The following is a 144,179-nucleotide window of genomic DNA, read 5'->3' as shown; positions in this document are numbered from 1 at the left end:
CTTAATGAAAACATTAGTCAGACCAGTTGTTTTCTGTCATCAGATACTGATGGAATGAATATTTCATTTTCAGGCATTGGTTTTGTTCGACACAAACCTGTATCTAGACTTTAATAAGCCTCTTGCTTCGTGTGGGCTGGAAGCTGAGCAAGTCACTGTTCTTTGTGGGAAAAGCAATGGAAATGTTGGACAGGGAGCCAAGGAAAAGCAGAGGGAGAGAGCATGACTTGGCTCTATCAGTCAAAACCTGATCTGTGCCACAGATACTCATTCAAATGAATTTATGGGCTTTTTAAAAAAGATCATCATTAGTGCCAAAAATCAGAGCCAAAGAGTCATGCCATGCTGACGGATGTGAGGGACACTACAGAACTAAATGGTCAGGCAGGTCCTACAGTTTTATCTCAAACTGCATCATACTTGCATTAATATTTATTTAGGCAAGATGTTTATCTTTTTGTTTCAGTTGAAAAAAGAAATAGACCTCACAAGTCATCTAACTTGTCCTCTTTAATTTAGGTCTAGATTGGGTGGTGTCCAAATGAATGTCTACTGTGTGCTTAAAGATTTCTAGAACAGAATTATGCTCTTTTGCCTTATTCCATCAGAATGGCAGGGATCATTACACTGATTGTATGCTGATCTCTGTATATAGATATGATATCAGCCCAACCAAAGTCAAGATTAGAAAACATTTACTGAGCACTTCTTATATGCAAAGTAGGTATTATTATTCCCAGTTTACAGATGAGAAAATTAAGTCTCGCACGGGTTAAATAACTGGCTAAAGTCATACCACTAGTTAGTTGCAAACATTCTCTCTGGGCTCTACACCTGCAGCCTAGGGCTCTTCTCCTCTGTGATTATTAAAATGGTAATCTAGGACAACGACAACAGTAAAAGTAAACACCTTGCATTTTGATAATGACGTTTTATTTATATAGAAATCTAATCATTCTGCCTTGGTGAGCAGAGGACCTCATACACAATGGACATTATATCATAATGCCACTTCTGTGGACTCACAGCTGTGACTTTGTCCCTAGAGAATATATCATTCAGACAAAATAATAATGGAATATGCTTAATTTATGTATTTTCTGTGTATCCCCACTCAGAACATTCTTTTTAATCCATAAAAAGGAGTTTATTATTACTGAAAGTGGTTTCATATCCATCATTCTTAAATCCAGTTTAAGAATTGAAACCACCAGCCACTTTTAATAATAAAGACATAGCAGAATATTATAGGACCAGCCAGTCTCTACAGAATACATTGATACCATAAGATATCTTCTTAAAACTGGTAGATGCAAACAAAACTGCTTATCTAATTTGTTTATAATCCCTGCGTAATACATCCAATTTGCCTCTAGGATATACTTGGATTTAAGATTTACTATGCCAAGATTGCAGTGAGATTTCCTAGATATTTATCACCAATGAAAGAAACGCCTGTAATGTTTATCCCAGAAATTCACACACAGAATTACAGTAACCTGCTGCTCATCACAGGTTAAGAGGCACGTATGTGTGGAATTCAATGCCTCAGTGATAGTCAAGGCCACAATTTGACAGACATGGCTGTGTTCCTGCCAGAGACACAGGTCTCTATTTCAAAGAAGGCAAAATGAGAAGATAGCAGTAGAGAAAGGAAAGATCTAGATAACAAGTCAAATGAAAAAATGATTTATAATGTTTGGTGTGTAGCAAAACCAATCACATACCAGTTCTATTAAAAGTATTCCAAGTTATATTATAAATATACTAGTGGGTATCTGATTAATTTGACTATGATTGTCTACATTATTCATTTCGGGTCTTAATTCCTTAAGTCTAGAATTTTATTCAATTCCTATACACACATTCAGACACACACACATGTAACAATTAAATAAAATTCTAGATTTTAAGTATAGAATTCTCACCTCCTGGTCACTCTCTAAACCTTACAAATGAAAAAAAATTTAAAAAAAAATAAACCTTACAAATGAGCTGATTTTTTCCATCCGAAGAACTGAAACTCAAGTTCACCAATGTTCTCCATGTCACCAATCCCAATCGACACCCCATCCTCATCTTAATTTGATTTATTAACAGTGTTTAACCCAATTGACTATTCCTTCTTTCCTGAAATACTTTCTTCTCTTAGCTTCTATAAAACATATACTTCTGATTCTGGAGATGGAGGGAATTGACACTGTGGTATCAGACTGCTTGGGTTTGAATCTTTGCTTTGAATCACTGACTCTGTGATCCTGGGCAAATTAGTTTTAATTGACTATAACTAACAATCCTCATATGCTAAATGGAATAATACTAGCATTTACCTGGTAAGATTGTTATAAGGATTCAATGAGCTGATATTTATAAAGCATTTAGAAAATTGCCTGCCATAGAGTAAGCGCTCTAAGAATGTTAGCTGTTGTGATTATTACTAGCTGTCTCTGACTACTTTGTTTTGGTCTCCTTTGCTGACTCATTTTAACCTTTAAACATTGGCATTTCCTGATGCTAGATCTCCACTTATGCCCTCTTCCAGTTCCAGGGCTTCAAATTTCATTGATTTGTTGATAATTCTCAAATATAGATCATCTCTCCTCTGGACTCCAGACTCCCATAAAAAACTGCCTAACTCAAAATAGCCTCAACTATAGACAAATATAACAAGAAGTTCTAAGGCAAAGTTGTTATAAATAACAAGTTGATGGATTTAGCAGCTCAAGGATACCAGTACAGTCTCAGAGTCTTTACTTTTTTTTTTCTTTCACTTTTTTATCTTTAGCACATTAGCTAATTTCCTGGTCACAGGATAGCCATCACATTCACATCCAACAATGTCTAAGGCAGGGTTTCTCATCCTTGGTGATACTGACATTTGGGTCTGGATAAATCTTTGCTGTGTGTACTGTCCTGTGCCCTGTAGGGTGTTTAGCAGTATTCCTGACCTGTAATCGCTAGATATCAGTAGTATCCAGATGTTGCTCATTGTTTCCTGGGGTACAACATTGCTCCCAGCTGGAAATTACAAGTTTAATGAAAGAAGAAACTAACTCTTTTTGTGAGTCTCCTTTTATGAATAAAGGAACCCTTCCTAAAAAACTATCCTGAGGTCTCATTGTCACTTGCCTTTTCTTGAACCAGTCACTAGCCAGATGGATTGGAAGGCTATCGTTGGTTTCTTAGTGATTAGCATTTATTCTGGGGATAAGAGTAGACACTTGAACAGAATTGGCTAGGCCTTCCAGAGAGAAGCTGGTGTTGGTAGGAATGGGCAGTGGCCAGGTTTCACCTACTTTGTGTTTGCACTGAGATCAGAAGTTAGTCCATGCCTTTCGTCATCTTGGGTGGACGAGCTTTCCTGATAGCTCTCTCTTTCCTCATAGCTTTCCTCATAGCTCTCTCGTCCAGCCACTCCGGTCTTCTTTCTGTTCCTCAAATACACATTTCCCATTCCCATTTCAAGCCTTCTGTATTTGCCATCGCTCTTCTTGGAATTCTCTTTCTTCAGTGCTCTTTATTGATGGTTCTTGTCATTTAAGTCTCAGATCAAGTAACTTCTAACCTAAATTAGCCTCCTTCTGTCCAGTTACTCTATATTTATTTTCTACATGGTACTTGTTACTTTTTAAAACATACTTGTCCATTGTTGGCTTCCCTCCAACAAAATGTAAACTGCTATGAGCAGGAAAATTGCGGTCTTTCTCCTTCATCATATTCCAGCACCAAAGACAGGACTTAGAATATCATAAGAACTCAATAAATATCTACTGGGTGAATAAGTGAATCAGTGAATGGGTAACCTGAGAAATGTGTTCTGGAGCATATGAGAAGAATCAACTGAGAGATTCTCAGAAATAGCCAAAGGACAATTTAGTGGGATAATTTTCAGTACTCGGTCTGGAATGGGCCTATTCTACAGATTTTGGAATGTAAAATAACACATAACCTGACTTCCACTTTGTGCCAAGATGAAGTAGCAGGGAAAGGATTTACCTTCCTACCTTACACAGCTATAAACAAGGCAAAACATAGGAAACAAGTGCTTTCAGACATTGGACACCAGGCAGGATGGAGCAGTAACTCTTAACAGATGGGAAACAAACCAGAGGAACCCTACCATGCCCAGCCTAATGCCTGAGGTGCCTCCAGGCCACCTTGCAGGGAAAGGAGCCCAGGAAGACCCAAGTAGTTTCCCATGGTTGAAGAGATGGAGTTGGGAGTTCAGAGATACCAAAGTCAGTAGAGTTTGCAAGACAAAGTCCCGGAGAGGAGAATGCTACACAGAGTTTGGGACATCTGCAGGGCCCCTCCACCCCCCATCTAAATCTGAGGACTGATCAGCTCATGCGTGTAAGGAGACTGAAGCTTGGGGGGAAGCACCCTCAAAGAAGCAGGAAGAGCAACCTGAAGAGCTGCCAAAGGAATAGTTCATGTTCCAAGAACCACACTGTAAAGTCCTTGGAATATATACACCATCAGGTAGACCACGCTGAAGGGCGTTGCCTCCATGGTGTAGAAACTTGCTTGAGTCTAAAGGCTGCTCCAACTCTGGCTGACAAAGCCTAGTGGCAAGGCTTGAAAGGACAAAATGATTTCCAAGTAACTTAACTGTCTATCAGAATGGAAACTGAGAATGCTTAATGGAATACAAGAGTATCTAACACTCAATAAGGTGAAATTCACATCCAGCATCTAATAAAAAAATACTAGGTGTACAAAGAAATAGAAAATGTGACTCATAAGAAAAGCCATCAAAAAGAATGAAATCTTGCCATGTGCAACGACGTGGATGGAACCAGAGGGTATTATGCTAAGTGAAATAAGTCAGAGAAAGACAGATGCCATAGAGTTTCACTCATAGGTGGAATTTAAGAAACAAAACAGATGAACACAGGGGAAGAGAAGGGACAATAAAATAAGATTGAACAGAAAGGGAGGCAAATCATAAGAGACCCTTACCTATAAGGAACAAACTGGAGGGTTGCTGGAGGGGAGACAGTGGGGGGGGATGGGGTAACTGGGTGATGGGCATTAAGGCAGGTACTTGTTGGGATGAGCATAGGGTGTTATATGTAAGTGATGAATCGCTAAATGATATTCCTGAAACCAACACTATACCATATGTTAGCTAACTTGAATTTAAATAAAACTTGGAGAGAAAAAAAGAAAGAAAGGAAAGTCGATGAATACAAATAGATTTATAAATGTCACAGTTGGTAGAATTAATAAATAAGGACATTACAATTGTTATTGCTATAGTCCACAAGTCCAAAAAGGAAGAGGAAAGCATAAGGACATTAAAAGAGACATGGAAGACATTTTTTAAAAGCAAAAACTGATTTTTAAATGAATACTATAATGTCTAAGATGAAAAATACAGTACATTGCATGGGACTAATAACAGGTTAGATATGCATAAGATCAGCAAATTTGAAGAGATAATAAAAAATAGTTATTAAAGAGGGAAAAAATCCTGGAAAACCTCTACAGATTCAGTAATCTTTGGAGCAACTTTCAACAGCGTCATGTACGTATAATTAGAGAGCCCAAAATGGAGGGAGCAGGGTAACAGGAGAAAAAGTTGTGAACAAATAATGCAGGAAAACTTAAAAATTTGATGATAAGAGCAATAAATTCACAGATCCTAGGATTGCAATGAAACCTAAATGCAAGAAACATGAAAAACTATACCAAAATACATTACAGTCAAATTGCTTAATACCAACCAAAAAAAAATACCTCTTTTTTTTTAAGGGTACATTTGAATTCAGAAGAGAAATATAAGACAGTGTACTTATTGTGATAAACACCAGGTGATACACAGAACTGTTGAATCACTATATTGTATACCTGAAATAATATAAACTGTATCTTAACTGTACTGGAATTATCTTAACTGTACCGGAAAATAAAAAATTAAAAACCCAGTGGGGCAACATTTTTAAAAGAAACCTTAAAAAATTACGATATAATTCACATACCATAAAATTCATCCTTTTAAATTGTACATTTCAATGATTTTTTAGTATGGTCACAATTCCTTGCAACCATCACCACTATCTAATTCCAGAACACTTTTATCACCACCAAAACAAACCTTGTTTCCATTAGCATGTTCCCTTGTTCCTATTCTCCCTCCCGGTGCCCGAGCAACTACTGATCAACTTTCTGTCTGGATTTGTCTGTTCTGGACATTTCCTATGAATGGGAACATACAATATGTTACCCCTGGTGTCCAGCTTCTTTCACTCAGCACAATGTTTTCACAGCACACCCAGGTTGTAACATTGATTAGTACATTAGTACATTCATTAGTACTTTCTTTTTATGAGTGAATAGTATTATTGTATTGATATACCATATTCTGTTTATCCATTCATTAGTTGAGAGACATTTGGATTGTTTCCACTTTTTGGCTACTATAAATAATTATTCACATTTGATACCACTTTTTGTGTGGGTATATATTTTAATTGCTCTTAGGTAAATACCTAACAGTGGAATTGCTGGGTCACTATGGTAGTTCGGTTTAATTTTTTAAGGAAGTTCCAAATTGTTTTCCACAATGGCTACATCATTTTATGTTCCCACAAATAATGTATGAGGGCTCCTATTTCTTCACATTCTTACCAACATTTGTTACTGTTTATCTTACTGATTATAGCAGTCCTAATGCTGTGCAATGGTACTTATGGTTTTGAGTTGTGTTTCCCTAATGACTAATGATGTCAATTATCCTTTCATATGCATATGTGCCATTGGTATATATTCTTGGAAGAATTACCTTTTCAAACTCTTTGCACAATTTTTAAATTTTCTCATCTTTTTATTGTTAAATTGTAAGAGTTCTCTATATATTCTGGATACAAGTCCCTTATAAGATATATGATTTTCTCTGAATATTTTCTCCCATTCTGTAGTTTTTATACAAATTTTTTTGATGTTGTCCTCTGAAGCACAAAAGTTTATAAGTTCAATTTATCTATTTTTCTTCTTTTGCCACTTCTACTTTTGTTCATATTAAAAAGCCATTACCAGGGTGCCTGAGTGGCTCAGTCAGTTAAGCGTCTGACTCTTGATTTCAGCTCAGGTCATGATCTTAGGGTCATGGAATGAGGCCTGCATGGGGCTCGGTGCTGGATGAGGAGCCTTCTTAAGATTCTTTTTTTTTTTTTTTAAGGTATTTTTTCTGCCCCTCTCCACCACTAAAAAAAAAAAGAGAGAGAGAAAAAAGAAGAAAAAACCCATTACCTAATCCACGTAATGATCATTTACATCTATGTTTTCTTCTAAGAGTTTTAAAGTTTTAGCTTATGTTTAAGTCTGATGCACTTTTAAATTGTGGCAAAAAACATATAACATAAAATTTACTACTTTAACCATTTAAATCTATAGTGTAGTGTCATTAAGTACAGCAACATTGTTGTGTAGCTATCACCATCATCCACCCCCAGAATTCTTGTCATCTTACACAATCAAAACTCAATACCCATTAAACCATAACTCCTTAAATAAGTTTACCCCTCTCCCAGATCTTGGCAATCACTATTCTACTTTCTGTATGAATTTGCTTACTCTGGGCACTTCATATAAATGAAATCATATAACGTTTGTCCTTCTTATGACTGGTTTATCTCACTTAGCATAATGTTCTCAAGGCTCCTCCATGCTGTAACATGTGTCAGAATTTCCTTTTTAAGGCAGAATAATATTGTGTGTGTGTGTGTGTGTGTACCACATTTATCCATTCATCTGTTGATGGACACTTGAATTGCTTTCATCTTTTGGTTATCGTAAATATTGATGCTATTAACATGGATGAACAAATATATACTTTAGTGTCTGGTTTCAATTCTTTTGTTTGCTTATATGGTAATTTAATTAAATTTTTTGAGGAACACCATATTTTTTACATAGCAGCTGTTCCATTTTACATTTCCAACAGCAGGGCACAAGATTTCCAATTTCTCCACATCCCTGTCAACCCTTATTATTTTGTTTTTGTTTTATAGTAGCCATCCTACTGGGTACAAGGAGATATCTCACTGTGATTTTGACTTGCAAGCATCTTTTCATGTGCTAGTTGGCCATTTATGTATCTTCTTTGGAAAAATGTCCTTTACTCATTTTTTTTATTCAGGTTATTTGGTTTTCTTTGTTGAGTTACAGAAGTTCTTTATATATTCTAATATTAACCCCCTACTGGATGTAGGATTGCAATTATCTTCTCCCATTTTGTGGGTTACACTTTCATTTGATTGTGTTTCTGAGGCACGGAAGTTTTTCATTTTGATGTAGTCCAATTTATCTATTTTTTCTTTTTATTGACTAGCCTTGGTGTAAATCTGGTCCATTTTGAGTTACTATATTATTATGGTGTGAGATGAGGTTTCAAATTCATTTTTTTTTTCATGTGGCTATGTAATTGTCCGTTTCATTTGTTGAAAAAGATTGCTCTTTCCCCCATTGAATTTTCTTGGTGTCTTTGTAGAAAACCAGTTAACCATAAATGTAAAGATTTATTTCTGAACTTTAAATTCTATTCCATTTATTTATATACCAATCTTTATGTCAATACCATACTGTCTTGATTATAATGGTCTTTTTAAAAAAGATTTTATTTATTTATTCATGAGAGACACAGAGAGGTAGAGACACAGGCAGAGGGAGAAGTAGGCTCCCTGCAGGGAGCCTGATGCGGGACTCCATCCCAGGATCCCAGGATCCCAGATCATGACCTGAGCTAAAGGCAGGCGCTCAACCACTGAACCATCCAGGTGCCCCTATTATCATGGTCTTGTAATAAGTTTTGAAATGTGTGAGTCTGAGTTCTCCAACTTGATTCTCTTTCAAGACTGTTTGGCTATCCTGGGTTCTTTACATTTCCATAGGAATCTCACAAAATCTTGTCAACTGCTGAAAGAAAAGGTAGCTGAGATTTTGACAAGGATTGCATTGAATCTGTATTTCATCTTGCAGATTATTTTTATCTTAATAACTTTAAGTCTTCCAATATATGAATATGATATGTTCCCATTTATTTAGATTTTCTCTCATTTCTTTCAATGATATTTTATGGTTTTTAGTGAGTGAGTCTTAAATTTACTTTGGTAAATTTATTCCTAAATATTTTAATTTTTTTTGAAATTGTAAATGTAATCATTTTCTTAACTTTATTTTGCTCACTGCTACAGCAGAGAAATACAATTTATTTTTGTATATTGGTCCTATACCTTGCAACTCTGATGAAAAATTTGATAATAAATTCTAAAAGATTTTTGTGGATTCTTAGTATTTTCTACATAAAAGATGGCATCATCTGCAAATAGAGATGATATTAATTCTTCTTTTCAAGCTGGATATCTTCTATTTCTTTTCCTTGCCAAATTGCCATCTAGAATATCCAATACAGTGGTGAATATAAATGGCAAGTATGAAAATCCTTGTCTTGTTTGTGATATTAGGGGGAAAACATGAAGTTTTCACATTAAATGTGATGTTACCAGTGGGTTTTCATATATGGCCTTTATTAGGTTGAGGAAGCTCCATTCTATTCCTAGTTTGTTGGATGTTTTTACTGTGAAATGCTGTTGGATTTTGCCAGATTCTTTTTTCTGCATTTATTTAGATAATCATGTGTTTCTAGTCTTTTAATCTATTAATATTGTGTATTACATTGATTGCTTTTGTATGTTGAACCAACCTAACATTCCTAGAGTAAACCTCATTTGGTCTTGGTATATTATTCTTTTGATATATTTCTAAATTCAACTTCCTAGAATTTTATTGAGGTTTTGGTATATTTTATTGTTATATTGGTATATTATATTGTTATAATATAATATATTGTTATATTTGGTATATTAAATTGTTATAAGTAACAATCTCTTTACTTGTTACAGATCTATTCAGATTTTTTTCTTTTGTCAGTCAGTAGTTTTTGTCTTTTTAGTAATTCATCAGCTTCATCTAGGTTATATAATTTGTTGGCAAACAGTTGTTCATAGGATTACTTTGTAATCATTTTTATTTCTGTAAGGTTAGTAGTAATGTCTTCTCTTTCATTCCTGATTTTTAGAAACTTAAGTTTCCCCTCTCTCTTTCTATTTCTCCCATCACTTTAGCTAAACTTACATAAACTTGTTAATCTCTTCAAAGTAACAAACTTTTAGGGCACCTGGTTGGTTCAGTCATAGAACATTCAACTTGATGTTGGGGTCATGGGTTCAAGCCCCATGTTGGATGTAGAAATTGCTTAGAAATGAAAATAAAAAAGGACAAACATTATATGGTGTCGTTCATTTAGGGAATATAAAAATTAGTGAAAGGGAATAAAGGGAAAGAAGAGAAAATGAGTGAAAATATCAGTGGGGGTGACAAAACGTAAGAGACACCTAACTCTGGGAAATGAACAAGGGGTAGTGGAAGGGGAAGTGGGTGGGGGGTTGGGGTGACTGGGTGATGGGCACTGAGGGGGGGCACTTGGCGGGATGAGCACTGGGTGTTATGCTATATGTTGGCATATTGAACTCCAATAATAAATAAATAAATAAATAAATAAATAAATAAATAAACAAACAAACAAACAAATAAATAAATAAATGGAAAAACAAATCTTTAAAGAAAGAGAAAAAAAAAGTAAACAGCTTTTGGTTTCAAATATAGCCATTTATGGCTAAACATCCCTCTAAGCACTGCTTTAGCTACATCTCATGGGAGTTGGTGTGTTGTGTTTTCACTTGGTTTATCTAGAAATTCTTCCTAAATTTCCTTTTGATTTCATCTTTGACTCATTGATTACTTATAAGTATGTTGTTTAAGCTCCCAATGTTTGTGACTTTTCCATATTCTTTTCTGTTTCTGGCTTCTAATTTTATTCCATTGTGGTCAAAGAACTTACTTTGAATGATTTTAGTGCTTTTAAATTTATTGAGACTGTTTTATGGAATAACACATGTTATTCCATGTTCCATGTGCACTTGAGAAGAATGGGTATTCTGATATTTGAGGTGGGATGTTTTATAGATGTGTGTTAAGTCTAGTGGTTTATGTCGTAATCAAGTCCACTAATTCTTTGTTGACCTTCTGTCTAATTGTCCTATCATTGAAAAAGGAGTACTGAGGTATCCAACAATTGTTGAATTGAATGTATCTTTTTTCAGTTCTGTCCTTTTGGCATTATGTATTTTGGGACTCACTTGTTAGGTGCTGTGCTAATAATTATTATATCTTCTTGATGAGTTAAAGATACTTTTTTATTATTGATAATGGGATACATAAAATATGTAAATTCACACACAGATACATCACTATCTGTAGTTTTGACTAAAGCTTACACCTTACCAATACAAAAATTCTAATAATTTCTATTTCATGAGATTCCCATCACAAAGGGAAAAAATGTGGTGAATTTGCAATAGTCTGCACTACATTACCTTGCACAGTCTCCAGTGGAATAACTTTTTTCGATTAGGTAGTAATGAAAATTGAAAACTTGGCTTATAATTTTACATATCAGATAAGAGAAAGAGTTTTCTAAAAACTAGCTTCTACCTCAAAATAGTTAAGACCTCATTTCTCCTCTACTGAACATTCTTTGGGTATTGGGGTTATAGGACACTGTTGGAGAATTTTCTCTGCCAGCAGGCTATTTTGTTTGATATTTCCTCTGTTCCTGGTCCTTTGTGTCACAATACTGAGTGAGTTATCCCAGTAGGTAGAAGTAGTATTCCTAGACTTAGCTACACTCAAAAATGACTGCAAATCACATAACTGTAACTCACTAGACCATAGCTAACTACATCTTCAATTCTACTTCCTGTTTGGTTAATTTGTTAACCAAATTCCAAAAAAGATCACATCTATACCATAATGCCACCTACCCCCAACATGAAAGTAAGAGAGACCAAGGGAAGGTCAGAGTGGAAAAAGCTAGTAGTCTTACCTATTGTTGTTAAATTATCTTTCTTTTGATGATTTTACAGATAGAGATGACACATGTACACATTGCTAGGGTCTTCCAGGATCTTGGAAGGAGACCTGCACAAAAGCGAAGGGACCTGAAATTTAAGCTTATGTAGTTTGTTGTAAATCCACCTCTCGTCCCAACTCAAGAAGCTTTGTAATAACTGTCATTCACATATAAAAGCCATTCCATTGCTGAATGTTAGTGCTCTTCTTTTTTTGAAAAATTTAAAAAGATTTTATTTATTCATGAGAGACACACAGAGAGAGAGAGAGGCAGAGAAGCAGGCTCTCTGCCTGCAGAGCACGCAGAAAGCACGACATGGGACTCGATCCCAGGTCTCCAGGATCACAACCTGGACTGAAGCCGGAGCTAAACTTCTGAGCCACCCGGGCTGCCCTAGTGCTCTTCATCAAACCTGATCACCAAAAATTCTTTTCTCTTACACTCACATTTGGTTAACCATATTTACTGAGCACCTACTATATACTATTTTTCTGTACTCAGCCCTGGACATTCAATATTGTACAAGATATACATGTTGCTTCCACTCAATGAGCTTAGAGTCAAAGGCAATACCTATCCCTCTCTAGCTCGAACACTTCAGGTTTGCAAAGGCCTTCTTAGGCCTTGTCCCACTGTGACTAATTCTTTAGGCTACATTCAAGCTAAGCCTCATCTGGATCACCATACCACAGCCCAGCTCAGAGAACCAACGTGGCTTCCCATCACACTGGACTTTAAGGTCAGATTCCTTATCTTCAGTCACAAGGCTCCTATTGCATGCCTCTGAAAGATTCAATGGGTTCATTTCACTGTGTTCCCTATCCCATTACCCCCGTTCAACTCATGAGAACTTCCTTCTGCCATTTGCCCTTTCCATTCAGATATTCCTCTTTTGGATCTTCATTACCTCACTTGCAGAATTATCTCACTCTGTGCAGAATGCTCCTCACACTGGGCAACTATTTCCCTCAAAACTGCCCATAATATGTCCCAAATCCTCCCTGGATCAAATGAGATAGTTTATCTTCATCACTTACAATACACTTTGGGGATAAATTATGTTTTCACTTTCTACATAAAATCAAATTACTAACTATCATTTAGTCCTGAACAGAAGCATGATACTATACATTTAGTAATTTTTTTTAACATGTGGCTTTAGGTAATACTTTCAATGTTAGCATTCAGCTAAGAAATCATTCTCTTCTAACTGGAATTTTGGAGGAAAAAGACTTAGAAATGATTAAACCTGGTCATATTCATACACAACAGCAATCTTTATTATATGATTCAGAGCTAGAGTTCATTGAAGTGGTGTTTGGCTGGCTTTGTTAGGCTGTCTCCCTAAATTAGCTTTGCTTTCCAATACAGAAGTAGATATGTGAAATGGTCACCAGCCAAATGCAGAAGGACACACAATCTGGCTGCAAAATATGATGACCTATCTAGCAGAAAGATGAAACTTGACATAGACCTGGAGATGGATGGGCTCAAACTCTTCCCCCCTCCACCCAAGTGCCTAAGAATCTGGTAAGAAATGCATTTAGACCTTGAGGGGAAATGGTGAACTTGAAAATGTACTAGCTGAAAGGTGCAAAAGGCTCAACCCAACCTTTTTTGGAAAGGCAGTCTCTGTCTTTGAGGATTTGTAGACTAAATCTATTATCATTACTGCGGCCCTGCTAATGATAATCGAGGCTCACATAGACTGAGCCAAAATCAATTATACGCAAATCAAATATTCCAAGTGCATAAACAGTCTCTGTGAATCGATGAGACATGTGTGGCCCTGAGGATGAGGGGATAACAGGTGTATGGTCGTTGTTTTCTCAGGGCTGGTCACATGAAAGGAGAAAGCAATGATGCGTGCAGCTGTATTTATATCCTGTATTCAATCATGGAAAATGCAGCATTCAATTTCATTGTCCACCCATTGAAAGTAAGTCTGGAATAATTCTTTTAGGAATCTTACAAGTTATCTGGACACAGAATTTAGCCCTCCACTCTTCAGCTCTGTTGGCTTTTAAAATGTAATCCTGGTCAGTAAATAGAGTATTCTGAAATCTGTGAAGTGGAGATAGTTAAGACACATATATTTTGTGAGAGTCTCTTAGAAATAGTGGCACCATCCCATCTGAACAGGCACAATGCCTCTCTTAACAGATGGCTGGGAGAGAAGGCAGCCAAAAGACCATGTATGAACAACAAATGTGCTTGCTAAGGGCGGGAGTCCAAGTGGTGAATGTCGAAATTGTTTTCCATCCTAAGCTTGCAGGCCTGTGGCAAAGGGAGTGGGGAGTCAGTTGACTCTTGTACGTTAAAGTAAAATGACCAAACAGCTCCCATGACTATGGGGAAGGAGACCAGCAGACTTGGGAGTGGCAGAGGGCTTTGAACATGGAGTTACAAATGCTCATCGTTTCTATATGTGGAAGTCCCTCCTGCTATCTGTTAGCATTGTCTTTTATCTTATTTTCATATATATAAGCTAAAACATGACTGTGCCATGTACACAGGCGATTTGGCATCTCTAGAGATGAAAAATATTTCCACTAGAGGGATCGGGTACAAAGTTACAGTGTCCAAAAAGAGATTATTTATAGGCGAGGAGCTGTCTTGGATGGTTTGTACCCTTCTTGTTGCGCTCATAACTTTCTACCAAGTAAATGTGGGTATAACTAGTTTATTATCTTCTCTCTTGTTCAGGTGCTAGAAGAAACATCCTAAGTGTTGCCTGCACACGTCAAGACCTCTGGAGTAAAAAAGTGCAATTCATGTGAATTTTGAGGCTATGTTGTTGAATGATAATTTTCACATGAATGAGAGTTTTTCAATATAGTCTATGGCTGGAATGAACATTGTAATAGAAACACCACTTTATTGAAGTCCAGCGTCAACGGGCAAAGGATATGTAGGGTGTGTGTGTGTGTGTGTGTATGTGTGTGTGTGTATGAGGATGGGTGCTCTATGCAAATGACTATGTACATATATAAATAGGAGAAAGTGTTAATTGTGCTGAATTTAGCTAAGTTAATTCTTCAAACAACTATATTGATTGACTTATTTTCAGTATTCACCTGAAATGTTACCAAAATGTGACAAAAGACAGAGCAATGAGATAGATAACAGGTTCCATTGTAAAATGACATCCTTTAATTTTAGACTTCTGTTGTGAGCCTTCTGAGTTCTTAGAAGTGATCCTGCTTTTTTCCACTATTATATATTCACAATGAGTGAAGGTAAGAGGGAAGGTAGATCCATTTGGAGCCATCTGTGCAAGTCTGTAAATAAGCCTAGTACTGCTTCTCTAAGAGTAACCCTCCCAGCTGATACCCACACTCCTTCCAAGAACATTTAGGGAATAATCAGTTTCAATCTATTCTTTATCAGATTAAGTATACTCTCTATCATATTATTATTGGGCCCCTTTCATGTTACATGCAGTATGGAGATAAAGGCATTTTAAAAATATCATGTATTTTTAAGTGTTTTAAATAAATGAGAATCTTTACATAAAATAGGACTGGGTTATTAGCCCAAGAATTATCCCATCTGCTAAATCTAAATAATGAAGCAGATATTATTTATTGATAATCCTAAGACACTGATGCAGTTTTGTGAAATACTTTCACAGGAATTCTTTCCTGACCTTATTGCCGCATTTTGTACTTTGAGCTTCTAGGATTGAAAATCAATCACACTGACGACTCATGCTATTAAAAATATTGTAGGAGGGCACCTGGGCGGCTCAGTGGTTGTCTGCCTTTGGCTCAGGTCATGATCCCGGGATCCTGCGATCAAGTCCATGTCAGGTTCCCTGCAGCGAACCTACTTCTCCTTCTGCCAGTATCTCTGTCTCTCTCTGTGTGTCTCTCCTGAATAAAGAAATAAAAGCTTTAAAAAGAATTTAAAAATATATTGTATATAATTTACCCAGTCCAGAGATATTTTCCCTGATATTATCAAAACCTAAATGTTATTTATTATGGTAGCAATTTTGAGTTGCTTGTCTCTGGTTTAAAATAATGTTGCTTTAAAACAATGTAGTTTAAAATGGCCATTATCGAAATTCCTAACTGCTGTTCAGAATCTAGATGAGAAGTTTAAATTTTTAATTACTTTAAATTTTGTAGAACTACAAAATAGAGTTAAAGCTTACATAGTTCTGGAATAAGAATTGTGATTTTATAAAAGTAGAAGATTTCATTTAAAATGCTGGAAAAAAATCAATCGGTTTAATATAAGGAGACATCAATGACTATAGGCTGAGTTATTTAATTTTTGAGGCAGTGCTGCCCTCTACTGATAATATTAGAAAAAAACTTGCTTTATTTATTTGATTATAATTGTCATTACTCAACACCCAGTTAATTTAGGCTCAAGCACTCAATCCTGCTTGCACATTAGAATCACCTGGGAAGCTTTTAAAACAAATCCCATCCTCAACTCCTAAAAAATGCTCTTATTTATTCACGTGTGGCCTGGCATCAGGCTTTTTTGTAAGCTCCCCTGAGATTCAGATATGCCTCATACTAAGAAATGCTAGTTATGGCACAGAAATGAAGTATTCATAGAAAAAGTTATACTTCTGCCCAGCTTTTAACACATCCGTGAACACGAGTCTCTGTTACCTGCTCTGCTCTGTCATTTTCAGAGACGTAGTTTCTGGTCCCCAAATTTCCCTGATTCACCATCGGCCAGGTCAGCACTCATGCACAGCAGTATATACAAACACACAAGCAGAAACACATATGCATTCACAGTGGCGGAAGCCAGCTTATCCTTCTGTTTCCTCTGCACCTCCTCTTACTGCCAACTTCCAACTGAAACACAGCTTTAGTGCTATAACTTGGAAGGCTCTAAAATTGAGGCCAGTCCTGTTGGGAAGAAGAAGGAGCAAAAATAGGACGATGGTATTGAAATTGAAAACAGAAGGAGATGTGTGTATGTGTGTGTGTGTGTGTTGTCTGTGTGTGCACATCTGTGTGTGTGTGTCCATGTTGGTGTGTGCATTTCTGTGTCTGTGTGTGTGTTTGCGTTTCCTGACTTCTTCGCTGGAATGTAAGTCCAAGAAGAAAGGGATTTTTATCTGTTTTAGGACAATGCTTGGCATGCAGTTGTCACTTAACAGGCATTGTTTTATAGACAAACAAAGAAACGACTGAATGTGTGGCTGAGTATGTTTATGTGTGTGACAAGGTGAGAGAGTCTGATTATAAATAAATGTTCAGGGTTGTGCAAGAAAGAAGAGGTAAACACAAGCTGAAGGAAAGAAAACATCTATCCAACTGAAAGATTGAAAATATACCTCACTGTCTGAAAAAAAATGATAAAATTAAAAAAACCTAATTAATCTATAATTCATTTGTGGAAATCTGTGAATTATGTCAAAACCCAGTTATTCCAAGAGTAAACTTAGGGGTTATTTAAGAACACATGGCTAGGAATGAAACTAATTGGTCACCTCTGGAGGATTCTAGGGAGCTAACTCATTGTTTTTATAACTGGCATTAATAGAGAAATAATCACATTTATCTTGCTTTTTCTATCCAAACTCTATCACTGGGTAACCAAGCGCTAGTAGACTTCTACGGAACTATTCCAGTTAATAAATGAATAAGAAGTCATAGAATTAGAGTATATTATTTTTCTGCCCACAATGAATGAATGGTTTAGGCACTGAGCATCAACAGCTGGCGAAGGACAAAAGGAGTAATAAACAGAAATGAGACGCCTCTAGATGGAAGAACATGCCACTACCTATGAAGCAGTCTTACTAAAAAGAGCCTAAATCTGCCAACCTCTAGATCAAAATAGCTATATTTTTCCCAAAATGCAGTATTTTATTTTTACATAGTTACACAAGATACAGAAATACAGAGGAACAAAAGCACCTCCAAACCCATTAAACTATACCACAGAGATGCAATCAACAAAATCTTATCCTAATTGAAGGAAATTCTATAAGACAAAAACCTGGTTTCATAAATAATAAATTGCAAAAAAAAAGGAGAGTCAGTGGAGGAATCTATCCATTATAATATCTTTTAAAAATATATCAACTAAGCACAGTGTGTGCACCTTATTTGGAACTTGAGTCAAACAAACTGTACAAAAATTAATGACATTTATAGGCAATTGGGGTTTGAATACTTACTGGATACTTGTCATTAAAAAGTTATTAAGTCTTAGGTGTAATAATGATATAGTTATGCTTTAAAAATCCTCGCCTTTAAAAATAAATATTGACATATTTGTGGGTGAAATAATATGAATGAAATTTACTTGAAAATAGTACAACTGAAGGAAGCTAATGGGGGTGTAGACACTGGATTAGCCCTCTGTTGAAAACTATTGAAGTTGGATGGATATGGAAAGGATTACTATCTTTTAATTTTTGTGCAGTTCTGAAATTATCCATAATAATATTTTAAGAAGTTATCTTATGGAAAAATGTGCTTCCTCACGAGGATAGGAGAGACTGGGGAGGGATGTTCATCTCAAAACTATTTTAGAAATGGAGAACAAGGAAAGAAAGAAGGTAGAAAGATGGAAGAATTTTTAATAGATTATATCATGCCCATGGCAGGCTACTTATTCTTGCTGTTTTTCTCTGAAAGTCCATTTAAATAGTATAATATGCCCTTGAAGCCAGCGTGCCAAGAGCATTTTCATTTGCACTGAGGAAGAAAGCAGCACGCTTGGTGCTGGGGGGGGGGGGGGAGGTTGTGGGAAAGACAAAGAGGAGAGGAAGTTGTGCAAGTGTTGTTTCACTAGCAGGTGGAGAATATTCATTTGTGCTTTCCAGGAATATTTTCATATTGTTGCTATTTAGAAGGTGTTTCTACTTGGGGCCCTTATATTTTTCTTTCTGTGGAAAATTTTTGTCCTATCCTGTCACATGAACTGGCCTCAAGATGTAAGGAGGCCTCGCCCTCCCTGTCGCATCAAAATTCACCATTTTGTACTTCAGAGCGGGTGCTTGGTTCACAGAGGGCAGATTAAATGAGCTGGACTTTAGGAATCTGGTCATCTATTCTTGTGGATCCAGCAGAGGGAGCAGTAAGCATGGATTTGCAGACCCCTGGGGGACAATGAGGCTGCTTCAATGGGACAGACTGTAGTTAGACACTGTTCGTTTAAGCGCTGGTTTCCTACTTCACCTCTAGTTTGCAGACCCTGGAGCTGCGGGTTGGTGAGGGAGTAGCCACAAGCAGATTCTATTCAGTCCTTACCCCACAGACAGTCATATAAGATTCTCGTGCTGATGGGGAGTCAGGGGATGGACATCCAAGATCCCCTCTTTGTGCGTGATTTTAATTCTTCTGCAGAGCTAGAAACTTCTTTTAATTCTCTCCCTTTATTTAGTTCTCCAATACCCTTGTCTTCTTTCCTGTTTCCATGTCCTCAAAGCCTGGCCAACAGTGACGAGCTTATTTTGGTACTACCCACTTTAGGTGAAGGGCAGAGGGTCAGATAGGAAACATGCCCTGTCGCGTCCCACCACTTGCCCCTTGACATGCCCCCATGGTGAAGATTGGAGGCATAAGCCTTTCCCGGAGAGGCCTCGGACAAGTGGGGCAGCTGTATCTTCGTGTACTTTCAGTCAGCAAAGGTGAAGCCATGATGGGTGCTCCCTGTGCAGGGCTGTGGGGCCATCGGCTCCGGTGCACAGGCTGAGACACTTGGCACCTTCTCCACTCCCCGCCTTTGAAAATGAACCAAGCCACAGAAAGAAAGGCTTAAGGGGACCACGATAGCAGCTGATCCACTTTGGCCTCACTGTAACACTCTAAGAACACACCAGTCCAGCTCTGTCAAATCCTCATTCTATAAAAAGCAAGAGTGCCCGGCACCAGCTTAGCTGCTTTGGTGACAATGAATGTGGTTTAACTCCTGGGCATCAGCTGCCTCCTCCATTGACCACTCTGCCCACAGAATCCAGGCAGAGAAAACTCGAGACAACGTGTCCCATTAAGATCATGTTGTTGTTGCTGTTGTTTAGGGCACTGTAAGTTAGTCCTCATTGTGTCTCTTGTAGAAAGAACTTTCCCTCTTGTATCAGAAAATCTATATTCTAGATTAGTGCTGCCAGAACTTTCAGTATACGTAGGAATCACTGGGAGATCTTGTTGGACTGTGGTTTTGGAAGAGGACTCGAGATTCTGGAAGGGTCCAAACCTGGCTTCTCAGTGTGTGGTCCACAGACCAGCCCCACTGGCATCATCCAGAAGCGTGTTAGAAATGCAAAAGTGAAGCAGCACAATCATTTTTTTCCTCCCTTTGTTCAAAGATCTCTGATGCTGAGGTGCTACTGCTTCTGATAATGATAATAATAATAATATTAATAATAATTTTAAAGTTCCTCTCATTGGGTGCATATTGCATGGTAGCAACAATATACATATTCACTCTAATGAAAATAACATTGTCTTTATTTTACATATGAAAAAACTACAGAAACTAGAGCTAGCATGTCTGAGTGGCTGTCAGTTGAAACTCTGACTCTTGGTTTTGGCTCAGGTCATGTTCTCAGGTTAGAGGGATCCACCCCAAGTCGGGTGCTGTGGGCAGTGCAGAGTCTGCTTGAGCTTCTCTTTTTCCCTCTACCCCACCCCCCAATCATGTGCTCTCTCTCTCTCTCTCTCAAGCAAATAAATAAATATTTCAAACAAACAAACAACTAGAGCTCTAGGAGCATATGTAATTTCTCCAAAGTCATATGGCTGGTAAATGCCCCGATCCAAGACTGCCAGTGCCGAAGCTAGAGCTGTCTTTGTCACTCCATGTTGCAATAACTAAGATCTTTCATCCCACCACTGACCCCCTATAAGGTTCCCTGACTGCTTGCTTCCCCACCCCCACCCATTGCTTGATCTTCCCACTAGTTTTTTCCCATTATACTCGCTTTGTCTGAAGTATCTGCACGTGACCCTGTACAACACAGTTGTTTAAAAGCAGTCATTCATTCTTAGGGCATCCTCTGTACTTGGCTCAATTGGGAGAGATCACTGTGTGCCCTTGAGCAGTTGACCAACTGTCTAATCTTAATTTTAGAGTAAACAAATTTCTTTTCTCTAATGTTTTACTAAGGGCTTTAATGTTTTTTTTCTTCACATTCTGAGCAATTCCCTTTATTTGTAGTCTCCTTTTATGTGCAAATTCTCATGTTGCAATATTTGATTCAAGACAACTTTCCTGTAATCCATTTGCTGAGGAGGTATTTTCATTTTCTTGTAAAAATTGAAAATCGTCCGACTGAAGATTTACAGATTCTTATGGGCTAGCTGCAAAACTTTTCCCTAGTCTTTCCCCAAATGCCTACATATATTCACCTGATAAATACTTTTTGAGCACCCGCTCTATGCCAGACATAGTGCTAAGGCTAGAGAATATAGTTTTAGTAAAATATACATGGTCTGTGTTTCCATGGAACTTCATTCAATTATGATCTCCTGGTAGGTTGGCTTCTATTCTTGTGAGTCTTTCTGTACAACAGCAAAATTAAAATCTCAAGTGTAAAGCCTGAAAAAAAGACCCAGGACGTTTTAAGTTTTGTGTGGAGTGTGGAGTAGTAACAAGAATCGATTGGGAATTTGCACACCTGACGTCTCTATTTTCTTCTCTTCCTCTCCTCCTTTTCTCTTCCTTCCTTCCTTTCTTTCTCTATATTCCTCTCCTTCTTCTGCCCTTCCCTCACCCCTCCTCTTTTTCTCATTAACTATGTGCCCAACATTGTGGATACAGCAGGAATCAGGCCTAAAAGATCCTTGTCCTCACAAAGCTCCGAGCCCAGTGGAGAAGGCAGACAGGGTTCATTTCAATTGCCCTGAGCTGGATGAAAGAGAAGCATAGGATGCTAGAGGCACAGGTCTTAAGCAGACCTGACTTAGTTTGGGTTTTACCTATAGAAAAGATAGGTTCTGATTAAGCTGCCAGAAAATTGTATGACAGGTCATTCAATTTCTCTAAGGCCTTGTTTATCTATTTGTTTTTAATTGTAAACATTGTGTGGGTGTGTGAGATGAAGTTGAATTTAACAGTCCTTTTAACCCTTAAGTTCCAATAGTCTATACAAAAGCTTTACCACAAAATAGATATATTGTTTATTATACAGAAAAATCACAGTGTCTTTCTTTCATATATAAAAATTCAATGTACAACATTATAAAGAGAAATATGCCTGTTTGTAGTTTAAAACTCTTCAGAATTGAGTGAAGATACAAGACACATGACACAAGATAATCTCCTCCTTCAAATTCAGAAATTTTACTTTTTTTATTTTTAGAGAGAGAGAGCAGGGGGAAAGGCAGAGGAGAAGGGAGAGAGAACCTCAAACAGACTCCCCACTGAGCACGGAGCCCAACTTGAGGCTCAATCTCATGACCCTGAGATCATGGCCTGAGATGAAACCAAGAGTCAGAGGCTCAACTGACTGAGCCACCCAGGCACCCCCAGAAATGTTTTGATACCACATTTCACTAAGAAGTGCCACTTTCCCTCCTTCAATTATGTGACTGGAATATAATCACCTGTCTGGTGAATGATAGCAGCCAAATAAAGCAGTAGAGTTGCATTTCTGAAACTTGAATTACAAATAAAAATTGTTTTTAAAGACTCCCTTCCCAGTGTTAACTTAAATGGATTTTGTATATAATAACGTTATGCATGTAAAGCCAGAAAACTAGATATAAATCTTAATAAACAAAATTAAATTTCAAATCATATATAAACAAAACTATAAAACCAACACTATTTATAGTAATATTTAATTTAATATGACAGGTGGTTTTGTTTTGCTGAAACCTAGGGTCTACCTGAAACCTGAAATGATGCTGACGGCTGGGTATGTGTTCTTGCTGTGGGTGTGCTGGCACAGCTGAGCGACATCCAAACACTCCATTTCCCACATTTTGTGGATTTTGATCTACTATGATACTGTCATTCATACTGCATGCACATCCTTTGGCCTTCACTTGGCATGAATCACTTAGGTCTGCTTTTATGCTTTTCTCATTAAGACACAAACCATGAAATCATATGCATAAACTTAGCTGTAAGCACTAAAATCCAATGACAATTAGATTAGACAATCTTGATTAGAAAGTGAACATCCAGGGGTGCCCAGGTGGCTCAGTGGTTGAGCATCTGCCTTTGGCTCAGGGTGTGATCCAAGTCCCAGGATCAAGTCCCACATCGGGCTCCCTGCATGGAGCCTGCTTCTCCCTCTGCCTATGTCTCTGCCTCTCTCTGTGTGTCTCTCATGAATAAATAAATAAAATCTTAAAAAAAAAAGAAAGTGAACATCCAGACGACTGAGGTACATATACATATATGTATAATAATATTATGATTTATAACATATATAATTATGTTTATAGATATATGATTTATGGATGGTATATAGATGTATATATAAACATATGATTTTATATATATAAATGTAACTATTATGTATTCTATATGTATAGGTCACATATGTATAATTTATAATATGTATATGTAATTATGTCTATATGTGTATACTGTATGTGTTTATAATTCTATTGCATGTGTAAGTATGAATGTAGAAATATATGTAAATTTTATATTTATACATTTGTATAAAATAGCCTACTGATATTTGAAACCATATCTGAGATTGCCAGTGTGAGTAGAAAGCACTGGAAGATATTGGTGAGTGATTCATAAAAACGAATCTGAAGAGCGAGATCAAATTTACAAATTTTGTTTTTGAAGAAATTAGCAAAATAAGGACCATGAAGGCAGATTTCTGTTGAAATGATTTGCTCTACTTTCTGGGCAGGGAAGGCCTTTTATTCTGAAATCATTGGCTTCCTAACTTTTTTGGCAATGACCTGTCCTTTCAGTTGTAAGATGGGAGCACAGTGCAGTTTTATACAGAAACATCACTGCTTTAAAGAGTTTTAAGCCCACTCTGAGTAGCTCCAGATCAGCCTGACAATTCGATCTCATCTTGGTGAAGTTAAGTAACCTGGAAAACTCTTAGGCTTTGCACCAAATCTAGCATTGATCCCTAGCATGCTGCTGCCAAGTCTAAATTCCTTCCTCTCTCTGGGTCTCTATTCCTTAGGGGTAAAGTGGAAGCTCTCCTAACAACCTCATTGGATCGTAGTGGGATTCAGGGAGAGGACATATGGTATTAACCTCTCTACATGAAGCAGCAACTCACAGAGTTCGGGTGGCCCTCCCCTCCACCATTGGTCAGCCTTTGCAGGAGAAATGTCACTGAGACAAAGTTTTAATTCAGAATTCTTGTACTTCAATCTTGAGATGGGATCAACCAACGGGTACCTGTATAAACAAAAGGATATTTTCACATTCTTTCAGGTATTCCCCATAGAATCTCAAAGTGTTTGCAGGTCTGTTTTCTCAGGAAGGAAGCAGGTTTCACAACCACTCTGTGGGCTGTAATTCCTTCAAGACCAATTATGTAGTGAAAAAGCCGTGAGAGCACTGAGGTCCCCACCTCGGAGAGTACTGCCCCCGCGGAGAAGTACTCCGGTCAGGACTTCCATTACACATCATCTCTGGTCTTGGATTCAGCGAAGTCCAAGCCAGCAGTAAGAACCTGAGCTCCAGATTTTGGAGGTGAATGCCTCCCAGTGACTCTGATCCTCTGTCCCACCTCAGTTTCCTTCCTTGGGACACAGGCCTGTGACACACCCCCCCCCCCATATGATGACTTTCTCCCTCTAGAGACCATGACAATTTTTTCTTCCTTAGCAGTTGAAACTACTGTTCCTATCAATGCTGTCAGAATTTCCTAACCATATGGAGACATTATTCTTAGCCAGACGGCCTCAGCCCAACTTATTTGAGGTTTCTGAGAGAAGGTATGTCCCCTGACTTCTTCTGAGACAGCCTTCGACTCCAAGTCTGACTTTTTAGTTACTTTTATCAGTGTCATCTCTGGTTTATGTTTCAAGAACAATCCAGAGTTCCTAAACGACAGATGGTGGTGACAATGTTGAGAAAGGGGAACCCTCTTACACTGTTGGTGAGAATGCACGCTGGCACAGCCACTCTGGAAAACAGTGTGGAGCTTCCTCAAGAAGTTAAATGTAGCTATCTTAAGACCCAGGAATTGCGCTACCAGGTATTTGCCCCAATGATACAAATGTAGTGCTCTGAAGGGGCACCTGCACCACCATGTTTCTAGCAGCAATGTCCACAATAGTCAAACTATGGAAAGAGTGCAGGTGTCCATCGGCAGATAATGGATAAAGAAGATGTGGTATACATATACATGGGAATATTACTCAGTCATCAAAAAATGAAATCTTACCATTATAAATCTTAGCTTATGTTAAGCAAAATAAGTTCATCAAAGAAAGATAATATCATATGATCTCACTCATATGTAGAATTTAAGAAACAAAACAGAGGATCATAGGAGGAGGGAGGAAAATAAATAAAACAAGATGAAATCAGAGAGGGAGACAACTCTAAGAGATTCTTAATCATAGGAAACAAAGAAGGTTGCTGGAGGGGATGGGGGTGGGAGCACGGGGTTCCTGGGTGATGGACATTAAGGAGGGCACGTGATGTAATGAGCACTGAGTATTACATAAAACTGATGAGTCACTGACTTCTACCTCTGAAACCAATAATACATTATGTTAACTAATTGAAATTAAATTTTAAAATGAAAACAAAACAAAACAAAAGCAAAAAAGAAAAAAGAACAATCCTGAGTTCCTGCTCTCAGCTCAATTCAGCTTGTGGGTTCTAACTATGTTCTCTAGGCTGGGACGAGGTTTTCCTGTTGACACCATGGCCCCAATTCTGTTGCACAGGTAGTTTGGGGCATTGGACAGAACACCCAGTGGGAAGCCCTGAGTCCAAGGCTGTAGCCCAGTTCTTCCACTTGCCGGCCTGATGATCCTGACAAAGGGACCTTCTTAGGCCCTTTTCTCATCTGTCAAATGATGTACCTCAGCACATGTAAAAATCATCCCAAGGATTGGTAAAAATTGCAGATTTGCTGGATCCAGATCTCTGTGTTTTTAAATAAGCACAAAAAAATCTAGTAAAAATTGGTCATTGAACATCACTTTGACAAATCCTGGATCTATAATATTACATTATATTGAATATATTGTATATTATATTGAATATACATATATTATGTTGAATCTCACCTTCTGGCCCAACTTCAAATACTGTCATGTTCCCCATCCAAATACCCATTGCCTCCCCTCCCCATGCCTGCACCCTGCCCTTCCTTCCTCCTATGGACAATCTTACCAGCTGCTTTCTGAAATGTTGATTACCCTTTTCAGTTCTGATGATTTTCTTAGTTGATCTAGGTCAAGAATTATATTAAGAAGATCAGCTGGTAGTACTAATTTACAGGTGTGATGACTACTCCACAGTACACAGCACTTGACAGAGTAGATTTTCAACTTATTTTTATAAAACAAATTATCAGTTTAATGCATTAAACCATGATGAGAGGGCGAGTTGATTTTAAAAAAGAAGGATGCATTTTAGTTAATGTTGATTTCTATCTAGAGACATTTTGGACATTAAAATTAAATAAACATCCTCCGACATAGGTGAGTGAGATAATTTGAAGTCGGGGATTCTCTCTGGGTCCCTACCAAGAAGTAGGGAGTCAGAGCGCCTGAGTCTCCCCAGGGTACCTGGAACATTTTTCACAGGTTTTTCTGCACAGCCACTTCCACTTCCCCACTTGTTGGATCGCAGAAGTGTTCACACAATTTTTTTTTGGTACAAGTTCCTCTGTTCTTGCAACACACCTAGCCCTTGTCTTGATTGCTATTCTCCCCAAACCCCATCATAAATTTCAGGCTCAGAATCCCTTAGTAGCTCTTGATTTTGATTGTTCTTGTGATGAAGTCTGAGCTCCTCCATGTGGTACATAAGACACTTCAACATCTAGCTTCTGCCCACCTCTCTGGCCTCTGTCTTATCCCACACACACCCTTCCCACATATAATGACATCCCCATATTCCAGCTATTTGGAGTGACTGGCCAGAATTTTGTGCTTCCCAAACTGGTTTTTTCCCCTCCCCTTCCCTGCCCTTGCCAGCCATGCCCTCCTCACTTGGTCTAATGAACTCCCAATTAATCTAAAAGACTTAGGTTAGGCACCTCCTCCACAGTAGGCAGAATCCTGTTTCCTCAAAGATGTTCATGCCCTAAGCCCTGGTACCTGTGAATGTGTTACTTGCCAAGAGTGACTTTGCAGATATAATTTACATTACAGACTGTAAAATAGGGTCATTAACCAGCATTATTAAGGGGGCCCACTGTAATCACAAAGACTCTTAAAAGCAGGTAACTTTCCTGACTAGAAGCAGAAGAGAGATGCAGCACGGGGGGAGTTGCTGAGATTCCAAGCATGAGAAAGACTTGAGTCGCTGATACTGCAGTCAGAGTACAGGAAAGCCCAAGAAGAAATGGAAGAACTGTATGGAAACAAAGAGCAGATCCAGATTGACAGCCAAGAAAAAAGGGCAGGCTTCAGTCTGATAACCACAAGAAACTGAATTTGGCCAACAATCTGATTGAATTTAAAAACGATTTATCCCCAAGACTTCCACAAAGGAACACTGCCCTGCTGACTTGTTGATTTTGGCCTGTGAGAATCTAAGCTGAAAACCAGCTGAGTCCAGGGGACTTATGAGCTACAGAACTGAGAGATCATAAATGAATGTGGCTTTAAGATGTTAAATTTGAGGTAATCTGCGATGGCAGCAATAAAAACATAGTAAGTCCTCTTCCAGAAAGACTTTCCCTAAATCTCCTATAGCTACCCCAAGTTTTTGTTACATGTCTCACCTAGATTTCTGTGGTTTCCTTGTGTTTCTCATCAAGAACTTAGCCCACTCTGCTATATTTTTCTGTTTACTTGATTGTCTCTTCCACTACATTTTTGAATGGTCAGAAAGCAGGAGCCATGTTTTTCAGATTTATATCATTAGCATATATACAATGCCTGCCCAATGATTGTTTGCTAAATGAATTTAAAAAGTAGATGTTCAATTCATTCAACAGATATTTCTTGAACACCTACCATGGGTCAGGAATTTTTCTAAATGCCAGAGTTATAAGAACAAACAAGAAAAAAATCATAGAGGAATTAGAAGAAGCAAACAATAAATGTGAAAATGAAGAAATAATTCCTGACAGTGATCATTTCTAATCAGAACATAAAATAAAATAATGGGATAGAGTTATAGGGTGGGAGACAGGCTACCTTAACTAGAACGATCAGGGAAGGTGTCTCTGAGGAGACATTGTGCTGAGGCATGAGTGACAAGGAAGCAACATGTGATGATCTGAAGGAAGGAGTTTCCTAGGCAGCTAATAATGAGTACAGCCTGTGAGGGCAAAGTCTTTCTGAAAGAAAGCACAGAAGATGAGCCAAGAGACTTAGATGGAGTCCAGAGCCTTGTAAACCATGAGGAAAAGGTTTTAGACTATATTATCATCCAATGGGAAGCCTTTGGAGGAGTTTAATTTACATGATCAGACTTCTGATTTTAATAGTCTGTTTGTCTGAATATTTAATAGTCTGAATATTTGACTGGTGTCAAATAGTGTTTGACACCAGTATGAAAAGCATGGGGGTGAGGAGAAGGGTTGGAGCTAGAGATCACTCTGTCCAAGCGAGAGCTGGAGGAAGCTTGGGCTAGCATTGTAGCCATGAGGATGGAGAGAATGGGTGAGACAGGAAGTATGTTTTGTAGGTAGAGGACTAGCCTTGCTGATGGATTAAATGAGGATATGAAGATTGAGAGGTATAAAAGATGACCTCCAAATTTTTTGGCCTAATCAACCAGGGATTGGAGTAGGGACTGAGGGACTAACCAGATTTGGGAAGGAATGTAAGAAAATCAAGAATTTCTCACTGGACATGTTTGAGAATGGCAATTGGTCATCCTAGTAGAAATCTCAAAGACAAATGGATATATTCGTCCAGAATTCATTGGTCAGAATTCACTTTAAGCTGGAGATATAAACATGGGATTAATGTCATATCAATGGTGTTTAAAGCCACGAGAAAAAAAAAGCCATGAGACAGGATGATATCATCTAGGCAGTGTTAGCAGAGAGGATAGGAGTTAAGGACTGAGGTCTGGGATGTTCTAGCATTTAGAGTAGAGGAAGGGGAGAAATGTAGAAGTAAGACGGAGAAATAGCAAAATGGAAGGGAAAGAAGAGTGTGGTGTCCCAAAAACCTACAGGAAAAAGTGTTTCACAAAGGAAAGTGTTCAGGTGTATCATATACTGTATTGTCAGGAAGTCCTAAATTTGAAAAAATTAAAAAACTATCACAGAATTTGGCAAGAGATCGAAAATTATCTTTTAATTTTATTGTAATAATATTCTGATTCAGGTCTCTTCACTAGTCCCATTCAATTAATTCAAGAAATTTGAGTTTTTTTTAAATACTGTGCTAGGTGGTATGGGGGATGAAAAAGTGACCAAAACAGAACTCTTTTCCACAAAGAACTTACAGATTAATTGAAGATACAGACTTAACAGTGTGATATAAAACATGATGATATAAAACATGAAGATACAGAAGCTAACAGTGTGATATAAAACATGATAATTAAGCAATATAATTCTGAAAGAGAGGAGCAGAGGGAATTGGGAAGTCTCTAGGGAGAAAAAAACATTTCAATTGAGTCTGACTTACTAGTAGTAGTTCAGCCAGCTGAAAGAAAGGAAAGGGTTTTTGTCATTGTTTTACTGTTTGTTTTGTGGTTTCTAATCAACAACATAGAGATAATGGCAGAAAAGTTTCTAAGCTAGAGTCATAGCATTGGGAACTGGAAGAAGGAAGAACGTGAGAGATGGTGCCATCAGTGTTGTTTATATACATGTGTTAATGGAGGATTATCATAATTTCCCCATTTTACAAAAAAAAAAAAAAAGGAAATTAAAGCACAAATTATCCAAGAAAAACGGACTGAAAATGAACACAGTAACTAGTATGCATTGTCAAAGAATCTCAAAGACTTAAACATCACCCCAACACACACTACAATACACACTGAGGATGGAAGGTAGATGGCCTCTGATAAGATTGCCAGTTGCCAACTCAACTCATCCAACTACATCAATGGAGGTCCCAGACAAACCTGTGTGATGTGACATTGAGACCAATGTTCAATCATCAAGTTCTAGAATGTCTGATGGATAATACTGAGGACCTACACAAGGGGTAGGTAAAAGACATTTTTTTTTTAGAGTTGAGAAGAATGATTTCAAGGAGCATGACATATCTCTGGTATGTGGAATTACAGAAGTAGTTGCACAAGATTATTTAGCATGGGTTAGGATGGCCCAAGATGATCTCTTTTAAACCTCATGTGCATCATTGACCATTTATCCCATAAACTTGGAAAGACTGAGACCTTGAATCTCAAACAGCCAGGCTGGGAGCAGAGGCACTTACTTAATAAAGGAGGTAGAAAATGAACATCTGATCTCTTATGTCCCTGAAGGCACCTCTGCAAATGGTAAATATCTTCTTAGGTTCAGCCTCACAGGGAGGAAGAACACTTTTGTAGCTGGTAGACCTTATTTTATAGACTAGGGATGAGTAGTCTTAAGTCAGGCAAGTCAATGGTTCCTTTCAGTAGAGAACTTTTAATGCCATTATTTGGACTCTGTAAAGCTAATGAGTCTTCAAAACAAACACTTGTTCACATGCCTTTTCCAAATAAGAACTATCAGTTTAGGCTTAACATTCAGGAATGATGGAGGCTTTTTCTTTTTCCTTGAGATTCTATTTTATTTAGCTCCATGATAAATCTGACATTGCACTTGAAAATAACCCATAGAAGTGATAGAGGAAGGAGCTGAAATTCTCCTACCTGAATAACATGATTATACAATGCTATCTCCTTCACCTCCAGGTGCTGTTTTAAAGACTTCCTCTTGTACAGACGGTAACACAGCCAGCTTGAGATGCTAAGTGATATTTAACCCTTGGCATTTTCTTATTGGCATTTGATTTTTGTGATAAGTAGGTCTTTTTTCTCTCAATGAGAACTGATTGACACTTATGTTCCCCCTAATGCAGTAGTAAAAGATTTAATAGAAGTGCAACATGGTTGCTACAGTATATTTTCAGGCACTAAAGTTCGAGCAGAATGGAATAAGGGCCAGGTGGCGGTATCTACAAACTGTGCTAATAGCTCCATCAACAGATGTTTAATGTACTTAGAGTTATTCTCCACATCCTACTGTTGCTAATACATTTCCTCCCATACCTCCTCTCAACACAAAAATTTTGAGAGGAAAGGAAACATTAATAACCCCAAAGTGTTTAATTTTAAAGGATATTTAGATCTTAATACTGATCATAAGGTGACCTATTTGACCACTGGATGGCTTATTGCAGGCTCCAATAATTTTGTTGCCATCATTAGTAAAAGTTGTTAACCAAAGGAAGGCTTAAAAATGTATAATATTCTCCTATATTTACCCTTGGATTGCATACTGCTTTAAAGTTATTTTTCAATGGATCAAAAATACAGAAGGGCTATAGAGTGATATTTTAGCCTTGGGTGCAGATGAAGCCAACTAGCTACCTCATCAAGTATGAGAAGGGTGCTGGCCTGCCAGGGAGAGCCCCTGCTTTCTCCAGAGTTTTCAGTTCTATGGTCAGTCCATCAAGTCAGGCAACCAAGATGGAGTAGACAATTTTAGAGAGTGGCAAGTCAATTATCAGGGCATGCATCTATTTTTTTTACTACAGTGGGAAAAAAAGAATGGAGAGGTGACTCCCACCTGGCGCAGCACCATCTGTAAATACCTTAGGAGGTTTATTTATAGGATTATCCAGGCTCCACGTTGCCAGATAGAGAACAGGGCCCTGGGGAGGTGCTGAGCTAAAGGACAGAGGAAGCGCTGTGAGAGAGTTTGGGAGCATGTGGCGATGGACTTCTCAAAGCTTCTTTGAGCAATTCAAAGGGAACATGGCAAGGGAGGGAGTGGACAAATGTGGGCCAGCCCATAGAAGAGTCCTCTACCCAGGCAGCTACATGGATAGGTCCTTGTCATGTACCCCATCCTTGTTCTTCTGCATTTCTTTTCCTCACCTGATCAGATTGTCAGCTTTTTCCATTTTTAGTATTTCTATATGGTGGAAGAGGCCTCCAAATATGCTTCAGGCTCAGGAAATCATGATGCAGCAGTGCTTGAGCATTCATTCCCATTTGACAAATTTTAATCTGTTCTATAATTTAAAGTATGTGCAAGGTGAGTTAGCTATAATTTGGTTCATTGGCAAATGAGCACAAGAGAAAGGCATCCTAAAACAAAATCATAGCATGTGGGTTTTCTGTAACACTCATTTTAAGTTAGATGTCAACAACAATAGAAAGAATAACTACCCCTCTAAAATTAGATTGAATTGGAAGCACCATATGGTGGTTGTAAGAGCTTTGGAAAGAACGCCAATGATGCCATCTCTAGATTTTTCCTAACGAGGCCTTAAACAGTTATGAAATGTTGGGAAGGTCACCAGCCTATGTGGTCATCAGGGCAATTCAATGGCCACTACTGTCCTTTCTAAACTGTAAAATGTTTCCTGATCCTTATCATTAGGTTCTGTTTCTGCTTGAGAGAATGCCCGCTGACATTTCTGCTTGTGGTCTAAAACAAAGGGCAAGTTAAAGTAGAAGCAAAATTGAGTAATTTGAATTCTTGTTCTAACACAGATTAAAATTATAGAAGGGCACTGTTTTATGTGAGATCCTATTTCTATTTAGTTAGATTAGCAATTATCATTTAAAATATTTTCAAGGTAGTTTAGACATAACGATTTGCCTAATTAAGGCATGAACTTGAGAAAAGACATCTTTAAATGAAGCGACAGGATGTGGGTATTTCCCATAATCATTTAATTCTACAGTATGAAAAAAATATCAACAGTTAGCTTAGCAGGAGAGGCGACTCCCTTGAGAAGGAGCAAGGGATGTGCTGAGTCTGAGTAGGTCTTTCTAATGAAGAAAGGCGCAGAGTAGAAGTAGAAGGCCAAACAGAGAGGAAGATAAAAATTAAAACAAAGTAATATTTGAAGAGACTACAATACTATTTAGCTCAAACCACAAATAATAATTATAAAAACAATGATGTGAAGTATAATAGGAAAACACGATTGTGATATAAAAATGTTTTCTAACACTTTTTAAGTCATGTTAGTGAGACAGAATTCATAGGTTACATATTCTCTTTTTTTATTTAGCCTTTTCTGGTTGTCATATACTTGAAAATTACAGAAAATATCTTTTAAAAAGCACCCTGAATCCTATATCACAGTAAACACTATTTACATCTGGTATATTTCTTTTCAGATATATACATTTAAAAAGAAAATTTGGATCATAATTTATAAACAGGATTATATACTTATTTTCCCAGTACTGATTTTCATGAATATTTCCCCCACAAAATCAAATAGTATTTAAAAAGCCTAGCTTTAAGTGGGCCTATAGTATTTGTTGTCCAGATGAAATCATTCCCCTGTTGTTATAAAAAGTCATTAGTTGGTGCACCTGGGTGGCTTAGGAGGTTAAGCATCTGATTCATGATTTTGGCTCAGCTCATGATCTCATCTCCATCATGAGATGGAGTCCCAGTTCAGGCTCCACGCTCAGCAAAGAGCCTGCTTGAGATTCTCTCCCCCTCTCTCTCTGCCCTCCCCCCACCCCGCAAAAAATAAATAAATAAGAGAAACTTTAAAAAATAAAAGTCACTATTCCTCATCACATGGGTATGGGCAGTTAGAAGCAATAGACTCAATGCTCACATAGCAGCATGCACAAGTTTTAATCCTAAATGGGAAAAAAGTAAGTAACACAGTAAGATATATAACATGGAACTATTCATATATGTAAAAACATGTGCATGCCAGAAAACAGTTTACAGGGTACAAAATCAGGGCTGAACACAAACACTCCCTGCGTAATACATCTTTAGCCGTATCAACTACAGAGGAACATATTGTACACACGGTGACTTAAAGTTCCACTCCTAGGCAAAGGCCTGATAGATCTGTGGACATATGTTCACCAAAAGATGAACCAGAAGCTTCTTAGCAACACTATTAGTAAGAGCAAAACCAGAACCTACACAAATCCCAACAATAGAATGGCCATGAATAGCGAATAGTCACAAACTGAGCTGTTATACAGCAATAAAAACAATCTTCAATAGCACACAAGAACTTGAATGAATCTTAAAAACACAATGTTGAACTAAAGAAGATAGATATGTAAGAGTCCAAATGGTATTGTCCTGCTTATATAACGTACAAAACAAGCAAAATCAATCTCTCCTGCCAAGTCAGGATGGTGGCTCCCCTCTAGTCGGGCAAGTGAGTAGAAGATGCCCAAGAAACGCTGGTGGGGTGCTAGCCACAACTGCCCCTTGATCCTGGGGCTGATGGCACAGGTGTGCTCAGATTGTGAAATTTGCCAAACTGCACACTTAGAGTTAAGTGGAATTGTCTATATTTTTTATGATATTGCAGTACAAAAGCTTTTTTAAAAAGTTATGCATTAGATACATTAGAGCGGTTGCCTATCAAGGAGGAAATGAAAGAATGAATGAATCAGCTTTAAATGTATGGTTTTCAAGAACTTATTGCTATGGAATATCAAAGAATTTTCTCATTTTGTTATAGGTTTTAGAAGAGTAGGTTGCTCATTTTTGCTTCAGGGCTTTTTAGAAAACATGTGGCAGAGGTTGAAATTATGTAAGCATCTGGATATGTCTTGTTACTAAGATTTTGAGTAATTGAATCTTAATAGTTCTCCCAAAGTGAAACCAAGAGTGGCAATTATGATTTAGAAAGCAACTTCTTAAAAAAAAAAAAAAAAGAAAGCAACTTCTTTTGCCTTAATGTAATGATTTAAAAATTGGATCTTTTAGTTATTTCCATTTTTAGAACACAATATTTATTTCACTTTACTTTTTCTTTTCTTCATTTTCGCCTCAACAGCAACCTTTCTAAATATTGTTGAACATAATCACAGGCACTTCCTGCTGAAAGCAGACATTTTTCCTTCCAGAACAACCTAAACAGATTAGAAATCACAAAATGCTTCTAATTTTAATTCCCAGTAGAGAATTGCTAGAAGGGTTGTTTTAGGTTATCCTGGTGACATTTATTAAGATCAGAAGGTGCAGAGATAAGACCATCAGAAATGTTTATCTTATTTAACTATTTAGATCCTCCCACACCTGCTTAGCCCAGTGACCCTAACTCTCCTATAATTGCCTATATTAAATGTTTAGTGGGCATGAGGCAAGAACATGCCAGCTGAAACAAAACGCGTGTGGCTTTCTTTTACATCAGTTTCTATGGATGGTTCTAATTCCACTTAATGGATAAGATAAAAAGACTTTCACTAATTGAGTCACTTATTATATGAGTGTATTGCTAGGCATGTAGGAAAGCTTTCGCCAGGTGCTCTAATTTTATTTTTCAGTAGTATAAATGTAATTGGAATCAAAATTTAGTCTACAAATAATTTTTGTCTCCTCCAATCCTTTCTGTTTTTTTCTGACAATTTTTATAAAGAAGTCAATTGAAATTTTGCCTTCTTGCGTGACTTTTTTAAAAAGCAACTTTATAAAACATTCAGCAATTGAATCATTTCTTAGTATGTCATTGCTCTTTCTTTGCATTCTAAGCCACAACTGGCAATTTAATGTTGAGCATGTGACTTACGAACGTATAATTTCAGAATGACATCCTTTAAAAAAAAAAAATGACATCCTTTTTGATGAACTGAAAACCCACCCCTGCAACAAACTCCTTGTCTGTATTTTTATCTTTTTCTAATTGCTCATTTTTTCTAAAATTGCATGCTCTGTCATAATACAGGTTCCAGTAGACTTTACCAGGTCTTGTTTGTGTACGTGTATCTATCGCATGGGAAATAGATGCACATGTATATAACTCTTCGTTCTTGAGGACATTCAATGAATAAGAACACAGAATCATGTGCTCTATAGTTTACTGAAGCCCCATGGAAAACCCTACTGCAGTAGCTATGCAAAGTTCTGGTTAAACATTGTCCTAGCGTTTGCACTGCTCCGTCTGTTGTTTTTACGCTAGACTCAGCCCAGGTTGGAGGCAGTATTGACTTTGTAATTAAACCATTTTACCTTCAGAATTTTGTAATCACTGCATTTAAAGCCATCTGTTGTGGTAAGAGGGTAAACTCTTTTTCCTTTCTACCTTGAAAGGAAAAAATCTAAGTCACCCCTTTTTTTTTTCTTTTTTAACTTTCAGAGTCCTGATTTTAGGGCCTCGATCTGGTAACATGTTAGTAGAGAAAAAAGGAAGAAATTCTCTCTGAGTGATAGAAAAGGAAGTCTGTCATCGAATTCACAATAAATACAAACAGAATACCTGCTTTTTGCCAGAGGTCTATTTTTCCCTCTTAAACATGTAGAGCTATTGTTAATTTATTAGAGGAGAAATGGAGTGATATTAAAGACAGATTTTGACATATTTCGTGGTGTCAGATATTTTCCTTGCTAACTTACCATGATATTGGCAGGACTCTAAGAGTGTGCCTTTGCTGTGGGTAGCATGGTTCTTATTACAGCGAGTGAGGAGGGCTCATGACACAAATAGGATGTTCAGGGAAGGGGAAAATACTTTTTAAATAAGTGGCTTATCAAATGTATTGCCTTCATAGTGATGTGTCTTTCTCTTCCCAGAAAGAAGAAACACAAGAATGGCCTAATTTCCATCTCTGGTAAATCTATGTAAAGGGCCTGAAATTAATCCCATCCCTCACCCCCACACAGTGGATGAGCGTAGTGTCCGAACTATGATAAATCGTACTTTTTGTGTTTAGGAAATACAGCAAAAAGAGTTTGGAAGTACGAACTTTAGAGTCAGGACAGGGCCCAAGTCATGGCCTTATCACTTTTTAGCTTGTGGTCATGGAGGAGTCACTTAACCCCCCTAACCTGAGGTCCTGTCGTCTATAAAATAGGGAAAAAAGAAGTACTTCTGTCGCAGGTTTGCTGTGGGGTCTTTATAAGATAATGTAAAATGCTTCACATGGTGCTGGACATGTGGGAGGCACAGAGAAAAATCTATCTGTCTCAATCAATTTCACGTGTAACATGCAGTGTAGCTCATCAATCAAAATACCTGGATATGTGGTTTAAAAGTGGACTGTTAAAGCAATTTCATAGTTCTCGTTGGCTCACATCTATTACGTATGTCCATCTGGGCAGAGAAACAAGACAGGGAAATAACTGCCAACTATTGTAAAATTCATTATTAATTGAATAGTTCTTCCCCACTCCACCCCCCCAAATAATTTGGAGACTGAACGAAAAGTGCAATTCAGAGATTCCTCTTAAATGGCCCATGGCAAGCCAACAATAGCTGACTATGGTTTGGGACAGGGGTGAGATGGGGTGAGGAGCAGCGCATGGTGTCATCCCCGGCAGAACCGTATAGTCTCAGAATGCAAGCTTTCACCTCCTGATGCCTGGCTTTAACTTAGCCTTGCTGCTTACTAGATGTGTGACTTTTGGGAACCCACCTGATGTCTCCAGTATCTAGTTTCCTCATCTGTAAAATGGAGATAACAGAAGTACCTACCTTATAGAGCTGATGTGCAGATGTACAAAGGTAATGCCTATAACCTGTTTAGCACCTTGCCTGGCACAGAGTTGACACCCAGTAGATTTATTTTTTATTAAAAGAGCCCCATAATATGTGATGACTGCCTACTGAACATTGGAATTCAAGATAAGAGAGTTTCTAGTGATGTCATGAAGGTTCAGAAATAGTTGAGTATCCAATTTCTCTTAAAAGTTTTTCATCCTCTGCCAAACTCAAGGATAATTTTTTCCTTTTATAGTTATTGTGACCATATTAGTAGGAGCTATTATTAAAATCTTGCTTATGTCAGACAACCAATAGGTCAATGATCCTTTTTACCCTGGAATGGAAGATGAGTAATTTACCTTTAGCAGCACACTGTGCTAGGCACATAAAAATTACTTAAGAAGTGTGCATTCAGTTGAGTGTATCAATAATAAAGTTGATCCTTGAAACCATGGATGTGTGAAAATGTTTATAGGATAGTTCTGATTAAAAAATGATATAAAAAGTCAAGCAAAAACTTCATAAAATATATCGTATTTATATTTAGGAAAAGATATGAAAAATTTTATCCATCATCTGTTATGATGAGCTTGGAAGTCTTCATAGTAATCCAAAACAATTCTGATACCTATAAAAAGTATTGTATAGGACACCTGGGTGTCTCAGCAGTTGAGCATCTGCCTTTGGTTCAGGTCATGGTCCCCGGGGTCCAGGGATCAAGTCCTACATCGGGTTCCCTGAGAGGAGCCTGCTTCTCCCTCTGCCTATGTCTCTGCCTCTCTCTGTGTGTCTCTCATGAATAAATAAATAAAATCTTTTTTAAAAACGTATAAACTCATAATCCAGCAACACATTAGGATATGTAACTATTCTCATTGTTAGAAAACTTTAGAAAATCTATGAAAAAAAAGTAAAAGTATGTAAGCTTCAAATAAACTAAAGCTAACATGAGGAAAAGAATTTCTGAGTAATGGAAATTATTTTGGCAACTGGGGGGATTTCTGACTGAACATTCTGTGGGTTTAAAAAATCCTATTTCATGTTCCATAATCAGCTCATAAAACAATATTTTCTAGAATGTTGAATATCAAAGAATTTCTATCTTCCCTAAAACTCAATCTGGTTTACAATCCCCATGGAGTAGGGAATTTCTCCCCATTGAGAAATAGGAGCTTTCCTGAACTAGCCATAGCTTAGCAACAGATCAATGATGCCCCCTTGAGCTACGGACAAATTCCTTCTCTCTGAGCACGGGAGGTACAGAGAGGTGGGATGGAAAACCTTGTAGTCTTTCTGGAGAGAAAACTGTGTGTCCAATAGGAATCACAGCTAAAGGACCAATGTGACACTGCTTGGGGGGTTACAAGTATTCCTTCAAGCGATTATGTGAATATATTAATAACATGCTATCATTAGCCTTTGTCCAGTTCAAATACTTTTCTTATTCTTATCAGCACAGATAAAACGAGGTAAACCAGATGTGACGGAAAGCACGGGAACCCATCAGCTGTGCATCAGCCACCCGATTGTTCTTCTGTGGCTGTGGTCATCTTGCCAGTCAACCAGTCACAAAGTCCACAGCTTTGATCTCAATCTGACTCTATTTGACAAAGCCAGTTGCAGATGCTCTTCATGGAGACAGCAGATTACAGACAATACCATGCTAAAGAAAAGCTATCTTCTAGCCATGGATACGCTGAAAGCTATCTCTTTTAATCTGGGATATGCTTGTTTCGAGGAGTCGGAGTAATGAGGTGGCAGGGGAATGGAAGGCATCTCTTTAACCCAATTACAAAATCTCTCTAAGGAAGACCGCATTTAACAGCAACAACTAAGTAAAAGTTGTATATGCCATAAAAATCATGTAGATTCATTCTCAAAAAGTGGCTGGAAAGATTGACAATACACCCAGGCAGCTGAATAGGCTCCACCTTTCCGCAGAACACATCCACTTTGAGCCTTTGCAAGCGAGCAACAGTAACAGAAGCAGATGATGGGGAGTTAACTTGCAGGCATGTGATACAAATCTTTAAAAAACTAATTTTGACCTTTGCTATCCCCGTGACTTAGGCAGGAGATTTGGATCTCACTTAGGCCAACAACTATAGAAGGAAAAATGTCGCGGTAACAATTTAGTTGGAAGTACTCTTTAACTACAAGATATATGGCTTCAAGTTGTTACAAAGCACAGAGCCCTTTTCTTTGTCACTTGAAATTGTACTATCAGAATTGAGCAAATGGCTCTGTTGATGTCAAAAGCATGACCTTTGAGTTTGAACCTCCTGTTTAGGTGGGCACACTGCAAAGTGTTCAAGTCCCACCCCACCTCAGCAGCCCTAAAATGTCAGATAAAATGGCATTGCATTCATGCTAGATTTTGAACTCTTAGTCTCTAATCTTTTAAAGTTAACGAATAAAACTGAAGCCCTTTCTCAGTTGCACTTCCTTTCAAAAATTGAAAGAAGATACACTTATCTTTAAGACATGCAATCTCATGCTCAGGACATCACTCTAGAGCTGACTTGGCACTTCTCCCCCCACTCTTATCGTTTGGCCACTCCTCTTGTCATTCAAATTTGAGAGCTTCTCACATTCTAAGCTTACTATTTATTTACCTACACATTCTACAGAAACTTTTACCTGTCCACATTAAGCATTACTGTTTTAATGCCGATTTTTAGCTGGAAAGGTACAAATAGTCTGCTCTATTTTGGTTTTCATCTTGCCTTTGGCAAATGCAACAATATCTTTAAAATTTATTGTGTGCGTATTTGTCATGGACCAATCTATCATTCCCCTTGACTTGGGACCGATAAAATGGGATAATGCAAAGAGTTTTCTTAAAAACAAGGCAAGTATTAAGGGTTTTTCTGTCTATTCATCTGGTCCATCCGGTTCAAACAGGGCTTGCTCAGTGGCAGAAATCTCAAGAAAACACACTTTAGCCCCAGGCCACTAGCAAACATCTCCTTTTGTAGAGTATTTGCTTTCAGAAATATCTAACATTACTCCAAATGCCTACCGAATGTGTTAAGCTCAAATGAAAAAGAGGAAGATGTTGCCCAGTGAATATATTACTCTCCTTAAATGAAAGCATTTCCAAAGGCTCAAAGAATATGGAATATTCTAAGCATGACTTCTCATCCGTACTGCAGATGGGCAGACCACAGAGGTGGCTGCACTGACCCCGGCGTATGGGTGTCCTCTTACCAGGGATCACCGAGAAGTCATGAGGAGTAACTGCTCTCTGGCTCTTTCCCTATTCTTTCATTTCACATCTCACCCCCTTCTGCTTTTTTCTATGCACATATTATGTGACATTTCTAATTTGAACTTGTTGGAGATTATCATTTCCATTACAAGAAGAGTAAATGATGTATTGGGAACCACTTTCATCCCATCTCGATGTTCTTTTTCAAAAGTGAAGAATTTGAATGCATGTACTCAGATGATATGCAAATTCATATAAGAATATCTATCTTGTCTTAAGTCTTCTTTCTGTTTCTCTTTTTTTCTTTCCTTTCTTTCTCTCACTGTGGTAACCAGGGCATAAGGGCAGCTTGAACATGTGGCCTTTTATTTGATCAAGGGTAATGATCAACCAAGCCCAGAGGAAGGTAGGCCAGCTTTCCTAGTTCACCTGTGAAATAGAATCTTTTTACGTGCTCTCCAATTGTGAGTCCATCTGTGCCACCATTAAGAAGGAAAAATGTACAGAAATAAAGGGGCCCCGAACACAACAGGAATGAATATTTAAAGTTCATTTGAATATGCATATGTAGGGGCTGCCACTCTATGAATGGAAATATGTCCTTTGCTCCTTTCTGTGAATCAAAAAGAGCCACAGATGGGTTGCTTTTGTTGTTTGCTTGCTCTTATTAATTTTCTTCTCCGGCATCATCATTTTTGTCTTTGCATTTATCTTTTCTTCTTTTTTAGATTTTAAGCAGAGGGCACAATTCTCAGGATTATACCAAGAAAATCAAGCCATGCAGTTATATATTTGCTAATCATAGTTTCCAGTACAAATGGGCTTCATTTGTGAAGAAAGACAAAGTAGGGGAATTCATTCCTGGGCTTTCTCGATATTTGCTATGCTAATATGTTTTTTCCAGCACTTGAGGAAAATTTGTTTATACAGAGTCTTGGAGTTCTAATAAATCTTGACTATTTTTCAAATACAAGTCATTCAAAATGATGTTAATACATCAGATTTCCCAAGTTTCTGATGTAACAGCTCATTAAACACCACTGGGCATCTGGGCCATTCTGATGCTACAAGCACCTTTCTTGCTCATGTCTGATTCTATATGCTTTTTCTGGGGCGAAAGACTCAGATTTTACTTAGTAGTACTGCTCTCTGTGCAGACAAGCACCAGATAATAAAATGAAGTATACCTGTCAATGGCTGTTGGCTCCGGAAACCTCATGTTAGCACAACTCAGGGTAATAGCGGTTGGTGCTTAACAAGACTTGTGGATTGACATACTGATTACTTCGGAAAAGGCTTCTAGAGCTGCCAGTGGAAAGAAATGATAGTTGGCTGTGCGATGGAGGCAGTGAATAAAGAATTGTCATGTCAGCTATGAGCTTCAGAAGTGAAAGATGGGGAAACAGAAACTGGAGAGGTTCATCGATAGAAAGTGAGATGATTAGAAATGAGAAGAAAATAGAACAAAGACATCTAGAAAAGTCACGTCATCCTAACAAGACTATTTTGATGTTACAATTTTCACATTATGACTATTCTAACTTTTATATGCATTCATGAAACTAAAAAGACAAAGCATTAAATTTCCAGGTTAAAAGAACAACCACATTGTAAGCATAGCAGGACACCTTCACCACATTTCTAACTCTCACTCTGTCCTCCAGGTAACACTGGAGATGAAGGAGTGAGTCTGAGGGCTGGACTGGAGGTCAGGAGTGCAGTAAGGATATCTACTGTGTGTTTTATAAACATATATCAGAACTTCTTACTTCACCTAAGGACCAGGAGAACAATATATCTTTGCATGTTCTCTGTACACATGTGTGTAATGCATTGGCTTAAAACCTACCCTAACTCAACTCAGGAAGCCCGAGAATCCTGTGAGATATGCCCATTAACTTGGATTTTGCTGAAATCTCCCCCTCATCATAAAGCTTTGTAGCTGTGTTGCTTTGATAACTGAGCTTGTCTTTTGGATGAGGAAAACCAAATCATGAGGTCATTTTACTACTGATGTAGCAATTTCATGACTGGTGTAGCAAAAGAAGACAATCCAGTAGAGAAGTTTTTCTGGCTAAATGCTGCTTTTACTCACCGATTACCAAGTCCATCCCATTTTTTTTTTCTGCCAGGATTTTGCAGGAGAGCCTGGAAGAACAAGACTCACAAACTCCTGTTGCACGTTTTGCCAACATGTGGGAGTAGATGGTGAACAGCGTGTGAATAGGGGATGCTGTGGCAAGGTAGTGAGAAGACCATAACAATCAGTGAAGCCTAGTGATGTAGCCAAGCCCAGATGAGAACATCTCTTCCACTATGTCACTCCTTCATTACCTCCACCTCTTCTATACCCTCAACGTCTTCCACTCTGACAGTTGTTTCCCTGTAATCCAGATGCTCGCTTAAACTTCTCTCACTCAAAACGAAGAAAACCCAACCACGCTCTTTTAACTCTATAGGATAGTTTTTAAAAAAATGTTCCGTACTCACTGTCTTCCTTTCCTCACATCCCATTTACAACTCAGTCCAAACTCATACAAGCTGGCTATTGCTCAGAACCCTCCACCCGATCGTCCTCAAACAGCCCATCGATTTCCACCTTCCCAAACCCAAGAGATATTTTCTAAACCTTTTCTTATGGAGCATCCCTACTATGTTTGTCCTCTCTGACCATCATATATTCTTGAAACTCCCCCACTTTCTTGACATCAGGTCACAACTTTCCCCTTTCTCTGCTCCCAGCTCTGATCATCAGTCTCCTTCATGAACATTCTCTGTATCTTCTCTTTAATTGCAGGACTTTTCTCAGGAATCTTTTGTCCCACTGTTCTGCCTACCTATGATTCTCCCTGGGGAATAGCTTTGTCACTTACAGTTTTAACTAATACCTCATCATAATGACCAACAAGTGCAAATTTCAAGCCATTGTAATTCCCCTGAGTTTCAGGCAGAAACGGGCCCTCCAGGCATACCTCAAAAGCACCTCAGAATTCATTTGTGTTAAAATGATTATGTTTCTTGTGACTCTTCACCCATATATCCCTCATGGAAATACCACACTTGTTCATATTTCCTAATCACTTGTTGACGTCACCACAAACCAAGTCTCAGATCAGCTCTTCTCTTTCTCGTCACCCTGCCCACAAGGTCCATTCAATTAATCGAGTCTGTCTTCTCCCCTTTTTAACCTGTTGAATTTATCACAAGAGTTGAGACCTAAACCACCTTTTACCTGGAATATTGTAGTCTCTTCCTCACTGATTCAACAAATTGTAGAAACCCAAAGAATTCCAGGCCCTGCTTTCATAGGACACATGGGGCTTCATCCCATGAGTTATTTGTACTCCAATAGAAGCATGAGCACACAGACCTGCCTCAGGAAAACCAGTCCAAGCAGAAGTTGGTTTCCTTAGCATAACTTAGAAAGTCCTTGATTGTTGGATGTGGTAGTTTGCATTGACCTTGGGTGGAAAATTGGATTTTATTCCTTCGTGGGGATGTGCGGAAGATTTGTCCGAATCATTCCTTTTATCTAAGGGAATGTGTGATACATCTAGCCTTGAAAGCAGAAGGCAGATGAGTTGCTAGGCTATTGAGAGGTGTGTTTGCATGGATAAATACTTTCAAGGGAGGAAGCCAGGTGTTTATAACCTCATCAATATTAACTGAACTTGAAAGAATGAATTGTGACATTGATATTGATAGGGGATCAAATCATGACCTCCACAGTGCCTGACTCTCACTCAACAAGGTTGCTCAACTTGTCCTGCTTCACTTCTACTTGCTTGTGTTCTCCATTGGGTATTGTCTTCATCATCTTTTGCCTAGACTACTAGCATATTCTCAGGGATATGTGAACATGGATATTCCTCTGTCTAATTTTTGACAATTAGACCAACAAGACTATTTTGTGATTGTCTATTCTAAAGAAGTCATAAAGCAGTTTCTCTTGACCTTCAGCATGAATGTTAATGGAATTTGTTTAAAAATGATTAGAAAAGACAATTTCAGTAATACAAACAAGCTTTATTTAATACTTCATGAAACGATAGTTTCCATTCAGAGAACTACAACATGGGACGGAAGGCAGGAAGCTTTTATGGGATAAAGAAAAAAGAACAAGGAAGGAAGCAATAAAGCCCAGAGCTGGCCTGACGTTTAGGGATTGGCTTACTGGTTATACTACATTTCTGGTCAAGCGCAGCATTTACAGAAACACTTAGTTGTCTAAGTTTCTGTTTGCTGACATGGTACCCTGGGCAGGAGCAGCTCCATCTTAAGCCCAGAAACTTATTTCAATATATAATAATATCATATATATAAATTGAATAATATTATATTATTATTGGTTGTGAGGTTAAAAGTTCATATCCTGTATCAGTACTATTAATATTTTGGAAATAATTCCCATTTAAAATATTTAAATAATGTAGTCATCCCTTAAGAATTTTATTTTAAACACTTTCAGTGTGACATCCCTTTCCCCACTTCCAAAATAGGCAGATCAAATCATTATGGAGATATATGCATAGCCCAGGCATTAAAACTTCCCGACATGCTCGTAGATGACCAAGATGTCTCAGGAGTTTTGTCTCCTGGACCTCAGACATGCCAAAGGCACCTGGGAAATTTAGTTTATTATCTGGATGATTCCATATGTTAAAAAGAAATCAAGTGTATAGGTTTTCATGTTGGGGTTCAGTGAAAACAATGCCATATTGGAAAATATTCTAGGCCATATTATTTTCAGTGAATCAGGAAATTACTATATTTTTCTTTTTTATCAGTCTAGATGTCTTTTTTTAGTCTAAATATTCAACTGTAGGAAATTGGATAAGTAAATTATAGTATAGCCATATGAAGAAATTCTAACAGCCACTAAAAATCTTCCGTCAAGGGAAACTAGCAGAAAGAATGTTCATCATCTCAGTGTAAACCAAGTATGCACAGAGAAATGCTCCTAGGTCATACGTGCACATAGGCATGTGCATGTGTGTAAAAATTAAGTTTATAGATTTATTTGTAAAAGTAGGATTATATGTGGATTTTCCCCATTATTTTGCATTTCTGAGCACCTTTTGCTTTTGGAATTAGGAAAAGTATTTAAAGTTCTGTAAAGGAAAAACATTCTGCTCCCATCTTATCTAACAAAACCATTCATTACTACCTAGCTGCCTCTCCAGAGATGTGAATATTTGCCAATGAGACTTAAACTGCCAATAATATGTGTTTTATTCCACTCACTGCTACACTGCTGAACTAACATCTATGGATAAAGTTTTAATTTTTAAAACTGAATAGGTTCTCTCCTCTTGGGACTCACTTTTCTCCACTGTAATTCAGGAAATAATTATGAAATATTTAAATCTATTAAAAATACACAGAGGGCACCTGGGTGGCTCAGTTGGTTAAGTGTCTGCCTTTGGCTCAGGTTGTGATCCCAGGATCCTGGGATAGAGCCCCACATCAGGCTCCCTGCTCACCAGGGAGTCTACTCCTCCCTCTTCCCTTTCCCCTCTCTCCTGCTCATGCCCTTTCTTGCTCACACTCTCTCTCTTATTTTTTTTTTACACTCTCTCTCTTAAATAAAATCTTTAAAATAAAATAAAATAAAAAGTATACATAAGAATATAATAAACACCAATGTACCCATCACCACACTTTAGCAAATATATAACATATTGTGACATTTGCTTCAAATCTTTTTTTTAAGAAATAAACTGTGTAAGGTAAAATTGAACCTTTACTCAGTCTTCCTATCCAAGGTAATCATTATACTGAAGATAATATACAATTGACCCTTGAAACAACACAGGGGTTAGGGGCACCAGCACCTACCCCTATGCAGTCAAAATCCACATGTTAAAAAAAAAAACCACAAGTAACTTCTGACTCCCCACAAAACTTAACCAGCCTACTGTTAAATAGCCTACTATTGACCAGAAGCCTTACTGAGAACATACACAGTCATTTACCACTGTTTTGTATGTTATATGTATTATATACTCATATTATTTATTCTTACAATAGCTAGAAAAAAGAAAATATTATTTAAAAAATCCTAAGGAAGAGAAGATACATAGATAATACTATGCTGAATTTATAGAAAAAAGTCTGCCTGTAAGTGACCTGTGCAGTTCAAACCCGTGTTGTTGAAGGGTTAACCATATACACCTCCCAACCACATATCTATACTTCTACCACATATGCATATCCATAAACAAGAAATACTTTGTTTTATGGTTTTTTAATTTATGCAGATCTTAGATTTTACCTATTCCTTGAAACTTGCTTTTTCCACTCAATATGATTATATTATGATTTATTCTTGTTACTAGATACAGGTTTAATTCATTAATTTTGCCTAAATTATAGTATTACATTGCATGAATTTTTTTCTTATCCATTTAGTGATGGTCATTTAAGTTCATTCTAATTTTTTTTTCTATTACAAATAATGTTGTTAATACCCTACCAGCTCTCTCCTTAAGCAAAAGTGCAAGCATTTATTTAGGATGCGTATCTGGATCTTGTGACTCACAAAGGCATTTTCTAGTCCTCTACAATCAACCAATCAGTGAGTTAATCAATATTTACTGAGAACCTAGATTACTAAAATAAATAACTAGATCTTAGTTTTTAGAATAGAATTGTGTTTCGACCTTATGATTCAAAATCAAATCAAATGTAAAGACAAAAAGAATAGCCAACTTTCATCTCCAAAGAATGCTTCAGATTAGTGACGATGCCAGGGTAAGCCCAGTTTCAGTAAATGTTCCTACTTTGTGCAGTTCTGGGTCCCTGTCAGAAGAGTGATTGTTGATTCACCTGGGTCTGGCTTCATTGTGTTGTTTGGCACACAGCATCTTGAGTAATGAACCCAAAGGTGATTATTCATTCTGTGTTCAGAAGTGTTCCCTACATGCAATTTTAATCAAACATGAGTTTATTATAGAAATGCATCAATAAACCTAGCAATCACCTCAGCCATCCCAAGATTTACAGTCAAGTTCAAAAGAAAAATAGCATATTAGGTGTCATGTTGGAGAAGTAAGTCTAGGACCTAAAGGCAGATTATAGGAGGGACACTAACCTGGACTTTAGGGTTTCCAGGGTAACTTCTTAGACAATGCAACATCCAAACTGGGAAGTTAAGTAAGAATCATCCAAATAGAGGAGAGGCAGATGAAGAGGAAGAGAGTTTATTGTGTTTATTGAATTCCTGTGTATTAACTTATTTTAAATCTCAACCTTAGCCTCAATTAGGTCTCTATCTGCTTATACATCATTGTGGTCTATCTAGGTCTATTTCCTCAGCCTTTCAATAACACTTTGTCACACATTAGAAAGACGGAGGATAGGCCAAAATTTTCCATTAAATAAGGTTCCTTCAGTGTTGTTTATGTCAAATGCTAATGTCCTGAAATATTTTAAAGCCATTAAAGCTATTGATTTTTATAAACATTTTATCTCTATTGACCATTTATCATTCATATTCCTACACTTTCTACTCTGACCATAAAACATAAAGGAAATCCTGGTACCTACACAGTGATTACTTTGACATCTAAAAATCCTATGAACCTTCCATCTGCAGACAAAGTTCCAAAGAGCATATGCATTATATTGATTAATATTAGTCCAAGAAGGAAGAGTAAAAAAGCCCTAGGCCCATGCTAATGAGTTTGGGCCTTGTTCTGAGATCACAGTAGGGGCAGAAAATGGTCTTGAGCAGCAGTATAGTCTGTTTAAGGAAGATCCCTCTGGAAGTGATGAAGAAATGGACTGAGTTGAGGCTATTACCATCATCCTGATAAGAGATGAGTTTGTATTCAGATGTTGTCTGAGTATGACAAAGATGAGAGCTCAAAAAAAAAAAAAAAAAGAAAGAAAGATGAGAGCTCAGGAAGATAATTAGAAGGAACAAAGTGACCAGGAAAGGGAGCAAGGAGGGAGAAGTTAGCATAACTGGCTTCTGGCTTCCAGAGCACTGTAATGACAAGAGGGAAAACATGAGAACACAATCTGAGAATAAAGCAAATGGCTCCTGGCCTATTCATGCTGAGCGTTGGGTGCCTGCACAACATGTTGGAGGAGATGCTCAATAATCATTGTTGATGTTCAGTTTAGTGGCTTCAGAGAGTGCTTTTGGCTAAGGTACAGGTTCCCTCGTAGTAATAATAAAGAGAACCTTGTCCCCAACCTTGCAGTATGAAGGCATTAGAAATGTCCAATACTTCATAAATTTTAATATAAACGTAACTATTTATAATCTTTTGAAATACTACTTTGACTTTTAATGGGGAATAAAAGTTAATGAAAAATATTTTCTTCCTAATATAAATTTCCACAGAAAAATCACATATTTTTCAAAAGATTTTATTTACGTATTTGAGGGAGAGAGAAAGAGAGCACAAATGGAAGGAGGGGCAGAGGGACGAGCAGACTCCCCGCTGAGCGTGGAGCCTAAGCATGGAACCTGACAGTGGGCTTGATTAGAGACTTGATACCAAGGCCCTGAGATCATGACCGAGCTGAAGATGGATGCTTAATGGACTGATCAGGCACCCCAAAATATCACATATTTTCATAGCTGTTTATTACAGGTCTGTGAAAGCAATCGGACTGAAATAAACATTGATAGCTCACTCCCAGAATTATTGATTAATCGAGGAAAAATTTGCATCATTGTATGAAACCAGTAAAATATATATAAACAGATTATTTTAAAATATTGCTTGTAATAATGTTTTCATATCTAACAATCACACCATATTGTATCCTGTGAGTGTCACTTCTATGGAACCATATTGAGTAGTTAATGATTTACTACATTTTGCCTTTTTCCTTTACTTTTATATAATAAATTCTTATTTAATTACACTAGCTTAGGTTACCTTGCTAGACAACTCTAGCAGCATAGCAGTCTACATTATACATAAAGGCACACAAGAACAGTTTGCATTGCATTCAATAACATTACTGATTCCATTGGGATTTGAAGAATAGTGATAATTAATAACAGTTACTGTGTGTTAAGCCTGTGCAATATGACAGAAACTATCTTGCTAAATATTTTATAAGCAGTAGCTCAGTTAACCCTCAACCAAAACCTTTCGTGACAGTATTATAAAGCCCGTTTTACAGATGAGAAAAATGAGTCTCAGAGAAGTTACTTGCCACACAACTAGTGTGGTTTCAAAACACAGATTTGTCTGACTCTGTAGTAAGCATTTTAAAGTGCTTCACAAATAAGATCAAGTATTTTATCTCTACTTTGAAATCACAGTTTAGGTTAATCCTTTCTTCATATTTTAGCAGAAACTTGAAAAACCACTTCAAAGCTGTTATATAAAGGCAAATCGGTGGTTCTTGGAGTGGTGCCTTTCCTAGAACTCAAGGCTAGCCTATGTCATCTTAATACTTCTTAGTCCTTACTGAGCCCTATCTGAATTTTTCATGGTCTCAGCTCTTCATAGGCAGGGAGCAGAGGAAAAGCCATACAGGAGTTGCACTAGGGCAAGTCACTTAGCATAGACAGGCTATTCTAACTGGTTTTGCCAATTCACTTGTCCATTGTTGGCCATTTCCCCCTTATGGTCCCTGGGGAGCATTAAGATGCAATATGCCAAGGGGTTATCTTTCATCAAAGGATCAATGAGCTCTCAGAGGGTTTTCTTTGCTCGATTGTTGTCCAAGGGCCCTCAACCCCCCAGGCAACTGAATACTCAACTTCCTGTAAAAATACATCAGGTACTATCTTCAGGCACACTTTCTAGGTGAAATTTCTTTGGGGGGTAGAAGGTTGAAATGAGTATTATAAATTGTAGAAGTACCCAGACAGTGACAATGAGTGTAAGTGAAAAACAGTCTGTGTGTGGGGAGAGGTGATGGCAAATAGTACAAAATATATTGCCCCCAAATTCAAAGGCAGGGTGTCTTGCCATTTTGCAATATAAAATATAGAAATAGTTTTATTTTCCACAGGGATCACGCGTAAAGCATTAATAAGCTAAAGCACACAAAGCAAAATGACAAATCTTGATTAGCAAACTACCCACGAAGCTTATATTTGCCCCGGGTGTGTTTAAAGATGCTTGAAGGCTGTAAATCTCTGACCCTCATTCTGACTATTGATTGGTAAGAACACCACCCTTGTTTTCAACTAATAAAAACAATGGTTTCTCTTTACTTTAGAGCAGGTATCATATTGAGTAGTTAATTTTTCACTTTTGTAAACATGTTCCTCACCCAATTCTCACTTAAAGACTCTCTGACATCTACTTTAAGAGGTAGAGTCACCATGTGACACTGAGAAGTCTTGGTTTTGACCTTCTCTTCACCTTTAGATCCCTTCAATTTTAGGGTCAGCATTAATCACATAGGCAATACAGAAAAATGCCACTTAAAAGCAATAAAATATTTTTTCTTATCTGATATTTAAACATCCTTTCCAAGGGAGGAGATCTGGGATCGAATTTGTGGAAAAGGAATAGAGAATTCTATTAAACCTAGTTTTGCTGGCTGAAATCATAATTTTTAAAAAGAGAACCAAACTAAGGCTTCATGAAAACAACCAACACCTAACCCTAATACAGTGTGACATGTCAGTTATACCTCAATAAAAAAAGAAAACCATGAGATTAATTTTCTTATGTGTTTTCGTAAGAACATGTGAAAGGGACTTAATGGCTATTTTTAGTAGTAGATTCTAGGAAAGCAATGGCATTCATTGGAAATAATTTAGCATTTTAGAGTTTATAAAAAAATCTCAGCTGGACATTCTTACCATCCTCGTCTAATATTTTATATATTTTCCTAATCATGTTTCTTCTGTTTCATCAATAAATCACTATGACCATCCTTAAAGTTTGAAAGCCTCAGAGGTATCTCTAGATTCATTCTGGCTGCTCTTCCAAACTCTCCGGGCTCCGTCACAACTTTTCCTCTTTTACTTGCAGTTACTGGATCCCTTACAGGCTGCATTCCTGTCCTGAACTCGTCCTTCCTGTTCAACCCTTCCCCCTCCACCATCTCCTTCCCCAACGTCACCCACTTCCCACTTATTCTTCCAGTCTCGGCATGCAACTTCTTGAAGAAGTTTCCCTATCCACTTTCCCCTACCCCACCCCTGCCCTGAATACATCTCCATGGGCTCACCTCTCATTAATTCTCTGAGCAGCCTTTATCTCTCTTCACAATGTCAATGAATTATTTCTTAGTTGTAACCAATTGTGGAAATGCTTGGCTTAATGTCTGCCTTGCCTCATAAAATGTAAGATCCATGAAGGGAGGGCCCTTATCCTTTTTATCAGTGTGAGCAGACATTATTTGTTAAAATGTGGGATAAAACTGAGTATCCTTTGGAGCTTTCAGCATACAAACTCTTAAAACTCAACCAAGCCTAAGAACATGACCAAAATATTTCATTAAAATAGTCAAGCAATAAATAAATTTTAAGTCTTGACATTAAATCAAACATTTGTAAATAGTGAGATAGAGTTTTTAATAGGGACAGGAATCTAGAAGTATTCTGTATTTATATATATGTCTGAAGCTTCCACTACTATTGAACAAACAGAACTAAAACCTTCTAGTTATAACAGAACTTCTAGATATGTCAAGTAAAATGGTCAAACTAATGTGTGGTCATTTTTATTACCATAAACACCTGCATGAATATGATTGAAATTATAGATATTAGAAGAGAATTTTGAGGAAAAATAATCAGAAATCTCTCCAACTGGATTAGATTGTACCAAACAAAACAAAACAAAACAACACAAAAAACCCTAAATAAATTATATTCGCTCATTCTGGTAATGGACTTTTTATAATGAGAAACATTTCTACCATAATATTATATGCCCAAGATCAATAAAAATTAGCACTGTTGATAAGATTTTTTTCTTTTTAAGATTTTATTTATTCACTTGAGAGAGAGGAATGTGCACACAAGGGGAGGGAGAGTCAGAGGGAGAGGGAGAAGCAGACTCCCCACTGAGCAGAAAGCCAGACATGGGGCTCGAGCTCAGGATCTTGGGATCATGACCTGAGCCAAAGGCCTATACTTAACTGACTGTGCCATCCAGGTGCCCCTATTTATAAGATCTTGAGATTGGAAAACTAATTGAAAACCTTTTACCAGTCAGAACAGAGATAGGACCTTATTTTATAATCAAATATCTCAAAATTAATGAATAGATTACTCATTGCAACTAGCAATCTTTTCCAGGCATTGCTAACACCTATAATCAAGGAGTAACTGAAATTTATTTTCTTTTCATTTAATCAGTGTGCTTTTGGAGCAGACAAGTTATGTTCTCTGCCATTTACAAACTTGAGGATTTAATTTAGAATTCAATAATTGAACGAGATAGTACAATAACCTTTTATATAAACTCATCATTTCTTATCTTTCTCAAAGCACAAAATGTTCTATATGCTATAATCACTATTGTTTACTTTCCTAGAAGGTTTTTGTTTAAATTTCTATAACTCACCTGTGATTATAAATTTGCCTTCAAAATATAGTATGATCAGTTTGCTACTCCAGGCTTCAGAAGAGCTCATAGCTGTTATCATGAGACTTGTATGACAATTAATTTTGCTCCGTTATATAGAAATCTGATTGCTTGTAATATCCCTTTCCAAGGAGTTCAGACATCAGTCTCATTTGTCTCCTGCTCTTTTGAAAAGTTGGAACTTTGGGTTTGGGCTTCAGAATCCATTTCTCTCCAAGAGTTTTTCTTTTTTCTTTTCTTTTTTCTTTTCTCTCTCTCTCTCTCTCTCTCTCTCTCTCTCTCTCTCTTTTTGAAGGGGGTGGGTGGATGGGGAGAATGTACTACCTGGGCTCACTTTCAAGAATTATTGGTTTTCTTTGTCTCTTTTTTGTGGACTGCATTTATATGAGCATAAATTCAATGGTTGAAAAACATCACCAGTGAGCCTCTAATTTACTGTTTATCAAGTTTTTCTGAAGAAGAGGAAACACATGCTTCTGTGAACTAGTGGTGTAGTCAGAGTAGGTGTACTTTGAATGGCTAAATGGAGACCATGTCAATAAAGGCTCCAAGGGTAAATCTGAGAGGGCAGAGGGGAATTGGGCATTGTGCCCCACTGATCACGATGGCATAGTGTCAGCTCTGGTGTCTAGAGGTCTAGCTCTGGCCACCTGTTGTCTCAGCGTCCTGTTAGAGGAGCCCACTCGTGGCTGCTTGCTGGACCCCTTTCACAACTGGCTTCTCTCTAGCTCTCTTTCTCTTTCTCCCTGCTTCTAGTCCTACTCTTCTGCCTGTTTGCCTCTCCAGGCTGTGCATATGAGTTTCATAGTCACAGTTCCTGAAGAATTCATCTGATTGGGTTAGATATCATTTAATTTGGAGCACCACTACTAGGCAAAGTTTGGGGACATTCATCTCACAGCCTACTGGTCTACCTCCATTTCTCCATAGACGTGTTATTGACTTTTGACATGGGACAGTTCATTGTGTAAATCTGTCCCACACATTGCAGGATCCTCACATCCTTGGTCCTGACACTACATGTCACGCGTCATGGCAATAAAAAATATTCCCCTTCCCATTTCCAAAATGGGCTCTTGACATGGATGACCTTGAGGGTCTCATGGACTTTCTCTTTCAAATCAGAAACAAAAAGAAAGATTTTACATCACAACTGTAATTAGAACTTAGCTTAAATAATTTTAAAAAATGCCTTTCTAACCAGAAAGCATACTTGGGAACATACAACTGAGGAGAGCTCTAACTTTTCTGAGTATAGTACTACCCAGAGAGAGGAAAATAAACCAGATCTCTTCTGATCTGTAATTCTATGTTAATGATATACCTGGGTTTTACTTTTTCTTCAAGCTGTTATAAACCAGGCTCTTGGTGTCTGAATCGTATCAAGAATCCACTGAATTATTTGGAACATTCACTTCTCATTATGCCATTTATCTATAGTTACCACTATAACACAAGATTTAAAAGGTAGTACCCCAAGAACTGAGATTATAAACCTCTAGATTTTTTTATTTCTTACCTTAATATTGGACTTCCCATAAGCATTAGCTTGAACAGGTCACTTCCCTATAACTGATACTTCACAACTTCTAAAAATTACTTGAAGAATCATTTATTTACTTTCACAAACAGAAACACTAACAAACTAGGCCAGATCCTTTAACTGTATTAAAATTAACCTAAAGAACAGCAGAAAATGCCTTGAGCATCCAAGCTTCAAATCCTTGAAAGAAACAATTCTTAAATGATGACTGTAGCTGAAAGGGAGAAAGGTATTAAATGTCTCAAGCTCCCTCTAGGTAAAATTAAAGATGCTGTCACTTCATTCATGAAGGACTGGCCCTGCCTCTCCAGGGGCATTCAGAAATATGGAAGATGTTTTCAGTTGTCACAAGGCTGGGTGAGGGGAGTGCTTTGGTATTTAGTGTTTGAGAGTTGGGGATACTAAATCCTGTGCAATATGCAGAATAGTCCTGCAAAAAATAGGACTGTCCTGCCTGCAAGCCAATAGTGCCCACACTGAGAAATGCCATTATACATCTAAGAGAGAAAAGCTCAAGTGCCACTGCCTGGGGGAAAGAGCAAATCAGTCTTCTTGATGTCAAAATTTAGCACCTCGTCATCAGCCAGACACACATGAGGCCCAGAGATAACGTTCACTTATCTTCTGGACTCACCCGGCTCCAGATCATTTCCCCCTTCTACAAAGGGGCCATCAATCTAGAGTCAGCTATTTATACTGAAATGTTCTGCAAATAGGGTTAAGGAAAACTTTAGAGCCACTATTAATGTATTCCTTTGTAATCCCTTATAATCTAGTAAATTGCTAATCCTTCAATTGTACTAAATGATGCTCATGCCTCTTTGAAACGATGCTTGGGCTTCATTCTCCTGCTCCCTTCACTCTGCTTCCATGTAGTCTCTGCGCTTATCTGCTGAATATCTGGATGAGAGAGATGGTCTCAGAAATAGCCCATTCTTGGGTTAGCTACTCCTCCATCTGGTCCATCTCCCTTTCCAGCTGCTGCTGGCTATTCCCTAAACATCACTTCCTCCATTTTACTCTTTACTCAAAAATCTTCAGTGAGTTTCTGTTTCCTATCATATCGCCCCTTCATCGTTACATTGGAATTTAGTAAAAGTATTGGCAGAGTTATTTTATAGTCTTTGTATTTTCATTTTCATCTTTTTCAACTTGCATCTTCCAATGTGTCTGACACAAAATACATGCTGAATATATAATTACTATACAGTGGAAATTTGGTTCTTAATTTTCAAGACTTATATCCAAACATTTCTTAAAGCTGTTTTGGTTTTTACTTCATCCCAAGCCCTTATTAATTTCACTACCCTTTGTACTCTTCCAATATTACTATAGCAAGTAATACAACATCTATTGCTTTTCTCATGATTTGTTGCTGTTGCAAAATTCTTCTGCTCAATTAATTAGCTCATAAACTACATGCTACTAAGCACGCTACTGAGCAAATGGTAGCAACACTCTGACAAGTCCACAATTCATTGTTTATTGTTTGCTGAAAACAATTCCACAGTTTGTCTTCACCAAATTACATCATGATGGATAATGGGCATTTGGGGCTTACAAATCCTTTAAGAATGTACCTGGAGATCACAGTATAACCCAATCCTTAATACAAATAATCTAAGGGCTGTTGTAAGATGATAGGAAAAGCCTGTGAAGTTAATAGAGGTTTGCCATTACAGGCCATAAGTCCTACTACAGACCTCTCAGCTAAGACATATGATAAAGAAAAAAAAAAAAGAGTTAGATAGATGGTGTATCAAATTTTCTTAACTCATATGGAATAAATTCCTCACTTTTAAATTTCTCTTTGCTTTCAGATGATCCCTGCTTTCAGATGATCATTCGCTCTTAGTTTCTAAGCCACGTACTTGATTAAAGACTGCTTTCAAATCTGCAGAAGTTCAGTCTATCAGCTACAATTTCCATATATATATACATGTATATATATATATATATATGAATGGATATGATATGGAATGTATTCTTGAATTACGATGTTTTGACCAACCATCTTTAGTCTTTAATTCAATATTCAAAGGAGCTTCACCTGAAAATCCCAAGCATTTTTCAGAAACAGTAACAGCTCTGAGAGCAATCGAGCCTTTAAAAATATTTCCGTACTTTATTTCTTTCATTTCTTATCTTTCTTAAATAAAGTGGGAAAGCATTTATAATCTCCATTCAGTTACATAGAATTCGAATACTGCTATGTAACAGAAATCATCACACTAACGCACAGGATTGAAAGTCAAGCAACTTTGGTCTAGGCTGAATTGAATTAAGTCTTGACCCTGTAAACATTTCCATAGGAGGTAGTACATACACATTTGACTTTTGGTCAAATAAGGGATAGTAAACAATGATTCTGAGACCCTAATAAATTAAAGTTATTTTAAAGGCATTAAATATTTTTTTCCTTTTATAGACCAAATATGAAACAGCACACAGACTTTTCAATAAATTAGGAAGCAAAATATTAAATCTTCAGAGTTGGAATGTTTGCATCTTCAAAGCTCCACTGGTTCCATTTGATAATGTTTGAAACTATAATTAATAATGAGATCACATTTTAAACAATTTGTGGGCAAGCAAAGTCTGCAAGTATCTCCACTCATTATGGAGTTGTCCAAAGTTTTGTAACAGTGACTTGAAAAACAATGTTTTGTCACTGTATATTCCATTTTCTTTACCCTGATAGCAATCTGAGTGAATAGTAGTTGAGCAGTAGAGATTTTTGGTTTCAATCCCCACCCAACATTGTTGGTTTAAGTGCCTCCAGCTGCTGTTCCCATGAACACAGTGTTGATGGGTGGTAAAGAGGACACCATTTCTCTACCATTCGCTCCATGGGAATCCAGGGTCTCTTGAGCTGGATACTGACTGGAAGTTCCATACATACACTGAGATGAGGAGGAAGGAATTGGGGTTTGCAAGCTGGATGCTGTAAAGGAAAATATAATCAGCAATTGAATATTGACTGACATTTTTTTCTTTGCAAGTGCCACTCACTTTAAGTCTCTATGTTTATGTTTGCATTGATCACACATATTTATTCTATTTTCCTAGAAATTGTTTTTCCTTCTACAGATTTCATGAAGAAAACTCAATTTCAAACTTAAATTCAGACAACCTTATCACCCAAATATATCCCAAATCTACCTCCTCTTTCCACCCATACTTCTTCCATTGTTCAAACCACCATCTTCACCACTTTCTTACACCATACACAAAAATAAACTCAAAATGGATGAAAGACCTAAATGTGAGGCAAGAATCTATCAAAATCCTAGAGAAAAACACAGACAGCAACCTCTGTGACCTTAGCCACAGCAACTTCTTGCTAGATGTCTCCAAAGGCGAGAGAAACAAGAGCAAAAATGAATTACTGAGACTTTATCAAGATAAAAACTTTTGCTCAGCAACAAAAGCATCCACAAAACAAAAAGGCAACCTACAGAATGGGAGAAGATATTTGTAAATATCTTATCAGATAAAGGGCTAGTATCCAAAATCTATAAAGAACTTCTTAAACTCAACACCCAAAGAGCAAATAATCCAGTCAAGAAATGTCAGAAGACATGAACAGACACTTCTCCAAAGAAGATCTACAAATGACCAACAGACACACGAAAAACAGGCTCAACATCATTAAGCATCAGGGAAATACAAATCAAAATACAATGAGATACCACCTCTCACAAGTCAGAATGGTTAAAATTAATAAGTCGGCAAACAACAGATGTTTGCAAGGATGTAGAGAAAGGTGATTCCTCTTACACTGTTGGTGGGAATGCAAACTGGTACAGCCACTCTGGAAAATAGTATGGAGGTTCCTCAAAAAATTGAAAATGGAACTACCCTACAATCCAGCAATTACACTATGTATTTATCCAAAGGATACAAACATACTGACTTGAAGGGGTACACGCATCCTAGTATTTCTAGAAGCAATGTCCACTATAGGCAAAATATGGAAAGAGCTCAGATGTCCATCAACAAATGAATGGATAAAGATGTATATATGTAGAATGGAATATTACTCAGCCATCAAACAGAATGAAATCTTGCCATCTGCAGTAATGTGGATGGAACTAGATGGTATTATGCTAAGACAAATATTGTGTGATTTTACTCACATGTGGAATTTAAGAAACAGATGAATATATGGGAATGGAAGGAAAGATAAAATAAGACAAAATCAGAGAGGGAGATAAACCATAAGAGACTCTTAACTATAGGAAACAAACTGAAGGTTGCTGGAGGGAAGGTGTGGGGGGATGGGGCAATTGGGTGATGGGCATTAAGGAGGGTGCTTGCGGTAATGAGCACTGAGTGCAACTGATCAATCACTATACCTCTGAAACTGATAATACACTGTATATTAACTAATTTATTCTAAATTTAAAAAACAATAACAGGGCAGCCCGGGTGGCTCAGCGGTTTGGCACCACCTTCAGTCCAGGACCTGATCCTGGAGACCTGGGATCGAGTCCCACGTCAGGCCCCCCCCCCCCCACAGCATGGTGCCTGCTTCTCCCTCTGCCTGTGTCTCTGCCTCTCTCTCTCTCTGTGTCTCTCATGAATAAATAAATAAATAAAATCTTAAAAAAAAATAACAAAATACCCACCATCTTCTCCTACCTGGACCAACACAGCAGCCTCCTAACTGGTCTCATGACCTCACCTTTGCCGCACCTTCTCATTCTGCAGGGAGCTGCCAGGTTAATGTCACTCAAGTATACAGTAAATTGTCACTCTCTTCAAATGCTACAATGACTTCCCACTACGCAGGACAGAATCCAAGCTTCCTGCCCTTATTCACAACATCTTCTGTGAACTGGTCTCTGGCCACTGATTTATTTTTTACACTGTCTTCATTCACTATGCTCAAAACACCCTGGCTTTCTTTCTGCCCACTGAATTTTCCTTGTTTCCATTTCAGAGACTATGCACTTGTCATTTCTTCTGCCTAGAACTCCATCCTCAGCCCTTTGTGTCATTGCCTCATCATTCAGCTTTCAACTCTAATATCCCTGCCTCAGGATTCCTTTCCCAACTATCTGACTGAAAGCAGTTTCTCCATCATTATTTGTCATTTTACCCATTTAATTGACTTCAGAGTATCCAACGTTATCTTTGTAATGCATTTGTCTATATACCCATTGCTCTATCTCTCTTCACTAGAATGTAAACTTCTTATAGTCAGGAATTCCATCCCAATTGCCACCATAACCTCAATGCCTAGAATGAAGTTTGGCACATGTTAGTAAGTTCCTGAGAATCTGACCAACTGGCTCTCTGACACTGCATTTCCTGCATGTGTGGTTGCTGGCTTCTCATTGCTGTTTTTCTCATTTTTCTGACTACCTTCTTCGCTGTCCCTGAAAACCAGGCTTTATAACTAAGGAAGCAGACAGTGGGTCCTCCCTTCACTCAGAAGCCCTCTCTGCCATTTACCTGTAAGCCACCTCTGATGACTAGAGCTTAGAATCCATCCTACACCCAAGCTATGTTCCAGCAAAGCTTCCACTATCTCTACAAGTAAACAGAACTAATAGTAACAATAGCAACATGATACATTTTAGTCTCACGGTGAGGAAACTTCCTGAAGTGGAATTTTCTGCTTCATTAGAGTAACCTAGAAGCAATGACCATCTGCAGATAACAGGAGATGAGCTGCTAGATTCTGCTCAGGGAGCATCTGTAATGGTCACGGGAAGGGAAGAGGTGCTTCCTATTGAGTTATTGGAAAAGCACACTGAGGAGGAGAGATGGAATGTGTCTCCTTCTCCCTTATGCTCCCATTGGGTGTCAAAGCCCTTTACTTATCCTAGCTTGAAATCCATTCCATTGGAAGATTTCAACCATCGCATATAAACATTAACACTCTGCCTTGACACTTACATGCATCTATACTTGCATGTGATCCCTTATTCCTAATACAGGAAACTGCTTCTACCCATGTATTTTGCCCCTTTTTTTCCAACTCACTGATGTGTGGAGTTCCTACTATGTGGCAGACACTTAGCTGGGTACTGCTAACACATCTAGTACAAGTCTCAGGATTTTCCCAGGGAGAGCAACCCAGTTAGAAGAAGATGCGAGGGGACTTCATGGCAAACACACAGTTTTGCTCATTTTTTACTTAAACCGTATGTAGCAGAACAATAAAAGGAGCAACATTTTCTGCAAAGCTGTCTAATCACATTTTACATATTATTGAGAAAATGACAGTAACCTCTATCACAAATCACCATTATTTTGAACCTGGAGTGGTTTAGGGTACTGCTGGAGATTATGGGGTCCAAAGACACCTCTTGGCACTGCCCCTGCATCCAACAGTGAATCAGAAAGAGGGAGAAAAAGACATCATTACTGCTTTCATAAAAGGTAAAGTCTTTAGACTATGGCTGATGGGTTATATTTCTTTTTTGCAAACATAAAAGGTGCCAGCTATTCTCTTTTAAAGAATAACAGATTTGGCAGTAGGCTGCACAGTGACATATATACTGAGAACGGGGAAGACTATTATCAATAGATACAAAAATTAGACTTCAGATCCAAAGGGATAGATCACCCGTGAGAGCATGAGTGCCCAGCTCACCTCAACAGTCACCCTCCAGAGCAAAACTACATACCTGATATTCATAGCTTTTTAAAATGTCTCCAAGAACTACTAAAATAATTTACCTACTACTGGAGTTCGACACGCAACGGAAGGCGATGTGTCTGCGTAAAACGAGCTGGTCTGCTTTCTACTACTGTCATCTAAAATGTTAAGTGGATCGTGGATGTCATTGTAGGGAGGCAGTGAGCGAACACTGCTGATGACGGAAACGTGTTGATTCACCATCGATCCAAGCCTATGAGACTCTGGGTAGTTTATGTTACTTCCATAGTATCCTAGAACAGAAAATGTCAAGAATGTTCTGTTCACTTATTACAAAAAATATTACAGGAAGGGAAAAGGGACAAGGCAATAGAGTAGAGCCCTAAAGATATTGCATTATAAACATGACATTCACAGCTACATTTACTATATAGAATTGGATTTGTGCTTGTATAATGGCTATGGTTCACAATGCTGGCTTTTTATTTTTAAAAAATACAAAGGAGTTATTCTATTGCTAATTTTCAGATAAAAGACTACATCTCTCTCATATTCTCCTCATCTACATTAACAAGATCTTCTTTTAAAGAAAAAAAGCACTACTAACCTCTCGCAAAGATTACACTGCTTGTCAAATACCAGTTGTATCTACAGAATTGTGTTTCTGGAAGAAGGACTGGCCTACATTTAGGAAAGAGGACGCAGAGCTGCTTTGGCAGCTGAAGTCACGGATCTTTCCAACTCCCTAAACTTTAAGTGTTTTATCAGACTAACAGGGAGCACTGTTTGGGTCCTAAGCTGTAAGATCTGCTGCTAGTTCTCTAGAAGAAACATTATTCAATAGGAATATTTTCAAAGGACAAAACATTCTTCTTTTGGGCTTATTAAGGGAGATCTCAAACACACGTTTGACCTAATATTTTTATCATTTGGGGATTTAGAAGGGCAACTTTAAAAAAACCACAAGAATTAGATATATGTTTGTATATGAAAGAAATGAGCTTCAAACACCTAACATTCCAAGATCTTTAGAAACTTTACATGGGATGACATGCTGCTCAGCAGAGGTAGAGCTCAATGTCTGATTTTGCCTTACTGCCATCTCAAGAACCAGGAAAAATTCTTTAAAATTTCAATACCATTAGGTGAATTCGGAGGCAATGTTGCTCCTTGGCAGCTGGCAGCCCCTGTGTTGCTCAGAAAATTGAAGCTTCCTGTATTTAAAAACTGCATGCTGTGTGAATCTTGGCTGTGTGAGGATGGTCCATAGCTGGAAGGTGGTCGAGAATTATATGGAGACCCAGCACAGCTGCCACTGAAGAAGTCTCTAGAAAGCTGCTGTTCACTCCAGGCCATGCATCGACCATGCTCAGGGCGATGAGGATAGAGTCCTGATGGGGGGTGAGGCTGTGCCCTAAACACAGTCTGATAGTTAGAGTTGGTCCCATAAAAGTCATGGTTGCTTTGAGGGTGGGTAGGATAGATGGACTCTGGGAATGTTGAGCAGTGTGAGGAGGCTGACAGGACTGGGACCACACTTGGAGGTCTCCCCGCCATTGGCCCTTGGTTAATGACGCTTCCTCGGCTTGCCATGGCTGGAGAAATGGGGGGTGTCATCAGTTGACCAGTGCTCTGGGAAAGCTCCATTTGACCTGGAAAAAAATTACTGCAGCATTCACCAGTGGCATATTAAAACAGATGGGTGCACATCTTTAAAAATTATTCAAAAGATTTATTAATATTTTTCCCGATTTGGTTCATTCCTATTCTCTAAAAACAACAAAACCTGGTGTTTTGGGGAACACCAAAAACCTAGGTTTCAAAGATACCATCACAATAAATAAATAAATAAATAAATAAATAAATAAATAAATAAATAATAAAACCATCACAATACATGTCTATTTCACAACAGTGAAGACTTTTGGAGTTAGTAATTATGCATGAAAGTTTGGGAAGGCCTCATGCTTCCATGGGTACGAAAACGGTTAGAGCTCAAGCATGGGAAGGTCAAGGGCTCTGTTCTTACATTTTCCATAATTAAAAAACAAGCTGAATGCTAACTGGTTTGATTTTTAGGGTAAAAGAAAAAGGCAATAAGGTCAAAATGGCATGGCTTCAAAGCAGCCAATTCAAAACATCATGCAAACACCACTGATGAACAATGGAGTTTTGATGCCACCAAGTTCCTTGGTGTCTGATTCTCCATTGGTGGAATTAGGCCCCTGAACTAAAAGGCCTTCCAGGATTAAAATTCTGTGTGTCCAATGAAATTATATCTGTGAATTAAGGCAAGTAGTGGACTTAGAACAGTATTATCTAGTAGTGAGTACAAGCCACTAAACATTCAGACTGACACAACGGGGACTCCAGACCAAAGAGGAAAATTATTGAAGTGGTTATCCTAAAATGACCAAATCTACTTTTTAATGGGGGAGAAAGAAAATCTTCTCAGAAGCCAAAAATAAATAAGAATCCCATTTTTTTGACTCTCAAGGCATCTTCAGAATCTTATTTATACCTACTCTAATTTTTTCTTCCACTGAATGAAGACAACTCATTATCTGTACTTCCAATATAACGAAACGACCACCTCACAGTGTAGTACCTATGTTAATAGTGGTATTGATAAAAGCGTGAATGACAAATGATGAAAATCACAAAAATATTATAAAGCTTTAATAGAAAGGCAAATCTTTTAAAATCTTGCAATGGCTAGACGTTATCAGTTTTGAAGAAAATAAAGGAGATGTGGTGAGGCCCAAGCATTTCACAGCATACCTGTGAGTGGCATGTTGTCTGTATTCCCAGCAGGGAATGGGTGCAGAGCAGAGGGTAAGCCTCCGGGGTGACTGGATGACAGAGGAAGATAGGTTGTTTCCACATGGCTTTCATTCTTCACAGTGTCGCTGGAAACGGTGCTGCCTTTATTACGGTTGGCCAGAAAGCATGAACTTGGAGAAGCAGTGAAGGCAGCTTTACTTGCATCTGGAAAGATTTTTTTTTTAAATGGGAAAGCTAACATCATTCCCATATTCCTAACAAATAAGCCCAAGAAAAGGAAACTGAAAATGTTTTAGGGTTGTGTCATAAATCTGGCAACTGCAGAGAAATATCTTCCATGGGAAACGAGGCTGGCAGATGTTTGGTCATGGCAGTGGTGCTGGGGTTTAGTGGTCATTGTTATCTGCACAGTTGTGAGTGTGAAGTGTGTTCTGAGGAGCACTTAGGAATCTACTCTGGAGTGGACAGACTTCAAAATGCAAGTCATCACATCTCAAACTGAAATGTTCTCTTCCTTCTCTAAACTTCTATAGAGGGGATCCCTGGGTAGCTCAGCAGTTGAGCGCCTGCCTTTGGCCTAGGGTGTGATCCCGAAGACCGGAGATCTTAAAAAATTAAAAAAAATAAACTTCTATAGAACTTATTTCTACACCATTTATATGAGGTGGTGTACCACAGGTGTTGTCTTGAATTATGGTTATTTTTTTGTTGTTGTTATAATCACCTCTCTACCTTCGTGTAAATTCTCCCAAGAACATCAATTTTATATCCTCCAGAGCTTCCAGTAAACTCCTTTGACTACTCTATGTGTAAATGGTGGAGAGAAAAACTAGTGTTCCAATATTGTTGACACCCTCTGTTAGTTGTGACACACTCGGGGAAAAAAACTGAGACTTATCGACCCACTCAACGTGTACTTACAAATTCTTGAATTTAGGTTTAAAGAAAGAAATATGCAAAAAATAAGATATACATTTTAAATTACCTGAATTCTTCATATACTTGTCCAATAAATTCTGTAACTCCTGTTCTTTGTCATTATTGAACTGGGTCTCCATGGCAAGGAGAATGTATTCATCAAGAAGCATTCGGATCAAATGGAAAGAACCTTGTTTGTGGATGGGAATGGGGAGAGGGCATTATGAGATAAAAGGAGGGAGAGAAGGAGAAGGAAAGAGAGAGAGAGAAGTCGAGTTATCTTTGTGACCATCTCACAACACTTTACAAGGAGCAACTGAAATAAACAAATACTTGTTGGACTTTAAATGACCTGCTAAGACCAACATGCTTAACTTGAGTCTCTAATCTTTCTGTGTACCGCCTGCCCAGCTTACTGTGTGTACTGTCCTGCCAGCTCTTTGGCCACTAATTACATCAAAGGAAAATACGGATGAAAGTGAGACATGCTTTATGCTTTAAGAGGGCACACATTGGAGTGTGATAAGCTTTAACCTGGGGAGAATGAGCTCTACTCTGCTCTATTTCTGTTTACTTTGTACTAAATAATTAGACAATGGCCACCATGGTCTGAAAAAAGTATCAAGAAAGATGTCTTTCTGGCCTGAAACAAAGTTCTCTTTGGTTTGGAAAAAAAACAAAAGAGTCATTTTCATTTGGAAGTTGTCCTGGAAAATCTTAAACTTCTTTGGACTATTCCACCGATTTCCCAACAAAAGTCTGGTTTCATAATAAAGTCAGGCTTTGGTGTTGTATATTTTAAGAAACTTCACATATAAGCAAGATATTTCAAATAATAGGCTCAATATGTTTTATTCATCCCTCCATGCAAGTTCACTGATTTTATCTAATTCTACTGAGAATTAAATAAAAACAACCTAGTTAACTATAACCTATTTATAATTTGAAGATTTCTAGAAAAGCAACTACTACTAAATGCAGAAGTACTGTCCATGAGCTAGCATCATAGCTGCAAACTAAGAATCCCAGAAATTTTAGGAAAATGAAAGTATTCAATTTCTGGAAGATCTGACTTGACTCAGTTTGTGGCACAAGTCAAATCGATCAGGAAAGATGTTTCAGAAACATATGAGAACATGTCTTCTCGGCTGCTCTTTGATTCTCAGAGTGCAGTTATGTGGTTCCTGGAAAAGATGCAAAAATTTGCCATACTTCAATGGGTAGTGCCTTTGGAAAATAATGTACTAATTATTGTTTACTTGTTTGTTTAACAAAAAAAAATTTATCCAAGCACTAATAGGATGTAATGATAATAGCTCCTATTCATTAAGTGTTCACTGGGTACTAGACTGTGTTTATATATATATATATAATCTCACTGTGTTTGTGTATATATATATATATATATATATATATAAAATCTCACTAAAGTGCCTACACAACCCAATAAGAGGAGTATTTATCCTCTTTTCTTTTGTGCTTCAAGTTTTTATTTAAATTCTAGTTAGTTAACATACAGTGTAATATTGGTTTCTGGAGTAGAATTTAGTGATTCATCACTTACATATAACACCCAGTGCTCAACACAACTAGTGCCCTCCTTAATACCCATCCCTCATATAGTCCATCCCCACCCACATCCCCACCAGAAGCCCTGAGCTGCTGCTCTAAGAACACTCTAGGGTTAAGAATCTCTTATAGTTTGCTTCCCTCTCTCTTTTTTTCCTTCCCCTACATTCATCTGTTTTGTTTCTTAAATTCCACTTATGAGTGAAATCATGTGGTATTTGTCTTTCTCTGACATTTCACTTAGCATAATACCCTCTAGCTCCATCCATGTCGTTGCAAATGGCAAGATTTCATTCTCTTTTATGGCTGAGTAATCTTCCATTGTATATATATACCACATCTTCTTTGTCCATTCATCAGCCAATAGACATTTGAGCTCTTTCGATAGTTTGGCCACTGTTGATAATGCTGCTGTAAATATTCATCCCCTTCTATAGGGAGCAGAGCAACTTGAGTAAAAACCAAGCCAGAGAGAAGCAGTATTAGGATGTAACTCTGCATGCGGTCTGACTCCAAAACCCAGGCTCATAACTACCATTGTCTACTGGCTCGATAGATTTGAGAAATTACAGTGCCACATGTTTAAAAACTGCTAGGGAATGCAACTGGAGAGTGAATGATGTATTCAGGTAGGAAGAGCTTTATCAAGCACATAGGATACCAAAACTGGATGCATTGTTCAAGGTGAGGTTATGCATCACTCGAGCACCAAAAAAGCTCCACTTAAGCAGAAAGTCTTGAGCCCTCTTCTTTAATGATCTTCCATTTTGTTTGCTGGTCTACAAGGAAGAAAATGAAACTATAAAATCTGTCATCTCATTACTACATGCATCCTTCATAAAATCAAGGGGTTGATAAGCTGTCTGACAAACAGACAGATGGCATGACATGCAATTTTTTTATCAGATATAGTGATCTATCTGGGGAATTTAATGCTCGTCTCTCTTTGTTGTCATTATTAAGGTTAAAAGAGCTTCATTCCATATGGTTCTGTTACCTAACAGAACTGGGCACCAAAATAAAATAATTCACAAAATATTTTATCTCTTCATTTTCCTTTGACAGAACTTTAAAAAGAACAGAAGGTGAAGTGTCAAAGAAGGGTTATATATTTCTGTGAATGATTAACTCTGACTTCTCTGGTCCTGAATGATAATCTGTTTTCTTTCCAGGAGAAAAAAAGTCCCTACGCTACAACCGTTTCCTTGATATGGAGTGGCTAACACTGACTGGTGATGGATCTATTTGCTCTTATTGCCTTGTTTCATGATGGATGGCTTGAGGGTTAAGTGAAAGAGTTGAAAAAACATAGAAAATACAAAATACTGCACTCTCAGAATTTAAAAATGGAAATACTTAAAACCACATTTTCTGCCAGAATTTATGAAAATTTACTCTTTAGAAAAGGGCCAAATCTGTCCAGCTTTTATCTTTCACTACTGAGGTGACTCTGCTGTAGCATTATTGACTGACAGGGAAGGCATAATATCTGGCAGTCCTTTGTCAAGAAAAGACAAATAGAACTGAATCTATGCCCAACACTCTCAAATCTGGCCTATTCCTAAATTGATATTTGGGCCACCTTATTTGCAAGTCTTCAAAAGCTCTTCAAAGCATTTTTACACACAACCATCCCTCCCCCACCACTCAAGAAATTACAGCCAGTTTAGCATTTACCATTAACAAAAGTTCTATTTTGTGAACCTATCATTGAAAATACCTTAATAACTCTCTGCTCTACCACGGTATCCAACCATTCAATAAAAGCCTCCACAGTGGCATTCTTCTTAAGAAGATCTTTCAGTTCTTGGAACACTGTGATAGAGTCATCTACCACATTAAAACAAAACAAAACAGAACACCAGATCATTACTCTACTTTGAATCCAAGAGAAAACCTAAAACTAGAAATCACTAAGAATTTTATGCATAAAAGGGAAAGACAGGTGAAATTAAATGTGCCAAATTATTTCATATCCTGAGAACAAGTAACAAAAAAATCCTTAGTTTTTTACTCTTCAAAATTTTTAATAATAACTATATGTATCTTGGTACACACTGAAATATAGGCTATATATTATATAAGTATGTATACCCCGGGAAACAGTAAGTTGTCATTTGCAAATGATTATTCAGTCTGAATCTAAAGCTTTCATTAAATGCAATAGATTCATTGAAAGCTAATGAATGACTAAGCTAAAGTTGCTGATTTCCTGCTTTTTCAACTGTCCTTTACCTTTAGGAAAAAATTTTGCACTGTGAAATCGAGCCACTTACATGAATAATCTTTTACCTTGTAAAAATTAAAGGGGCCATTTAGGGCTATCACTTATTAAAGAGTTTGAAGTTTACTGAATCCCAAAGGCTAATATAATTTTATGCTAGGAAATGTAAAGAAGGGCTGATGTTGGACCACCCCAGAGAGCAGCCCATCATTTGTGCAACAGCCTATCAGAAGCTGCACTTCTTGTCCTTTCAGAGAGAGAGTGGGGAAAGAGTGGATTGCTATCCCTTGAAAACAGTCTGGTTGTCTAGTCATGCATATTGGCTGGGTAACCTCTGTCAGATGGTCCAAACTTGAGCAGGGAATTTCTGCTTTGAAAAACAGTATTGTGTTGACATATTATTTTGATATCCATTATATACCATATAATGCTAAGAGTGTAAAACACACAGAAATGTGTACGAAGGTAATGTGAAACTGGAAGAAAACCCACAACACTAAAAAACATTTTCATTATTTCCAGGTTATATCTAGGCAATGAGATTATGAATGGCTTTTATTTTCCTCTTAATATTTTCTATATTTTCCAGGTTTTCCAAAGTCTGTAGCTACAATTGTTTTCAAGTACAGGACAATTTTTTTAAATTAAAAGGTTTCTATAAACCAAGGTTTATCAAACAGATATTTTGTAGTCTAAGGGGACTGCCAACCCCACCCCATCGAAGACTTATCCAGCCCAAAATATCAACAGTGCCAAGGTTGGGAAACCCAGCTCTAAACTTACGTTCAGTGTAGATATCAGATTCAGTGTCTGTGCTGCCAGAAATGGTGAGAAGGGCCTGTGATCCAATACTATTCAAGTCAACCTTTTCAATATCAGATACCATAGAATTCACAACATGCTGGTCAAAGAGAGCTGGTCTGGCGATCTGCATAAAGAAAGTAAAAATAGACACTAAACCATATTATTGATAGTCTATCTAAAGGAAAGTTTTGGCTTCTAGAAAAATAGTTTTTTGAGAGAAGAGTATCATAAATGTTTCCTCATTTTGAAACTAAAAGCAATAGTTGAAACTCATGATCATCTCTGTTAAAGCTTTGAAAACTATTTTTGAAATTAGAAAATGAATTTCTTATCCATGATCATACAATTAGGATTTCACAATGTTATATTTCTTATCTGGAACTATCCCAACAACCAAGTCTTTTAAAATTTAGAGGACTAGAAATTTTTTCAAAGCAAACAATCATGTGAAAGGATGGGAAGTATATTTTAATGATATACAAACATACAAACAGTGATTTAAGAATTACATTTTCACCCTATGTAAGATAGCCAAATTTGTAGGTAGTTTAAAATGTGTGGTTTGTGGGTTTCACAACATCAAATATCACATGGGCTCAGTCCTCACAACCTTAATCTTTTATTAACTGGATTCATATAGCTAATAGTTTTGCATATTACACTGCTTTCAGAAGCTTTGTGGTTTCTGACTTTTTATTCTGAAATAATATTAAATTTATAAAAAAAAAGTTGCAAAGAGAATGCAAAATATTTCCAAATGTTCAGCTTCTCCTAATTTTATCATCTTACCTAACCATCGTTTATTGCCAAAATCAGGAAATCAGCATGCTACAAAACTGGTAGTAATTCAATTTTCCCACTAATGGTTTGTTTTTTGTTTTTTGTTTTGTTTTGTCCTAGCATTCACTCTGAGGTCTCACATTGCATTTTTTTTTAAGTTTTTTTATTTATTTATGATAGTCACAGAGAGAGAGAGAGAGAGAGAGAGAGAGAAAGGGAGGCAGAGACACAGGCAGAGGGAGAAGCAGGCTCCATGCACCGGGAGCCCGAAGTGGGATTCGATCCCAGGTCTCCAGGATCGCGCTCTGGGCCAAAGGCAGGCGCTAAACCGCTGCGCCACCCAGGGATCCCTCACATTGCATTTAATTATTTTCTACTTGGTCTCCAATCTCAAAATTTCTTATTCTGCTACCTGATAATTCATTTTTTATTTGATCACTCAAATACCAACGTACCTGAGCAAGGTGTAAGAAAGATGTTTGTCTTTTCAGGGAAGATACAAATCTTCGCACAATAGGTATCTTCTTATCAGTTAGAGCTTCTGGCAAGTTTTCCAAGGATGAAACAACCCACTGTTCCCAATTTTTAGCAAAATTCCTTATATCTGCTAATAAGCTACACAAAAAAAAACATTACATATTAAATGCTAAATTGTTTAAAATGCATTACGTAAATGCAGTTTAACGGAGGTATACTGTTATTCTATGATTCCAAGAACATGACTTTGAAGTCAGATAGATTCAGCCTAGGTCTGCCATTTATCTCCTTGGTCAAAATACTCAATTGCTTCAAGCTCTGATTTTATCTAGTAAATAAGAATAAGATTAGTATCTATATCACAAGATTATTATATATAAATAATTCATGGAAATTTATCCAGTCATTTCTGGTATACAGAGGGTAACCAATAAATAATACCTTATTATTAATATTAGCTCATGGTTCAGTCACTTTCTATAAAATATTTCTGGGAAAATGTAAGTATGCACCTGATTTTGCATATCTTGGCTTCTTGACAGACATCACATAGGGATCATAATTTCATTTCAGGTATTTACCATTAGTTCCTAGTAACCTATTCCTATAATCCAAATATAACTGTGGGATACATTATCAAAAATGTACTTAGAAAACTGCAAATGTTGGTTGTGTATATACACAAACATTTATATGTAAACACAAAAATTTAAAAATCACTCAACAATCTACACACTATATCTCAACAAAACAGATCTAAATTTACATTTGGGATGCTGCGCACACACTGGCAAGCAGTAACATGATACAGGAAAAAGACTGAAGCAGAGTTCAATAGCCCTCAGTTAAAATTCTGGCTCTGTTTCTTACGAGTTAACTGACTCTGGGCATAACTTCTTTCTGCTGCCAGTTTCCTCATTTGTGAATATGGGATCATAATAGCTACTGGGAAATAGTCCGACAAGTTGTGTTTTTAAAAAATAAATTGTTCAATGATAAGGAATTAGTTAAATATAGTATTTTTCAGATGCTGGAAATCTATGCAACTATTTAAACAGATAACATTGATCTATATTTGTTGATATGAAAGATTTTCACAGTATACCACAGTAGTATATATACTATGATTCCGTTAAAGACTTTATATATTTACAGATATTCTTAGAAAAGTCTATGAGATAATAACCTAAGACATTACGAACATGGAGAGATTATGAGTGTTTTTTTTAATGCATTTACCCATTTTTTTCATTTTCTACAATGAACAATTTGCATACTTAAGAAATAAATACATAAATAGTCACTTCAGGCTGGTTGTAGGAATTAAGTGAAATAATTTATGTAGTCTCAAAGCCCATATTATGTTTAATAAAGGCCAGCTATTATTACTATTAGTTGCATGGCTGGAGATCTGCCGCTAATTAAGTACAGCCATTCTGCTGTGACATGGAAGTATTAAGAGTACTTAATTTAGAGCTCAGATTATATGTTTAAAGATTACATATTGATAACTGAAAAAACTACTGATCAGAACAAAACTATTATATAAATAAATAAAACAATCTAGAGGAAAAAATAATTCAAGTTTGTTTTATCAATCATTAGGCATTTACTGAGCATCAACTATGTCCATCTGACACGTATTTATGCCCCAGAATACTAAAATAAATTTAACTTTTTCATTAGACTTTGTTTACAAAAAAAATTTGACTTTTTATTTTCAAGTTTTTATTGTTCACACATCAGAAGATTTTGCGAAAAATCTTCAGGCATCATTTCGAGATTTTTTTAATTGAAGTATAATTGACAAATATTGTATTAGTTTCATGGGTACAACATAGTGATTTGAAATTTGTATACATTGTGAATTGATCACCACAACAGTCTAGGTACCATCTGTCATCAGTTGCCAGAGAGGACACGGATGGGGGCAAAATGGGTGAAAGGGATCAAAAGGTACAAACTCCCTTGGATGGAGAATACAGTCTATTTGAGATCTTATTCCTTTGTTAAAAGAAGGTGGTAGGTCCATTATGCTACCTTCTGATTTTGCAGTTAAGACCAAAGTTAATAATAAAGATTTAAAAAGTTCTTATAATTTTTATCACTGTGGTTATTTTCCATCAATTACCCCCATTTATCTTCCTCTGGCCAGTTTCCATTGAAGAACTTCTCAGTATTTCAAGGGCAATGACACCTAAATATTTATTTTCCACTTGGACATCTCTCAGATTAAAAGGATTTCAGGATTGTTCCATCAATTATGTTCATCAAGGTTTGAATATAAGGATTGAGGCACATCTTCTAGCTAATACAAAGGGACAGGAGCAGGAAAATAATCTTGATAAACGAATGAATTTCTACTTAATGTTTTACTTTAATACAATGGGTAGGGTTAAACCCTACGGTAAGAAACTATCACATTTTATTAACTGAACCTACCTTTCAGGCATTTCTTGCATTGTTGCAGGAATGAGTACATCTGTAAGAACCTTAATCACAGCAAAAGAGAGTTAACATAAATTCTTAGTATTTTTGTAGAAAGACACTTAGTTGTCAATTAATTTTTATTCCCAGCTTTCTAGAGAATAATATGTTAACTCATTTCAGGAGGTTACATTTTTATCTCTAAAATGAATGTATGTGTGAGGTGTGTGTGTGTGTAAGAAAGGTGGAGTGGCAGGGTGGGGGACCTAGAAACATTGCAATAGTAGGTTAAACAAGTACCGCTAATACACTGGGTCTGGAGAGTTAATTGTCAGAACAGAAAGGATACTGAAAGAAAGGGCTAGACTTAGGAATGAGATTGGTAGGAATGAGATGGGTAGGACCTGAATGAGAGCTAGTAGAAAGAAGAAAGTAGGTAGTGCTCACTGATCCAGCTCAAGAAAAACTAGAATAAATAAGGAGGTGGGGACAGAATAGGCTATGAGCAATGTAGATCCACAAGGCTGGCTGGTAAACTGAGTGGTCCAGCCTGACAAAGAGTACCAAGAGGTCTAGAGGAAAAGATATTTCAAAATGTGGATAGACACTAATCTACAAAGGCCTGTATATCCTACTAGCAAAATGCACACGTATTGCATGTGTATGATACAGAAATGTATATGCCAGTATGTTCGTTACCAATGAATTGGCCTTGGTAATCATGTGCTGTTTTATAGACTAAAAGCCGACCACCCTTTAGAAGATGGAATGAAGACTTGCAGAAACTCATTCTACTGTGCCTCTCTGGGTCCCCTATGAGGACGGAAAACTTAGTTCATTTTCAAGGTCCTTAAACTCAGGACTTTCATGTTGGACTCAAAACAAAAACAAAAACAAAAAACAGAGAAACCCAGACCGTTTGTAAAGAAAAGAGAAAAAGAATACATGTAAGGATATTTCTCAGAGGTACTGAATGAGAGTCCAAACAGCTTTACTTTGATAGTGATAAATGTGTATGCTTGAGCCCTGGGTCTTTTCTTACGCCCTCTCTAGGAGCCGCCTTATTTCCCTTTCCTGGTTACTTCTTCAGGTCTTAAGCACTGCAATCAGTTACTGCAAACTAAACCTTTTCCCTCTAAATAAAGATATTCCAACCCCCTAGAATGAGACAATCCTTCCTCTCCTTCGTTCTTCTTCCATGTGATCTTGAACAAAAGGTAGAGAATATACTGCACTTGCTCCATCCTCTTATTTTGTAATGAGGGAGGACTGGATAGAGGATGAAAATACGGGGCTCCCCATTCTGGCTCAAGCCTACCTACCAGTTCTTGGTGAGCGAAGTTATTTCTGGTCTGAGTTCAACTAGCTTCTGCTTCACTTCTCTGCAAGGCTGAGATCCTAATAGTAGCAACTAATTGAGGAGGATTTTATTTGCTAAATGCTTAACGGGATTCTAGTTTGGGTTTTCTTGCTAACTCAGATCATGTTTTAAAAGGAAAGCTTTTGGGATGCCCAGGTGACTCAGCAGTTGAGTGTCTAGCCTTTGGTTCAGGGTGTGATCCTGGAGTCCTGGGATCGAGTCCTGCATCAGGCTCCCTGCATGGAGCCTGCTTCTCCCTCTCCCTGTGTCTCTACTGTTCTCTCTCTGTGTCTCTCATGAATAAATAAATAGAATCTTTAAAAAAATTAAAACTAAATAAATAAATAAAAGGAAAGCTTTTGCTTTCCTCATGACACTTTCACGGGTAAATGCAGACAAATGTAAACGCCGATGGATTTTGTTTGAATGTACACTTACATTAAAATACGTACCTATTAAATATTGCTTACTCATCAGAAAAAAATAATATCGTATCTCCAGCCAGAAATAACAAGTGTATTGAAAATATAATGGAAACATTTAGATAGAATGCTCATTAAAAAAAAATATGTGGTTCATGTTTAAGACACCCCAAGGAGCTTACCTTATAAAGAATTGAGTCACAAACACAGAAAATGTCAATGATAACAGGGTTTTCGAGCAGGGGAAGAAGATGATCAGGCATTCCTTGCCAAAAGTGTAGTAAGAAATGCTGGATCTAGTCATAAAGCAAAAAGCATATACATTAAGATCCTTCCTTAAACACAAGCTCATAAAGAACAGGACAAGAATATGAGCAGCAAAGCATTCTTTGTCACCCTTACCTCTTCAAAGTTTCCATTAATTGCATTGTCCAGGATGCACTGGCAGTGAGTTTTATACATCATTATGAGGGTATCAACCTATTTCAAGGAAGAAAACGCTTAACCGAAGAGTCTTTTCAACCCTGCCTTCATTTATTTATTCATTCATTTGTTCATTCACTTATTCAGCATGCATTTTCTTAAGCTCCTTTTATGTACCAGGCATTGTGCTCCATGTCGAGGAACCAAAAACAAAGGCACAGTCCTTATTTCCAGGAGCTTACTGCTTGTGAAAGGAGAAAGGCAAGCAAACAGACAATTATGGTATGACGTCCCATGAACGATGAAACAGGTGACAGTGCAGGGAGCTGGGAGCCAAACCAACGTTGTATTTTTCTACCTAAGAAGAAAATTACCTTTGGCTGCAGAAATAAACATAAAATGGTAAAAGGCATCACCTCTTCACAGAATTTTTGTATTAAGTGGGTGCTTGGGCAGTGTGGCATAGCGGTTTCCAAATCGGGTTCTATCAGCGAAAAAGGAGCACCCAGTTCCCTGCACTCCTGTGCACATGCTGCTCTGTCTCTGAACCCTAAGCTTTTTCTCTTTAAGCAGGGTATGAATCATATATTACCCACATGGCATTAAGAGGATTAAATAAGATTTGGTGCACATACAGCAGGGCCTGATACACAGTAAGATCCTACTAGCTATTACCTGAAATTAGTAATATCAAATGACTTGTAAATTTACCCAAAAAAGATTTAAATAGTGTCTATTATACAGGGAGCGGGGGGTGTCTCTGTTTCCATGTTACCACAGACATTTGGATAGCATAGCTAAAAAGTTGTAAACATATTCTAAAATTTGCAATGGATTAGAACTAAATAGTGTTTTAACAAATTAGTAATATTCAAATCCAAATGTATTTTATAAGCTAGAAATATGACTCCCTGTTGCCAGCTGTATAGTCTAAGTGAATGAGAACATGGCTCAGGGGTTACAGGTGTGAGCTTTGCCCATGGACTACTACCTGGATTGAATACACAGCTCTGATCTGCCACTTACTAGCTATTTGATGTCAAGCAAGCTACATTAACATTTGCGTGTTTTAAATTCTTCATCTGGAAAACAGAGATGATAATAACAGTAAGTTTCTAATAGGGCTGTTATGAAGACTAAACAAAGTAACACGTGCAGAGTGGTTGGAATAATCCATAATACATGTTGACCGCTGGAGCTATTTTTATCCTGACAGTAACTAGGGTAGTGATGGTGACAGGGGTGTCCTAGTCTAACCCTCTGCTCTCCAGCCTCTATTCTTACAGCCTAGTGACAGCACACATCTTTGTGCTTTAGCTCAAGGCTGTATCACAGTGACGTGCAAATTACTAACCTCCCTGCAAGGAGGTAAGGCACCTCTAGCAGAATATATCACCATTGGTGCAACCGAGACATGCTCTAGAGTTTAGGCAATGATATTATATTTTTAGAAAGGTTGCCAAGACATATTTTTTAAAATAAGGATAAGGACAGTATGAAAAATAGAAAGGAATTCATAACTGCTGTCAAAAGTTAGCCCTTTGATTCCTGAAACCTACCGAAGTACAAGGAAGCTTCTATCCTCACAGGCATTTCCATATATTTATACTCATTGATATACAGATCAGCAAAAGTTTTTAATCTATTGTTGCTCCATTTGCTTATTTAATATTTACACGGTCTTAGGACAATAATTTTTTATTGTAGCATACTTTTACTTCTAAACATAATTATGCCCACTGTTCTGAGACCAGACACCATGGTTATAGAGGGCAGGAGCAGAGGCGAAGTTTATCTCGAGAAAAGTTCTTGAGTATGTGGTGAGGCATGGCAACTGCCTTGAGTGACATGATGATGAGGCAGAAAGTGGCCCCAGCCCCCACCTCACTGGGATCCACTTCTCACTGGGAAGTCCCATCCTTTCTGCTTCAAAAAGGCAGATGCCTAAAGTGCTTAACTTCAGCCTCACCCTTCTTGCTAGAAACTGCCAAGTTACCTGGGGAACTTGGCTACTGGCTACGAAGGTAAAAAGCAGGGTCCAGCTATCTTCAAGGGACAAAGAGAAGTGTTTGTCCCTAGCGCTCATGATGAGAACCACTGGGAATGAACTCAGAAACCAGGTGTTACTTAAGCATCCTGATATCTGAGTAAGAAATGATCTCCAGACCAGTTTCCAGTGGACAGGTAAGGAATTCCTTGGAGACTAGTAGAGAAACTGCAATAAACTAATGGAACGTGTCCTCACTTCTCCTTTTCCCTTTGTTGTCCTCCCTGTCCCTCTCTCTCAGAGGGCATATTTACATAGCAAACATCATGATTTGTTTGCATGTAAGCAATTGTCTCCACAAAGGGGACCCAACCATGCCCTCCCGAAAGAACCATGTTCCCTAGAGTGCCACTGATTTCCACAAGCTTCCCCACAGACTGCTACATGTCAGCATGTCCTGGAGATGTCTCAAATCTGAAGTCATAATATCACATATTATCTATAAGGTAAAAAAAAAAAGATGTGATAACCTTGAGAAATGTGATGGGAGAGGAGAATAGTAGAAAGTGGACATATTCAGGAGACTTGCTTGGAATCAGCATCTGAGAATTATATTCAATATTTTGCCTGTTCTTAACAGGAAGAGTAGATCCTCAGAATGAACCCTGGAAGCTACTGTGCATCTCTACTTATTTGCCAATAGATCTTTTTATCAATGTGTTATTTTACTGCCAGTTTCCACAGAAAGCCCACTGCTAATCAGTTGGACATTAGTTACTCATATTCCCCTGAGGTGATGTCTTTGCACCTCAAGAATATGAACTGACTTAACATATATTAAAGATATTTTCCTTAAGGGGCCCCCGGGGTGGCACAGTTGGTTAAATGTCCTACTCTTGGTTTCCTCTCAGGTCATGATCTCAGAGCTATGAGATCAGTTTGAGACTGGCCCTACCATGGGCTCCCTGCTCAGCTCCGAGTCTTCTTAAGATTTTTCCTCCTTCTCTCTTTGCCCCTCCTGCTGCTCATGTGCTTTCTCTCTCTCTAAAGTGAGTAAATAAATCTTTAAAAAAATATTTTCCTTAAATACTAATAAAAAACTAACTTCAGTTGAAAGAAGAATGTAGAAATCATTATGCCTTGGCTTAATACTAATAGCAGGAGCTATTAGTTATTCAGTAGATACTAAGCAAATGAATTTAGAAGTTCAGAAATACAGGATTTACTCTTAGATTTTACATATAAGCATTGAAAAGTCACACTGAGGTTTATGTATAAAGTGAATCCTATGAAACTATTTCTTTCTTAACTTTTAAAAAAATTGCAAATACAGGGAGCACACAATTTTCTAATGGAAAGGAATCTTTGTCAACTTCTAGTATAGTCCTTGCATTCATCTAGGTATCTCCCCCTCAATTCTTGGAACAAATTCTGTCTTAGAGATGTGCCTAATGACTATTTACTAAAATTATACAGAGTTAATAAAAAAATAAAGCTTATAATTAAAGAAACCACATGTGATAGACACATTCTAGTCTTTTTTTCCGTGATACTGAGTTTTAAATAAAAAATCATCTTTGGTCTTTTGAGATTTCTTTTACCAACTTCTGATTACATACTATCATGCAGATGGTAAATAATTAATTGGAAAGTGTTTAATCAATGTTAGTAAACATTTGTCCCTCCTATAAATCAGTCAATTACGTTTGATTATGCATATTTCTGACTGCTTCCTGCAAGTGCCATCAGATTCCCAGCAAACTGAGATATGGAACCAACATATCAGAAAATCAATAGAGAAGTATCTTTAATTGATACCTTGTCTTTAGAAATGCATCCTTGGTACACGAGGTGTTGTGCACTAGGGAATTCTGGAAGAAGCGTTCCAGTTTTTGAGCTTAGTGAATATTTACGTGTGAAGCCACCCTATAATTAGAAAAATATGAAGAAGTCATTATCAACTAGTTGGCTCCAAACTATATTTCTAATATAATAAAAACCCATACAATTTCATTCTTCTTCATTCTGCAAACCATGACAAATTAGGAGATTTGGGTAAACTGTTTAGATCATTCAACTGAATAAGCAAGACATGTCAGTAGAATTATTGTTTCCAAACCACAAATAATTTCATTGTCAGGATATGTTTCCTATTACTTTGTATTTTAGTTTTGAATATTTGTCAGTTTGCATAGCTTTTAGAAATTTAATTTTAGTTCACATTTGTTAGTGGCATAAGTTTCGTGATATCCACTTTTAGAACTGTTGAAATTATTTTAACTATAAGAGGATCAAGAATTGCCAAATCCATTGATGGATTACCAAGTCATTTGTGGATTAAGTAAACAAGATAATAAGAAGTTAACTAATTTGTGGAGTGTCAGAAATAATTAGTGGTAGAATTGTGAGTGGAGTCTAAATCTTGTTTCCCAAATTAGTACCATGGCCTTTCTAATCTCAACCTTCCCCCACCCTAAATTTGGATATATGTTCTTCTTTTGAATCCCTTGAGGGAAAGTGCACCTCTAGTAGTTTTCAGAAAATTAGAAAAGATGACAAACAAAAAATAACATGTAACTCTGCAGGGTTGATGTACCTAAAAAAAAAAAAAAATCCACACAGAAACGGAGAATGTATATTTGTGACAGAATCAGAGCCTCAGCAAATCAGTCTCCTCAAGTCATAACTGATTGTTCCTGGCCTTCAAAGAAAGTTTTAACAAACTTGTTTGTAATCAAAAGTTTGGGAAAAGAATGAAATTGTGACTATGGAAGAGGAAGTAAGGTATTCCTGGTAAAGACAAAATTTCATTCTTTCCCATGGTTTTCCTAGATTTTCTTCCAGAGTTTTTGTGTTTCTTTGTCTGTCTCTGTCATAGTGAACATTTATTACTTATATAGGTTGGGTTCCTACCCTGTCTTACCATTCCCAACCTTTGTAGAATTACAGACTTACATGACAAATCAGAAAGATCTTTTCAGTCTTTAAAGCACATATTTTAGATATTTTTCTTATTGACTGATTAAAAGTACAATAGAAATCAATTTCTTTCAGGTTAGGTTTTAGTTTTCATTCTTGCTGTCCTTTATTTTCAAGTATGGATAGAGAAGAATTATTCTGATTAAATAATTTTTAAGAAAATGATAAAGAACTACTATGTACATGATTAACTATCATAAGCGATATATTAGCACAGTTAATCCCACTCTATTTAATCAGTCTTAATAATTCAAGATACGCTTCAAAGATTTTTAATCCTTGGATTTATCATTTATGAGCATGAACTATCATTGTGCTGTCAAAGAATGGTAGTGTCAATAAATTGGGAAAATAATAGAATGCAAAAAAATAAAGAATTTAATTTTAAAGAGAAGAAAAAGTATTTGGCAAAATATGAAACTAATACTTGATAGATTAAACATAACAAAAAATACACTCAAATTCTAATTTTAGGAAAGTTTGTACTTTTTCTTATACCTTTTCTCATGGGTGGAAGTCATGTTTACTCATCCCAAGAAGTAATTTAGTGAGATTGGAAAAAAGAGAGAAACAGAAACAAACAAAAAAAGTCAATATATAGTGTTGTCTTAAATCTAAGTTAGGAATATGAGAATAGTCTCATTTCCATTAACAAATATAATTAGTAATAAAAAATCTTTCCTCAAAAGGGGTAAAAAATAGGCTCAGAAGATTTTTAATAAGTAAATTTTATCAAGCATTCAGGAAACCGGTATTTTCAAACTTAAAAGATTTTTTTCCGGACAGTGTAAAACAGGAAGCTCATTCCAATTCATTTGAAAACGTTTATGCCAAAGCTGAACAAGGACAAGAAAAGAAAGAAACATCATAGGCCAATCTTGGTTATTATCATATTTGAAACAGTACCAAACAAAATATTAGCAAACCAAACCCAGCAATCTTTAAGAACTATCATAACCAAGTTAGGCTTAAAATCACACTGACAGAAGAATAAAAGGGGAATAGAGAATACCATATATAATTATTTCAACTGATACAGGAAAAGCATTTGTCAAAAATTCAACTACTATTCACTTCTCTCTCTCTCTTTCTGCCTGTCTATGCTAGAAACAGAAGAAAATTTCATTAATCATTCAATAATCAAAATATATAAAAACTATCAAAATCTCAAATCAATAATCTAAATGAACAACTTAAGGAACTAAGAAAGAACACACTAAACCCAAAGTGGGCAGAAGATAGGAGGATAAATAGATGAAATAGAGAATACATAAACAACAAAGAAAATCAATGACAAAGTTTAGTTCTTTAAAAAGCTCAAAATTGACAAATAGGTAGATTGACTTAAAGAAAGATTAGAGGAGACTCAAATGACTAAAATAAAAAATGAAAAACTACTGAATCTACTGAGAAAATATTTTGAGAGTACATGAACAACTGTACATCAACGAGCTGGACAATCTAGATGAAGTGGATAAACTCCTAGAAATACAAATTCTACCAATATTGAATCACAAAAAAGAGAGATTATATGAATCAATCTATAACCAGTAAGGAAATTGAATCAGTATTCAAAAATCTGACAAAGAAAGGCTCTGATCCTAACAGCCTCACTAGTGAATTGTACCAAACATATAAAAAAGAAATAACATGAATCTTTCTTGAAGTTTTCCCAAAAATTGAGGAAGAGGGAACACTTTCTAACTCATTCAATGAGGCCAAAATGATCTTGATCCCAAAGTCAGACAAGGGCACCACAAGAAAAACGACAACAAAAACAACCACAAAAACAGACCAATACACTTCATGAAGATTCCCGCATAAATCCTCAGCAAAATACTAACAAAGTTAACTCAGAACATATTAAAAAGACTATATACCATGACCAGTGAGATTTACTCTTTGAATGCAAGGATGGTTTGACACAAAAATCAATCAGTGTAATATACCACCTTAACAGATTAAGAGGAATAAACACATGATTATTTCAATTGCTGAATTCGACAAAGTTTGACACACTTTGATAATAATAATAATCAACAAACTAGGAATAGAAGTACAGTACCTCAATGTAATAAAAGCTATATGAAAAACCCACAGTGAACATCATATTAAATGGTGAAAGATTGAAAGTATTTCCTTTAAGATCAGGAAAAAGGCAAGAATGCCCACTTTCACACTTCTATTCAACAAAGTTCTGGAAGTCCTAGCCATAACATTTAGGCAAGAAAAAGAAATAAAATGCATCCAAATTGGAAAGGAAGAAGTAAAATTATCTCTGTTTGCAGATGATATGATTTTATATGTAGAAAACCAGAGAGATTCCATAGAAAAATCCTGTTAGAGGGACGCCTGGGTGGCTCAGTGGTTGCATGCCTGCCTTTGGCTCAGGGTGTGATCCCAAGATCCAGGATCGAGTCCCACATTGAGCTCCCTGCAAGGAGCCTGTTTCTCCCTCTGCCTGTGTCTCTGCCTTTCTCTCATTCTGTATCTCTCATGAATAAATAAATAAAATCTTTAAAAAAAAGAAAAACCCTGTTAGAAATACTAAGTGAATCTAGCAGAGTAACAGGATACAGTCAACATGAAAAGAATCTGAAAAGAATTTAAAAAACAATTTTATTTACAATAGCATCAAAAACAATAAAATACATGGGAATTAAGAAGGTGATAGACCTGTATAATTGAAATTACAAAACAATGCTCAAAGAAATTAAAACATAAATAAGAAGACATCCTATGCTCATGAATTGGAAAACTTATTGTTAAGATGTCAATAGTACCTAAAGCAACCCATGGACTCAATGCAAAATCCCAAAGGTTTTCGCAGAAATAGAAAAGTACATCCTAAAATTCACATGGAATTTCAAGAGACCCCAAATAGTAAAAATAACCTGGAAAAAGAACCACATTGGAGAATTCACATTTCCTGATTTCAAAACTTCAAAAGAAACTAGAGCTGACACAAAGATATGCATATAGATCAGTGGAACAAAATAGAACACCCAGAAATAAACTCTCACAAAAACTGGTAAGTGATTTTTGACAATGTGCCAATGACATTCAATGAGGAAAAAGCAGTATTTTCCACAAATGGTGCTAGAAATACTGGAAATTCTCATGTAAAAAATGGAGATAGGCCTTTCCCTAATACCATGAAAAAATTAACTCAAAATGAGTCAAATATCTAAAGTATCATACCTAAACTATACTACACTTAGAAGAAAATATAGGGCAAAATCCTCATAACATTAGATTTGTCAATGATTTCTTAGATATGACAACAAAAACAAAAATAGACAAATTGGACTGCATAAAAATTAGAAACTTTGTGCATCAAAGAACACTGTCAGCAGAGTAAAAAGGCAATCAATGCAATATAAGAAGGTATTCTCAAAGCATATGTTTAATATGGGATTAATATCCAGGACATAAAAAAATTTGTAAAACTTAAAAACAAGACAAACAATCTGCTTTAAAAATGGACAAAGGACTTGAATAGATATTTCTCTAAAGAAGATATGTATTAATCAACAAGCGTATGAAATTATATTCAACACTACTAATCATCAGGTAAATATAAACTGAAGATACCACTTCACCCTCGTTAGGATGACCAGTACTAAACAAACAAACAAACAAACAAACAAACAAAAACCAGAAAATAACAAATGTTGATGAGGATGTGTATGATTATGTGCTGTTGGTAGAAATGTAAAATGGTATAGTTGCTGTGTAAAACGGTATGCTGGTTCCTCAGAAAATTAAATAAGGAATTACTATATGATGCAGTAATTCCTCTTTTGGGTATATGTCCAAAATAATTGAAAGCAGGGTCTTAAAGAGATATTTGTATACGTATGTTCACAGCAGTATTATTCAATCCAAGTGTCCACTGACAGACTAATAAATAAAATGTATATACATGCAACGGAATATTACTCGGCCTTTAAAAAGAAGGAAACTCTGACACATGCTACAACATGAATGAACCTGGAGGAATGATCTAAGTAAAATAAGGCACACAAAAACACAAACACTATGTGATTCCACATATATGAGGTACCTAGAGGAGTCCTAATTATAGAGACACAAGTAAAATGGTAGTTTTCAGGGGTTGGGGGGAAAGGGAAAGGAGGAGTTATTGTTAAAGAGCATAGCGTTTCAGTTTTGCAAGATTAAAAGAGTTCTGGAGATGGATGGTGGTTACAGTTGCACAATAATATGAATGTATTTAATATCATTGAGCTGTGTACTTGAAAACAATTAAGATAGTCAATTTTGTTATGTGTATTTTACAATAAAAAAATTCAAAAAATTGCAGATGAGATAAGGACTTAAGTGTTAGAGTAACTTTCTACTTTTGGAAGAATATATAGAAAAATATTTTAGTATCTGTACTATACACAGATTTTTAAAAACAAGATACAAAAAAAAACCCACTAACCATAAAATTAAAAACTATCTTCATTGAAAAACATTTTAGGATGTTGAACCATACCACCAACCAGATCAAGTTATTTACAACATATAACCTAGAAGATATTAGTATCTAGACTATATAAAGAACTCCTAAGAATAAAATATTTTTAAAGATTTTATTTATGTACTCATGAGAGACACAGAAAGAGAGGCAGAGACACAGGCAGAGGGAGGAGAAGCAGCCTCCATGCAAGGAGCCCAACGCGGGACTTGACCCCAGGAATCCAGAATCACACCCTGAGCCAAAGGCAGATGCTCAATTACTGAGCCACCCAGGTGTCCCCTAAGAATCAAGTAAGAATCAGATTTTTAAAATAGAAAAATTATGTGAATTGAGCAAATACTTCATGGAAGAGAACTAGCCAATAAAAATTCAAAAAAATGCAAGCCTACCTTTTTGATGTAGTTATTAAAAACAATTTTCAAATGAAAATCAGAGGTGCCATTTTATACCATGGGATTGGCAAGAAATAAAATGTCATTCAAGGCCAAGTATCAGTGAGAAAGTGGAACAAAAGGCATGCTCACACACAACTGGACAGACAGAAATTAATGCAACCATTTTGGAAAACAACTTGATCTTAACCAGTCAAGTCACACATAAGCATACCCTAGAACCTAGAATTCCACTTCTGCACATGTGTACCTGGAGGACATTCATAGGAATATTGTTTTTCAGCAAAGAATAAATAAATAAATAAATAAATAAATAAATAAATAAATAATAAATCCATCAAGAATGGAATGAATAAACGCATTGTGATATTTTCATACAGTGGAATATTATAAGCAGTACAAATAAAGGTGTTAAAACTACATATACAGCAACATTGATGAATCACAAAATCTAATGCTGAGAGAAACCAGAAAGTCATCAAAAAATGAATCCATTCTATGTAGGGTAAATAATAAACAATGCATTGGTAATAATAAACTGGGCAGTAATGAACAATACATAGACCTATCCACCACTTATAAGTAGACAGCTCAGTGGTATGAAGTGCATTCATATTATTCTGTAGCCATAACCACATTGTTTAGGTATATATTCATAAACAATCAACTTTAAGGAAAAATGAAAAGAATGATTAACACCCAATGGTGGAGAGAGGTAACTTTTTCTAGGCAGGGAGTGAGATCTGATCCGGGTAGGGGTACAGAGAACTTCTTTCTGTTAAACTGTGTGGTAGGTCTTGAGTTTTTAATCTTATGGTTATTTTTTAAATGCATGTGTTATGAACAATATACTTCCCAATAAAAAAAATGTTAGAGTGCTAAGGAAACACATATTAAAGAACAAAGTATGTTATATGTCTTTTATTTAAATATCTATTTGAAACTCTCATCTTGATAAATAGTAGTTTTGTGTAATAGAAATATATGACCACATGTGGAACACCAACAGGAAGCAAAAATGCCCACAGAAAAAATTTTTGATTAAACATGTTGGATACGTTAACAATCATCTGCAAAGTTGGGACAAATCAAATAATAATATGCTTGTGTAGAACATGTGGCACAAAAAAGAAAGGAATGACTGATAAGCTGGGGGGGGGAAGCAAAACATGATCATCTTAATTACACTAATATGTTTGCAATTTTAATTGCACTAAAATTGGTGCCAGGTCATAGGCCAGCTACGGAGGTCCTGGGGTGTGTGTTGGGTGGGGGAGGGTTCCCCTCATCTGATGACTTCAGTACTCTTGAGTAAACTATTAAAAATCTTATTTCCAAAAGAAAACAAGAAGAAACCTACAGAAGAGAAACAATATGATTAGAAGGCAAGAGAGTCTGATTTATGAGGAAAGATTAAAGGCTTTAAGCAGCACAGTTTGGCTAAGTGATGACTAAAAGAGAGCATGATAACACTCTGCAAATATTTGCAAAGCATATACCAAGGAGGGAGGATTTGTTATTTATCTTGGTACAAAGTTGTTAAACTGGCCATGAATGGTCCATGCTAAGGAGGAGGAAATTCAGGCTATCGGGGATACTTCCTGGTTGAAATGTACAAAATCAAGGGCCTGACTCCCTAAGAAATAATGGCAACTTCACAACTAGAGCTAGTTAAAACAAAATTCGGCTCACACTAGGAGATTCACGGGAAAAGAAAGGCTCTCTTTGATCAGGACAAGGTATTGAGAGTAGGTTTTGTTAGTTTTACTCCTGAGGATTAAAGGACTCTGAAACATTCTCTAAGACATTTCTGAAATTTGAACCACTACACTGACGAATAAAAATGTAAAATAATCAAAATTCATACCCGTAACGGATAATTACTCTTACCATCCTCTTCCTGTCTTTTTTGCTTTGCTTTTCTTGATTTTTTTTTTACCATCCTCTTCCTTTTTTGTTTTGCTTTTCTTGTTTTTTTTTTTTTCATTTTTTCTTTTATATTACAAACTATTTAAAACTTGAAAAAGGTGTAGGTAAAAAGTAATAAAAAGTCATGTACTAACTAGCCTGGTTGAGACATTACATATTTGAAATATTGAAGCAGACTCTGTAGCCCTCCTAATCTTCTTCCCTTCCTTCCCCACAAGAAATAATGTTCTTCATTTAGTTTATATCATTCCTATTGAACCTCTAAAAACTTATCTCCTATGTAAATGCTCTTAAGCAATATATGCTATTGCTTTAAAACTGGTACCACACAGCATATAGTCTACATTTAATGAGTTTTTTTCATTCAACTGTAGATTTTTAAGATGAATCTAATTTGATTCTTATCCTATAGTATATTCATTTCCAAAGCACTGTAGTATTACCTTGTATAAATACATTACCATTTATTCTCTCATTATATCATAATGGACATTTTCCAGCATTCTGAGATTACAACCAATACTCCCATGTGCCTGCTTGGGCACAGTGTGAAGGTTTCTGTAGAAATGCAGTCATAAGATGTGCACAGGGAACCCTGGGTGGCGCAGCGGTTTAGCGCCTGCCTTTGGCCCAGGGCGCGATCCTGGAGACCTGGGATCGAATCCCACGTCGGGCTCCCGGTGCATGGAGCCTGCTTCTCCCTCTGCCTGTGTCTCTGCCTCTCTCTCTCTCTCTCTGTGATGTGACTATCATAAATAAATAAAAATTAAAAAAAAAGATGTGCACACCTTCACCTTTACTAGTGACTGTCCTTCCTACTGTTCATGAGAGTTCCTTTGCTCCACACTGCTAGCCGCACTTATTTTCAGACTTTTTAACTGCTGTTATTCCAATAATAGTGAAATGATTATTCATTATGGTTTTAATTTGCATTTCCCTGATTGAAGTTTAAAATCTCCCTGATGAAGCTGAGTGCTTTTCATATGTTTATTAGCAAGAATGACACTCAAAATATTTGTTGACCATGCGTTACAAACCTTGGTCAATCAGAAGGGGCGCATGAACACCAATACTATTTCTGGTTATTCTTTTTCATCCTGTGTGAATTACAGGATCATATAGCAGGCTATATTTCCACTGAGGTGTCTTTTTATCACAGAGTTGAATATTTTATGTATTCTAAAACAGTGCTGTCCAACAGAACTTTCCATGATGATGAAAATTTTCTGTCTCTGCAATGTCCAATACCGTATGCGGTTATTAGGGACTTGAAATGTAACTAATATGGTAGAGGAACTGAATATTTTATGTAATTAATAGCTACATGGGGCTACTATTTTACACAGCAGAGTTATACGTATTAATCCTGTCACTCATCTATGACATATAAATATCCAGCTTCATTTACATTTTCAAAGCCATAAATACATATATTTGCTTTTGTGTCCTCTTTTCTTCCTAATTAACAATTTCTGTGTTATTTAAAAAGACTCTTAATAAATGACATAATATTCAGTCCCATAAAAGTCCTATAAATACTGTAGCCATTTCTTTATTAGTAGTCATTTAGGTTGTACACAGTTTTTCATGGTAGCCAATTACAATTATTGTGCAATATTTTGTAAGCATTTTCTGTTACTTTATGTGAGATTCATACAAAAGTGAATCTGTGGGAGAAAGAGTATGAGCACTTTAAGGGCTTGCTACAGGCCTTCCAACTATTTTCCAGAGAGTTTGTTCAGTGTTCACCAGAAGGATATGAAAGAGTTTATCTCACCAGACCTTCACAGGCATCATAATAATTTCTTAATATCTGATAATTGTATAATTTAAAATGTAATTTTAAAATTATTTGGCAGTCCATTTTTTCATGCATTTATTGGCTTTTCTTCCTTAGGTGTATTTTCTTTTCTTTTTTTTTTAATTTTTTTTCTTAGGTGTATTTTCTATTCATGTCTTTTACTATTTCTTGCCTTCATATTTTTCTATAAATTCATAGAATTTCCTTATTTAGTGGAAGTATTATCTCATTGTCGTATTTGCTGAAAACATTCTCTCCAGTCTTTCTTTTGACTTCAAATTTTATATATGATGCTTTTGATACAAAGTAGTTTTCAATTTCTCCATTTTATATTTTTCTTTTGGAATTTCTTAAATTGTTTCTATCTTAGAATATCATTACCCATCAGAAATGAAGTAGATATAAGTGTTCCCAGGTATTGTTTTTATATTAATAATTTAAATGAAATTCAATAATTTATATGAAATTCATACAAGTTATAAGTTTTTTTCCATAATGTAGAATTTAGATGGGATGGATCCATTTGATTGTACATTAAATTCTTCTGTATACTAGGGTTTTTTTCAGGTATCTAATCTCTGTCATAGATTTGTTTCACCTACAATTAAGTCTATATCAAAGTGTCATAATATTTTGATATCTACCAGACAAGTCCCTTTAGACTATTCCTGTTTACATTTCTCTTAACTATTACTTTATGTATATTCTTCTAGATCAAGTATACAGACATTTTAATCATTTCCAGAAGTTAGTTACCCACTCAAAATTTTATTGGGGTATTATATGTCTATATTAATATAGGAAGAATTAGCATGTTTATAATATCTAGCATACTTATCCAGGCACGTGGTATTTCTTTTCACTTAAAATTTCCATTTAAAATGAAAATTTTCTGCACAGTCAAGGAAACAATCAACTAAACTAAAAGGCAACCTACTGATTGGGGGAAGACATGTGCAAATAACATATCTAATAGTTAGTATCCAAAATATATAAAGAACTGATACAACTCAATATCCAAAAAGAAAAATCCAATTTATAAATGGGCAGAAGACATGAACAGACATTTCTCCAAAGAAGACATGCAGATAGCCAACAACACACGAAAATTTGCTCAACATCTCATACTCAGAGAGATGCAAATCAAAATTACTATGAAATATCACCTCACACCTTTTAGAATGGCTAAAATCAAAAACACAAACAAGTGCTGGCAAGGATGTGGAGGAGGAAAAAAACCTTTGCACTGTTGGTAGGAATGCAAACTGGTGCCACCACTGGAAAACTGCATGGAGATTGCTCAAAAGATTAAAAATAGAACTATCTTACTATCCAGAAATTGCACTACTGAGTATTTACCCCCAAAATACAAAAACAGTAATTTAAAGGGACACATGCACCCTTATGTATATTTTACCTTTATTTACAATAGCCAAACTACGAAAACAGCCCAAGTGCCTATCAATAGATGAATGGATAAAGAAAATATGGAAATATATCATATATCCATGTATCTATCCATAGCTCCATGATTAAAAAATAGTTTTAGAACATAAATAAATAAAATTTTCTTTTATGCCTGTATTTTTTTAAATAGGTAATATGCTTCTCTTATTATGGTTTTGCATTTCTGCTGGTTCCTGCAATTTAATTTTATAATGTCTTACTTTTCTTGTTTTTAACAGAGACTGTGCCCCCTGCACCCCCTTAGTAGGAGATCTGTGAGAAAATTAAATACGACAGAAAAGGATTTAAATGATCATTTTCAGAATTTTCCGAAGGACAGCACTTAGCCAGTACCATTCCATTTTGCCTAAAAGAGCTGGTGCCTTACATACATTCAATCCTTACATACAATGAGTCCCTTGGGATACATCTCTGCAGACATCCTGACTGAGAAGAACTGGGACTTTCTTTAAGCTCTTCAAACTCTTTTTTCCCCCATGATTTTTACTCACTGCAGATGACCTAACTGATTAATAATACCTAAGAAAGAAATATAAAAGCACCAAACTATCTCACTGTCTTACCACTAAATCTACAAATCTACTTGCATCTGAACTTTTAACCCTTTCCTCTTTCCTGTTTTAATGAGAGAATTGTTCTTCTCTCTGGAGCCACTTCCTCTACTCGGAAGGTCTTCCCTGTGCCCCTCTTTGGTGACCCTGTGCTCTCAGCTTTCTCCTCTCTTTTGTATGTCCATTCTCTACTCTCTACTGAATCTTTTCTACCAACATTCGAATGATAGTCCAATCATCCTTTAAAACTAAATTTCAGGTCCTCCTCCAACTATTACCCTCAACTTGACTAAATTTTCTACATTCACTGATACTTCCCAGTCACTTCACAAACCAATCAAACCCTAGCTCTCCACTGAAAATGTTCTTCCTAAAGTCATTAATTATCTCCACTTAAGTAATTCCATAGATCTTTTTCAGCCCTTATCTTGATGACTTTCTAGCACTTTTATAGCAGTGACCATTCCCTTCTGCTGAAAGCATTCTTTTCTCTTGCTTCAATGCCACTAAATTCCCCTCCTCTTCTTACTTCTTTGGGTTCTTTTCAATTATCTTACTAACCCTTATTTTTCTTCCCCACTTTTCACAACTCTTTTCTCATAGCCTATTCTGTTATCATTTAGTTTTTTCTTCCCTAGACACTTTTATCCATTACCATGGTTTCAATTCCCATCAAAGTAAATATCTAACTAAGTCCTCTTTTCCAGTCACATATATCCAGCTGCCCACTTCAAGTCTACACAGGATATTTCACAAGCACATCAAATATAATGAGTCCCAAATTGAACCCATCATTTTTCTATTTCTTCTACCTGCTTCTTTTCCAGTGTTTCCTAGCTAAAATCAGCCACTTCTCTCCATCCCTAGAGCTATTATCCTAGTCCAGATATTTTCTCATCCGGACTTATTTATGTATCTATAACATGATGCTCCTCTTGTTTGCTTTCCCATATGCCAGTGGTTGACATTTGGTAACATCAGAGACATTTTTGGTTGTCACAAGGGGAGGGTGTAGAATCTGGTGAATGGAAACCAGAGACACTGTATGTGGCTAAACATCCCACAATGTACAAGACATTCCCCACAACACAGAATTATATAGTCCAAAATGTCAGTAATACCAAGTCCAAGAAACCTTAACCTGTACTGTTACATCTATTCCATCCACTGTTCCGCTCTTCCCCAACTCCACTCCTCGAAGCTCTCACTTATTCAGTTCTTTCCCTAAATGTCACTTCCTATGGGAAACATCCTTAACCACTTCAAATGGATTAACACCCACGACACCCTTTGTAATTACATATAATTGCTTTTTAAGACATATTTTCCTGCTACTCTGTAAAAGAGAAAATCTATCCATTCACTATTTGTCCTCAACTACCTATTACCTAACTACCTCCTCAACTCCACATACCTATTGATTAATATCTTGCCCGTGAGTTTTAAAAAACAGAATTTTATTCAGAATTTTTTAAAAAGCAAATACATCTCTCAGCCTCACAATTCTTGTAAATTAGTATGCTAACACCTATTCTCCTTACCTTACAGTTATTAATGTTCAAATGAACTAAAGTATATGAAGGTTTACACTGAAAGTCTCACGTCCTGAGCAAAGTATGATGGGTGATCGCCCTAGGTACAAAATAATTTTTTAAAATTTCAGCTTTGTTTAACAAATATTCTATTTTCCTTTTTAAAGGTATTTAGAGTAGTTCTGAGCCGTTAGAAAGCCCTTGTGTTCATTTCTATAATCATAATAACAATACTCTATTATTGTTTTGGGTGTCTTTGGAAATAAAGCTGTGTAGCCTTAACAAAAATATTTTATTTTAAATTTATTAACAAAATCTGTACCTGAACTTGTGGTGTGCTCTTCTAAGGAGGAAACAGTACACTTAAGAAACATTTTTTTCTTTTATTCTGCAAAGTGAGCCTTCCCGTGGACAGGATGTAAGAGCTGATGGCTCACTAGTACCACCAGCCTCATCAAAGTGGTAGAAAGAACACCTGAGAGAAATTACTTAAATTCCCTATTGACATAAACTTCAGTCAACTGAAGTGTATTTCTAAGTCAATATTTTTGCACTTTCACAATTGTTTATCTAATAAAGAGCTATTATTTCATTGATAAAAAGAGCAATCTAGAGGATTTTATTATGTAATTAGCCATTAACTGTATTAAAAGCACTGGTGGGAAGAAATTGATCATTTCAAAGGGTTGGGGGCTTTATATTATTTCTTAAGATAATATGCTTGCATCATTTCACCAAACTAATGGGGCTACAATTTACCTCAGGTCCAGATTTACCACACAACACATTGCCATGTGCCCTTATTTCTGTGGCACCTCTTTTAATGATTAGATAACTTGAGGATAATGAAGGCCTTATCATGTGCCTAATTAGCCATGCAGTCCCTAATGGTAGTCTAACTCATTTATTTAGATAAAGTCAGTTTGCTGATCTGTTCCTTGGTTGGGGGTGGGGACAGGGAGGGGAGTCTAAGGAGAAAGTGTGTGTGTGTGTATGTGTGTGTGTGTGTGCGCACGCTAGAGACATGTACCCTTTCTCCCTAGCTCCCACCTCTGCCATCCACCCCATCCCCACATTGCAGAAGAGATCAGCAAACTGAGTACACACACACACACACACACACACACACACACTCACATACAAAATAGTTAAAACAAACCATAGCATAACATTTGGGCTTTTTGATAACTATTAAACCTTTAAGTTTTGTCTAAATGGGTATATTCCAAATACCAATTCCTTCCATATCCTCTCAGCTTTAGCTGTTCTGTTTATATTTAAATAGAAATGGACATTTCTTAGATCGGTAATGGTTTTTTTGTTTTTTGTTTTGTTTTGTTTTGTTTTTTGCAATCTCTTAAGTAGCTGATATTAGGTAAGAATAATTGAGAAATTACCCTTCCTAGGCTAATTGGAAATTGTTCAGTCGGTCCATATAAAGAAACACCAGTTGCCACAAATCTAACTTAGCTCTGTCCGAGATTCTCAATCACTCAATGGGCAACTAGTAAATTAACATTTATTTCTATATTTGTCCATGAGGATGGCTAGCACTTATTGTTTGGTTTGTAGTACATTTTATGGCAGACACAAAATAGAAATGAAAATAATTCTTACCTCATTCTTCAGCTTGCTTCCAGAAAACCTTAAAAATCAGTACATTTTCCATTAGTTAAAATATAAATATACAGTTATAGCAATCAAGGAAATGCAGAGGACCTACAAAAAGTGGTAACTTCATATCATGATTAGTGAAATAAACCTGGAGAAATCTGTTTGATTTTCAAAGAGACCCAAGCATCCTTCTCAACTTACTTAAAAAATAAGCTATTATGGGAAAGTAAAATGAAGAATACTTAAGGAAGTCAAATAGGATCTGAGGTAAGCAAAGAACACTTGATACTAAATATTCATTTTTGTTCCAGGCTGCATTTTCAGTTTATAGTGAGGATAGCCAGTAAGCTGCCATTATGTTCTTTATCATGTTTGAGTTCATCTTAGTAGGACTCAGGTAACTAAAATGATTTTTTTATACAAATTACTTTACTTTTCAAATTAATTTACTCTTTTGTGAGCTAAGAGCAGTTCTCAGTAAATCATACCATAAAGCCATCTCAGGTACAGATTTAATTATTCAGAATTCCAGTATTTAAAAATAATAATTGGATATTATCACTGGTTTTGTTGAATGTCACCCTACTTATCAATGACCTCCTCCTGATAGCTAATGGCAGATTAGAGTAGTGTGTTCTTTATACTCATTTTTGTTTTTCCTTTCACACAGACCCAAACAGGTCAGTAGCTTTATTTCACTTAAGGTAAGCTGGTATTCAAAGTATGGATAATTAGAGATAATTCATAATAATCTTTTCATCTTTGTAAGGTGCTGATCAAGCACAGATTTTTATTTTATTTTATTTTATTATTTTATTTTTAGTAGACTGCACACCCTATGTGGGGCTCAAATTCAGGACCCCAAGACCAAGAGTCACATGCTCTATCAACTGAGCCATCCAAGCACCCCAAGCACTTAGATTTTTTAAATAGCTTATTTCTTAGAGGAAAAAAAATGCATTTTCTACTTTACTTTATTGAGTCCAGCCTGAGAACAGACTCAGCCTTATGAGTAAATACTAATTTTAAAGCAATTCTGCTTCCTTGATTTCTCCTTTTCATCTTTCTGGGACTCCCTGTCCACTATTAATTTCTCACTAATGGTCACAAATTATATAAACTCCCCAGTAATCTAGACCATATCATTGTAAATGTCCATACACAGTTGAAATTAAGGGCTGATGCTTAAAAGTAAACATTTCAAAATAAGCAAAAATGAAAAAATATTTTATTCAATTGCTATTATACATAGTTAAAGAAATGCAGAGAACTTGTCTTGAAGAAAGTAGAACTCTACCTTGTCAGGCCCTTTCCAGAATAAACGGAGTGGTAATATGCACTGCTCTCTTTGATGCCAATCCCATAATAATGATACCTAGAGCAAGGACAGGAACCGGCTCTGTGTTAATGAAGTTTTTTGAAAGGGAAAAGGAAACTAAAGTATAGCCTAGGGAAAGCGCAAGCACTGCAACCCCTTGATCACCTTCCTTCCCTGATTTTTTTTCAAGTAGCACAATAATGTGCTAAATCCCTTTGATGGTCATTAGTCCTACTTGTGGTCATATTTCCGGCTTTAGGGTTAAAACAGGAGAATCGCCTACTGCCAATTGCCTTCTAATCCCTAAAATATGAGATTTCAAAGACCAAAAAATTGTCAATGTAGGCATCTAAATGTAACCACTTAAATTTGTAAATGTCAACATTGGGTCCAAGTATACCAAGTGTCTATCTGCAAATGGCTCCTTCAATTTGAATGTAGTCAACTGAATGAAAAAATGATAGGTTTCCTTTACAGTATATTTATTGGATGGAGAAAATACTATGACCTTGTTTGGAGGAAGATATCAATGTCATGCATAGAAATGTGTGTGAAGCATGTGACCTTTCAAAAGTTCTTTTCCTCATGAGGAATGAGAAGCCCAATTCACTGTCATTATCATTTCAAACTTCTCTGCAACAATGAGGGGAAAATTCTGTCATGAATCAATTGAACTATGAGACATGGAATGTGACAGTGTTACAAATAATTTCTTATAAATGTGTGTATGGATCCTGAGCCCCAGACAAGTCTAGTATTTCATCAGTTCTGAAGTTGTAGCTCATTCTCCTAAGCTGCACACTTCTGACTTATTGCATACCCAAGTACAAATGCTACAACTATTGTACAAAAGTTCATCAAATAGTGGGGCTTAAAAAAAAAAATAGTGGGGCCTTTCAGTAAGAGTGCCCAACATCTGCTAACCTCCACCTTCACTCTCCTTCCCCACCCCTAACCCATGCAGAGCACTACCTGCTTGGCTACTTATTATTTCAATTTGCATTCATCTAAAACCAGACAAGGAATTAAATAAAAGCAAGTTAGGGGACTTTCATGGACTCCAGTGTAACCATATTTAAAACTTCATTACTTAGCATCATTATCTGAGTTTAAAGCAGACAAGATAGTGAAGGATCTAAGTTTCAAGGCCTCTCTTCTGATCTTAGCAATAAAGAAAAGAGTTGGCGAGTGAGTCTACCCCGAAACATTTTCAAGGCCCAGGACGAGAGTACAAATAAAAGTCCACATACCATATGTCTAAATATTTAAATATAAGTCAAGCTAACAAAGTGCTCAATAAAATCCCCCTATTCTCCTATCTTGACAATTTACCTCCATAGTGATCTGGTAGGTGGGTTTGAATTTAGAATTCTTCCACATGTGAACATGGTGGTGGGAGAAGAGCCACCCTCCACCCTTCTCTTCCCAGTCCCTGAGCTTCTTTTCACTGTGAGGAGCCTCTTGTGAACACACAGCCTCCATGTCCAAGATTGATCCAATTCCCCAGCTACCACCACCACCACCACTAAAGAACTACTACCTTCTGGTCACCTCTCAAATCTACGTATATTGGTGGAGCACAGCACCCTTCTCAGGATGAATTGGGGAAGAGTCCCTTATAGGAGGGAGAAGGTAGGCCTGGGGGTGTTTGGACAGAGAATTCTGGGGGCCCTAGGACTTGCAATGTGGGATAGAAGGAGACTGTGGTCTTTTGGTGGACACATTTACTCAGGCTTTCAACTCCTTGTTTCCTGGGGAAGAGAACACCTGGAGGCCCAAAATGAAGGCTTTTAAAGTATGAGAACCAGAGATAGGTTCCCTCCCACTGAGTTCTAAGGGCAGAGAAGTCACCTCTAATGACCCTGAGATACTTAAGATGGAGAGGAAAGAGTTTTAAAATATCAAAACAAAAAATTACATATATTATGATAAATGTTTTCAGGAAGAGCTGTTATATTTGAGAAATGGTAAGGAGGGATGATCAAGGTACATGGAGATACTTTATTGCTGCACACTGGGAACACATTTTTTTTAAAGATTTTATTTATTTATTTGAGAGAGAGAGAGAGAGAGAGCAAGAGAGCAAGAACAAACAGGAGGAGAAGCAGAGGGAGAGGGAAAAGCGACTCCCTTGCTGAGCAGGGAGTCCAACGTGGGGCTCAATCCCAGGACCTTGGGGTTATGACCTGAGCTGAAGGCAGACCCTCAACCAACTGAGCCACCCAGGCACTCCTGGGAACAAGTTTCCAATGCAAGGACAATAAGCAGTTGTCAACCTGAGCAGAGGAGGTTTATAACTGCTCCAGTTTTACAGTACAGAAAATATTTCAATAGTAGATGAGGAAAACAGAACCCCTAAGGTAGATTAGAACAAAGGGGGAAATGAAGAAAGCACAAAATTTTTCTTTTAAAATTTATTTTAAATTAATTAATTTCTTTAAATTTTGGAACAAAGACATCAGAGGGAATGTCTTTGTATTAGAAGAAATAAAACAAGAGATTGAGAATAAGGGGATCTATTACAATGGAAATATATTGTAATTTCATGTTCTCCAGCAAAGTTTTCTATTTAATCTATAGATGCTAGAGTTTAAATAGCTAAATTTTAACCACTTGCCAAAGCAATGTATGTTAAGCATTGCTTTAAAAGTTGATAATTTTCTTTTATTTTGATCTTCTTGTTTCTCATCTATAATCCTTTTTACAGCATGTAGATAATGTTATACCATGATAAGATGGTTTGTCATGCAGATTTGAGAAGAAATTCATTGCCTGGTGGTAGACAAAAATCATAGGACAAGTCCAAAGGATGACCAGGAGTTCAACAAATATTAGAAGACATACTGTGCCCTGACAACTATGCTAGATGTCACTACAATGAAAAAACAGACGTGGAGAATCAAATCAGGAATGTGCTTCTGAATTCACCCCTGTTTATGGCTTCCTGAGCCAGACCACTTGCCAGTCATGGAACAGTGACCACACTGACCAGTACTAAGGCATATTTTACTTCCATTTTCTAAAATCATCTTATGATCACTTTTTGTAAAAACTGCAACATCCTTTAGGACTCAATAATATTGACTAATACGAACTTGTAAATTTTTTCTTATGACTTTTAAGGAAAGGTTGTTCTCATTACACAATTCATTTGCTTCTTATTTTTCTAAAATGATTGTATTATTTTGCCCCCTCCTTTCCAATCATTAGGGAAAAACATCTTTAAAACTGGAAGGATATAACGCTTCCAACTACCTTCAGAGTTAAGATTTTATACCTTCCTATCCCTGGGGCCCCAATTCCAGCAAAAGAAAATCCTTTTCAAATAGTGTATTTTATTCACAGGCCAAATGTAAATGACACTATCAACCCAGACACAACTGAGCACTTTTGTTTCAACTGACCATGTTGCCTCCATACTTAAGAAGCAAAGGATATTATATCTTTTATATAATTTTGTATCTCAAGTTTATTTGTCATTAGAAATTCTTAAGTGAAAATGTTTTGAGTACATTTGCATTCAGCATAAACGCTGTCTTCTAGCTCAGCATAAATCATATTAAGCAAGCATTGATAACAGGAATCGCTAGGACCTATAGCACTAATTTGGATTTTTCATATTTGATAATCCATATATAAACAAAGATTCCTTCTAGAATGTAAGCTCCCTATTATAGGAAATCAATAAACATTTGTTGAATAGATAAATAACACGAAAAAAGTGAAAAATAACAATGTGTCATAAAGAAAACTTTATAAACAGCAATTCTTAATTAAGGCCATGCATATAGTATGATATATTCAAATATAATAGCACAACTTTAAATTTGGTAGAGATTAAAGGATTTCTTGTCGAACATGTTGTAAGGAAATAACTCCTTTAACCCTACCATGAGCACTGTATAAACTCACCTATTACTGTCACAATGACTTGCTCTCCATAAATAATGTGTTTTCTCTCCTCGGCACCCTTACTTTAATTCTTCATTGGGAATGCCCTTCTTCCTTTCTTTCCTTGTTTCCCGCTCATATCTTAGGCCATATCTTTAATGCATGAAGCTTGCTTGGTTTCTCAGACAAATCTCATCACTCTGTCCTTTAAACTCCTTTCTTGGTCATTTATCTTATGTAGCTTTATACCTCATACCCCTAGTGTGTGGATACATGGTTTACCTCACCCACTAAACTATAAGGTGCAGAGGAAGAGAGCTGGATATTTTCCTTCATTGATTTCCTCCTTAGAAATTACTGTATAGAAAAATCTTCACGTATTGGGTGAATCAATGACTCCTGCTAGAAATTTAGACACTGATAAAACACAAATTCCCTTAAAGCCAATAGTTTCAATAACTGCCTGGTAGCACTATGCTTTTCCAGGTTACCAGTAAAATATTAGAGCTGAACAAAAGTTGTATAGCTAAGCCATGTATACCAAGGGCATGAAATCGGTGTATTTAAGTAGAATGACTGTTGCTAGGAATAGAAATTTTAATATTTTGCAATGATCATTGTAATGTTTTGGCACTGTTATATCTAGTTTCTTCTGGAACCAATAAAATAATCTTTCTCCCTTAATCTTCCTTTTAGTCTACTAGATACATGTTATCATTTGAGTGATGATTTAATGTCTTTGAGACCAGAGAAGAGATAATAAATGAGCAGCTCCTAACAGCTAAAGGTAAACCTCATAAAACTAGGGAGAGTAATTTCATGCAAAGTATACATGGGTTTTTCATCTCAATCTCATCACTTTACAACATTATTTTATTGTTAATATATTCCCCTAAAATGAATCTTGCTAGGAAATATTTGCCAGGAATATTCTAGTATAACAAAGACATATGGTTGGTGCATGTTAAACAAAAAGTAAGGTCTGTATAAGTGTGCAATAACTATTTTAATTTATATACCACTATCCAATGCCTGTTCTGTGGGTACTCTGAATAAGGATTCCCAATCATTTCACAGTTCTTTCTCCCAAATGACTCTTACCCATTTTTATTTAAAAAGATATGTGAAAAGTGCTTAAAAATCCTGGCTATGACTAGCTAATTTCTTTAAGAAAATGTTTGCATAATACAGGGACCTTTGTGACTATCGAACAAATTGTGTTCATTCATTAGTGTCAACCGTCCTTAGCCTTATATCAAATGACAGATACATTTACATTTTAGCAATAAAGATTTATTAATTAGTTTTTATATCCACATTTTAAAGTAAACATGTTATAAAATATAAAAGATTTTTAAAGGACAAATGAAATCATTGTTGCTCTTACTATTAAAATATTTGCATTGTGTCTAATACTTTTCTTCACTTGCTGATAAATTTCTACTTGCCCTAGTTCTTCTTTTCTAGTTCAATCATTATATAGAATTCCTGAAACATATGTTTCCACTGAGTTAGTAGCCCTGATGTTAGTTTACACTACACAAATGATCACTGATAAGGAAATGATGGGATTAAGCTGTTCAGGGACTTGCAATAACTTACTACGATAAGGGCAGCTGCCGTATCAGTTTTATTAACCCACTAAATCACTACTAATAAATAAGATAATAGCTTTTGTCCATCATGTCTGAAAACCAAGATTCGACTGATCAAAGTCTACAAGAAATTAAAATGTAACTTCTGATCAAACAGTCTACCGTGTACATGAAATCTGCTTGGTGGTCTTCACTGTGTTCCCCCCATCTTCTTCTGAGCTATTCTGAGCAATGGTGGGATAGAGGCTCTTTTTCTTCATCATTGTCTTCCTAAGGCCTCATCAGCACCAAGACACTCAATGAAATGCTTATTAAATAAATGAATATTAATAGTGGAAGTTTTTTTATAGCATATACCCTATCCTACTATTTGCACTTAAAAACTCTTTAGCACCCTGCTTTGTACACTGATAAAAATATGAATGGATTATTAATATAATCCATTTGTAACATGAAATAGGCAAAAATTTCTTTTCATTGGATGCTCTTTTGTGCTTCCACGATTTTCTTTCACTGTTACTTTTTCAAAATCCAAATTTAAAAATACTACACAGGAAAAAAAAAATCAGGTGTATATTTTGGTATCAGCAGTATACCAATACCAAAGAGAAGACAACAAAAAACTCAAAAGCCAAGTCAGTCTTTATATTGGTATTGAGAATGTGGCATTGGGGCTTCTTGGCAGCAGGGGGACGGTGACAGGGAAGGGACAGAGAGCTGAGCTGCTAAGGACCCTGCAAACTGACTGGCTTTGTCCCCAAAACACACTCAGGTTAGACGTCCTAGGGCAAGGCTTTCTGACCCCGGTGTTAAGTTTTAAAGACCTTTTCAGTAACCAGCAGCAGCAATGGCTTCTATTGTAAAACATCAGACCTGCCACTGGAAACAATTTATTCAATTTTTAGTTGTTTCTAATTTTGACAGCGCATGATATTGGTGATATTGGCTAATCTATGATATCTCCCTAGTGATTCTGTCTGTTTGGATTTTATGTTGTTTTTAATGTATGTTTTGTGTATTTTATCTCTTCCTTTTGGTCAAATTAATTTTTGCCTTATTTTATTTATTGCCTTTCATTCTTATGAGGGAAAGAAGTAGCACCTGTACAAAGATAAGTAGTGAGGACTGATCATTTTAATATCCAGTTACGTCAGAACTTAGAGAAACAAAACCTGGAAATAGACACAAAATTCACTCCTAGTTTGCAGATCCTACTAATCAATCACCTCTTTATCACAAAGATCAATGTTTCTCCAACTTTCGGATTTTGTACAGGGAGTAAAATTTGAAGGGTAACATTGTTCCATGAACCCTAAAGGCGTCTAAAGACAGTTTTAGAAACAATGGTGCTATCTTCTACCCAGAATACAGAAGAATCTTTTGAGTTAATCATGTCCTAAAATAAATTCTGTCTGTAAGACTCAAATGAAAAAAATGGACATACTCAAAATTCTATGACACTTTGACAAAAATTGAGAGCTTATGTTTTTAAATAACCATCATTAAGCAGTTATATAATGTTTATAGATTTTAATATATGATCCACAGAACTCAAAATAAAGTAATACTAAGCTTATTTATATTTTGGAAATAATTCAATAAATATTTAGTGATAGTATGTTAAGGCACTAGAATAAACAACTACTTCAATAAAATAAGTTTTACAAAATTAATGGTAAAATTCGGAGAAATTATAAATTTCTCTTTCTCCAAAATATGCTTACTTCTTCATTTATATTTCCGTGTTTCACCAATTGTTCATATTTCTATAAACATAAAAATATTTTCCTAAGATCTAAATTTTTGAAATACTAAATAGCCATTAGAAATGATGATTGTGAAGATAATACACTAACATAGAGAAATGTTTAGGACAAAAATTAAAGGCAGAAAGCATAATTATATTTGTGCCACAAATTTCCTTTACATAAAAACATAAATATCTCTAAATGTAAAATAACTTAAAATACCTTATGATTGAGGCCTCAGAAAATATTAGCTCTTTGAAGAAGAATCTATTAATAAGTTTTTAAAACAGAGTAGGCAACAGACAAAATATATACCTCAAAAAAATCAAAAGTTCAATTACTTTTTGATTACAACTACAATAATTGTTTTGTTGATATGACTGATATCAAAAAAAGTAGGATTTACTAGTTGACAAAGCACAAACTTTAGAGTCAGATAAACTTTGATTTAAATGCCAACATTGTTATTTTATAGCACATGTGTAGCTTTGGGCAAGTCAGTAATCTCTGAACTGCAGTCTCCTCACTTGTAAAACACAGCAGTTCCAATCTTGTATTGTCATTGTAAGGACTTGAGAGTGTGTGGTTGTGTGTGTGTGTGTGTGTGTGTGTGCATGTACAGTGCTCAATTAATAATGACTTTTAATTGCATTGCTGATTTTTGGATGGATTGAGAGATTAATTTCATATTATTAAGGACAGTCAGGTTGAAAGCATATTCATTTATCCATCCATTCCTATATTTCATCTCAATTTTCACAACAAACCTGTAAAACACATACCATGTACCCTCTACTGATGAAAAACTGAACAATTCAACTGGTATTACACAGTGACTATATATGATATGGGATTAAAGCTTAGATCTGTCCAACTCTAACCTGCCTGTTCCTAACTCTAGGCAACTTTTGGACATAAATAAAGACCGGAAAACTCTCTAAGAATAATGACATCAAAGCATTGCCAATTGCAAGATACACAAACTCTACATCTTGCCATATCCCTCTACATACTTACTTTACCTACAGAAAAATATTTTCCCCATGATATCAAAATACCAAAAATATAACAAGCAAGTTATAAGAAACAAATGGCATATCCGGAAGGTAAAAAAAATTTTTCAAATTATTAATGCTTTGCTCTTGGGCATATCTGCTCTTAGATACCAAACAAATTGCCTGAAGTTACCACATGTTGTTACATAAACCTAAACATCGGAGCCTCTCCGTGTCACAATGGACAGGGTTAATGATTTATCCCTAATCCTAAAGGCTCCTTCTAGGATTAATTGACTTTCTCTGCAGCCTGCCTGCCTTCCCTCTTGCAGATCCTGTGAAGAGGATTTCTCTGCATTGCTTTGCCTCTTTTTTCTACTATCTACTTCAAACACTATCTGATCTTTCCTCCACCTACACAATTCAGTAGGAATCAAAACTCAGTAGAAATCAGCCAGTTAAACTGATTCAACTTTGACAAACAAGTCCTGACTTGGTTAGAAGGAAAGGGCCAATTTAGTCATTTTCAATCTGGCATTTCATTCCTCTTTCTCAGACCACAGGTTGTTAACATGAATAAGGATCAATTAAATAAACTTTAATTGACAATTGATTATGTAGCCCACAACAGAAAGGATATGAAAATGAATGAGACAAAGTCTCTATCCTCAAAATACTATCTTTTGAGGGGAAGAAATAAGCTAATTTCACATTAAGATAGGTACCAATGAACTGCTGGGAGGGTACAAAGAAAGAGCCTACAAGAAATCAAAAGGTAAGTAAAAATTCAAAAGAGGGAGCTCATCAGACAGTCTTTTCAATGGATAAGCTTTCAACATACCAGTAGGGGAGAGGGCATCTTCCATGGAGGAAGACAGCATAGACAAATGAATGGCATTTGAGGGTGAAGAACAGGGTACTTGGCATTAATGCGGTGGGAACATAGGCTACACGCTGAGAAGGGAGAGTAGATAAGGTAGGCAAATGAATGGCACTAAGCCTTAATGGGCCTTGAATGTCAAAGTGAAAAATTTGTCATGAGCTGCTGAAAGTCTCTGAACATGACAGAGATATGATTGAACTAAAACTTTAGAAGGTTAGTTTGGAAAAATTGTATTGAATGGACTGGAAAGACAGAGGCATGGCTGTATTCTAAAAATGAGAATGGAGAGAGACCAATTCAAGAGAATTCATAAGGGAAGATTTATTTTTTCTGGCAAGTGACTAAGGCTGGGCTATCCACTAGGGTAGCTCCCAGTCACATGTGAGTATTGACCACTTGAAATGTGACTAATCTGAATTGAGATGCACGATGGGTCTCAAATACACCCTGGATCTCACACACTTACTAGGGGAGAAAAGGATGTAAAATAGCTCAATAATTTTAATTTTGATTCTATGGTGAAATGACAATTCCTTGGATATACTGGATTAAATAAAACATTAAAAGCAAAAAACATCTGTCCCTTTTTACTTTTTTAATGTGGCTACTAGAAGTTTTTGAATTAAATGTGTGGCTGCATTATATTTCATTGGGCAATGCTGAACTAGATGTTAGGACAGAAGACGCCACTGGAGGAGCTAGCCAACAAATGATAGAAGAGGGAGGAAGACCTGGCAGTGCTGCCACAGAGAATCCACAGGAGAAATTTTACACGTTGATTTATCTTAAGAGGGCACTGTCAGTAGGTTCACATGCTAGGCAGGTGCCAAGGAACATGAGTAACAGGAAAAATAAGCTATGGAGTTTTTGTCCAGGTAAAGAAATCGGCTAGGACACACAGGCCTGTGAAGAATGGTAAGGGAAGTGAGCAGAGCCACTTTCCAGGAACAGCAACGAGATGCAAAATAACAGAGCAATTGTGGATAGTACAGCGGGTTTGGAATAATCTTATTTTTATCAACATGAAAGAGTCCTGAATATGTTTGTAGGCAGAAGGAAAGGAAAAACGGGAAACACAGCAGACAGATGAATGAATGAATGAATGAATGAATGAGAAACTGTAAGTGGGGTTCCTACAGAGATTGCCACAAGAGAAAAGAAAATGTAAAGTTATCAAGAGAGAGAACTTACTTTGTTTATATTTACATTAAGAGGTGACCAAAGAAGTCATTTGTGCAGGTCATTTGTCTTGAAGGGAAAAGAAGAGGATATGAAGAAATTATCATCTGCAAAACTCAGAGGAAGAGCCTGAACCACACTTCAACTCCTGGCTTTGGCCTTACCTCTGAGAGTGCTGTGGGTTCCATCTGGCCACTTACTTAACCATAAACACTCCCCCTTCAGGACACTGGTGCCTTCGGTAGTGGCTTTAAGATTATGAAAAATGATTCATTTAAATCATTTTATCAGAAAAAATAACATACTGCGATTTTTCAGTAGAAATTTTGCTTTTTAAACATTATTCTAAAAGCCACTTTTTTTTTCTTTCTAGTTCTTACAGTTGGTAAAAATCTGCTTCATCAAGAAGAGAATACCTGATTCCATTCACTGATAAAGATAATCCTTATTTTACATGTGTCAATCCTCAGGTACAGGGTATCACATGTACAGATCTGATACATGCTCATCAGTGGGTCTTACTTTGAATGGCCTCTTGTTCCGAGTCGCCGAGTTGTCAAGAGGGGAAATTTCTGGCGAATTGTCTAAAAAGAAAGTCAATTAATTTAGTTTTTAGGAAGTGTGTGGTTCTATTGCAAGCAACTTGCAACTAGTTAATTGGAGAAAGTAAATGTTAAACTTTGAGCAAATATTTAGTCTGGATGAAGTAATATCATACATATTACTATATTGATAAGCAATAATACATCAGCAGAGGCAAGAAGATGCTTTTTGGATGAGATTATCTTACTGCTCTTGTCTCAACTTCCAAAGTGGATCATACTGGTATCTACTTTTGCTTAATGTTATGATCAAAGTAATTATTATCTTACTCATGTACTTAAAAGAAAAATTTGAGTACCTTTATAGTAATTTTATGCAGAGGTTTGCCACAATTAAATATCCATCTCCAACCATGAGAGAACACATGAAACATTCTCTATCTTACCAGATCTCCACAGCAGTGTTTTAAATTTTTTCCTATATTCCTTTCTCTACAGTTTACTAAAAATTAGCATGTGATTAAAGAACGAAATCTCTTCTACATGAAACAGGAAATTGTATGATCTCCTAAGGGCTCCATGGCAAACTTCTTGCATATGTTAACTTCTGGGGGACTGGTTCTGTAGTTTTAACCAGATTCCCAGAATCTGAGAAATCTGAGTCTGCTCCATGACTCCCCAAACAGTTAAGAATACTGCCATCAGGGGGACTTATTAAACAGCAGTGCTAAAATGAATGTTAGAATTTGTCTTACACAATTTCCTCATTTTAGGGAATGAGTGAACTGAGTTTTGAAATGGTTAAGTGCTTTTCAGAAGGTCTCACAATAAATTAGTCACTGGCTAGGCCAGAACCTATATCATGAGATTACCATGTACCCTATCACACTGACTCCCATAGGCAGATAGGTTCTCAAAATAAATTTATAAATTATTTATTTTCAAAAACTGAGAAGCCAGACTATAGTATTCATTATTTTCTGGACAATGAGTCCCTCTACAGGTTAGAATTTGGATTTCAGTTTACATGAGAGGCAATGTTTGAGACTTAAGCTTCCTATAGTTTTTCTAGGCTATTTATTGTAGGTTCTTAGCAGAGCATGAGAAGAATCACAAAGAACAAGGCTTTCCCAAGAGATTGTTTCCTGATTCTCAAAATAAGATCAACATACATAAATATAGTAATGCCAACTCTATAGATTCCCATCCTAACCATACAGGTTGGGCAGAAAGGAATGTTTTTAAATAAGCAATATTTAACCAATCCTCTTGCAACATCTTGGAGTTTGGGGTGTAAACATACTCAGTGAAATAGAGAATCATCAAGGGAACTATTTATGAAATGAAGTACAAATCTATTAAAAACCATATGGTTGGACTAGCTAAACAATAATCACGATTGTGGCATCAACAAGATACTTGTCACCTCTACTTAATTTTGCTTCTCAATACAGGCCATACCATGCTCTTTAATACATTTTTCTTTGAACTTTCTTTAATATTACATTAAATCTTCTGATAGCCAGGGTCCCAATGTTCAAAACACAAAGTAGCTCAAGGTAAAAACCTATAATAGGTAAAATCAAAATAAAACATAGAGTACACCCGTAAGAAATTTCATTTATGCTTATGAAACAAATTTCTCAATATTCTATAAGAAAACTTGCTCAGATGAATGTGTTTCTGCACCGTCTACCTGACATGACTTTAGTTGTAAAGTAGTATAGCCAATATATGTCATCTACCTTTCCAAAGGTGGCTGCACAGGCTGGCTCCAACTTCTCTTTCCTGCAGAAATCTAAATAGTGTGCATAAAGGATGCACCGTGGTAAGCAGACTCCTTCACATACGATGTAATTCTCTTCAAGCCTATAAAAAAGGGGGGGACAAAAAATTTGGTCAAACCTTTTCTTTATTTCTCCTTTCCTTTCTTCTTTCACATTGGCTTAATGATTGTTTTTGAATACAGACTCTTGCCTAAATGAGTTCATGGGTAGACATGAGTAAACTTCCTTTATTCTGGATATTATTAAGTCAGATCACAAGAACTAAGGTTAGAAGAGCAATGAACACCTGTTAGTGCAGTTAAAATACCATGGCTAACATAAAACCACTCCTGCCTGGTCTATATCCCAAAAAAACAGGTCTTAAGCTTATGGAAATCCTCACAATTCATTATGGTTTGCCCTGCGAGGTACAAACCATGAATGGTGAAACTGAAGATGATGTTTTTTTAAAAGCATATTCTCAACCCTAAATGACTACCAGGTTTCAAGCCAGCAAATGCCTACAACCTCCAACTTTCATTCATAAACTAGTTCTGAATCCTAAATGGTTAGGGAAGCATGATGATGCATTTATTGGCAAAATACCTAAGAGTAAACTCACTTCACTTAAGTCTGAAATGGTACTGGTCTATTTCTACTCCTATGCTTTTTGCTATATTCAGTACTATAACTACCTAAAATATACCATACACTTGAAACATAATGTACATCTCTAGAGACATTTACAAATATAACATTTATAAATTCAACTGTTGTAAATATAATCATGTAAATTTTGAAAATTTAGACCTAATTCTATTTACTTTGAATGTCTACAATTGCAATTAAACACAATTTATATACATGCAGTATATATTTAAGTGTTACAAATATCTGAACAGCAATCAAGAGCTCAGAACTTATAGATTGCATTCCCAGTTTTTCTAACAATTCAGTAGGTGATTTTGACTAAAATTTATGTATACCCTCTTTGTAAGTATAGTTAAATTATGATTTTACTGTATAGGAACAATGCAATATAGAGTATGCATTCAGATTAAAATTGAGTGCAACTATCCAAGATCTCTGATTTAACATATTTCCAAGATACAGAAGATAAAAGCTTAAAGTAATGTTCATCAGATATAAAGCATTAGCTGTCCATTTTTCTATGAAGAAGGAAAAAAAAAGAACCAAAAGCCAGTAAGATTTGCATCTATAAAACCAAGCATCTAGATGACAGTTGAAGTTACTCAGCCAGATTTTTCACTTCAATTTTCAGCTCTAATTTTTAACATCCCCAATAATCTACAAAACCCTAAGTGAAAATTCTCAAAATTCAAATATCTCACTTCATTTTTTAAAAACTATATGTAAGGGATCCCTGGGTGGCGCAGCGGTTTAGCGCCTGCCTTTGGCCCAGGGCGCGATCCTGGAGACCCGGGATCGAATCCCATATCGGGCTCCTGGTGCATGGAGCCTGCTTCTCTCTCTGCCTATGTCTCCGCCTCTCTCTCTCTCTCTCTCTCTCTCTGTGACTATCATAAATAAATTAAAAAAAAACTATATGTAAGACTCCTTTTTAGGAAAGGGTATGGAAAATTCAAACAAAATTACAGTATTTTATCATTTCAAAAAATATGAAATTCACTAAGAAAACATTCAACTATTTAAAATCATATTTTAACGGCATACATAAAATGTCAACTGTTCACCTGCTGTTTTGATGTTGTTGTAGCCACTGTCATTATCTTCAAAATACTAAATAATCTGAGCCATGACTACAATGCTAATTAGGGATATGATTTATTTTCTTTAATTACAGTGCAATCATATTTATGAAATAAAAAAACAAGTTTGTTTCCATTCACTTAATTTGAAATGAGAAACTGGAAGTGATCATTCAACAGCTCTCCATAACTTCTGCCCCAATTACCTGATAAAATAGTTGTATCCGAAGTATTCCAGATAATTAACTCAAATATTTACTGCTCCAGTGTATTTTTAACCAGTAAGTATGACATCAACTTCAATAGTTAAGCCATAACTTTAGAAGAATATTTGGTTTATATTTCAAATATTTGAAAAGGTTTAAGAATATAATCACAAAAATCCAGTATATGCAAATTATAACTCAATTGAAAATAAAATTTAACAGGTTTTTTGGTTAGTTTTTTGGATATTATTTTTCTTATTGTATTTTTCTAAGATTTAGATCATACTTTACATGTAAACATACAACTGATCAGTAAACAGACCTCTCAAATTATTTGCTTGTTATTTGTAATTTGGGAGGAAATTTACATTCCTATTTCTTCACACTATGTGGGGAAGCTTCGAGTTTTTACTTAGATCCCTCTTCCTTCTGGATAATATTACAAAATACTCTCTATATGTAGAGATCTTACTGATAAACTTGGTTTTAAAAAGATTTTCCACAAAATTGAGTTCATGATATTTCCCTGTAATAAATCATATATGACATGTGCCATAAAAATAGTTGAACATTTATTTAATAGTAATCTTTTAACCTATTTTTCGATGTCTTCTAGTTCAAACCTATTTCACCTAATGACCAATGCACAATTGTTAACTTGCCCTCATATGGATAAAGGCAATATTAAGATTCTTCCTCCTTAGAAGTTATTTTAAAGAATCAAGTTCTATAAACACAGCCCTACTGAATAACAAATATGTTAAGGACCAAATTGACTGTATGTTAAGCAAAAAAAAAAAAAAAAAAAAGTCATTAAAAAAAACATTAAAAAAAACATTCATTATTGCTGACATTTGACAAAATTATAGCTTGGGACAATAATGAACAAAGTGATGGGGTTTTGTACTGCAGATCGTTTTTCATCGATACCAGGATATGTCTCTATACCAAATATTCAGTGAAAAAAAGAAAGGATAAATTTCCTATTGGTATTTTAAACTTCCCCCAAAAAGTTTGAAGGAGGAGCAAATGGAGAAAAAGCAGATACTGAAGACTTTTTTTTTTTTTTTTTTTTTTTTTAGGATACTGACTTTTGAAACTCAACAGGTGCTGAAGAGCACTCCTGCGGGGGTCTTACCACTGCAGGGTGAGCTGGGTCTGCTTCTTTTTATCCTTCATCATCTGCGTGATGGTTTTCTTCTGAGACAGGTGTAGATCGGCTGCTTTGGTTTTGCCGTCCTGATCCTCCGCATCCTCTTCTTCAGAGGAAAAGTTACCATTGCTCACATGCATTTCTGCTCGCGCGTTGCAAGGACGATAAAGAAAAATCAGAATGTAAAATCCAATCGAGTACCCCGGCGTGTGACGGGGTGGCCTGGGCGGGGGAGGGGGAGGAGGCGAGGGGGGTCGAGAGGAGGACGACGCAACACCTCTCGGAGTTAATTCCTAGTGGACAAACACTTTTCCTGGGGAAAATGCAAAGATCCGGGCTGCACGTCCTAGGCAAACGCGATGTTTGCGGGGCGCTCCCTTTTACTGCGGATGCGCTGCTTGGAATCGGGGCCGCGCACTCACCTGCCTTCACTCCCACGGGCGGCTCGGCCTCCTGCGCGGCGCCCCGCGGCCGCCCGGCCCCCGCCAGGTACCCCCTGGCCTCGGCGTGGACCAGCAAGCCCCTGCCCAGGAGCTGCGCGCAGCTCGCCCCCCGGGCCTCGGGCGACGCCTGGGGCGACGGCTGCGCCTGCAGGAGGGCGGCCTCCAGCTCCGGGACCTTGGCCATCGTCCGCGCCGCGGGACACCTGCGCACCCGCCGCTCGCGGAGCGCGGAGCCCGGGGCGCGGAGCCCGGGGCGGGGCGGGGCGGGGCGGGGCTGGGCCCGGCGGGGGCGGGGGCGGGGGCGGAGGGGGCGGAGGGGGCGGAGGTAGGCTGCGCTCGCGGCCGCTGGGACCCGGGGCCCGGCCGCCCTCCTGCCGCGTCGGGGGGCCCAGCCGAGGCTCGACTCGGACCTCGCGCCCCGCCCCCCCGGGGTCCCATCCCCGCGCCTCGCCCCCTCCTCCCTTTCTCACGTCCTGCGCGGGCCCCGGGGACTCCTGCGCACCCAGAGCTCCCCGAAAGGTGCGAGAAAACCCCAGGGTCCCGCCCGAGGGCAGAGCGGCTGCAGCGGCCGCACCCCTGCTCGGGGGCCCGCGCGCCTGGCGCTGCGGAGCGGGCGCAGCGGGACCCCGGGGCCGCGCTCGGGCTGTGACACCGACGCCGGGTCTGTGGATGCTCGGATCCCTCGGAGGGGGTGGTGGAGGCTCTCCCCAGACACCTGCGGACAGACCGCCCTGCCCCGGGGGGTGCCCAGGGCCTCGGGAGCCCGGGCCTCGCCTCTTTCCGGGAATCTAGCCTCGCAGCGTGGAGGAGACGATCCACTCGCTCCCTGCAGCACCTCGTGACTTAAAAAGCACCCCTGACAACCCCTCAACTAGTGTACCCAGGGGTGGGGCAACGGACCTCTGTCGAGATGCCAAATGCCAGATGAAATCGCGTATTTCATTTCCAATCCCAAATGACAGGACAGTGCTGTGGGGTGGGGGTGGGGGGATTATATCCTGTGCTCTTTTTTTTTTTTTAAGATTTTATTTATTTATTCATGAGAGACTCAGACAGAGAGAGAGAGAGGCAGAGACACAGGCAGAGGGAGAAGCAGGCTCCATGCAGGGAGCGGGTCTCCAGGATCACGCCCTGGGTCAAAGGCGGCGCTAAACCACTGAGCCACCCGGGCTGCCCTACCCTGTGCTCTTTTTAAGAAGGAGAAATAAGTCGAGAGTTGGTGCGTGTGTTGCCTCAATGCCACATATTCTTTCATTCCTCCTATCTTCTGTTCTTTTGACAAATAAGCCCTGTATGCTTACCGTAGGCCCAGTGCTTCCCGCCCCCCCCCCCCAAAAAAAAGCAAGGAATCTGCTCTGGTTCACATTGCTTCACCAGGACCAACAACCTGCCATCTTCTTGTGGAGCATTAGAAAGAGAAATCGCCCCTGAGCTTGAATTTGACATCAAACTACATTGCATCAAAATGTAACTTAGAAAAAAGAAAATGAGACTCAAGGTGGTGAATGGCTGAAGAGTGAATTATAGGGAGGAGTAATATAATCTAAGAGCATTACCCTGCTTAAGCAGCCAAGATTATAGTAATTGAACTTTTCCTTGTTTTTAGCACCGCTTATTGGGAAAGGCATCACTTTGCTGTCATAGGTGTCCTCCCTACCTGGTACCTCCAGCAGCTGGGCCCAGGCTGGGGCCACCAGACATCCAAGCCCCCAAAGGCAGAGGCTGTTACACCCCACCCCAGGGAGAACTCTATCAGTCTCTTCCACCCAGTCCCCCAAAAGCCCTAGAACTTTCTCAGTCCATGGAGCTTACTTAGGTCTACAAGTTTAGAATGTTCTCTTTTATAGAGACTCGCTCAGACTCATTTTGTAAAAGTTCTAGTGATTAATTATGTGTACACAAAAAGACTCTTATTTATATCACATAATCAGAAAAATATTCAGGAAAATTATTGGGAATTCTTTCTGAATTTTTAAAAATACTATGCACTTGCTCTCTAGGCTAAGTGTGTGTGTATGTGTGTGTGTGTGTGTGTGTAAGTCATACAGACACTAAATGAATATCTGGCAATTATCCAGTTGAATTGATCAATGGAAACACAAACCAAGCTCATTTGATGCCCTTAGTGAACTTTTTGCCTTAATTTTAAGTAAACTATCTGTCTAACAAAATAATGTTTAAGTTCTTTGTGATTCCAGGCAGAAATATACATTAAATAGACCTCTAAACAAGTAAAGAAATTGAATCGGTAATCGAAAACTTCCACATAAAAAAGCTAGGACAAAAGGCTTCCCTATGAGTTATACCAAATGTTAAAAAATAATTAATGCCAGTTCTTCTCAAAATGATAAGATCAAGTGAAAACAGTGCTGAAAGTGGGGGAGGGAAGCTGTCAATATCCTAAATCTTTATTTGTTATCATTAAGTTGAACTCGTAAGATCAATTTCTTTAAAGATTTTATTTATTTACTTGAGAGAGAGAGAGAGAGAGAGAGAGATCACAAGCAGGGAGGAAAGGCAGAGGGAGAGACAGACTCCCTGCTGAGCAGGGAACCCAATGTGGGACTCAGTCCTAGGACCCTGAGATCATGACCTGAGCCATAGGCAGATAGGCTGAGCCAGCCAGGTGCCCTGAGATCAAAGTTTTAAAGATATAATAATGATAAACAAGTCATAAGATCCTAAGCAGGATAAGAGATAAATATGGAGAAAGATCTCTTAGTGATTCTTAACATTTTGTTTTTTAAATTCCCTTTAATAAATTGATGTAAGCCATCAACTCACTCTCAAAGGGGGGAAACATAGCCCATGAATACACTCACATATATACATTCAAAATTTTGCATGCAATTTGACAGATCTCAAGTTAAAAAAAAAAATCTCTGGAAGTGTATTCAGTCTTGAGAAAAGGGCATAATGACACCTGAAACAGGATATTCTTGGAAGTTCCCAGTGTCAGTGTCTTTATGACTGGAGGCATACAGAAAAAGGGAAAGAAAAAGAATTTGGAGTCACACACATTTGTGCTCATTCTCTGTATAACTTAGCCTTTGTTTCCTTCTCTGTAAGTTTTCTGAGTACCCTTTTCCCAGCTTCCAACTCCTTGTGTGTTCACTCACCAGCTCCACCGCTGCCACTGAGAGCAGGGACTGCCCTTGGTTACCGGACCCACCATTGCCCACCATCAGAGAGAGCCCAAGAGCCCCAGTGTCCGTATACTCCTTGGGGATCCCTTAGCCAACGACTGATAATTAGGAAGAATAAAAGCCTACTTCTTTGATCTCATGGTAGATAAATCAGAGTTGCAATTTTACAACTCAGAGCTCCTTGTGGAATTGGGTGGAATCATCCTTGGCTGGACAATCCCTGAAATGCCATCTTGCTTGGTTTCTTCCCCTTTGCTATCCTGCTACATGTCCCCTCTTACTTGTTTCTTCTGGAAACATTTCCTTAAGAATCGCTTTTGTAGATGACTACTTCACTCAAGTTCTGCTGACAGGCATCGCATTCTAGGGCTTATGTAAGAATTGAATGGAATATTATAAACACAAAACTAATACAGTGCCTAGAACAGTAAGCTCTCAATAAAAGGTATCTAATATTCTATTCTGAAACTTTAGATCTCTTTTAGTGCTCATAGATAAGGGAGAAGTTTTTTTCTCTTTCATTGCAAAATAATTCTGAAAAATATCTTTCTCCTTACTTAGACTATTCCTGGGCTTAGTACAATCTGCAGTAATCATATACTATGAAACTTTCTTCTGTAAAAACACGTTTCAGGGCACCTGAGTGGCTCAGTCATTAAGTGTCTGTCTTCACCTCAGCTCATGATCCTGGGGTCCTGGGATGGAGCCCCATGTCAGGCTCCCTGCTCAGTGAGGAGCCTGCTTCTCCCTCTCCTTCTGCCCCTCCCCCTGCTTGTGCTTGCTTTCTCTCTCTGTCAAATAAATAAGTAAAATCTTTAAAAAAGAAAGAAAAGAAAGAAAGAAAGAAAGAAAGAAAGAAAGAAAGAAAGAAAGAAAGAAAGGAAGGAAGGAAGGAAGGAAGGAAGGAAGGAAGGAAGGAAGGAAGGAAGAAAAACACATATCTCCTCTAATTTTTTTCTTTTCACCAAGATTACTTTTAAAATATAGAAAGTACCTCTTATTCTGCTGTCATGTCATAAATTTCATGCTTTCAAATAAAAGTAAGGGTAGTTATGAACTAACCACAGATCCTGAAACTACATGAAGCAAATACTGATTTTGACAAAGGCACCAAGACCCTTCAGTGAAGAAAGAATAAACTTTACAACAGATTTCGCTGAAGCAGCTAGATAACCACATGCAAGAGAAACCCTTTTCCACATGAATTTGAAGCTCTCCTTTGTGCAACATACAAAAATTAACACAGAACAGATCAAAGACTTACATATAAGAGCTAAAACTGTACAATGCTTAGAAGAAAACCTAGGTATGCATTTCATTTCCCTGGATTAAGCAAATATTTCTCTAACATGATGCCAAAGGCACAGGCAACAAATGAAAAAAAAATAGACAAATTGAACTCCATTAAAACGTGTGCATCGAAGGAGACTATCAAGAAAGTGAAAAGACAACATACAGAATGGCAGAGTATTTGAAAATCATCTATGTAATAAGAGTCTAGTGCCCAGAATATATAAAGAGTTCTTACAATTCAATAATCCAAAGATAATAGCCCAATTTAAAAATGGGCAAAAGAGTTGAATAGATACTTCTCGAAAGATGATATACAAACAGCCAATAAGCACAGGAAGAGATGCTCAATATCATTTGTAGTAGAGAAATGCAAATCAAACCCACAGTGAGATCGCACCTCACTCCCACTAGGATTAGAATAGCTATAATTTTTTTAAGAAAGAAAATAAATGTTGGTGTAGGTGCGGAGAGAAGGGACTCCTCCTCATGCACTGCTGGTGGGAATGTGAACTTGGTGCAGCCACTGGGGAAAAGAGTTTGGCAGTTCCTCAAAAAGTTAAAAAGGGTTACCATATGACCCAGCCATTCCACTCCTAGGTTTATACTCAAGAGAATTGAAAACATATATTGACACAAAAGCTTGCATGCAAATGTTTGTAGAAGGGTTATGCATCAGAGTCAAGGTAGATACAACCCCAATGCCCACTAACTGTGGAGCAGATACGACACAATTTGACATATCCATAAAAAGGAATATCATTCAGCCATAAAAATTAACGAAGCCCTGAGATATGCTATAATGTGGATGGAGCTTGAAAATATCATGCTATGTGAACGAAGCCAAATATCAATGACCACGTATTGGTTGATTCCATTTATATGAAATGTCCAGAATAAGCAAATCCATAGAGACAGAAAGTAGATCAATGATTTCCGGAGGCTAAAGGGAGAGGGTAATGGGGAGTGACTGCTTAATGAGTATGGAGTTTCTGTGTTGGGTAATGAGAATGTTCTGGAATGAGTGGTGATGGTTGCATAACACTGTGATTATGCTAACAACCACTGAAGCATACACTTCAAAATGGGCAAAATGGTGAATTTTATGTCAATAAAGAAAATTTTTTTTTACATAAGCAAAGTCAGGTTATAAAGAAACTACTTAAGAATCTGCTACATTCTTACCAGATAAAAATCACTACTTTGGACAAACTTCACAGATTTATTCTTAAACTATGAGCCATTACTTTTGTTATTGTCCTGTAAATTTCAACCAATTATATCTTAATTCCTTCTCCAAGCCTCATCTCTTCCTCTTTCAAACTTGGTTGTGCCATGTTAGTTTAATTTTCTCTTCCTCTCTCTGTTATGTATTGATTGCATTTAGGATGAGAAAGAAATAGTAGGAAATGGAGAATGAAGAGAAGAGACAGGAAGGGTTAAGAAATGATTACAAAGACTGAGGGAGTCAATAAAATAAAAAGGGAAAGACGAAAGTCATCCAGTTGGTTAGAAGTTAGGAGACAGAGCTGATAGCTCCAATCTCTGTTTGGACAGAACCATTTTTTCCATAACTGCAGATCAATGTAAAAGGTAAATTAACTTGGAGAAAATCCAGGAAAGGGGTTTTCAAGGCAATTACAGCCAGATTACATCTGGGCAGTGATTGGGGCCAGGAAAGGGAGTGTTCAGCTGGAAATGCAGTGAGTGGCAGGCACTAAGGTGATTTAAAGGAAGAATCAGCATTTCTAGGTGACTAATGGGCAGGTCTTGCATGGAATAGAAAAGTTATTTCCCAGATTGCAGCTTTAGGAGCTATCAAGGAAAATAAGAGGGACTTCCCGTGTAAAATAATTGCTCAGCTAGTGTCTGTGACCCTGCCCCAGAATTCATTACAATCATTGCCAAATATGGTGTTAGCAGACAACTCATGAAAAACAGCTACCTCTTTTACCACCATCATTCCAAAAACAGGCATGTGTCTGAAGCTCAGAACAGGTGCTTCAGCCTGAGCTGGGGCCCAGAGCTAGTAGCTCTGAACCACCAGTGTTTCGATTGAGAGCATGCTGCTGAAACCCAATCCAATGTCTGTAGACATTTCATCAGATTTTCCTCAGGGCTCTGAGGAGGTACTCTTCTTGATTTGTAACTCTCCATACTGTAAATCCTGATAACTGATGCAAATATGTTTATTTGTTGTTCTTTTTTGTTGTTTTTCTACATGTGGTTTAGGAAAATAGAAATGGAAGACTAGAGAGTACATAAGGTGTTTTTTGCATTGTACTCATAACTACTCTCTAGATTAAAATTGTTTCAAAATAAAATTCTTAAAGTGAAGTAAGCTTTTTATCTTTAATAAAAGTTGACCTATACTTGTTTATAAAAAGATATTTACATTATTCTAATGGTGCAGATGTATACATAACATATGTTGAAGCCAAGGAAATATATGTTTTTATTACAATGCTACTGTTAAAAATGGAGAGAATACACTTAAAATGTTTCAATATTTGGGATACCTGGGTGACTCAGTGGTTTAGTACCTGCCTTCAGCCCAGGGTGTGGTCCCAGAGTCCTGGGATCAAGTCTCACATCGGGGGGCTCTCTGCATGGAGCCTGCTTCTCTCTCTGCCTGTGTCTCTGCCTCTCTCTTTTTGTGTCACTCATGAATAAATAAATAAAATCTTTTTTAAAAAAAGGCAGATATATTAGAAGACAACACGATAAATATTAAAATGGTAGTATGCACAAAGTGCTCTAGGGAGCACAGAGGCAGGAATGAGCAGCTCAGGCAAGGGCTGCCTTGGTCCAAGAAGGGCAAGCAGAGGTTTCACACAGAATATAAAATTGGAACTAGTCTTGAAGGGCTGCTATGTGATCGCAGGTGGAAGACAGAAGGAACAGAATGTACACAGGCACAGAGGCAAGAAGGACTATGGCTGGTTGGAGAAGTGCCTTTGGAGGATAAGGAGCATCATGGAACATGAATGATCATGAGTTGAGATCCGATCTGGAGGACCTGTTCAAGCTAACAAATATATGTTATAACTAATAATAACACATCATTGAGAGGTTTTATTTTAAAAGATTTTTATTTATTTATTTGAGAGAGAGCATAGAGGGAAAGGGAGAAGCAGACTCACCACTGAGCAGAGAGCCCGATGCGGGGCTCGAGCCCAGGACCCTAAGATCATGACCTGAGCTGAAGGCAGATGCCTAACTTACTGAGCCACCCAGATGCCCCAAGGGGTTTTAAGGAAAAAAGTACAAAGAATGAGTGGATTGTAAGGGAGGAAAGTTAGGAAGACCATGTGATACAACAAAACAAAAGTTTGGACTAGGACAATGGCAGTGAAGACAGAAAAAAAGGTGATTTGAGAACATATTAAGGATTAATACATGGTGACTGTGACAGATTTTAACAGTATCGGCCCCTCCAGTAATTCATGAGTCCTTCATTTATGCCATTGGCTAATCCCATCCTATGTTGATTCTGAACTTGGCCATTGGCAGACATCAGGCAGATAGTTAGAAAGCACTTGGACATTGGGTTTCATTTTTCTCACTGTTGCTGAAAACTCTGAGACCATAACCATGTGGCCAAGCCCTAATTAGTTTGCTAGAAACATGTCAAAACCATTACTCTAGCTGACAACCAGAATTAACCAATAACTAAAGCCAATTACAAGACATATGAGTGATTTAAATGAAGCCATTCTAAAATAACCAGCTTCTAGCTAACTTGCCAACTGAGTGCAGTATCAAGAGTGAGGCTTAGGAGTAAGTGCAGCCCAAATTGCAGGCCCTTAGAACTGTGCACTAAAAAATAATTGTGGTTTAAAGCCCCTAAAACTGGGAGTAGTTTGTTACACAGTAAAAACTAACTGATACAGTAATAGATTAGTTTATGGCTTATCAAGCCTTGAATGCCACAAAAAGTTGGCTGAACTTTAGAGATTTAGAAGCAGAAGAAGCTAGTGGGAAAAGCAGTTTGAAGAGTGAGTATGGAGCGATTTTGTTTGGTTTTCATGGTGGCTTTTTGTTTGCTTTTGCTTTTTAATTAAGGAAGAATAGAACTCAAAGGTGAGAGAAATTTTGAATAATCAAGCTTACATCAAAGAGTTCATATAAACATCAAATGCAATAATATACACAAAAACACCAAATGAAAAATAATTGTTACCTTGTAAGTCTGTATATATGTGAGTTATACATACTTCATTTTCTATTTGACTTTAGGAATTCACATAAGTGGCTATACACATACAGAGGAAGAGATATATACACGTATCCTATTTTAGGGAGAAACAACTTGGGGTACCCCAGCACACTTTAAAACGGTCCCTAAAGTTTCTGACTATAGGAAGGATATAATTTTCACAGGCATACTTTTACTCCCAAACACAAAGAACTGTGCACTTGCTTCTTCAAAATGAAGTGTCCACACAGAGACACATGTTATGCGTGTGTGAACCCTAAACCCCCTAAATAAATGAAGCATGTTTAGACAAAACAAAGACAAAACAAACTCACCTTTATTTTTTAATTTTTTAGTTGCCACATATTTTCCTAGTGACCTTAAGGCTGGGATGCCTATTATTACACATAATAAGTTATATAATGAGATATACTAGTTCATCAAGAATTTCAAAACATAATGTGTAGTCTACAAGATGAGGGCAATAAACTGTTTCATGTTATATCAATGTTCACGTGGGAGAAATGGGCAAGACCAGAAGCTTTTTAGTCATAATATTCCCATCATCATAATAAGGTAAATATTGAATTTTTTTAATATTGAATTTTTTAAAAAGATTTTATTTATTTATTCATGAGAGACACACAGAGAGAGGCAGAGACACAGGCAGAGGGAGATGCAGACTCCCTACAAGAAGCCTGATGTGGGACTCGATCCCAGGACCCCGGGATCATGACCTGAGCTAAAAGCAGACACTCAACCACTAAGCCACCTTGGTGCCCCCAAATATTGAAATTAAAAGACTAATACTGTAAGCATAAAGTTTTAGTCATGTTTTATCTACTGTCATGGATAATATAGAAGAAACTAGGTCATCTAAAATTTAAGGCAGTATGCATGATTTCTCATAAACTTGTTTTTAATATTTTATAATCAATAGCTGATTCCAAACTTCTTTTTCTTCTCAGTGTGTTTCTATATATCACTCCTTAGTTGTTAAATACACCAAATGGCTCCTTTACTTAGAACCCTTGTTCCATGAATATTGAAGATTATAGCTTTTATTTTTTTCTCAGCCTTCTAAGTTTTTGTGTTTTATAAGAGACATGTAAAAATGCTGATTGTAATCATTTTGCTGTATATAATAATTTGACTAATAATTATTAGTAATTTTGATGAATACATTGCTTTTTAAAAACAATATTATAATCAATAACTCTACAAAACTCATACAATTTCCTCAAGCTACACAAGTTTAGTTTTGCTTAAATCATTAATTTTGTAATTTGTCACTTAGTGGAATGGATAACTATACTTACTAACTCCAGGCTGTGGATCTAAGATCATGCATGCAATGCATTTACTCTTCATCCCTCACTCTGTTTGAAAGCTTTTGAGCTCAACGCATCATCTTTACTGAACAATTTATCAATTGAAGTTGTTGAGTAAATACTACTCTTTCCATAACTTACTGTTTTGGGGTGCCAGTAGAGGATAAATGATGATAGAATAGCATAATATATTTGTCAAGAGAAAAGATAGTTGGTTATCTATCCAAAAGATAGTTGGACACAAGAATTAAGATGATACTTCCTGAAATTGTACCATCTGCATCAGCGTTATCTAAAGTACATGTTAAATATACTGCTACCCACCTTAGAACCGGGGAATCACCGCATAAAATGGATTTTATCAATATGGTATCACATATTACAAATTTCTCACATTAAGACTAGGAAAATTGGCCTTTAGAAGACATGAAGAAGGATAATGTGTCCCACCCTAAATCATATTCTATAATCTTAGAGAGGTAATAGAGAATACCTTCAGCTAGACTATGGCTCATTCAGAAAAGAAAGAGGAGAGGAGAGTGTGGTGGGCTGGTTAAGGAAGAAAAAGGTGATCACAATCTCCTAGTAGCCTCAGTGGTGCTTTCCTAGTTTTTCATACCACGGCTCATGTAGAAAATGGCAACGTTCTACACAGCACGTTGGGGTAGACAGATGAATCTGCTCATAGAAAGAGCTAAGCAGACCAGAGATTCTGAACACTGCAAGAGACAGGGGATCAATGCCCTCTGAGTGCAGAAACCCTGTTAGGAAAATGCTCCAGGGAATATCCATCATTCTGTTAGTGTTCATCACTGCATGCTCTCAGCAATGCCTGGCACTGGCTTTATCTTTTCTACTTTGAAGAATAGGAAGGCTAATACCAGGAGGTTGCTGGGCCACTTTCCTGCTCCTTGTAAAGAAGGATATGGGATGGTTTCCCCATTTCCACAGTCAAGTGTGGAATACTATTAAGTGGATATGGCATTACATGTAGAACATTTTTCTGGATTACTCTATGTTATTTACATTTGAGTGAAATGATTTAATTGTTATATTAGAAAGCATGTACAAGTTATCTTGTCTTTTAAATAAGAAAATAAAAACAAAGGCAATAGAACTTGTTTTTATCCTCAGATGAAAATTATTTGCATGTTGGCATCTTAAAAAATCATATATTCCAGGTTTAAAAAAATGAATAAAGATGAGGAGAAGGAATCAAAAAGAGATAAAGTCAAAAAGCAGCTTTGCTACCAACTTTTATAAAACCAAAAATAGCTAAAAACATCAAATGATTAATATTTCAAATAAAAATCCTTGTTGATCACTTTCCTAAATTATGTAGTACTAAAAATTTGAGTTTCAAAAAAAATTTTGAGTTTCCATATATACATGTCAAACTAGGTTGAACTTTAGTTCAACATTGTATCTTTCAACATTAATTGGGTGCACCAAAATAAATCAGAATATATAACTTTGAAAATAATGCATCAACTTAAAAAAAATAAATGGCACATAGTACTAACCATAAACTATAGTAACATTTATACTAACATGGAAAGCAAATAATGATCATACATTTTGTGTTGATCTAGTTGTAATTTCTGTTTACTCATGTCCCCAGAAACCTAACTCATTGACAAATAGAGCAACTTAAAATCAAATGTAAAACCAAGTTGCATATTAAGCCTACTCACCAATTGACAGTAATGTGAACTAAGCTTCAGTTTTATGAACTGAATAAATAGCCACTTCATCTTTACAGCATAGCTATTATAACTACTAATTTTTAACTTAAATCATATCAAAAAGGTGGTTGATGATTTGTTTCTAACTATGAGTTAATTTTGAAGGGAGACATGAGAGACATAAAAGTTAATTGATCCCTTCAGAGATGGTAGGGCAATTATCAAGGTCATTATTTGACTTGCTGGTGAGCCACGTAAGGAAAATTAGACTAATGGAAAATTCTCTTACGATGTTTCCATTAAATAATCTATGGATTACCAGCTCCCTTCAGCACTCACTTAGAGTTAGAAATAAGAAAATTGAAGATGACTATAAAAAAAGGAAATTGCAATGGTTGAGACAGGAAGTGATTAAGGTAAAAAGAAGAACTTTAGTTGAGTCAGGGTCACGGTAAGAATGATTTCTGTTTTGACCCTGTTCCAGTGTATTGGAAAAGCAAGCCTATGGAGAGAAAAAGTAATTCCACGGTGCCAACATATGGCATATGTTACACTTCAATTGTTTCATCATCCACTTTGATGTGAATAAATTCAAACAGTAAGCTAGAAAAATTGGTACTCTACAAAATTGGTACAGAAATTTTGTAGAAATATGAATTCATGTCATAGATACTGAAATTCTGGGTTTAACTTTAAAGTTAAAGTGATTTTAGAAACGACAAATACTCACCATTTGCTTCGACGTGGATGGAACTGGAGGGTATTATGCTGAGTGAAATAAGTCAATCGGAGAAGGATAAACATTATATGGTCTCGTTCACTTGGGGAATATAAAAAATAGTGAAAGGGAATAAAAGGGAAAGGAGAAAAAATGAGTGGGAAATATCAGAAAGGGAGACAGAACATGAAAGACTCCTAACTCTGGGAAACGAAATAGGGGTGGTGGAAGGGGAGGAAGGCGGGGGGTGGGGGTGACTGGGTGACGGGCACTGAGGTGGGCACTTGACAGGATGAGCACTGGGTGTTATTCTATATGTTGGCAAATTGAACACCAATAAAAAATAAATTTATAAAAAAAATTTAAAAAGCAAAAAAAAAAGTTAAAGTGATTTTTTAAAACAACTCACAACCTTCCAATGTTTTATTAAGATTCACTGCACCAGCGAATGGAAGGATATGAATAAGATTTCACTACTTCATTCAGTGGGCAGTAGGCATGATGTGCTCTTTGTATAGTTAACTGTGGAAAACCCAGCAGGAAATGGAGCTCCCTCCCTGTCAAGGATGCACTTTAATTAACTCTTGTAGGGAGAGAAGATTACATGCAGGCATGATGAGTAGTAGTCTTCTTAGTTTTGCCCAACAAAGTATCTATGCACAATAGATTAATGACATCCAGAGACCTGGAACTCACATTCACCTGGATACAGTCCTGAAGTCTAGCAAGGAAATAAATGCTGATAAGAATATGGAGAATGAAACAAAGGGAAATGGAAAACAACAAAAACTAAGTATTGATATATTTTAATGAAAATTCAAGACCCAAAGGAAATAACCAAGATAACTGAAAGGAGTAGATCTTGGCACAATTGGAAAAAACACGATGGAATAACGGCACATTGAATCCTATGAGCTAGGAGAGAGGCGCAAGGAGTAAAAGAACGAATGTGAAGCATTTGTCACTATCTATATCATTAATAGTATATAACACTTTTTCTCATAACGTTTTTTATAGGAATTCATTAACTTACTGGGTTTCAACAATAACATATCATATACCAAACACATGATATGCTGGGCAATATGTTAAGTACTTTGTTTTTTTGTTTTTGTTTTTTTTTTTTAATTTTTTTTATTTATTTATGATAGTCACAGAGAGAGAGAGAGAGGCAGAGACACAGGCAGAGGGAGAAGCAGGCTCCATGCACCGGTAGCCTGATGTGGGATTCGATCCCGGGTCTCCAGGATCACGCCCTGGGCCAAAGGCAGGCGCCAAACCGCTGCGCCACCCAGGGATCCCTGTTAAGTACTTTGTATCTGTCTCTTTAGCTTCACTGATTCGATGAGGTAGGTGTGAATATGACATTTTTTTTTACAGAGGTACAAACTGAGACTCAAAATGGAAGTGACTTGCCCAACACCTCATGATTAGTAAGTGAAGAAACAGGAATGAACTCAGCCCTGCTTGACTTAAAGGTTCATATCTTAATCAGTGCAATGCCAAGCTTGCTGGACCTTCCACAACACAGGGGCCAGGTCTGTATTACACATGCTTGAACCCGTGGTTCTAAGCCTTCCAATCCACATCCCAACCTTAGCCCCCATCTTATAGCAAATGGTTTGTAATATTCTCTTTACTATGCCAAAAGAAGTTTATATATAGTTTACTGTAATATATACTGTTAACTATATATATATATATGTATATATATATAGTTTACTATAAATCAAACATATATATATAGTCAATGTAATGTACTGGTTCTTACATAAAGAGTAAGCTACAGAAAGATTGTTAATAATAAATAATAGGCATTTAAATAGATACACGCTCAGGAATGACAATGCTAAAAACTTCATTAAGAAATTTGATGCTTGGGGATCCCTGGGTGGCTCAGCCGTTTAGCACCTGCTTTCTGCCCAGGACATGATCCTGGAGTTCCAGGATTGAGTCCCACATCGGGCTCCCTGGGTGGAGCCTGCTTCTCCCTCTGCCTGTGTCTCTGCCTCTCTCTCTCTGTGTTTCTCTCATGAAAAAATAAATAAAACCCTAAAAAATTTTTTTTTGATGCTTGCATCTAAATATAGAGTCACCATAATGGAAGAGTTATACATGCAGAGAGCTTTCTTTGGTCACTAAAATACATAAGAGGTATTGCCATTGGTAATGCAGTTTTCTGAAATAATAAGCAACTCTTGTTAAATTTCTATGCAAAATATGGTGATTATATTAGCATAAAACAGAGTAGAATTCAGGACAAGGAATATTATCGGAGATAGAGACATTGCATATTGATAAGAGGGGCAATTCTTTAAAACCTTAATAGATATGCATTTAACAACAAAACTTCAAAATTCATGAAGCAAAAACTGAGAGAACTAAAGAAAGAAAGTCCACAATTGTAGAGACTTTGACATTCATCTCTTAATAATTAGTAGAACTAAGTAGACAAAAAACTAGTAAGGATATAGAAGATCTGAACAAAACTATCAGGAAACTTGATCCAATTGATACTTACAAACCACTATATCCAACAATTATATACACATTCTTTTGAAGAGTATGTGGAACATTTATCAAATATACTAAGCTATTAAGGAACAAAAATCAGTGTATTTCAAAAGGTCAAAATCTTATAGGGCTTGTTTTGAATGGAACTAAATAAGGAATTAGCAACAGAGAGATATCTAGAAAATCCCCATATATTTGGAAATAATACATTCCTAAGTAACACATGGGTCAAAGGGGGGAAAATATCTTTTAACTAAATGATAATAAAAACCTAATCTGTCAAAATTTGATATTAAACAAAATTGGTGAGATTCAGATAATGCAGTATTTACAGGAAAATTTATAGCTTTAAATGACTACACTAGTAAAGAAAAAAAAGGCTTAAAATCAGCGATCTATGGGGCAGTTGGGTGGCTCAGGGTTGAGTGTCTGCCTTTGGCTTAGGTCATGATCCCAGGGTCCTAGGATCACATCTCTCATCGAGGTCCCCACAGGAAACCTGCTTCTCCCTCTACCAATGTTTCTGCCTCTCCCTCTGTGTCTCTCATGAATAAATATATACAAATCTTTGAAAGAAAATCAGTGATCTAAGTTGCCATCTCAAGAAGTTAGCAAAAAAGAAGCAAATTAAAACCAAATAAGTAGGGATCCCTGGGTGGCTCAGCGGTTTAGTGCCTGCCTTCAGCCCAGGGCGTGATCCTGGAGTCCTGGGATCGAGTCCCACATCAGGCTCCCTGTAGAGAGCCGGCTTCTCCCTCTGCCTGTGTCTCTGCTTCTGTGTGTGTGTGTGTGTGTGTGTGTGTGTGTCTCTCATGAATAAATAAAGTCTTTCTTAAAAATAAATAAATAAATAAATAAATAAATAAATCAAACAAACCAAATAAGTAGAAGGAAAGTCATAATAAAAATATGAGGAAAAATCATTTCAATAAAAAACATTGAAGAATATTAAGAAGTTGAATATTTGAAAAGATTAGGAAAATTTGTAAACCCCTAGCAAGAATATTTTTTTAAAAAGTGAGATAAAACATAATGACTGCTCTCCAGTATAAAAGATATTACTATAGATTCTAGATATAGCAAATGACAATATTTATGAACAATCTTAGACCAATAAATTTTAAAATCTAGACAAAATGGATGAATTTTTTCTAAAACTCAACTCATTAATGCTGATTCAACAAGCAATGGAAAATCAGAATAGTTATATTCTATTTTTAAAAATTAAAATCACAACCAAAACCTTTTCCATAAAGAAAACTACAGGTCTGAATGGTTTCATTAGAGATTCCTATCATATATGTAAAGAAGAAATAATGTCACTCACAAATTTTCAAAAAAACAGAGGAGGGAATACTTTCCAATTCATTTTAGAAGGTCAACAACCACTACCAAAAGCTGACAAAGACATTACACAAAAATTCTCAGCAAAATTGAATCCAACAAGATATTATAAGGATGATCTGTTATGACAAAGGGCTTTTATCCTGGGAATGCAAGCATACTTTGACATTCTAAAGTCAATCAATACAATTCACTACCTTAACAGAATAGAGGGGGAAAAAAACATCTCAATAAACACAGAAAAGGCATTTGACATAATTCAGGTAAAAGCACTCAGCAAACAAGGAAAGATGGGATTTAATTGGGCTCACAAGGGGGAAACTATTAGAGAAAAAAATAAATAAAATGTAGTCGAGGCACTGCTTTGCCTATCATCTCACAAAAGAAATTGCATTGGAAAAATTGCTTTGCAATTTGGGTTTGCAAATGGTCACAAAGGTGGTAAGGATGATGATGGTGATGGTGATGATGACAATGATGGTGATTGTATTCTATTTGGAAAACTTTGTTCTCAAGATTCAAAGGCCTTGTCTACTGTCCTTGGCTCAAAAAACACAGTAGAGAAGATGTCTGCATATTCAGAAAATCCAGGTGAGCAAAGGTATAACATACTTTTCTTTCTAAAACTAAACTGAACTTACTTCTGGAAGCCTCATATCTGCTCAGTGGTAGATAATATAACCTGATTAATTCAAGGGAAACTCATTTACCCCAACAATTAACAAATATTTACTGAGTACTTATATGTGCCAGACACTTGGGATTCATAAGTGAAAAAAAAAAAAAACCCAAGAAACAGCAACAACAAAAAGAATAGAAAAAGATCTTGCCTGCAAGGAGTTTCTATTCTTCTATCAAGAAGATAGGCAATTTAATTAATTAATTAATTATAAATAAACAAGTTGTATAAGAGGTTAAAAGGACCTAAGTAGGGGGGAAAGTCAAAATAGTACAAGGTAAGTGGAATCAAGAGTCTAGGGCTGATGGAAGTGTGAGAGGGTGCTAGGGGTAAGGATAATTAATAGCATTAAATAAGGTGAGCAGGATAGGCCTCTTTGAGATGATGACATTTGAGCAAATACTTAAAGGAGGTGAGGGAGTTCGCCCAGTGACCATGTGGAAGGACAGTATTCTGGGTAGAGGAAACTCCTAGAGCTATTAGCAGCAACATGCTGAATTTTTTTTTCAGGAGAGCAGAAGGCCATTGTGGCAGAGGTGAATGAGGAAGGAGGACAGAAGAAGAAGGTGAAGTTAAATAAGTAATAGGGACTGGATCCTGTAAAGTCTTGAAGATAAGAACTTTGGGTTTTACCCATTGCTGAATTTTGGGCAGAGAAGGGACAAGGTCTGACTTACATTTCAACGTTCCCTCTGGCTTCTGTGTTGAGGATGGGCTGCAGAGGAATGTTCTGGTGATCTATTGCTGGCTAACAATTCACCCCCAAAAAAGAGTCTTACGACACAACCACTATTTTATCTCTTGATTTTTGTGAGTTAAAAATCCAGGCAAGACTCATCTGGGTAATTCTGTTCCATGTGGCATCAACTAAGGTCATCTAGTGATATTTTGCTGTTGGAAAGGCTACTCTGGAGAGTCCAAGATGGCTTCACTCAAGTGTCTAGTGTTTTGGAAGGTTGGGCTGAGACTGCCCACTGGAGTACCAACACATAGACTCCTCACCGTGGAGGACTGGATTTTTGCATAGAGCTGTCGGGCTCCCCGGCTGTTCCAAGAATCAGAAAGTGGAAGCTGCCCATTTCTTAAGAGTTGGGCCTGAAAACTCACATAGCATCACTTCTGTGATATTGTAGAGCTTGAGGAAGTTACAGAATCAGCCAAAAATCAAGGAAAGGGACCATCGATTACATATCACATCTATGAAAGAAGTATCAAAGAATGTGTGGCAATCTCTACAGTCTATTCTCTGACCACAAATTACTTAATATTCCTCCACTTGTAAAATATAATCCTTCCTTCCTCAAACCCTTAAATGTACCTTCCCTTATAACACCAGCTTCAGGCTCAGGTCCAGGATCTCATTGTCCAGATCACAACCTTGCCCCTATCTTCTGCTTCCCCCAACCTATGAGAATTTTATCGAATCAGGATGGGGAATCTGCTTTGATATCATCATCATCATCTTTTTTTCAAATCAACTTTACAAGGCAAACACTTCCTATTCCATTGCCCCTGGGATGCATCTTTGCTTTCTTTTCTCTCACAAGTCCAACCCCATCAAGAAAGTCTTGGCTTTAAGATGATAGTCTCTGCTGAATTTTTTCAAAAAATTTTTGAAGCTTATACACCATGAACAAGCTTTGTGTTTAATCACCATGAGAAAATTAATGTCACAGAGCAAAAGGGACTGGCCTGGGAGAAAACTGGGGGCAGACAGGCAACCTAGGAGGCCATTGCAATCCTCTGAACTTAAGACGACATGGACCACAATCTTGCTTTGGACTGGGTTGGTGATTTGTTCTCTTGTCCAGTGATAATGTTGAAAATGATTTCTTCCTTAGGTTATACTGACTCTATCCAAAACATATTTTATTATTCTATGTTTTGCCATGTCAGAAAGCTCTTAAAAAGGTGTCTAACACCACGTAATCATTATCATTATTAGTAGTAATTTATTTCTTAGAACCTAGGAATTTTCAGTTCTTCCAGTAAATGTAGTCTATCATTGTGTAGAGTTACCAGTAGGTGGGGATGTTGAACAATGTTTTTCTGGATTGTCACAAGACTTGTTCCCAATTAAAAAAAGGGGAGGGGGGGGCGGCTGTGAATAAACAGTTGCCCTATTATATTGCATAATCTCTTAATGAAAAAAAAATTTTAATTATAAAAAACTTTTTAAAGGTTTCTAAATAACCAAAAATGATCGTATTCAGCCTAGAATGTGAACTCTGAAGCTCCTGTGGAAAGAGTCTCTCACTGCAACAGGTCAACATTTCAGCCTCTTGCCTCTTGATTGCTTAGTGGACTCTAAATCAGTATCTCATCTCAGTTTTGGGCTAAGGACTTCAAGAGTGGATTATAAAATATAAATAATGAGTAAGTGCCTGTATCTGACTCACTTACTGAAAATACTAAAGTAGAGCCTGACTTTACTTACTTTCTTATTATTAACAGCTATTAAGCAACTCCTGGTGCCAGGTGCTAAATTAGGTGCTTTCCATACTCGGTAACCTTGTAGCTGCAGGGCAGCCCCAGGAGGGAGTCTTATTCATTTTATTTTACGTATAAGGGAGCGGAGAAATTAAGTTACTTGGCTAGGCTCATTCAACTACTAGGTGGCAGAGACAGAAGTTTAACTCTCCCTTGGTTGACGCATGTTTTTCATCTGCCTAATAAGACATCAAAATACATTTACTGATTTTTAAAAGAGAAATTAAATTGAGCACATGTGTTGTAGGTCATACTTCTGTTTAAGTATCTAATTGATGGACTGTTTCATCCTTGGAGACAATTCTGACTCAAGAGCCTAAATATTAAGTCAAACTGGCAAATATTATCTCTCCAGCACAGAAACAACAACACTGAACAGCAAATGCGGCTTCAGTCTCAGGGTGGGGGTTTCTGGGCATCTATGGAAGCTGCCAATTAAGCAACAGAAGAGTAATGTTTTCCTGATTTCCCTGAAGAGTTCTTTCCTTGAACTTGTCATCCTGACCTAAATGAGATACCATTTTTTCCTGAAACTTTAGGGAATAACAATGGAGAAGGATTTGAGAAGACAAGAGACTGAATGTTAGAAAATATTTTATATTCATATGTTTAGCATAATTTATAAAGAACCCCTTAAGTCAATAAGAAAATGGACAAACCTCATTTTCAAATGGACAAAACAGAATATGCACTATGTGGAAGCTGTCTCCATGTGGCCCCCTCTCCCTAGGGTGAGTAAAGGCGAGAAGTGAGAACCATGAGAGCCTGGGGGAGGGGGAGGAGGGGGAAGGGGGAAGGGGAAGGAACAGTTCAACCCAGTGTATCCCATTTGATTTAGATAAAAAATCCTTTTATCAAAGGACAACTAATAATATCTTAAGGAAGTTTGGGAAGCAATGATCTAGAGATTTTATTCTTTGTCTCTTTCTCTAGTACCTCACATAAAATTCTCTAGCAGATTTTCCTAGCACCCATACTTTGAAGTCATCAGACACTTCTCTTTTGCTAGGATCCTATCATTCCCTGAAATTCTAACTCATCAGTATTTTGTGGGTTTTTTTGGTATCTCCTAAAATATTTTTTCTGAAGTGGAGTTAAATTTTTTATTTACTTTATCATCATAAGAAAATGCTTTCATCATTTCTTGTTTACTATAGTAAATTAGAGTGGTTTTAAACTAACCCAGAAAGTGAAATGTGAAAATATACTAAGAAATAGTAACAGAGTTCAAAACTTGAAAAATATCAACGTTTATTCTTTTCCTGTTTTTCTTTACTGTCTTTGAAGCCAGTTGAGGAAACTCTTTGATCTTTTCATTTTCCAAGATGGACATATTCTGTTGTTGTTAGGTAAACAAAAAGACAGTGCTGTGAAGACCAAATTAAATGTTTCAGCCACATCTCATTAAAATTTATATTTACCACATCCTTAGTAAGAGAAAAGATGGTTTGCATTTTACCTTTTATCCCATTTTATCTGAATATTTTGGGATAAATATAATGATACAATAGTATTAAGAAATATTGTGTATTTTTCTTGAATTTTTATCTACCTTGTTACAGTCTCTATACCCAACTAACACAACCTTCTGAATCTGTCCAGCATCCTTAGTGTATCTGTGAATGAAAACTGAGAAAATAAAAAAATATGAATTTTAGAGCTGGCAATTTTTCTAAGTAATGACATCAGCAAATTCTCCTGGCTCTACTTTTTAAATATATTCAGATTTTGACTACTTCTCACTTTCCTTGCTGTTACTAGATTCGTCAGAACCAGCATCATCTTATCTAAATTATTGCAACAGCTACTGACTCACATCTAATCTATTCTCAACAGAGATAAAATGATTCTTTAAACATGTAAATCGACTATATCACTCTACTACTCAAAATCTTCCAATAAGTTCCCATTTCAGAGTAAAAAGTCAAATCCTTATGATAATTTGCAAGGCCCTCATGACACAGTCCCCTGTCATTTCTCTAGTTCATTTCTTACCTTCCCCCTTGTTCTCTTTCCTGCAGATACACTGGCCTCCTTGCTATTCTCCCTTTCCAGGCCTTTCCACTCGCCTCTACCTGGGTAACTCTTTCCTCTCACATCCACAGGGTTCCCTCCCTCACCTTAAATCTTTCCCCAAATGTCATCTTCTTAGCAAGGCCTTCACTGATGAACTTACCTGACTAAAATCCCAACCCTACTCTGGAACTTCCTATGTCCTTTCCTGATTTACTATTCTTCATAACCTTCCTAATACCTTCTAATATATGATAAAACATACATTTTGTATAATTGTTTGCCTCCTCCGTTAGAATGTAAACTTCATGAGGGATGTTTCCTGTTTTGTTCACTTGTGTTTTCCCACCACCCAACCCAGAACAGTTCCAGAGATATTTAGGCACAGTTTAATATACCTCTTTCCCAAAAAAGGAAAGTATCTACAGGCAAATTAAAAGTAACTTTGATCAATTGCCAGCTAACTGTCTGAGGCTAATTTAGACAAAGCATGCCTCAGAATAGAATTGCAAGTTTAAACAATCCAAGTTCTTTCTACATTTCCCTAAAGCACTGAATTGCTACATAGTCGGTTTACCTTTAGTAGTCTCTCAGAAAATTTGATAATAGTCTATCAGCACATGATTCAAAGGGGCACATGAACCCCAATGTTTGTAGAAGCCCTATCAATAGCCAAATTATGGAATGAGTCCAAATGCCCATCGACTGATGAATGGATAAAGAAGATGTGGTATATATGTACAATGGAATATTATTCAACCATCAGAAAGAATGAAATCTTGCCATTTGCAACAACATGGATGGAACTAGAGGATACTATGCTAAGTGAAATAAGTCAGAGAAAGACATATATCATATGGTTTCACTCCTATGTGGAATTTGAGGAACAAAACAGATAAATATGGGGGAAGGGAAGGAAAAAGAAAAGAAGAGCAGAGAGGGAGGCAAACTATAAGAGACTCTATAGTTAAGAGAACAAACTGAGGGTTGCTAGAGGGGAGAGGGTTGGGTGGGTGGGCTAAATGGATGATGGGCATGAAGCAGGGCACATGTTGTGATGAGCACTGGGTGTTGCATGTAAGTGATGAATCACTAAATCCTACTCCTGAAACCAATATTACACTACATGTTAACTAACTTGAATTTAAATAAAATTTTTTAAAAATAGTCTATCAGCACAAATATATATATGACTCAATCTCATTTCTTATTTCCAGCTCTCATTTTCTATTCTACAGATTTAAAGAATTACATACATTTATTTCTATAGTATTTGAGGACAAATTTGAAGAGCTAAATTGAAATAACTGGTCAATTGAATCTAGCCATTCTATAAAGCAGACATAAGTAGAATTATCTTTCTAAATTAGTTATCTGTTACCCTGGCTTTTTCAATCATAGTAGAGAGGTTTCTACCTATTTGTTCCCAAGAGCTCTATTATCCCTTTGTACAAGAAGCTTTGGGAAAAAAAAAATCTCTCAATGATTGCTTGCCAACTGCAGCTGTTAGATCTGCAATAATTCACCAACCTAGTCTAACCAAAGTTGTCTGCCTTTGTTTGAGGGATTAAACCTGTTGATTATCTGGAATCCCAAGGAAGAAGACCTGAGCTTGTCTCTTACACAAGGTCCTATTTCCCTCCCCAAATCACCAACCTCTTATTTTTGCTTAGATCGATGTGAAACCTATAGAGTCAAATATTTTTGTTGCTGAGCAATCTGCAGTCCTTTCACTGGCAACCTGTTCATATGCCAGTTTCTGATTTTGTCGTCTATTACCTATCATGTGCTTTGGCCTGTTCCTTGCTACTGAATTGAAACTAAGAGCTGCATACATAGCACACATAAAAAGTTGTTTATCCTTAAAACACAAACATGTGACACTCACAACATGAACTGTGAACCTAATGGAGTGGTTTGAAAACAAATAACAAGTTGGTAGTGAACAGTCTGTTGGGCCTCCACCCAGCCAGGTGCTTACTATGCTGCCTCCTTAGGAATGGAGAGCAGAGAATGAATAAATAGGGAAGCGGGTGTCAGTGATTCCCCAAACAAGTCATCATCCTGACCTTACAAACTGGAGAAAACCAATATGAACTTGGAGCTCCTGTTTTCCACTGCTGAATGTTCTCCATTGATATTCAGGTTTGACCTCCTCTGAGTAGGGCAGGTCCCCAAAGCAACACCCAGCTAAGAAGGGTAGTCTAAGCTATAATCACACATTTCTCTGCTGTTCCAACATACTCATTTATCTGTTCCACAATTAGTTAGTGCGTGTCTACCTGGTGGCTAAGCACTGTATAAGATACTGGGTATAATTAAGTAAAAATACAGACATAAAAAAAAAACATTAAAAAAATACGGACATAATCTCTGTCCTTATAGAGCTTTAAAATATAGTGGAAGTGATGCATTATAAACAAATAACCAACAGCAACAGATATTAATAAATGCTGTGAAGAAAATTAATACATTCTCTAAGAAAGTGATATATAAGCTAAAATCAAATAGAAGATGGTTGAAAATCCTCTAGTATCAACATCTGCAAGGTAAAAGAATCTCTTTACACTTTTTCAACTTTGAGCCAAACACAGCAAACTGGGTCAAAAGGAACAGGCTCCTTGCCAATGTAAGCATCTATGGTGTGCAGAATGTTTATTTGGGAATGTGGGGATATAGAGGCACAGTTTGTAAATTCCTGGAAAAAATATTTTTATAGATTAAGTATTATTTATTTCCCACGGAGAAAAGAGAGCAAAGTGGTTGACTTTCACTATGTCCAAATACATCAAAAAACTGATTGAAAAGTAAGACATTCACTCAATCAATGAATTGTATCAACAGCATTAAAGTAATGACATAGCAGATTTGTTCTTGAATTGAATTCGTAATTTATTCGATATTAAAAATGTCTTTCACGTACATGCAAATTGTTATGCAAAAGACTAAAAGCTTTTAGGTTTTTTAATAACACCGTCAAAAATAAAATCTTGTTTGCAATATGAGGGATTCAATTAATACATAAAAGAAGATTGAGGCAATTGATTGGATACTGAAGCAGATCTGTCGGGATCTTGATTTCCTTGCCTATTTTGTAATTAGTGATGAGGTGGGCAAAAGCAGTACTTTTGTAAGTGGAACAGTAATATCAGAAGGGAAAAGAGAATGAAATGCTGCATTGCCATTCCATGGGAGGCTATAAAATGTAGATCTAGATGATAACCTAAAATACCCAAGTTCTTCCCTTCAGAGAGAGGGGAAAACACACACACACACACACACACACACACACACACACACACTTTCAATTTACAAGACATTTTAATAACAGTATCTTTTTTTATATGATTTGCAGAAAAAATGAAATGAAAATATCTCTGAAAAATGAACACCTGTCCTGTTCTGTAAAAACTACTAGAACACTGCAGGTTGCTTCTCCTGCTTAGCCTCACTGGGAAATAACTATCCTTCCCTTCATTTTGTGGTAAGTAGGGGAAGCAGGTCTGGGTTCCTGAGGGTAGTGACGTAGCTGCGTTTTCCTCTGCGATGGATGAGAAGTGACTTGTGGGTGATAGTGCTTAGCTTACATGATCTTTTGCCAGGTGGTATTAAGCAGTGACATGTATCTAGCAAATGATGTTGGTGGAAGACTAGTGAGATAGTTCAAGTTACGAATGGGAGCAACAAAGGCAGGATCGTTATCTCAGAAAACATTCCTGTGTTTCCTGGGAAGCAAAGCTTACATCGAATAGACAGTGTTTTTAACTTTTCTGGGGGTAACAGGCCCATTTGGCAATCTGATAAAAGCACCGAATGCTCTCCCCAGAATAATCCACATATGCACATTTACTCAAAATTTTTATACAATTTGAAGGGATTCACAGACTTTCAGGAACTCCATCCATGGACCTCCATGGGTGCCCTAAGTAGGATAATATCCTTTATGTTGTATATTAAAGGAAATTAATTACATAATGTTAAAACTATATATGAATGAAAAAAAATGCTAGGAGAGAAATTTTAACTACAGATAGCAATACAGCAGAGAAGATGATGTACAATGGAACAGAAGTGTTGCAATGATAAATGACAATTCATTATGGGATAGCATGGTGAGGAAATACTCAGGCAAGGTGCGTAAATACAGGGGAATGGGGTACCTGATAGTGGAAAGATTGTAACAGGACCAAAATTTGACTATTCTTTTATAACCTTGCTAAGAACCATCTCTAATCTTATTGATATATTTGAAATCCAACTAAAGGAAATAAATTGCTTAGCTATGCAGTCTATTAGGTTCTTTGCAGATTTAGGCCTTTGCCATGTAATTTTACCCTTTGCTGAAGTTTTACTGAACTTTGTGATTTACAGAACAATGGTATTCCTCTAGCATTCCTTGCAGCTTATGCAACATGAATTGACATTTTGATTTTTGCAAGTGAATGATAATAGACTATAAAAAATGCTGACCATATCTAGTATAGACTCGAGCTCAAATTAGCTTACTGGGGCTCATCTGCCATGAGCTTATTGATGACTTGTTAAAAATATCAACTGAACAATACACTGGTAATGTTGATAAATACATCATAAAACTGTATTTTTTCAGAAAGACGATAAATTATGGGATGTACAAAGACCCATCAAACCCTGTCTCAGCCCTACAAAGAGTGTCCATCTAGTTGAAGTGGTAATAGTTAAGGACACACAAAAAAATCAAGAAACAGTAAGAAGAGGAAGTAAATGTGAAAGACATTAGCACAATAGATGCCAGTTCAAAGTGCCTGAAGCATTGAGTTCCCAGCTCAGTGCTTAGAGTTGTGTTCCTAAGGCTACACTCTCCTGTTACAACTACCTGATAAGGGATTCTTGTGGAAGAGAAGCATACATGAACATAAAAAAAGCACTCGAATTTCATGTCAGTCAAGTAAAATGTAGTTTTGGTATTGTGCTTTGAATATTTGCTTAATATATAAGTTTTAGCTAAATATATATTTTTTTGTGTGCAGCCTTGGGGGGAAAAAAACCCTAACGCGATGGACAATGTGGACTGATGCATGAGAACTAATTCTTAAACTCTGTATGTCTTCCCCCAGGCTGTGGATACTGGCATCTACCTTCATAACACTGGTGTTAGCTTCTTTCATGTCAGGGTTAGCACTCTGAACTGTCAGGCTGGCTCTATATGCAGGCGGAGCGTCATAGCCTGGCTAGTGGCCCAGAAATTCCCCCATTAACCTCTGCCATGCTGTCCCTCCCTGCAGTTCCTCTTGCAAATAATTGAAATCCATTGTTTAAATTGATTCCTTTAATTTTGAAGACAGTACTTCTGTTTCTAATAATCTCATTGCAGATGCAAATAGCACTGTGGTGTCCTTACTAGTATGACATCTAAAGAAGCATGAAAGAGGGCTGTGGAGTTGGGGAGGGTGGATGGAAAACTATGGTAGCAAGAGAGAAAACTAACATGTTGATTAACTAACATGCTAAAACTAATACACTGATTAAAAGGGTCTTAGAGTGCTGATGCCATACTGTGAGCCTCAGGTCCCAGAGAGCCATTTCCAGCCTGACCCAGTCTTCACCGCAGCCTTTTATCATTGCGGGGAGGAGGGGGTCATTCCATCATCAGTGCGACAAACACGGTGATAGAAGAGATCATCCCTACTCATTGAGTACATGTCCCTGCTGTACTTGTCCAAGCAGGGCAATGGTGTCTCTATGAGAATTACGTGAGTGGTATAACTATCACTTCCATTCTACTTCCTTTAAATAATATTAACCAGATAGCTCTTCCCATAAAGAGAGTTACAAAGAAATACAGAACCTTGAGATCAAAAGGAGGAAAGAACTACAGCCATCAGTAATTCATCTCTCAAAATTTCTTCAAGAGTGTTTATCTCAGAAACTGTTGTTTAAAAAAGATATTTTGGGGACGACTGGGTGGCTCAGCAGTTGAGCGTCTGCCTTTGGTTTAGGTTGTGATCCCGGGTCTGGGGATCAAGTCCCTCATTGGGGTCCCCACAGGGAGCCTGCTTCTCCCTCTGTCCATGTCTCTGCCTCTCCCTCTGTGTCTCTCATGAATAAATAAATAAAATCTTTAAAAAAAATTTAAAAAAGATCTTTTGGAATAGTAATAGTTATTGCTGTCATGACATGTCAAACACATGCAAGTGTTTTTAAGTTGCAGAAAATATGTGGTTACTGTAGATTCAAAATTATGGCTAAAAGTACAGTTCCTGGTCCCAAACAAAACCTTGATAATGACAGAAGCTACAATAGTGAAGAGAATATGTCCAGTGGAATTCTGAAATAATTAATATACTCTGTATCTTCCATCAAGCCTAACTCAATAATGACTCACCTCCTAGGGAGACAATAACCAACTAGTGGTACTAGTATAAACATCATCGTTTCCACCAGGCATGCATTTATGGTGTTTGAGGAAGAGCTCTGAGCAATGCCAACTGTAGAAAGCACTCCAAATTTAAGAAGTAAGAAACTTTCAGATTGGTTTTGGAAAGGTGAAGGTGGAAGCTGCTATGTTCTGAATGTTTTGTCTTCCCAAAACGTATATAATGAAATAGAACCTAAAAGGTTGTGGTATTGGGTGGTGAGGACTTCAGAAAGTGATTACATCCTGAGAGTAGAGCCCTCCTGAATGGGATTAATACCCTTATAAAAGCAGCCTTGAGAAAGCTCACTGGCGTCTCCTACCATATGAGATTTATCACGGGATCTTACCAGATATTGAACCTGCCAGTACCATGATCTTGGACTTCCCAACCTCAAGAACTGTGAAATAAATGTTTGTTGATTATAGGCCACCCAGTTCATGATATTTTTGTTATAGCAGCCCTAAAATACTAAGACAGGAGTTCATTATTGAAAGCCTACTAGAATACAGGAGCTTTATAAATCAATTCAGTTCAAGTCTCAAAATGTACCTATGAGAAAGAAGAGCCTACGTATTTTATAAACGAGAAAATTATTGTTCAGAAAAGCTTAGTAACTGATTTATGGTCAGTTATGATTTATGGTGAACAGAGCCAACCAGTCTGTAAGCTTCTAAAGTTTGAGCTCTTTCTGCCACATAACATTGCATTTTATAGGACAAAACCCTTTTTTCCTACCTTTAGAAGGCTCCTTTATAAAAATAGACTTTCCAACTTAGACTATATGTATTAAAATAAGAAAATGTGATTTATCTTTAACTTTTGTCAGATTAACAAAGTCCCTAAATATTGTTAAAATTGCAACCTAAAACTTGTTAAAATTGGTACAACTTTGTCACTGATTTTTTTCAAATAAATATCAGGTTTGGGTAATAGGGTCACATGAGGGTCATACTTGAGAATCACTCAGAGTTATTTAATATCAATTATATACTTTTGCTGGACAATTATCTGAACTTACCATTTTTTATTATATTTTTGCTAAAATCGTCTTTGAATTTGTAACTGCAGTAGACCTTGGAAGTTATCTGAGCAAAATGCCTACATTCATGAAAACAAATATATCCAATTGCACACATATGAATACATACACAAATGAATAATAAGATTACAATGGGCAAAATGCAATTACTTTACATATGAAGAGACTTCAAATCCATGTATATTAAACTTTCGAACAACTGAAGTTAACTGATTTGGATTCACAGAGGAAATTCTTCCATTGGTAAGAATGTAGGACTTAAGGAACATTGGACGCTGTATGAAGAGCTGTGACTCGTCCACTCTTCGGTTGCCATTACCTCACATGTCAATGGAACCTAAGGCTGATCTGGATGATGAAAATCACTAAAATAGCCACTGTACTCTTTTATCTTCTGAAATTCCTTTAAATGTGTCAGCTTCCCAACAACAAACTGGTTGTATGCAGTTTGGAACTGCCCGCCCATGATATAATCTTTCTTAATCAATGTCTCAAAAAGACTGATTTTAAAAAGTAAAGTTAAAATTTTTTAAACTTTTTCTTAATGGTTCCCAAGTTACTGAGGTTTATCTATCCTCTGTTAGATTCTAAAAGATATCCATTAAATCACATCAGTTCAGATTCCTAAGCATGTAAGAACATGTTGACTAAAATTTGTTCCAAATTTATAAAAATAAAATCTACAAACTATGGCAATGTCAATGATCTATGACAGACCTTTCTTGTTCAAAGCCAAACACTAGCTCAGGTAAATTTCATCTCAATTTTAGGCTTGCCCATTACCACCAAAACTACTTATTTCTAATACATGTAAACTGAGAGGGATAAATACCTAAACTTAATTGAATTTCATTTTTTTAAAGATTTTATTTATTTATGAGAGACACACACACACAGAGAGAGAGAGAGAGAGAGAGAGAGAAAGAGAGGCAGAGACACAGGCAGAGGGAGAAGCAGGCTCCATGCAGGGAGCCCTACTTGGGTCTCGATCCCGGGTTTCCAGGATCACGCCCTGGGCTGAAGGCGGCACTAAACCACTGAGCCACCCGGGCTGCCCAATTTCATTTTTTTAAAAAGAGCTTTTCTGGAGAAACAAAAGCAGAGTGCTATTTTTCTCAACCGTTTATAAACTACACTTTAGATTTTGGGCCTTGAATGCAAGATCTTTGGAAATGCATAAATGTCCACTCCTGATATGGGAAGCCTTTCCCAAACTGCACCCTCTTGGAAATTCTTGTATTCTACTTCAAAAGAAAAGCCAACATGACCCAAAGTCCTTGGCATATCAGTGAGGCAAAAGAGTACTATCCCAGGGAGGATCAGTGTTTCTAATTCTATAACTTTTTTCCTAGCATGACTGCTAGGATACATCTCCAACAATGGAATGTTAGAGTCTGATATGTTCTTATTGGTGAAGAACTGTTTTGACTATCATCAAGCATCTGAAAACTGAATGCTTCCGGCCTTTGACACTGCCCTATACCTTACATGGTGTTTACAGGTGAAATAGAAACCATGTTGTTGGCACTCTGTGAGCTTAATGATCCCTAAGAACTCACATGAACTGAGCAAATGAGATAGAAGCATGGCACTATTGATTATACCGATTACCTGCTTTGGGAGTACTCTTGTTACTTCCCAGCCTTGCCAGACTCCTGATGACTTTGTGGCTGCCACTTCTCCAGGACATATCATGATTGGAGGTTTATTTGCCATTCATGAGAAAATGCTGCCCTCAGAAGACTATCCCAGACGACCAGAAATCCAGAAGTGTGTTGGGTGAGTAAAGTCTCAAAGAACACTTTTAGATTTCCAGAGTATATTATGAAACTAAGGCATGTAAACGTTCACTTGTATTAACATTTAAATTATTTTTATAAAACTTAAACTCATATATTTTTAAGTTGCATATAGTCTTGCAATCATTCCTGAAAAGAGAAATATATCAGCACTGTATGTATAATCAATCTCCAAGTGCAGAGGCAATGAATGATTTCCATTAATATATTTATTTGAATTTTGCCTAAAACAAACAAACAAACCTTGAAGTCACTTGAGGAAACCAGTTAAGAGGAACTATAGCCTGTCCACTACCAACATGCTTAACACATTTATATTTATATTATATATATTTATTACATATTAACATTAATGTGCATCAATTTATATTATATTATCTATTTATACTATTCATTATTCATGTTTCTATCATCCACAATATGCATATTGTCTTATTTATTTTATTTTTTTTAATTTTTATTTATTTATGATAGTCATAGAGAGAGAGAGGCAAAGACATAGGCAGAGGGAGAAGCAGGCTCCATGCACCGGGAGCCCGACGTGGGATTCAATCCCGGGTCTCCAGGATCACGCCCCGGGCCAAAGGCAGGCGCCAAACCGCTGCGCCACCCAGGGATCCCCTGCATATTGTTTTAAATATTAATCTAGGGATCCCTGGGTGGCGCAGCGGTTTGGCGCCTGTCTTTGGCCCAGGATGAGATCCTGGAGACCCGGGATCGAGTCCTATATCAGGCTCCCGGCGTGGAGCCTGCTTCTCCCCTTTGCCCTGTGTCTCTGCCTCTCCTCTGTGTGTCTTTCATGAATGAATAAATAAATAAAATCATAAATAAATAAATAAATAAATAAATAAATAAATAAATAATCAATCTAGGGGATCCCTGGGTGGCTCAGAGGTTTAGCGCCTGCCTTCGGCCCAGGGCGTGGTCCTGGAGTCCCGGGATTGAGTCCCACATCGGGCTCCTTGCATGGAGCCTGCTTCTCCCTTTGCCTGTGTGTCTGCCTCTCTCTCTCTCTCTCTCTCTCTCTCTCTCTCTCTCTCTGTGTCTCTCATGAATAAATAAATACAATCTTTAAAAATAAATAAATAAATGTCAATCTATTATTTAGTGTTTTGTTTAAAATAGGCTACATTTAAAATTTCTCTCTACACTAGCATTTTGGTCAGTACTGCATTCATTTCATTCTTGAAATAATCTAATTCTTTCATAATAAAGTTAGACCTTACTTCAACTTAAATTGTTCCTTCTTCTTTTATGAACACTTTCCCCTGAAAGTTTGATGATAGAAAAGACACATGGCACAGTGTATAATTGAAGAGTAAAGCTAGGCAGAGGATGTTACAAATGGATTTTTTTGTATTTTTTTTTAAGGAGAGCAAGATACTTGAATTGTAATTTCTGTCTGGGAACAAACTAATTTCATAGACTTAGGCACATCACTTAAACTCTTTGAGTTCCAGTTTCCAATTTTCTCTTTTGTAAAAGAAGGGCCCGGATCACTTCTAAGGACACAGGCAGCATCAGCTTCTGTTGCTATGGCAATGTGACTGCCATGCTTCCTTCCACTCTGAAATCCTGCTTTCTATCTTGATGTTTTTGTATGTAAATGTAACATTCTCTTTCCTCCCCCCTTT

The 144,179-nt window shown here is 37.0% G+C and overlaps 2 protein-coding genes and 1 long non-coding RNA gene across 3 annotated transcripts in view; 1 reads left to right on the top strand and 2 right to left on the bottom strand.

Moving 5' to 3' along the window:
• Positions 1–6,755: 6,755 nt before the first annotated feature.
• Positions 6,756–30,112, bottom strand: LOC112643809 (uncharacterized). The gene is made up of 4 exons (XR_003125912.3): positions 30,032–30,112; positions 24,168–24,289; positions 11,948–12,042; positions 6,756–7,208 (listed from the first exon to the last, which is right to left on the bottom strand). It is a non-coding gene; the product is annotated as an uncharacterized LOC112643809 (long non-coding RNA).
• Positions 30,113–56,926: 26,814 nt separating this feature from the next.
• On the bottom strand, positions 56,927–112,085 carry RFX6 (regulatory factor X6). The gene is made up of 19 exons (XM_025422830.3): positions 111,843–112,085; positions 111,444–111,751; positions 108,349–108,472; positions 106,584–106,645; positions 95,750–95,827; positions 94,456–94,483; positions 79,520–79,627; positions 75,694–75,771; positions 75,474–75,587; positions 73,525–73,574; positions 71,061–71,220; positions 69,805–69,949; positions 68,518–68,627; positions 67,459–67,576; positions 65,296–65,418; positions 64,308–64,514; positions 62,666–63,178; positions 61,607–61,819; positions 56,927–57,857 (listed from the first exon to the last, which is right to left on the bottom strand). Exons 1-19 carry the CDS (start codon positions 112,083–112,085, stop codon positions 57,682–57,684), a joined length of 2,958 nt encoding a protein of 985 aa, XP_025278615.2. The 3' UTR covers positions 56,927–57,681.
• Positions 112,086–142,282: 30,197 nt separating this feature from the next.
• Positions 142,283–144,179, top strand: part of GPRC6A (G protein-coupled receptor class C group 6 member A) — a 24,189-nt gene continuing 22,292 nt past the window's right edge. The window contains exon 1 of the mRNA XM_025422828.3: positions 142,283–142,525. Within this exon, the coding sequence (XP_025278613.1) occupies positions 142,332–142,525 (194 nt within the window). The 5' untranslated portion in view covers positions 142,283–142,331. The remainder of the gene's footprint in view (positions 142,526–144,179) is intronic.

This window comes from Canis lupus, chromosome 1 (assembly GCF_003254725.2).
Source record: "Canis lupus dingo isolate Sandy chromosome 1, ASM325472v2, whole genome shotgun sequence".
NCBI lineage: Eukaryota > Metazoa > Chordata > Mammalia > Carnivora > Canidae > Canis > Canis lupus.
Note: the sequence above shows the minus strand (reverse complement) of the source record. Positions and strands in the feature narration are given on the sequence as shown.

Bases quoted from the DNA above. Each gene is read 5' to 3' on its own strand.
- RFX6 (XM_025422830.3), bottom strand. From the start codon at position 112,085: ATGGCCAAGGTCCCGGAGCTGGAGGCCGCCCTCCTGCAGGCGCAGCCG. The intron at 73,575-75,473 runs GTAAGCTCCTTG...GCTGTGATTAAG, and splicing joins GTGACTCAATTCTTTATAAG to GTTCTTACAGATGTACTCAT. The intron at 68,628-69,804 runs GTAAGTTTAGAG...TTAATGTGGTAG, and splicing joins ATCTGATATCTACACTGAAC to ATGACTCTATCACAGTGTTC.